The following is a 118,338-nucleotide window of genomic DNA, read 5'->3' as shown; positions in this document are numbered from 1 at the left end:
GGAGACCATCCGCCACCTCATCAGGAGCATGCCCAGGCGTTATAGGGAGGTCATACAGGCACGTGGAGGCCACACACACTACTCAGCCTCATTTTGACTTATTTTAAGGACATTACATCAAAGTTGGATCAGCCTGTAGTGTGGTTTTCCACGTTGATTTTGAGTGTGACTCCAAATCCAGACCTCCATGGGTTGATAAATTTGATTTCCCAACTCCTCAGTACTCCTACTTCCCGCGGCTATGCTCGCACATGTCTGAACAAACTAAGAAAAGCCCACCGCAAAGTATTCATCAGCCCATTATCCCGTCACATCTATGACATCTAAACATGAGTTGCCAAATACAAGTACACTGGCAGTACATTTTTTATGTTGAGAAATAAGTCCTGTCATGTTTATTAAAAAGATGCAGGGTTGAGCTCAATTCCTAACTCACTCAGCTATTACATTCAGGGAGTGTAGACCAAAAAGCAATGATCTGGAAACGAATGTATTTCATTGTTCAGGAGGCAGAGTGGCGTGGGAGGCAACTCATTGAATATAAAACAGACTTATGTAAAAAGGCTTGTGTTTGCTGCAGTTCTGTGGTGAGTTTATAGCATGCTAAATGAGGCCATAAATGTAACAGTTCCCAACTCCAGTCCTCCAGTACCCCCACAGCACACGTGTTGTAGCCCAGACAAACATACCTGATTCAACTCATTGAGGGCCTGATGATTAGTTGACAAGTTGAAGTGTGCTTGTCCGGGGCTACAATAAAACTGTGTACTGTTGGGGATACTGGAGGACCGGAGCTGGGAACCACTGGCCTAGGCTACTATATGCCAGTGTGGGGTTAGCATGGTAACTGGGCTGAGTTTAAACCTTGACAAGTGTTGCCCAAGGATAAATGTCTGCTGAGTGAAAAAGGTTTCAGAGTCAGACCTCTTGGCATCACAACTTTTTGTTATTTAACTAGGCAAGTCAGTTAAGAACAAATTCTTATTTACAATGACGGCCTACACCGGCCAAACCCGGATGATGCTGAGCCAATTGTGCGCTGCCCTATGGGACTCCTAATCACAGCCAGTTGTGATACAGCCTGGATTTGAACCAGGGTGTTTGTAGTGATGCCTCAAGCACTGAGATGCAGACTACTGCACCACTCGGGAGCCCCAACTTCTTCTGCATTGGTGTCAGAAATGGGATGGAGTTCACTGAAGGTGTGTTTTGGAGTGGGGTGTCCTAGAGCAGAGAGGTGCAGTTATATTTCACCTATCCTGCTAAGTATCCTGCTTGTCACTGAAAGTTACAGAAAAGCAAGACAAGGTTGTGAGGCTTGGCAAGGTTGTTGTAAGGTACTGGGTGTCGAGTGTGAAGTCAGGTGCAGGAAAACAGAGAGTTCAATATAGTGCTCTTTTAATGCGCACACGGTGAACCATACACACGTTCGTCTGTATCAAACACCAGGGTAACAATAATCAATCCCGCACAAAGAAACGGGCGGGCCGGCTGACTAATAAAAGCCCAAATAATTACAACAAACTCAAAACAGGTGTAATCAATAAACACATAAGGAGGGGTAGAAGAGAATCAGTGGCAGGTAGTAGGCCGGCGACGACGACCGCTGAGCGCCACCCGAACGGGAAGGGGAGCCACCTTCGGTCTGAGTCGTGACAGTTGTGAGGTTTGTAAATCTCATTATACGTTGAAGAGCATATAGCACTTGGAGGCACATTCCCGCTCCTCTTGCAAAACACAATCGTAGAAAACAAACGGTCCTCAATCAGCCGTTTGAATTTCCCCAGAGGCACCAATTCATCCAAATTGAGAGAGCCTTGCATAACCGATAAAGACCAACAACACAAGGCCTATATTGTAAAGGCTAATATTATAACACCAATATGTAATGGTGTTAGTCTCCTGGTACAAATAACCACTCCTGTTACGTCACTTTACTATTTCTATCTGCTTCAGAATTTCCTTAGAATTCCTTCCCGCGGCTCTGAACATCAAGTTTCCCGGTAGAACTAATTCAGGGGGATGTAGGGGTGTGTATGACGCACAGGTCGTGTAGACTATACCGAATAGTAGCGGGATGAATACTGTAGGCTATTCTTTGCCTAACCATTCGATGATTCGGGGCGGGGTGTGAGGAGTGGCCGGTCCCACCAATTTCTGCAGAACAAGATTGGGCTTTGGGTTCTATAAGGGAATGGGATTCCTGCCTGCGCGCACCAGATAGTGCTTCAGCCACATTGTAAGTTTATACATTTTCCATACGCTTTTTTTGTTTGTTGTGCATGCAAACCTAGTCTACATTTAAATAATACAAACATTTTGTGATTTAAAGAATTAGCTCACAATGTCTCAGTGTATATGCCTAATTATCCTTTTGAGGGACATACTTGGAAACATAATGTAGGTTTTTATAGACAAACTTTTGAATTCAATGGGTGGTTTTGAGGATGTTATTTTAAGTGCAAAGTTGTTAAGTACATTTTTTTTAATGTAAAATAATCGTGTAGGCTAATAAAATAAATAGGCTGAAGTGAATTGATCACAAATCCCTCTATTGATGGTGTCTGTTATGTTCTGTTAATTACTGATGTCCCCTTTAAGGATGGAGCACCCTTGGTCATGCGTTATTCTGGTACTAACTAGTTTGAGTGAATGTGAAGCTCCAGTTCAATTGCTTGTCTTCAGAGTCTTTCTTATTATATAAATATGTACTAAGTGTTAAGCCACTACAATGGCGACGAGGATGATTACCTGCAGTGTGCATCACGAATAAAGATGGAACTCGTAGGAAGAGAGGAAGATTTTGACCCTGTAGCACAACAGCTAGCAAGCAGTGAAGAAGAGGGGAGATCTGAGGAGAACGAGGCGGGATATCAGAGACCCGTGGAGCCGGAGTTAAAGAGAATGGCTAGCATGTGTTTGATGACACACAAGAAAACTGGGCAAGTTACATTGAACGACTGGAACAGTACTTAATTGCTGATAACAAGAGAGTACCAGCGTTGTTGAGTTTAATTGGCCCAAAAACGTACAGTTTGCTAAGAGATCTGTCTGCCCCTCTGAAGCCCTCCAATAAAACATTCACAGAGATTGTGGAGATATTGCAAAATCACTTATCACCTAAACCACTCCTCATCGCGGAACGTTTTTGTTTCCACAAGAGAGATCAGAATGAGGGGGTGTTAGTACATATGTAGCTGAGTTGAAGAAACTGTTGGAACATTGCCAGTTTGGAGAGAACCTAAATGACACATTAAGGGATAGATTTGTTTGTGGACTGAAACATGAACACATTCAGAAACGTTTGCTCACAGAATCAGATCTCACGTTTGCAAAGGCTGTTGAAATTGCTGTGACAATGGAAATCGCGACTAAAGATGCAGTTGAGTTGCAAAGTAAAAATTACTGACCTTTCACAAACTTCTCTGCATACGATTTCTCGCAGCCGATAGCGCCCCCGCGTGGCCGGAAAATGCAACAGGCGTGACAGATGGTCACAGAGCAGAGGACTGCCGTTTTAAAGACGAAATTTGTCACAAATGCAGTAGAAGGGGGCACATTCAAAGAGCATGCAGAGAAAAATTCAGTCACACCAGGAAAACTGAAAAAAATAAAGGGTGTGTGAATGCACTAGCAGAGAACAGTGGCAGTGATTCAGATGAACGATTCATTGGTACAATGGAGTTAAACACAGTGATTTCTCCCAGCAGTAGCATAATATGGGTGACACCAGATATCGAAGGCAAACCCCTCAAAATGGATCTGGAAACAGGATCTGCAGTGTCTATAATTTCCACTACTGTCTACAATGAGCATTTCAAGGCTATCAAGCTGAAGAACACATGTGTTGCTGAAGACCTACTCAGGAGAGAGATTGAGCCCAATGGGAGCAGGTCAGAGTGCGGTATGGGGGGCAAACACAGCAGTTACAGCTGTATGTGGTGCCTGGAACTGGCCCCCCATTATTTGGCAGGGAATGGCTTTCAAAAATAAAGCTGACCTGGTGTGACTTGAAAATGCTCCACAAGTTCCAGTCCAAAGAGAATGGCACAGACCAAACACTGGAACACTTGCAGAAGAAATACAACACAGTTTTCAGCGATCAGATGGGAACAGTAAAAGGCTTCACAGCCAAACTTGTACTAAGAGATGACGCAACCCCGAAATTCTGCAAAGCCAGATCTGTTCCATACTCCCTGAGACCAAAGGTGGAAGCGGAAATCGATCGCTTGCAGGATACAGGGATCCTGACGAAAGTGGACAGAAGCGAATGGGCCACACCCATAGTTCCTATTGTGAAGAAAGACGGGTCTGTTAGAATGTGTGGGGACTTCAAGGTAACTGTGAATTCAATGTTGCATGTGGACCAATACCCCCTGCCACGTCTGGATGACATCTTCGCTGCACTAGCTGGTGGGAAACACTTCAATAAAATCAATCTGAAACAGGCTTACCTGCAGCTACCGGTTGAAGAGAGCTCCAAACAGTACCTGACAATAAACACACACAAAGGTCTATACAGGTATAACCGCCTGGTTTTTGGCATTGCATCAGCCCCAGCCATTTGGCAATGAACTATTGACCAGATTTTGCAAGGAATCCCAGGAACCCAATGTATCCTGGATGACATGATCATAACAGGACGCAACGACAAAGAGCACCTGGCTAACCTGGAAGAGGTCCTGAAAAGACTGAAAGAGTATGGTCTACAGGCAAACTTACAGAAGTGTGAGTTCTTCAAAGACAAGATTGTCTTCTGTGGACATGAAATTGACTGCAATGGATTACACAAAACACAGGACAAAATCAATGCAGTGGTACAGGCACCACGACCACAAAATATCACAGAAGTGAGATCTTTCACGGGACTGATCAATTACTACAGAAGTTTCCTCCCAAACCTTTCAGCAGTACTCCAGCCTCTAAATCAGCTCCTGGAAAAGAATAGAACATGGCGGTGGACAGAGCAGTGTGAAAATGCATTTCTGGAGGCAAAACGGCTCATAACATCTGAACAGGTCCTGATGCATTACGACCCTGAAATGCCAGTGAAGTTGTCTTGTGATGCGTCCCCTTATCGCTTAGGGGCCGTCCTTTCACACACACTGAAAGATGGGTCAGAGAGGCCAGTTGCATTCGCGTCACGAACATTGAATGATGCAGAGAAAAACTACTCACAAATCGACAAAGAAGCACTGGCACTAGTGTGGGGCGTCAAGAAATTCCACGCATACCTATATGGCAAGCGTTTCACACTGGTTACAGATCACCAGCCGTTGCTTTCCATTTTCAGCCCAAAGAAAGGCATTCCGGCAATGACAGCAGCCAGGTTACAGCGATATGCCCTGTTCCTTGCTAGTCATATGTATGACATTGAGTTTAAGCCGTCATCCCTCCACACAAATGCAGATGGATTATCCAGACTGCCGTGTACAAGAGAAAGACAAAGGAGGGTGGATGCAGTGGACATGTTCCATACCGCTCAGCTCGAGGCCCTACCAGTCACAAGCACAGTTATCAAACAGGAGACAAGGAAAGATGTGACCTTGTCAAAAGTATACACCCACAACATCAGGATGGCCAGCTACTGGCAGAAAGGAGCTGACTCCGTATTTCCAGCGGAGAAACGAAATTACAACGTACCAAGGATGTTTGATGTGGGGAATGAGAGTCATGATACCCCAGAAATGCCAACATCTAGTATTGCAGCAACTACATGAAGGTCATGTTGGAATTGTCAAAATGAAGCTGCTCTCAAGGAGCCACTTCTGGTGGCCAGGTCTGGACCAACAGATAGAAAATATGGCAAAGAACTGTAGCGGGTGTTTGGAAACCCTCCACATGCCTGCTCCTGTCCCAGTCCACCCATGGGAATGGCCCGCAGAGCCATGGCAGAGAATTCATGTGGACTACGCTGGTCCCTTTGAAAAGCACATGTTTCTGGTTATAGTTGATGCCCATTCCAAATGGCCAGAGGTGTTTTGCACTGACTCCTCCACCTCAGCTCAGACGATAGAGTGTCTCAGAACAACGTTTGCACGCTTCGGTTTGCCGCTGCAGCTGGTAAGTGACAACGCGCAAGCTTTTGTAAGTGACGAGTTTACAAGATTCATGTCAGTAAATGGAATCAAACACTCAACCTCAGCTCCGTACCACCCTGCCACCAATGGGCTGGCAGAACGCTTTGTGCAAACCCTAAAGCAAGGACTCCGTGCAGCAAAACGAGACGAAGGGACTTTGCAAACAAAACTGGCCAAGTTCCTGGCCTCCTACCGAAACACCCCACATGCCAGGACAAATGAAAGCCCAGCCGCACTGATGTTCGGGAGGCCTCTCCGCACACAGCTGGACATCATGAAGCCAAACAGGCGTAATGAAGTGCTGAACAAACATGCCAAGATGCTCTCCGGTGGCCGGGAGCGCCATCTCCAAACAGGACAGGAAGTGATGGTGCGAGACTACAGAAGGGGAGGGAAATGGACAAGAGGGGCCGTACACACACAAACGGGACCCAGAACTTACCAGGTTCAAGTGAGCCCAGACATAATGTGGCGGCGTCACATTAACCAAATGCATTCCACGGAAAACAGCACAACAATCGAGAGAGAACAGGCACAGAGAGATCCTGAGAGTGACACACAGGGAACTGTAGAGGACGGTGGGGCAGTAAAGAGACCCCAGGCTGAAAGAAGGGAACGTGTTGATGAAGGTGCTGCTATAGCAGACGCTATAATGGAACAAGCACACACTGAGGATGTTCAGGAGCCTCCAGACATTCCGAGGCGCTACCCAGAACGAAGGCGCCGTCCACCAGACAGACTAGACTTATAAACAAACAAACAAAAACGAACTGTTCAAATTAAAAGATGCAAAATAACTACAAGTTCTGGGAAATGTTTCAGTTGTGGTTTGGTAAAAATAACTCTGATTGTGTAAGAGAAGGAATGTTATGTTCTGTTAATTACTGATGTCCCCTTTAAGGATGGAGCACCCTTGGTCATGCGCAGTGTTGTTCTATGTTATTCTGGTACTAACTCGTTTGAGTAAATGTGAAGCTCCAGTTCAATTGCTTGTCTTCAGAGTCTTTCTTATTATATAAATAAGTAATAAGTGTTAAGCCACTACAGTGTCCATTGGATAGGCCTACCTGTCGTCGCAGTTTGCGTTTATTTAAGTTCAGCAAGTGAATAGTCTACTCTGAAATGTTAAACATTTAGGGCTACAAAGATAATACAGCTGCCTTGTTGATTATAGTTAGGCTATAGACAGCATGCGCAACTTGTATGTTCAACATGTTTGAAGAGTGTATTGAACAAATTAATTAGGTTCAAATTATTATGGAAAATATATCTCTTTGCCGTGGATAAACCGGATCAAAAATAAACAGTAGAATGGTATGTGTGCGTACATGCATGTGTGCTTGAAATTAATTGTAAGAAATTCTTGTCCATTTGCCAAAATCATGTTCTGAGAACATTTGGATAACTTTCTCAAACATTCTGTGACAGTCTTTGTTCCCAAAATGGGTGTGTTGGTTGTAGATAAATGGTGTTCACTGGTAGTGGAGTCTCCTGCCAGCTGGATGCTGTAACAGTATTTCACAGACACTCCAGACTACTGCAGATCATGCTTATCATACTACCCACCATTAATCACCATGCTGTACAGTTGCATAATATACCATTCCCCTGTTAAAGTACGTTTCACTAATGAAGTTTGTCAATGGATGACGCCTTATGATACTGGGATGTTAGTACCTTATGATGCTGGGATGTTAGTACCTTATGATGCTGGGATGTTAGTACCTTATGATGCTGGGATGTTAGCGCCTTATGATGCTGGGATGTTAGTACCTTATGATGCTGGGATGTTAGCGCCTTATGATGCTGGGATGTTAGCACCTTATGATGCTGGGATGTTAGCACCTTATGATGCTGGGATGTTAGCACCTTATGATGCTGGGATGTTAGTACCTTATGATGCTGGGATGTTAGCACCTTATGATGCTGGGGTGTTAGTACCTTATGATGCTGGGATGTTAGCACCTTTTGATGCTGGGATTCTTCGGATATCCCCATAGGAGAACCCTTTTTGGTTCTATGTAGAAACCTTTTTGGTTTTTAGGTAGAACCCTTTTTCCATGAAGCACCATCTATGGAAAGGATTCTTCATGGAACCCAAAAGGGTTCTTTAAAGGGTTTTCCTACACAGTAAATTTATCTGAGTAAATTTTAGTAAAATTGAATACAATTATACTCTACAAAAGATATAATTTGGTCCCAGTCTAAATAGAGTAAAAATAACTATTGTTGCAGAGTTACATTTTTAGAGTTATTTCTACTCTATTCTGTGTTTATATTTAACTCTACAAACTGTAATTTACTCAATTTAGAGTAAGATGAAAACAACTCTACTGCCAATTCATTCAAAATAGAATTAAATATTATCAAGAGTATGTCAATCCAGTCAATCCATCAATCCAGTGTCATCACCCACACTTCTGAGGTACATGCACACGCACACACACATGCATGTGCAATCGTGTGCAAACACACATAGACACACGCACACATGAATACAAACACGCACGCACACACACACAAGCAATCAGGGACCTTAGATGTTGTCTGATGCACTACATCTGGAACTGATTGGCTATCTATTTACAGAGCAGCAACCCAGAGAAATCCATTTCATCCAGATGCTTCATGTTTGGCCAACTGTGCTCTGAAGTCATTAAATGTTTGACCTTGATTTTACTGTAAGATACACAAATTGTCACAGTACCCTTTCCTCCACCTCCACATTGCCACAAACTATTTAAAAAATGTATGATCTAATTTAGGCACTGATATGTAACCGGTGTGAAATAACTAGCTAGCTAGTTAGTGGTGCGCGCTAGTGGCATTTCAATCGGTGACAACACTCTCTGAGACCTTGAAGTAGTTGTTTCCCTTGCTCTGCAGTGGTCCAAGGTACTAATGTAAAGGCTTTTGTGGAGCGATAGGTAACGATGCTTCGTCTGAGGCAGTTGTTGATGTGTTCATAGGATCCCTATTTTCTAGCCCAGGTTGGGGTGAGGAGAGTGACAGGAGCAACACTGTTACACATGCATGAGCAGGGTTGGGTAGGTTACTTTCTAAATGGAAGCAAAACTGTTACACATGCATGAGCAGGGTTGGGTAGGTTACTTTCTAAATGTAATGCGTTAGTTACTAGTTACCTGTACAAAATTGTAATCAGTAATGTAACTTTTTGGATTACTCAAACTCGAATGTAATCTGATTACATTTCGTTACATTTTGGTTACTTTCCCTTAAGCGGCATTAGAAGAAGCCAAAAATGTATGTTACCAATTGATCAACATCTATTGCAGGATAAATCAATGTTAAAGTTTACATAGTTGGCCATATATGGATGTTAAATTTGACTTTCTGGGTTGGTTTTGTAGGCTTCTAACCCATCACTTTCTACTACATATAATAATACGATTCAATTTTATTTTTACATTAAAAGTCTATCAGAATTCCAGTCATTCCAATAAATGTTATGCCCCTGGATCTTCAAGAATAGGACTTGGAAATATGAAAGTATAGATTAGCCAAATTGTTTTATCTGAGCATGACCCCAAAATGAAGGACTTATTAGCCAGCTCTACTCTGTTGTTTATGATTTTGTTGTCATGGAGGATTGATTGGGCTCATTGATTTGGGTTGAAAGATGAATTCTTCGCTCATGGAACGGCATGCTTTGAGCACTACTGAAAAGTGCAATTTACATGGGAAAATGAATGCCATATGCTGCACTTGCTATAGGCCTGTTGTTTACCTTTTTGTTGGTGACACTTTAATATCTTGATAATATGCAGATGTTTAAATGGCAAATCCACAGATGAAACAATAACAAAACGGTTGTCCCGCCTCTGTTTTGATAAAAAGCTAAGGGATGGGCCTGGAGAAATGTAACCACTCTCAGATTAATAGACAAAGACTGGTCATCCATGATATCAAAATGATTGATTTCAAAATGACTGATCATCCATGATATCCATGTTATGAGGCTATACAGTGTTGGTTTACATTTACAATGTTTACAAACAATGGAGTAAAACATTATTATATTTTGAGTTCTCATGGAGAGTGTCATGTCTTTACTATCATTAAATTGAAGACTTTTATTGTTTTTATCAAAGATTCTCTGTAATTAGTATTACACGATTAAACTGATTAATCATGTAACTGTAATTAACTAGGAAGTTGGGGCACCAAGGAAAATATTCAGATTACAAAGTTATCATTTCCTAATATAACTTTTCAGATATTTTATATCTGATCAATTAGTCTTCGAATTAATTATTTTACCTCACGTTAGTCTCATTCCAAACGTCATAAATTGTTGCCTATCTGCATGAACCCAGTCTTCACTATGAGTCATACATCAATTGTCTTAAATAATTTATTTATTAACTAACCAAACAATCACAGAAGTGCATAAACAAACAAGTAAATATGTTAACAAGAAATGATAGGGGAATGTGCCCTAGTGGGCTAAACCGGCATGGCGACTTGTTAGACGAAAGGGGAGTGGGGGTCAGCTGAGAAGTCACTACAGAGTAGATAATTATAACAATTGAAATGCTAATCCTTTGCACATGAACGCTCACTCATTCGGGAACAATTACAATCAATATATATATATATTTACGCTCAGTGTGTCGTCTTGATCACTGTTGAAAAGTTTGTTTCTTTTGTAGAATTGTCCGTCTCTCCGGAACATAAATGTTGTTCAGACCTCAAGTTCTGTGAGGTGGAAGAAATTCCTTTGTTCTGAAAATTCACTCTGTCACTATACTGTGGCCATGAGGAGATAATCTCTTCCAGGAATTTACGACCTCTCTGACCACAGCAGTCTAGTTGTAGGAGGCAGGGAGAGGGGGATGGGGCTTGCTGTACCCAAAGAGGGCAACATCATGACAACTGTGACAGTTGAATTAAGCTCATGAGGCACATATATACATACAATTTATAAGTCTAAAAATGGATGTAGCAACTACAGATTGTCCCTTGTAAGTCTATTAAAAGTGTACAAGGTTGAGCATGTGTACATTAGGCCTATGGATTTTTTTTTGATTAGCATGAATTAGATTGAGCAATAAAAGCCCCACCTTTATTCCATAGACTGGGATCCGCATTATGCTGATGTTGCAAGACCACATTTTTCACCGGCTGTCCACTGGTTTCAAAAACAATGATTGATAGGCAGCTTTAACTTCTTGAATTCAAACATTTATTGGGTTCAAATACACGTATAGATTTGTGAACAGCCATCCACAACAACAACAATCCATAAGGCGCAAATAGCTAAAAGAGAGCGCAGCAGTGTGATTCACATCAATGCGCTATGTAGATATCAATAATAATAAGTGATATCCGTATCGCCGTAGACTAGACCACTGCTGTCATCCTTGCCGCCAAGCATTTATTCAAGTTGGATAATCTTTTGAAGCCGACAGCAGTCGCACCATTAGAAGACATAGCTTTGACTGTAGACTACAGAAACCCATTCCTGCTCTTTTCCCGCAATCCATCAAACACATTTGGTGTGCCATCATATTGGTCTCTGATTTGTGGTCAGACTCGCTCAGGTAGAACAAACTTAAACTTGCTCCTTTTTTCAATGCTGATTTGAATGTCATTGAAAAAAACAGAAGTGTTAGATTTGTTTATTTAGCAAAAACATCCTTTCTGAATTTTAAAATAATCCTTGACGTAATCATGTCGTTTTTCAGATGTATCTGTACATGTAATCCTACTCCCCAACCCTGAGCATGAGCATGAGTAGCGCAAAATAATCTGTTATCGTGTAAGAAAAATGTATAAAGGATAGGATGTCACAGGATGCTATGTTTAAATTAGATCTAACCACATTTCAGTTGAATCTGTTGTCAACACAACTTGATCTGATAAACAGCAACTTTCTGTGTTCCAACAGTTGATCTGCCCATGTTTGTTTTCAAGGAGAGAGACTAGAGAAACGTTCCAACATGGAGGGGACACAGGGCCTCCTGGCCATCTTTACCATAGCAACATGTTTTCTGGTTAACGGAGCACAAAAAACAGGTAAGCATGTTTGTCTCCTGACATCTGAATCATTCCAGAATGCAGACCACAGTCCAGAATGGCATAAACATAGAAACATTGAAGAAATACCACACAAATGCAAAATTATGACCAACTCTTTGGGGCTTTAGACTGCTGAGCAGTTATAAGAAATGGGTTTTTATAAAAGCACAATAAAAATAATATTTGATTAATAGATTGATTTATTGATTAATTGCTTTCATTGCTCATCCCATGCACAAAAAACCTTGTGGTTTAGACACTTGTACGGAATTCCATTGGCTGACGATTGTTTTCTTCCCCTCCCAGTCTGCAAGGAAGAGGCCGTGGCCGACATCGTCTTCCTGGTGGACGGTTCATGGAGCATCGGCTCAGAGAACTTCAAACAGATTCGCCAGTTCTTGTACACGCTGGTTAACAGCTTTGACGTGGCCCCCGACCAGGTGCGCATCGGTCTGGTCCAGTACAGCAACACACCGCGCACCGAGTTCCTCCTCAACACCTTCCAGGACAAACAGGACATCCTGCAGTACATTACAAACCTGCGTTATATGGGTGGTGAAACCAACACGGGCCTGGGCCTGGACTTCCTGCTGAACGAGCTCTTTGTTGACCGCGCAGGGAGCCGGGTGAATGAGAACGTGCCCCAGATCGGCGTGGTGATCACTGACGGTGAATCAATGGACAATGTGGGGCTGCATGCCCTTAAGCTGAAGAAGCAGGGCGTCACGCTGTACGCCATCGGGATCAAAGAAGCAGACGAAGATCAGCTGAAGGAGATTGCCACTACACCTCACAACCAGCACGTGTACAGCGTGTCAGACTTTGCTGCGCTTCAGGGGATCTCCCAGAACCTCATCCAGGTGCTATGTACTACCGTAGATGAGGCAAAGAGACCAATATCCAAAGTGGTACAAGGTACTATAACAGTGTATTTATTGTTTCCATTTGAAAAATATTCTTTACAAAATAAATTATATTATTATTTTCCTTAATCTCCAGAGTGCCTCAACGCCACATTGGCTGACATTGTGTTCCTTGTGGATGGCTCTTCCAGCATCAGCAAAGACAACTTCCTGGAGGTTCGGAGGTTTCTCCACAGCTTCATCGAGGGGCTGGATATCGGAGCGGACAAGGTTCGCATAGGACTAGCCCAGTTCAGTAATGAGATCCAGAAGCAATTCCATTTGGGGGAACATACGGACCAAAGGGCCCTACTGGAGCAAGTGGACGGGCTTGTACAGCTCGAGGGAGGCACAGCCACCGGCAAAGCCATTACTGTCCTTCGGGAAGAGTTTTTCACCAAGGCCAACGGTAGCCGCGCTGATCAGAGGGTGCCTCAGATTGCTGTGGTGCTCACCGACGGGGCGTCTGCGGACGAGGTAACTCTGCCAGCCAAGGCGCTAAGGCAGCAAGGGGTCATTGTGTTTGCTATTGGAGTTGGAGCAGCCAACATCACCGAGCTGAAGGATATCGCTAACAGGCCCCATGAGCATTTCGTGGTCAACATAGAACATTTCCAGGCCCTACAAACACTTTCTCAGGGTCTGCTGCAGACTGTCTGTGTCTCCATCGAGAACCAGAGGATGGGTAAGGGACTTTTATAAGGAAACATACTGTATGTTGTAACAAATTGTGAATGTTGAACTTGCAAACTATGTAATCCAAGTGACTTGCCTTAGTTGTACCATGGGATGCCATTCTATGTAAAAGTATGCAACCTTGAGAGGCAGACATTGGTTACGGCCGCTTGTGCCAACATTAAAGTCAACATTCAAAGGACCATTTCTAAAAATGAAAATAAAGTATGACATACATTCACACTGTTGTCATAGCAATTATTCTTTCTTTTTTCAGCTCTAATCCCAAAGTTCTCTGATATCTTCTTCCTGGTGGACAGCAATATGATGCAGGCAGACTTCCAGCTGGTCAGAACCCTTCTGATGCGACTGGTCAACCAACTCAACCCGAGCACTAAAACGATGCGCCTGGGTCTGGCCCAGTTTGCCCAGGACACCAAGGTGGAGTTCTTACTGAACACCCACAACACCAAGGAAGAGTACTTGGCAGCTCTTAGGAAATTCAGGCTGCCGCTGCGTCCCAACAGGTCTCGTCACCTGGGCGATGCCCTGGAATACGCCCGTGCACACTTCTTCACCACAGCGTCTGGTGGCCGTAATGAACAAGGCTACCGGCAGTTTCTAGTCACGGTGACAGGGGGGGATTCGAAGGATAACGTGATGAAGGTGGCACGTACTATCAAATCTGAAGGGACAACCATTGTGTCTATTGGGTTGGGTGAATCTACACTTCCAGAGCTAAAGTTAATGGCCACCTCGCCATTCTTTTACCAGACTACATCCATCACCTCTGTGCTAAAGACTGTCTTTGAGACTGAAGAGGTGGTCACTGTGACTGACGGTAAGGGCATTTGTGGATTTTTGCTGAATTAAGTGAATATCTGATCTATTGTGAAATAGTTGCTCATTATACACAAAGGATAACAGATTGCTGTTGACTAACAATTTCCTATCTATTGCAGATTGCAGTGAAGCTTCACTGGCTGACATTGTGTTTATAGTTGATGAGTCTTCGAGCAATAGTACTGCAAACTTCCAGCTGGTTCGTGGATTCATCCACAAGATAGTGGAGGGCCTAGATATAGACTGCAAAAGGGTGAGGGTGGGCATCGTCCTCTATAGCAACAAGGCCTCGGCCCAGGTCTACCTCAACTCCTTCAAAGAAAAAACAGATATCCTTCAGTTCATCAAGATCCTGCCCTACCGACACGGTCTCACATACACTGGCGAGGCCCTGGAGTATGCCAGGGAGAAGATGTTTATCAAGAAGAGGGGCAGCCGGAAAGAACAGGGGGTGCAGCAGGTGGCTATAGTCATCACCGGAAAGTCCCAGGACAACGTAACTTCTCATGCCGCTGCACTGCGAAGAGCTGGTGTCACTGTCTATGCAGTGGGGATCAAGGATGCTGACGAGAACGAGCTGAGACAGATCGCTTCAGATCCCCCTAACAAGCATGTATTGCATGTGGACAGCTATGCCAAGCTCAAGACCCTGGGGGAGAGCCTGAAGAGGAGCGTGTGCTACAACATCCTTAAAAAAGCAGTCAAAGACAACGCAAGGACATACACTGCCAAGCAAAGTGAGATCAAAATGACTGTAACAATGCTTCTTGTTGTTTAATTTGTAGAGGAATGTTGATACAGATATAATGTGATCTCCGAGATGACACTAGTGCTTTCTTTTCTCTTTTGATTCTAGGCTGTTTGCAGACAGATGAAGCAGACATGTTCTTCCTGATCGACCACTCAGGGAGTATTGAACAACCAGACTTTGCTGACATGAAGACATTTATTAACAAATTCATAAACACATTCCACATCGGACCGTATCATATCCGCGTGGGTGTGGTAAAGTTCTCTGATACACCAGCTCTTGAGTTTGATTTGACAACCTACCCTGACAAACCTTCAGTGGAGAAAGCAGTGGGTGGTATCATCCAACTTGGAGGCGGGACAAAGACCGGATTAGCGCTGAACTCTATGGGTCCGCACTTTGATCGGGCTAAGGCCACCCGTAGTAACAAAGTTCGCGAGTACCTCATTGTCATCACAGACGGAGAGTCTGAAGACAACGTGAAGGATCAAGCAGCAAAGCTGAGGGCGCAGGGCATCACCATATATGCCATTGGGGTGAAGCTAGCTAACGATACACAGCTGCTGGAGATTGCTGGCAGCCAAGAAAGGAAGTTCTTTGTCAACAACTTTGACGCTCTGAAACCAATAAAAAATGACATCATCACAGATATCTGCTCCCCTGATAGTAAGGGCATCTCTATTGTTTTTAAGTGTTACATCTTATTTAATTTCTGATTTCAGTAAAAATATGAAACACCTTGTCTTTTGCCAGGGATTGATTATGAGCACACATTGAGTTATAACAACAGCTACATTAATATTTGTTCTCTATTCATAGTTTGCAAGGACATGAAGGGGGACGTCCTCTTCTTGATCGACAGCTCAGGTAGCATCAACAACCCAGACTTCCAGAAGATGAAGGTCTTAATGCAATCCATCATCAACAAATCTGACATAGGCCTGGATAAAGTGCACGTGGGCATCATACAGTTCAGCACCAGCCAACAGGTGATCTTCCCTCTCAACAAGCATAACGATAAGGAAGGCATGTTGCAGGATTTACAAACGATGCAACAGATAGGCGGGGGCACACACACAGGCAAAGCCCTGTCCTACACCTCACAGTTCTTTGACCCACCGAAAGGAGGGCGCACTAACGTGAAGCAGTTCCTGATTGTCGTAACCGATGGTGAGGCGCAGGATGAGGTCATGTCTCCTGCCAAGAAACTTCAAGACAAGGGTGTGATCATCTACGCTATTGGGGTGGTCAATGCCAACAATACACAGTTACTGGAGATCAGTGGCGCACAGGAGAGGGTCTACTCCGAGAGGGACTTTGATGCACTCAAGGCTTTGGATAGCCAACTGGCATTGGCAATCTGTGATCCGGAGAGAGGTGAGTGCCACTTGGTTCAAGAAACATTACTTAAAAGCAACAATGAGTTCACATTTCTTAGAGGAAAATATCAATGTCAAAATCTATCTCTTCTTCTCTTCCACCAGAGTGTGTGAGGACGGAGATCGCAGACATCATTTTCTTGGTGGACGGCTCCACCAGCATCAGCTCAGATAATTTTGACATAATGAAAAACTTCATGATGTCCGTGGTCAATGAAACCTCTGTTGGGGAGAAGCAGACACGCTATGGTCTGATTGTCTTTTCAGACAACCCCGAGTCTAAATTCACACTCAACGACTACAAATCTAAGCGAGACGTCAATAGTGCCATCACAAAGCTTAGAGAGCCCAGTGGAGACACCTACACTGGAAAGGCACTCAAGTATTCATTGGGTTATTTTGGTGCACAGTACGGCGGGCGAAAGGCCCTAAATGTTCCCCAGTGGTTGATGGTGATCACAGATGGTGAGGCTACTGACCCCTATAGCCTAGCTGGGCCAGCCAAGGAGCTACGGGACAATGGGATCATAGTCTATAGCATCGGAGTGGTTGGAGCAAATAAGCAAGAGCTTGAGCTCATGGCAGAGGACACGAATAAGGTTTTCTTTGTGGATGACTTCCATAAACTAAATACATTGCAGAAAAATATTACCTTTGAATTCTGCCAAACCAGCAAACCAGGTAAGACAGAATCCAACTGTAAAAACATCTATGCTGAAAGTACAAAGCCTTGTAGCTTAAGCATTTTGAAATTAGATGGTTCAACGTGATCTTATGTCTTCTCTTCTCCTCCTAGTCTGTGAAAAAACGCAGGGGGATCTGGTCCTGTTGATTGACAGCTCAGGGAGCATCAGCACCACCGACTTCACTATCATGAAGAAGTTTGCCACATACCTTGTTTCCAGCTTCAACATTGCAGAGCAGTCCTTCCGGGTGGGAGTCGCCCAGTTCAGCAGTGTTCCTAAAAAGGAGTTCTTCTTGAATGAGTATTACACAGAAGCAGAGGTGAACATCCAGATAAACAATACGATGCAGATTCCGTACACAACGAACATCGGAAAGGCCCTGCACTACATCCGTACAGAGTACTTCCAACCAGCTAGAGGGAGCCGTATCAATGCCAAGGTCTCTCAGAACCTGGTTGTGATCACTGACGGACGTTCAGATGATGATGTTGTTGATGCAGCAGAGAAGCTCAAGGCCATGAACATTGAGGTGTTTGCCATCGGTATCGGGAAAGACCACAAACCTGTTGAGCTTGGGCAAATCACTCTCAACCCGGAAAGGGTCTTCTCTGTGCAGGACTTTGCCAGCCTGGACAAGATCAAGAAGAAGGTGGTGGATACTATATGCTCCTCCACTCAAGCGGGTGAGTAAACCATATGCACGTTTTATTTCCTCTGTCTCTCCTGACTCAATGTAAAATCCTCGTCAAAGAATGATTGTTAGTGTTTGAAAAACAGGCTATTTTACATTGTCTCATATTATCCTTGAGTAAACCTAACACATAAAGCTTTTGGACTTGTTAAAGGGGTTCATTTGGATGATAAGTAATAATGAGTGTGTCTGTGTCCAATAGACTGCACCATAGACATCGCCATGGGGTTCGATATTACACGCAGGGCCACCGCCCAGGGGCTCTTCGATGGCCAAGCCCAGCTACAGGCCTTCCTGCCACAGATCATCCGCTATGTGTCCAACCTGAAGGGCCTGTGCTGCGTGGCGGGAGATGGTTCCATTGAGACTAACATTGGCTTCCACGTGGTGGAGCAGGACGGAAAGGTTCTCTACGACTACGACTTCGAGAAGTACGACGAGAAAATTGTGGAGAAGGTTATGGCCCTGCAGACCTCCCAGACAACATACTTCAACTCCTTCCTCCTGCGCTCCTTCAGTGATAAGTTCCAGAAATCTAATGCTGGCGTGAAGGTGGGCCCAAACATTATGTCTCCTGTGTGGTTGATCCCAGACTCCAAAAATGTTCATTTCATAACATATTTTGTTGGTTATTTCACATTGTAATAACAATGTCACAACTACTCTGTCCTTTAGGTGCTGGTGATCTTCTCAGACGGACTTGATGATGACGTGGTGAAACTGGAGCAAGAGTCGGAACTTCTCCGCACTAAAGGTTAAAGAACCAGGGGAAACCCACCGAAACGGACACATTTAAGAACATTCATGAGACAAAAATGAACATTAAAATCGGTTATACTTTTATCTCTGTCTTCCATGTCACATTTCCGGAAAAGGTATCAACGCCCTGCTTACAGTCGCCCTAGAAGGGGTCCAAAATGCCAACCTTCTTCAGATGGTGGAGTTTGGGCGAGGATTTGGCTACAAGCAGCCGCTCAACATTGGCATGCACAATTTGGGAAACACCCTGTTGACACAAATAGTAAGTGGTTCATCATTTTGTGACAACAGAATCAGAACAACCCTTTTAGTTGTATCTCCCTGTGTTGTAGTAATACTGTATGTCACTTAGACTGGCTAAGACTCTTTGGGCTGACATGTAAGTCCTTTATGTCTCTATCTACAGTAATTCCATTTCCAGTCATATTCCCAGCTGTAGGGATAGAGAAGTATTTCTGATATGTCTGAGTATTTTGGGTCATACAGTACAATGACAGTACAATGACAAATGTTTCTGCTTTTTTAAACAGAAACATTGTTGAAGGATGTCAGAAAAGACAGAAAGGAATTGTCAGTCAGGTTGGAAGCATCAAAACTAGAACTCTGGGGTCATGGGAAATGGGATAAAGTACACCATGAAATAGAGTCGTCACTTGCTAGAAATATACTTAGCAACAGGAGCCACTGGAGACAAGAAAAACAGAGCAGTGACGTGATTGGTTGTTTTTAGATTGGCTTTTGAGATGAGTGCCTCCAAAGGTGTCTCCAATTATGAGGGTATGTCAACATATGACATATTGGATTTAATAACACATGGTCTCATTCTCTCTCTTTCTATCCCACTCTCTCCTTCTCCCCCTCTTTCTTCCCCCTCTCCCTTTCTCTCTCCAGGACACAGTGGCTGAGAGGGAGTGCTGCAATGTGATGTGTAAGTGCACCGGACATGAGGGTATCCGTGGCAACAGAGGACGCCCAGGGACAAAGGTGAGGCCCTCTGAGCCTTCTTTATAAAATTATACAGTGTTTAAGATGTGACATGACACAGTAATTTAACACTGTTAAAATACTGTAAAGAAGATGTGGGTCTATGTACTTCATCAGTCCTCCCTTTGCCAGTTTCAGTTTCCTCATTTGTTTTTCGTTTCTCTCATTACAGAGTCAGCCAGGACTGAAAGGACACCCTGGCTTCCCTGGCGAGGAGGGGGGAATTGTAAGTGTGTGTTTTCAGGGAGGGAAGAATAATTCTCAGTGTGGTATTCAGACATCTGACAAATCAAAACATATGAATCGTGGATGGTGGGCAAGGTCTACAAATCAGTTTAATAACCTGTGACCTTTGACCTTAAAACCAATTACCCTTGTCCTCGCTCTCTGATTTGCCACAGGGCGAGAGAGGTCCACCAGGTCCCACTGGCCCACAGGGACTACAGGGCTGTTCTGGGAGGAGAGGCCTCAAGGTGAGCAGATGGACTACTGACTAACCAAAAATCTATGTTTATAGACCGTCTGGTCTGGAATGTTTCCCATTAGATGTCTTCCCGACATCTGCTTTTAGATCACCTTTTACCATGACCCTGGGGAAGTTACCTGTCCAAAAGAATCCCATCTAATCTGATCTCTGAACCATGACCCTGGGGCAGTTGCCTGTCCAAAATAATCCCATCTAATCTGACCTCTGAACCATGACCCTGGGGCAGTTACCTGTCCAAAATAATCCCATCTAATCTGACCTCTGAACCATGACCCTGGGGCAGTTACCTGTCCAAAATAATCCCATCTAATCTGACCTCTGAATCATGACCATGGGGCAGTTACCTGTCCAAAATAATCCCATCTAATCTGACCTCTGAATCGTGACCCTGGGGCAGTTACCTGTCCAAAATAATCCCATCTAATCTGACCTCTGAATCATGACGCGCTGGAGTTACCTGTCTAAAATAATCCCATCTAATCTGATCTCTGAACCATGACGCGCTGGAGTTACCTGTCTTAAATAATCCCATCTAATCTGATCTCTGAACCATGACGCGCTGGAGTTACCGGTCTAAAATAATCCTATCTGATCTCTGAACCATGATGCGCTGGAGTTACCAGTCTAAAATAATCCCATCTGATCTCTGAACCATGATGCGCTGGAGTTACCAGTCTAAAATAATCCCATCTGATCTCTGAACCATGATGCGCTGGAGTTGCCGGTCTAAAATAATCCCATCTGATCTCTGAACCATGATGCGCTGGAGTTACCAGTCTAAAATAATCCCATTTGATCTCTGAACCATGATGCGCTGGAGTTACCAGTCTAAAACAATCCCATCTAATCTGATCTCTGTTTTTTTACAGGGCTCAAGAGCCTACAGAGGGGACAGGGTAAGTGAATGAAGCTGTTGATACCACGTTCACACAGCTAAATGTAGTGTACAGTAGAAACCTTTCTATGTGCAGTATACTAGGTATTTTGTCTTAACCGATGGAAAACCAGATTTACCATGGTGCTTTCTTTTTTTCATTGTGTGGATGTAAACGTCTGCTGTTGTTGAGTGTGTTGTGAATCAGTGTGCACATTACCATGGCAGGGTAATGATGGAGACCATGGCCTTGATGGGGTTGACGGTGAACAGGGTCTGATTGGAACAGCTGGAGCTGCAGGAGAGAGAGGAAACCCAGGCAGACCAGTAAACACATTTTCTCATATTCTACAATATACTACTCCTAGGTCACTGATATACTACTTCTATGTCATTAATATACTACTGCTATGTCATTAATACGCTACTCCTATGTCACCAATATCCTACTCCAGTCACCAATATACTACTCCTATGTCACCAATATACTACTCCCATGTCACCAATATACTACTCCTATGTCACCAATATACTACTCCTATGTCATGAATATACTACTTCCTTGTCACCAGTATAGTACTCCTATGTCACCAGTATAGTACTCCTATGTCATTAATATCGTTCTCCTATGTCACCAATATACTACTCCTATGTCACCAATATACTACTCCTATGTCACCAATATGCTACTTCCATGTCACCAGTATACTACTCCTATGTCATTAATATCGTTCTCCTATGTCACCAATATGCTACTCCTATGTCACCAATATGCTACTTCCATGTCACCAGTATAGTACTCCTATGTCACCAATATGCTACTTCCATGTCACCAGTATGCTACTCCTATGTCACCAGTATGCTACTCCTATGTCACCAGTATACTACTCCTATGTCACCAGTATACTACTCCTATGTCACCAGTATACTGCTCTTATGTCACTAATTTCGTCCTCCTATGTCACCAATACACTACTCCTATGTCACCAATATACTACTTCAATGTCACCAGTATAGTACTCCTATGTCACCAGTATGCTACTCCTATGTCACCAGTATGCTACTCCTATGTCACCAGTATGCTACTCCTATGTCACCAGTATACTACTCCTATGTCACCAGTATGCTACTCCTATGTCACCAGTATACTACTCCTATGTCACCAGTATACTACTCCTATGTCACCAGTATACTACTCCTATGTCACCAGTATACTGCTCTTATGTCACTAATTTCGTCCTCCTATGTCACCAATACACTACTCCTATGTCACCAATATACTACTTCCATGTCACCAGTATACTACTCCTATGTCACCAATATACTACTCCTACATCACCAGTATACCACTCCTATGTCACTAATGTCATTCTCTTGTCATCAATATACTTCTATGTCCCCAATATCCTACTCTTACTAGATTATCTTCTCTAATGTCTAACCTATTGATGGTGGGTTCTCTTGCAGGGCAACAGCGGCCTCATAGGAGAGCCAGGAGTGAAGGGGCAGCGTGGACTTAGAGGTGACCCTGTAAGTCACATAAACTATGGACGCCATTTAACAGTGCAAATGATTTACGATGGTTCAGGAACCAGTATCTGCTGGTTTTAGGTTTTCCTTTCAATTAAGATCTAGATAACCAGAGGAGGGCAGTTCCTCACTAATTAGTGACCTTAATTCATCAATCAGGTACAAGGGAGGAGCAAAAACCCACAGAGACTCGGAACGAGTTTGGAATGAGTTTGACAGTTGTGGTTTAGACTGTAACAAATGCTGTGTTTCTATATCTTATTTTCTAACTGCTACTAAAAGTTAGTCTCTGGTCTTTTAGGGAGACTCTGGAGTGGACAGCATTGTCGCGGGTCCCAAAGGAGGAAGGGGAAACCCAGGACTACCGGTATGTAGCTTGTAGTTGGCCACTGTCAATGTACTGATCTAAGAATCAGAATCGCTTATTCACCAAGTTCATTTGCAAGTACCAGATTATTTTGACTGGCTCTTTCTAGTGAGTAAAGCAGGATTCCCTTACCGTCCTGGAGGGTGACAACACTGCTGTTATTCTCATCCTCTCTCTCCCTCAAAAACAATTTTTTTCTCGTCTCCCTTTCCACACCGACAGGGAGACCCAGGAGAAGAGGGCAGTCGAGCAGAAAGTGGAATCGTCGGAAACCCAGTGAGCGAAGTTTCATTTCTGCTAAGCTGTCCTTGACCTGTTAGACTGATGTTGTCTCACCTTTTTGGTCAATTGTCAAGTGATGATTATGTCCTGTGTCCTGCTTTGTAGGGTCCTCAAGGAAGAAGAGGTCTCCCTGGTCCAAATGTACAGTAGGCAGCATTATCAACAAAGCTACTTCATGAATAACAGTCCCTAGGATTACTATCTATATTTACTGTATGTACCCATTACTGTGTTCTTTGTGTGTGTATGTGTGTTTTGTGTGTGTGTTTGCCTGTGTGTGTTTGCCTGTGTGTGTGTGTGTGTGTGTGTGTCTAGGGAACACCAGGGGATCCAGGAGTTGTAGGCCTCCAAGGAATTCCTGGCCCTTCTGGACCACAGGTAAGTAATATATACCCATTCCCCTCATCCACAACTCCACAGTAATGCTACTACTGATGCACTTCTGTTGCATTTGGGACAGTTCCCCCAATACCTACTGTTGCTGAACATGTTTCTCTCCTGTGTGCACAGGGTATAAGAGGAGACTTGGGCCAGCCCGGACCCAGGGGCCTGCAGGGTTTACCTGGACCTCAGGTCACTTTTCTTACCTTTCTACTTCCATCCCATCTCACCACATTGAGGATGCCTGATACATAAATCCTACTGTTATGTGATGTTGACATGTAATGATGGCGTATGAATGGCTTTTCCCTCAGGGCACACCTGGAACTATGGGTGGCAAAGGTTCAACAGGAAGACGAGGGATGAATGGACAGAAGGTGCCTTTGTTAGCAATTTATGTTATTCTTCAATAACACAAACTACAAAGCAAATCAGGGGGAGAAAAATAGGTTTATTTGAGAAGGATAAATCAAGATGTTATGCTGGGAGGTAGATGTTCAGATGTTCAGTCTCCCCTGTCCTCAGCTTTTCCCCACTGAACAAAGGAACAAGATGCCATTTAATAAGCCCCATTCTAGTTTAGGGTTGACCAATCAGAAGTCCTTGCAGTACAACTTAGCCAATGGCCAAATAAATAGTATCCTGCCCCAGACTCCATGTATAGAACGTACTACACGTCACTCTGAGTTCAGGAGTGACATTTGACAGATTCTAAACAGATGTTGAACTGAAACCCAACTCCTATTTATAATTCCCATTTTGACCATTAGGACTTTTAGTACGCTCGTCCTCTCAAACCCTCAAACTCTGCATCTTCTAAATATTCCATTACCTTTGACCTACAGTTATGTAATACATTACAATACAAAACATTGGCCATCTTGGTAGGACAATTTGTTACCAGGCCTGCAGAGCAACTGAAACATATTACATATAGACATATAAAGAGTATACATAAAAAAATGTCTGTAAAATAATGTTTTATAGCCCTTCTTCCAACCCAATACTGTGTGGTTTCCTCACAGGGCCAACCTGGGGACCTCGGGGTCAACGGAGCCCTTGGAACACTTGGGCCAAGAGGGATGCCGGTAAGGTGTTGCCTTGTCATTACACACTTCACCTGCATGCACACACACATGCTGTACACACACTGCAAGACTGTATGTGTTTGTAAGGTCATGTAAGAATGGGACGTGATGGTGTGTTTTCTTTAATACAGGGTCTTGATGGCAGTGACGGCCATGGGCCTCCCGGACCCCAGGGAATGAAGGTAAGGTACACTTACTCAGTACTCAGATCAACAGCTGCTGTCCATAGACATCCTAGTAGTTGATGAGGTTTTCTACTTTGGAAAATATTGTTCATGTACTTAGTAGATTATAAAATAAAATGTATCTTTTCATCTAAATGATGGTCGACTGACCGAAAGCTCAGCTAAATGAAATAAATGTGCATCTGACTGGAAGTGTTCAGTGACTTTTTCCTACTTCTCTAGTGTCGTTTTATTCCTCCAGCACCTTCACTAATCAGATCTGGTTGTGTGCTAGATTCTGCCTATTATATTTTCATTCAAATGAAAGGATTTTAATATACAGTAGATTTGTATTCCAGACATGTTTGATGGACACTAATCAATTATTCCTTGTGTTTTGTGATTACTTTAAAGGGTGAGCCTGGTTTCCATGGTTACCCTGGATTACAGGTCAGTTATTGATATAAAATCTCCCCTTTCAGAATGGATAAGAGAACAAGGCTGGAATCCAATCATGGCACATTACATTCTGAAGCTCACAAAAAGTAAACGATCCCCTTTTCCTGTTTGTCATCTTCAGGGTGAAAGTGGTGATTTTGGAGTCAAAGGAGGTCCAGGCCCCAAAGGAAACCGAGGCAGAGGGGTGAGACTCACACACACTATCGCTAGAAGACCCCAGAGTGTCCTGTTGCACATGCATTGCTGCAACTGTTAAGTCAATACCGCTACATTTTTATTGCCCAGAACGGTCACACTTTATTTGGATAATCCCAGTGTACAAAGCATTGACGTCTGCTTTTTCCGTGACATAGACTGACCAGCAGAATCCAGGCGAAAGCTATGATCCCATATTGATGTCACTTGTTAAATCCACTTAAATCAGTGAAAATGAAGGAGAGGAGACAGGTAGAAGAAGGATTTTTAAGCCTCGAGACATGGATTGTGCATGTGTGCCATTCAGAGGGTGAATGGGCAAGACAAAAGATGTAATTGCCTTTGGACAGGGTATGGTAGTATGTGCTAGACGCACCGGTTTGTGTCAAGAACTGCAATGCTGCTGGGTTTTTCAAGCTCAACAGTTTTCTGGGTGTATCAAGAATGGTTCACTTCCCAAAGGACATCCAGCCTACTTGACACAACTGAGGGAAGCATTGGAGTCAGTATGGGCCAGCATCCCTGTGGAACGCTTTGGAGACCTTGTACTGTCCATGCCCCAACGAATGGAGGCTGTTCTGAGGGCGAAAGGGGGTGCAACTCAATAGTAGCAAGCTGTCCTTAATGTTTTGTTCACTCAGTGTAGATGCTCTACAGATGGTCATACTATTAACAAACTATCTGTTGATAAGCAACTGCTTGTTAAGGTTACAGTTAGGGATAGGGTTAGGTTTTGATTTAGGGTTAGTTTTAGAATAAGGGTTAGTTTTAGAATAAAGGTTAGGGTAAGGGTTAGTTTTAGAATAAGGGTAAGGGTTAGTTTTAGAATAAGGGTAAGGGTTAGTTTTAGAATAAGGGTTAGGGTTAGTTTTAGAATAAGGGTTAGTTTTAGAATAAGGGTAAGGGTTAGTTTTAGAATAAGGGTTAGTTTTAGAATAAGGGTTAGGGTAAGGGTTAGTTTTAGAATAAGGGTAAGGGTTAGTTTTAGAATAAGGGTTAGGGTTAGTTTTAGAATAAGGGTAAGGGTTAGTTTTAGAATAAGGGTTAGGGTTAGTTTTAGAATAAGGGTTAGGGTAAGGGTTAGTTTTAGAATAAGGGTTAGGGTTAGTTTTAGAATAAGGGTAAGGGTTAGTTTTAGAATAAGGGTTAGGGTTAGTTTTAGAATAAGGGTAAGGGTTAGTTTTAGAATAAGGGTTAGGGTTAGTTTTAGAATAAGGGTTAGGGTAAGGGTTAGTTTTAGAATAAGGGTTAGGGTTAGTTTTAGAATAAGGGTTAGGGTTAGTTTTAGAATAAGGGTAAGGGTTAGTTTTAGAATAAGGGTAAGGGTTAGTTTTAGAATAAGGGTAAGGGTTAGTTTTAGAATAAGGGTTAGGGTTAGTTTTAGAATAAGGGTTAGGGTTAGTTTTAGAATAAGGGTTAGGGTAAGGGTTAGTTTTAGAATAAGGGTAAGGGTTAGTTTTAGAATAAGGGTTAGGGTTACTTTTAGAATAAGGGTTAGGGTAAGGGTTAGTTTTAGTTTTAGAATAAGGGTTAGGGTTAGTTTTAGAATAAGGGTAAGGGTTAGTTTTAGAATAAGGGTAAGGGTTAGTTTTAGAATAAGGGTAAGGGTTAGTTTTAGAATAAGGGTTAGGGTAAGGGTTAGTTTTAGAATAAGGGTTAGGGTTAGTTTTAGAATAAGGGTAAGGGTTAGTTTTAGAATAAGGGTTAGGGTTAGTTTTAGAATAAGGGTAAGGGTTAGTTTTAGAATAAGGGTTAGGGTTAGTTTTAGAATAAGGGTTAGGGTAAGGGTTAGTTTTAGAAAAAGGGTTAGGGTTAGTTTTAGAATAAGGGTTAGGGTTAGTTTTAGAATAAGGGTAAGGGTTAGTTTTAGAATAAGGGTAAGGGTTAGTTTTAGAATAAGGGTAAGGGTTAGTTTTAGAATAAGGGTTAGGGTTAGTTTTAGAATAAGGGTTAGGGTTAGTTTTAGAATAAGGGTTAGGGTAAGGGTTAGTTTTAGAATAAGGGTAAGGGTTAGTTTTAGATTAAGGGTTAGGGTTACTTTTAGAATAAGGGTTAGGAGAAGGGTTAGTTTTAGTTTTAGAATAAGGGTTAGGGTTAGTTTTAGAATAAGGGTAAGGGTTAGTTTTAGAATAAGGGTAAGGGTTAGTTTTAGAATAAGGGTACGGTTTAGTTTTAGAATAAGGGTTAGGGTTAGTTTTAGAATAAGGGTTAGGGTAAGGGTTAGTTTTAGAATAAGGGTTAGGGTTAGTTTTAGAATAAGGGTTAGGGTTAGTTTTAGAATAAGGGTTAGGGTTAGTTTTAGAATAAGGGTAAGGGTTAGTTTTAGAATAAGGGTAAGGGCTAGGGTTAGTGGATAGTTAGTTGATATGTTGTTGACAGTTATTGAACATCTACAAACTATCTTTGTGGGACTAAAGTGTCACCCTCCAGAACTGTATATACTCACACATAGAGTCTCTATGCTTGAGTCAAAGAGTGTCTAACACCACTGCTTATATTCTCAGGTGTTGTACTTCAAACCTTGTGACATTTGCTTGGGCCACAGGTACTAATATGTGTTGACATGTATAAAATCTTCTGTTAAAATGGCCATATGTTACGATGTGATTGAACCAGGGGAACTCGGGCAGATCGGGTGAGTCAGGAGATCCCGGATCCATTGGACCACCGGGACACACTGTTAGTATTTCATTTGCGTTTTTGGATCTTTTAAAGGAACTTTACAAATCTCATGTATTAGTTGTTTTATTATTGTTATTTGTTTCAAATGAAAATAATAGTAGTAGTTTTGGTTGTATTGGTAAGATATTCACTGGTTCCATGTGGATTTCTGACTAATTCTCTATTTCTATCTAGGGCTCTAGAGGCAGACCAGGAGAGAGAGCCATGTCTGTATGTGTATTCTGTCTGATTTTTGTTCCAATTTAACTCTAAAACATTTTATGTAGAGAATCTTGAGAGCTATTTAACATGTTATTTTATTTGTCTCCCTAGGAATGCCAGCTGACCAGCTATATCCGTGATAACTGTGGTAAGCTCTTGGTATTCCTACTCTATATTTTTTGTAAGAGAAGATCCGCTGTGTCAATTGCTTTATTGCTGGTAAGGTCATGTTTTCATAAGCAAAGATGAATTCATTCCTAATTGTGTCTCTAAACTATGATATTTTTCTCCCCCAAACAGCATGCTCTCAAGGTATGTCTCCATTAACCCTTCATCGTCCAAATAAATGTATGTACTTGACTGAAGATTCTGGTGTAATCAAACCAGAACTCTTGGCAAAGTGATGTTATGAATGGGTGTCATTAAAAATACCATTGCCCCCCTCACCCCCTCTCTCTCTACCTCTCTCCCTCTCCCCTTCTCTCTCTCTGTACCTCTCTCCCTCTCCCCTTCTCTCTCTCTCTCTGTACCTCTCTCCCTCTCCCCTTCTCTCTCTCTGTACCTCTCTCCCTCTCTCTGTACCTCTCTCCCTCTCTCTGTACCTCTCTCTCCCTCTCTCTGTACCTCTCTCCCTCTCCCCTGCTGTACCTCTCTCCCTCTCCCCTTCTCTCTCTCTGTACCTCTCTCCCTTCCTCTATCCTTCTCTCTCTCTGTCCCTCTCTCCCTTCCTCTCTCCTTCTCTCTCTCTGTACCTCTCTCACTCTATCCCCCAGGCCAGGCAGCGTGCCCAGCCTACCCCACAGAGCTGGTCTTTGCTCTGGATATGTCACAGGATGTGGAGCCTGCCACGTTTGAGAGGATGCGCTCCGCTCTCCTCTCCATATTGGACGACGTTGCCATCGCCGAGAGCAACTGCCCGACGGGTGCACGTGTTGCCGTGGTATCCTATAGTGCCAACACCACGTACCTGATCCGATTCCAGGACTACCAACGCAAGCCGGAGTTGTTGGAGGCCATCCAAAACATTGCACTGGAACGAACGTCCAACCAGCGCCATCTTGGGGAGGCCATGCGCTTTGTGGGGCGCCATGTCTTCAAGCGAACCCGTAAAGCATTGACGATGAGGAAGGTGGCAGTGTTCTTCACCAACGGGCCCTCTGTGGACAGCGCTGCCATCGTCACGGCCGCCATGGAGTTCAAGGCCCTGAACATCGCTCCTGCTGTCATCGCCATGAGGAACTCCCCCGATGTTCAACGGGCTTTTGAGGTACAATTGCAAACAGATGCTTTCTGGGAAGGGATAGTGAACGGGCCAGCGGAAAGGCTGGTGAATTGAAATGCAGCCCATGTTAGTTTTTGTTTTGTTGTGGCGCAGGCTGATGACACGGGCAGCTTCATCCTTGTTCGACTGGTGGATAGGTCACAGGACCAAAATTCTGTGCTGACAAGAATCAAAAATTGCGTCATCTGCTACGGTAAGCACACAGGGACAAAATAAAATATAGTCTTATTTGGTATCAATGTATGTCTTCGTTTTTATGGTTAATTCTGCTGTAGAACCAATATTCCCCTTGGGCATAAATCATTTTCTACTACTACTACACTATTACTGAATCTACTGTACTACTAATATATGACTACTAATGCTACTGTACTACTACTACTACACTACTAATGATGCTACTGTACTACACTACTACTACTACTACTAATACACTACTACTGATGCTAATGTACTACAACTGTACTACTACTACTACAACATTACTACTACTACCACTACTGATGCTACTGTACTACTACTACTACCAATACACTACTACTGATGCTACTGTACTACTACTACTACTACTACTGATGCTACTGTACTACTACTGATGCTGCTACTGTACTCTTCCTCCTACTACTACTACTACTGATGCTACTGTACTACTACTACTACTGATGCTACTGTACTACTACTACTACTACTGATGCTACTGTACTACTACTGATGCTGCTACTGTACTACTCCTCCTACTACTACTACAACTTCTACTGATGCTGCTGTACTACTACTAATACTACTACTGATGCTACTCTACTACAGTACTACTACTGATTCTACTGTACTTCTACAGTACTACTACTGATGCTACTGTACTACTACTACTACTGATGCTACTGTACTACTACTACTACTGATGCTACTGTACTACTCCTCCTACTACTACTGATGCTACTGCACTACTAATACTATTACTACTACAGTAATACTGATGCTACTGTACTACTATTACTGATGCTACTGTACTACTGCTACTGTACTACTACTACTACTGATGCTACTGTACTACTAATACTATTACAGTGCTACTGTAGTACTATTACTGATGCTACTGTACTACTGCTATTGTACTACTACTGTACTACTACTGATGCTACTGTACTACTACTGTACTACTACTACTGATGCTACTGTACTACTACTACTGTCCTACTACTGTACTACTACTACTACTAATACTACTGTACTACTACTGTATTACTACAGTACTACTACTACTGTAGTACTGTATTACTGATGCTACTGTACTACTACTGTACTACTACTACTACTGATGCTACTGTACTACTAATACTACTGCTACTGTAGTACTATTACTGATGCTACTGTACTACTGCTATTGTACTACTACTGTACTACTACTGATGCTACTGTACTACTACTGTACTACTACTACTGATGCTACTGCACTACTACTGTACTACTGCTACTGCACTACTACTGTACTACTCTTACTGATGCTACTGCACTACTACTGTACAACTATTACTGAGGCTACTGTACTACTGCTACTGTACTACTACTGTACTACTACTACTGATGCTACTGTACTACTACTACTGTCCTACTACTGTACTACTACTGTACTACTACTACTGATGCTACTGCACTACTACTGTACTACTACTGTATTACTACAGTACTACTACTACTGTACAACTATTACTGATGCTACTGTACAACAATTACTGATGCTACTGTACTACTGCTACTGTTCTATTACTGTACTACTACTACTGATGCTACTGCACTACTACTGTACTACTACTACTGCTACTGTACTACTACTGCTACTGTACTACTACTACTGTACTACTACTGCTACTGTACTACTACTACTACTGATGCTACTGTACTACTACTGTACTACTACTACTGATGCTACTGTACTACTACTACTACAACTTCTCCTGATGCTGCTGTACTACTACTAATACTACTACTGATGCTACTCTACTACTACTGTACTACTGCTACTGCACTACTACTGTACTACTGCTACTGCACTACTACTGTACTACTATTACTGATGCTACTGCACTACTACTGTACGACTATTACTGAGGCTACTGTACTACTACTGTACTACTACTACTGAGGCTACTGTACTACTACTGTACTACTACTACTGATGCTACTGTACAACTACTGTACTACTACTACTGATGCTACTGTCCTACTGTACTACTACTGTACTACTACTGTACTACTACTACAACTTCTACTGATGCTGCTGTACTACAGTACTACTACTACTGAATCTACTGTACTTCTACAATACTACTACTACTGATGCTACTGTACTACTACTACTACTGATGCTACTGTACTACTACTACTGACGCTACTGTACTACTACTGTACTACTACTGATGCTACTGTACTACTACTACTACTACAACTACTACTGATGATGCTGTACTACTACTATTACTGATGCTACTCTACTACTACAGTACTACTACTACTGATTCTACTGTACTTCTACAGTACTACTACTGATGCTAATGTACTACTACTACTGATGCTAATGTACTACTACTACTGATGCTACTACTGATGCTACTGCACAACTAATACTATTACTACTACAGTACTACTGATGCTATTGTACTACTATTACTGATGCTACTGTGCTACTGTACTACTACTACTACTGATGCTACTGTACTACTCCTCCTACTACTTATGCTACTGCACTACTAATACTATTACTACTACAGTGCTACTGTACTACTGCTACTGTACTACTACTGTACTACTACTACTGATGCTACTGCACAACTCCTGTACTACTACTGATGCTACTGTACTACTGCTACTGCACTACTACTGTATGACTATTACTGAGGCTACTGTAATACTACTACTACTGCTACTGTACTACTACTACTGATGCTACTGTACTACTACTGCTACTGTACTACTACTGTACTACTATGACTGATGTTACTGCACTACTACTGTACAACTATTACTGAGGCTACTGTACTACTACTACTGATGCTACTGTACTACTACTGCTACTGTACTACTACTACTGATGCTACTGCACTACTACTGTACAACTATGACTGATGCTACTGTACTACTATTACTGATGCTACTGTACTACTACTGTACTACTGATGCTACTGCACTACTGCTACTGTACTACTACTACTACTACTACTGTACTACTACTGTGCTACTACTGTGCTACTACTGTACTACTACTACTGATGCTATTGTACTACTACTGTACTACTACTACTACTGTACTACTACTGTACCACTACTGATGCTACTGTACTGCTACTGTACTACTACTACTGATGCTACTCTACTACTATTATCTCTAAGCTCTGGTTCTGTGTGTCCATCAGACCACTGTAAACCAGCCCAGGGGTGTGATTTTACTGACGCTCAGCGGCCCCTGGTGGTGGATATGGACCTGACCCTGGTTGTGGACGGTTCAAGGGAGATCCGGGCCGATCAGTACGCTGGCGTCCAGGAGCTTCTGGGCTCAGTGGTGAAGCAGGTAGCCTGGAGCCCCAAACCCAGCGTGGCTGACGGCCGGGCCAGAGTGGCCCTTCTCCAGACCAGTGGTTTTCTGCTCCCCCAGACTTCCCAGGCCGTCAAGGTAGAGTTTGACCTGCAGAAGTACCACAACCACATTGGTCTACAGACACACCTGAGGAGCATGCAGCAGCAGGGAGGAGTGTCGTCTCTGGGGCAGACCCTGGAGTACGCTCTGAGCAAGGTGTTCCTCAAGGCCACCAGGCCCAGGAAGAGTAGAGTGGTGCTGGCTGTGGTGGGGGCCGAGACAGCCCACTGGGACCAGGCCAAGCTGGCCTACATTTCCCAGAAGGCCAAGTGTCAGGGCGTTTCCCTGTTTGTGATCGCGGTGGGCGACCATTACAACAGCACACAGGTGGAGGAGTTGGCGAGCACGCCGTCAGAGCAGCACCTGCTCCATCTGTGGCATGTGAAGGAGTGGGAGAGAGGCTACGCACAGCGCTTCTTCAGAGCCTTCCTCAGGGTCCTCAGTAGTAAGGAACACTAGCATGCTTCTTCATCTGGTTGTCTCTTGAGGGAGAGATAATTATGCCAGAACAAATCATACATTTTAACATTTGCATTTGTATTTATTAGGGATCCCCATTAGCTGCTGCCAAGGCAGTGCTACTGTGTCCTAACTCTCTCACTTCTCCCTCACTATTTCAGAGGGAGGGAACAGCTACCCTCCTGCCCATCTCAAACTCAAGTGTGAGCTGATGCTGGGACAGGAACACGGACAGGGACAAGGACAGGCAGAGTGGGATGTGTGGAAAGAGGAAGAGGAGTACACAGATGAGGAGGAGTTCCTGGAGCACACTGGTGTATTTCCGACTCAGATAGCTCTTGACCAGGTTGACACTATACATGCCTTCTCCAGGGGAGATGGAGCCACTTCACCCCCCCGGCCACAGCCAAACTCTAATGGTAATCAGTAACCCATCATTTATAACAGAACTTCTATTTCCCTCTCTCCCTCACGTTCCCTCGTATCCCACTGCATGAGTAGTCTCAGTTTGCAACCTCATACTGAATGTCTTCCTCCCCGTTTACAAACCTGCTTGTTCTGCTTTTAGCCCACTGTAAGTTGGATGTGGACAGTGACACTAACTGCGGGGACTATGGCCAGCGATGGCACTTTAACAAAACGCTCTGTGCATTTTAGACTAACTGACTTCAAAGTAATGACTCGGGACGTCGGGTTTGATACGAAAGCTTATTTTAGTAATAATACTTGTTTACGTTACATTTAACAACTTTGTTTTGGTACAGAGCAATGCAGGTAAGATGCTATCGGAAAGACAGCCACAATCACTGCACCTGCACATAATTGGCGCGTTCTCTCTCCTTCCTCTCGCAAGGCATTCTGGGACTTGCAGTCAAAAAGCGTAATTCAACACAACCCAATACAATTACATATGCAAATAAATCTAAAGAAATATCTTTAGATACAGCTCAAAGAATAAACTTAAACATTAACTCTGTAACACATTAAAGTTACAACAGTGCACGCTTGCCTTTTTGGTACGGCGGTTGTGACGCTGACGCCAACCGTTTTAGCACGGAAAACTAATGCTTTGAGGCCTGTGGCACTTCCAGTAAGTCCCCCCAGTCCTCTACTGAACATCATGTGGAGGTCATAGATGTAGAGCTCTGTTAGCCACAACCTGAATTACAACGACTGTTGTGATGTTTGTCAAATGCTGAATCACATAATGCTGCATGAGAAGAGAACACTAGTTGTTCTATTTGCATTCTCAAATCAGGAGGCTTTCAGTTGAGAGAATTCTAATGAGCTGAACCCCTAACATTAGTGACTGTAATATACCTTGTTTAAACAGTATGGCAATTACAGGATTGAAATGACAAAAGTTGTGATGCCATTTTTGTCAGTTGTCATGTTGTTTCATGTTGTCGTGTTGTCATGTTGTCATGTCAGCTGCGAGGTCATCATTCACAGCACTACGCCAGAGATTTTCTTCTAATGTTATGTGTTCACAGATCACACAACCCTCCTGAGGACAGAGGAAAGTACAGTTCTTAACCAGGGTAAGGACCACATCTCTCTCTAATTTTGTATGCAATAATACATGTGAAAAGACAGCAGGCTCGGGTCTGTACAATAGTGTAAAAGGCATGAGTCTCAACCTTTGGCTTTGTCCTCTCCCCTCTCTCTTTCCTCCCCTCTCTCTTTCCTCTCCTCTCTCTTTCCTCTCCCCTCTCTCTTTCCTCTCCCCTCTCTCTTTCCTCTCTCCTCTCTCTTTCCCCTTTCCCCTCTCCTCTCTCTTTCCCCTCTCCTCTCTCTTTCCCCTCTCCTCTCTCTTTCCCCTCTCCTCTCTCTTTCCCCTCTCATCTCTCTCTTTCCCCTCTCATCTCTCTCTTTCCTCTCTCATCTCTCTCTTTCCCCTCTCCTCTCTCTTTCCTCTCCTCTCTCTCTCTTTCCTCTCTCTCTCTTTCCTCTCCTCTCTCTTTCCTCTCCTCTCTCTTTCCTCTCCTCTCTCTCTTTCCTCTCCCCCCTTTCTTTTGTTTTCTCCTGAATCCTATCCCCTTTTTTCTATCTCCCATTTCTCCCCTTTGCCCCGTTTCCTCTCCCTCTTCCCCAGATGCATGTTTCTTCAAACAGGACAAGGGAGGTTGTGAGAACTACACTCTGAAGTGGTACTTTGACACGACACAGAGTGAGTGCTCCCGTTTCTGGTATGGCGGCTGTGGCGGCAACGCTAACCGTTTCGAGACGCAGGAGGCTTGTGAAGGCCTCTGTCTGAGGAGGAACTCCACACATGTAAAACCCTGATTAGAGTGAATTGAAGAAGATCACGCCAGAAACCAGCCAAACAAATGTCTCATTCAAGGTGTGAACATCAAAAACAACACTGTCTGTGTAAATAACTCTGGCCCTTATCTTTAGCATTTAGTTGTTCTTCTTTTGTGTAAAAATGGAAATTACTGAAACAGAAGTATGAATATTTCTCTATTTCATTCAAGTCTGTTCAAGCAGACCTAAGTAACGGATCTGACTCTCATGCAGTCATGCAACAAACATGCATAAGGGCACTGATGCTTTTGTGAGAATGACTCTAAAGCAATGAAATAACCTGTTGTCTCTTGTGGCTATTTCCCATCATCACAGATCAACAGCTACCAAACCAAGTCCAGCACCAGGCAATGCACTGTTCACTTGGATGTTAACCGTACATGTAAATTCAGGCTGTATGTCATCCGCTCAGTGTTTGTAAATAGGATTTGTTGCACTGTGTGTCTGTTTCCTCTAACTTGACCATTTTGTTTACATACCCTACATCTCATATGTATATACTGTACTCAATACCATCTACTCCATCTTGCCTATGCCGTTCTGTACCATCACTCATTCATATATCTTTATCTACATATTCTTTATCTCTTTACACTTGTGTGTGTGTGTATAAGGTAGTAGTTTTGGAATTGTTAGTTTAGATTACTCGTTGGTTATTTCTGCATTGTCAGAACTAGAAGCAAAAGCATTTCGCTACACTCGCATTAACATCTGCTAACCATGTGTATGTGACAAATACATTTGATTTGATTTGGTGCTACATGTTGAAAATAAAACTCCACAAATTCCTTAGCGGTCAGTGTATTTTTGATGCTCTTATGACCTTATTCTACTGATATTGATTCTGAATGGATACTGGGCCGGATTAAGAAATCATAACAATAGCCCAGGCCAATGAAGAGACACACAGATATCTCCAATATTAGAAGGAAATACATGTGTATGTATACATACAGTAAGTTACTAAATACAATTTCCAGTGGAACACTGACTCACCTAATGATGATGAAGCCATGGGCTACTCACGGTGATGGCCGATGCATTCGTCGTCGTGGCGATAGCCTATCTCAAGATGAGCTACTTTTTAAAACAGTGCTGCTATTCACAAAAAAATGGGAGTTTATTATTTATTTATATTGGTTTTACAGGCTGATTAGTCTTCTTTCAGGTGTATGCATTTGCTTTCCAAACTGTACGTTTTTTCCCCACAGTATTATTTTTTAATCTGCAAAAGGCAAACCTACAGCAACAACCTACCATAGAAATATAATCCATAGATGGCTGTTCCCATTCAAATCAGGACTGGTAGCTATTGCTAGTACCCATGAGTTTAACAGTCAAATTGCCAGGATAAGAGATTCCAAAACTCTTCTATGGATCATCTGTCTATGGCCACAACGAAACAAGCTGTAACCTATATTTGGTGCATATGCTGCCCAAATTGTGACCTTCCCGGCTGTAGGCATACCAGTAGCTGCCCAAATTAAGGAAACACTTGAGTAAATGAGGGATACAAAGTATATGTTACGGTGTGGGATGCATTTTCCTGGCAAGGTTTAGGTCCACTTCTAGAATCTATGCCAAGGCGCATAGAAGCTGTTCTGGCAGCTCGTGGCCTAACACCCCTATAAAACACTTTGTTGGTGTGGGCTCCTGTGCTGGATTTCTTTTTTAAAGATTTCAATTTTTTATTTGCATTTGTTTTTGCCTCTTGGGCCCAGCCCGACTCACACAAAGAAATGATGTATTAGTCAGTTACCCAATCAAGGCAGGACCTCCCCAGTTACCCATGTGGGCCCCCTACCTCCTCCCCTCATTTGATGATTAGCAGAGCGGCAGCAGGCTGTCTACACTCCTTGAAAGTGGGCTCCTTAATCATCCCATCGTTGGCGGTGCCGGTAAAAAAAATACTAAATATATACAGTGGGGCAAAAAAGTATTTAGTCAGCCACCAATTGTGCAAGTTCTCCCACTTATAAAGATGAGAGAGGCCTGTAATTTTCATCATAGGTACACTTCAACTATAACAGACAAAATTAGATTTTTTTTTCTCCAGAAAATCACATTGTAGGACGTTTGTCACGATTCTTCAAAATCGAACCCAGAAGCAGACCAGGACAAGGAGAGTAGGAAGAAGGTGAGTATTTATTTACAAGTGAATGGGTAGATGTATCCAGGTGGTGTAGCGGGTAGCGGTGGTGAGTTGATGGGAGTAAATAGGTGGATCCAATGGGGAAGCGGAATCCTCTGACGACCAGGCGGGAATGGGGTAAATGATCCGGGTGAGTAACTGAAGACAGAACAAACAGAGGTAAGTTCAAGGCAAGCAATACGTAACAAACAACAAAACAAATTCTATCCAACTTGAGGCTGAAACTCTGGCACAACATACTGTTCATGGCTAACGAGCCGGCAGGGAATGGATGTCAGGTCAGAGCTTTTGAAGGGGAGAGGTGATGATCAGGACAGGTGTGCAGATTACTGATGGGATACAGGTGCGGGTGAACATTGATCTCCCAACAAGCTAATTCGCCCGGCAACCAGACAGGGTGCGTTCCAGGACACCGGAAACACACTCCAGGACAGAAACACAGGCAAACACAGACTCAGGAAGCGGGATTCGTGACAGTACCCCCCCTCCGACGAACGCCACCGGGCGGACTACCTGGAGCGCCAGGGTGCAGGCGGTAGAAGTCACGAAGCAGGTCGTCATCAAGGATCTGACGCCGAGGAATCCAACTCCTCTCCTCTGGACCATATCCTTCCCAATCCACGAGATATTGAACCCTCGACCCCGCCGTCTGGAGTCCATGATGCGGCGCACCGTGTAGACAGGACCACCTCCGATCATCCGAGGAGGAGGAGGACGAGGAGGAGGGGGCAACAGAGGACTGAGGTGAACCGGCTTGAGGCAGGAGACATGAAAGGTAGGGTGTACTCGAAGCGTTGCCGGCAATTTGAGTCGGACCACAGCAGGGTTAATGATTCTCTCCACCACGAACGGACCAATGAACTTTGGTGACAGTTTCCTCGACTCAGTCCGTAGAGGAAGATCCCGTGTAGCCAACCACACCTTATCTCCGATGGTATAAGCGGGAGCAGGAATACGGCGACGATTCGCCTGGATCTGATACCGGTCAGAAACTCTAAGGAGGACCTTCCTGGCCCGATGCCAGGTCCGGTGGCAACAACGAATGTGGGCCTGGACAGAAGGGACCGAAAGATCCCTCTCCTGAGAAGGAAACAAGGGAGGTTGGTAACCGTACAGGCATTGGAAGGGGGACATCCCAGTGGCAGATGAAGGAAGGGTATTATGGGCATACTCGACCCAGGGTAATTGAGATGACCAAGAGGTGGGATCAGAGGAGACAAGACAACGCAGCGTGGACTCCATCTTCTGGTTGGCTCTCTCCGCCTGACCATTAGATTGGGGGTGAAATCCAGATGTGAGACTGACTGTAGCTCCAATGGCCAAACAGAAGGATTTCCAGACAGCAGAGGTAAACTGAGGACCACGGTCAGAAACAATGTCACAGGGCAACCCGTGGACCCTGAACACCTCCCTAACCAGGATCTCGGACGTCTCAGTGGCAGAAGGCAGCTTGGAGAGGGGAACAAAGTGGGCAAACTTGCTGAATCTATCCACAATGGTCAGAATAACCGTGTTACCAACAGAAGAGGGCAACCCCGTGACAAAATCCAGGGCCAGATGCGACCAAGGTCGCCGAGGAATAGGTAGGGGGTGAAGAAGCCCAGAGCTGGCCCGATTGGTACTCTTATTCTGCGCACAAACAGGACAAGCGGCAACAAACCTCCAGGCATCTTCTCTCATGGCAGGCCACCAAGATCGTCTGCGCAGTTACGCCATAGTCCGAGCAACACCAGGGTGACAAGCTATCTTGCTGGCGTGGGACCACTGAAGGACAGCTGAACGAACCGACTCAGGCACGAACAACCGACCGGGTGGACCGTTATCGGGCCCGGGCTGTGTCCGAAGAGCCGCCATCACCTCCTCCTCAATCCTCCATGTAACGGCTCCCACAACAACGTTCTGGGGAAGAATCGTCTCAGTCTTGGCCCCACTCTCCTCCATCTTGGAGAACATCCGGGACAGAGCGTCCGCCTTTCCGTTATTCGACCCAGGTCGGAACGTCAGGGAAAAATTGAAGCGTCCAAAAAACAAAGCCCACCGGGCCTGACGGGAGTTGAGACGTTTAGCCGATTGCACGTAAGCCAGATTCTTGTGGTCAGTCCAGACCACAAACGGTTGCTCCGCTCCCTCCAACCAGTGACGCCACTCCTCCAAGGCAAGCTTCACAGCGAGAAGCTCCCGGTTACCCACATCGTAGTTTCTTTCAGCTGGAGAAAGACGACAAGAGTAGAAGGCGCAGGGATGGAGTTTACCGTCAGTGGAGCTACGCTGGGACAGGATGGCGCCCACCCCCACATCAGACGCATCCACCTCCACAACGAACTGACGGGAAGTGTCAGGTTGAGAGAGAATCGGGGCGTTGGTGAATCGGCTCTTCAAATCTAGAAATGCTCGGTCTGCCTCAGGAGACCAACAGAACTTTCTGGTGTAAGACGTCAGTACAGTTAAAGGGGCGGCCACCCGGCTGTAATCACGGATAAACCTCCGATAAAAATTTGCAAACCCCAGGAATCTCTGGAGCTGCAATCTCGTACCGGGCTGGACCCAATCCCGAACCGCCCGAACCTTCTCTTGGTCCATCTTGATCTCTCCCCTGGAGATGATGTACCCGAGGAAGGACGTTGTGTGGGCGTGAAAATCGCACTTCTCAGCCTTCACAAACAGACGGTTCTCCAATAACCGCTGCAGGACCTGCTTGACATGCTGATCGTGGCTAGAAAGCTCCTTCGAGAAGATGAGGATATCATCCAGGTAAACAAACACAAAAATACCAATCATATCTCTCAGAACGTCATTCACCATACTTTGGAACACAGCAGGAGCGTTGGTCAGTCCAAACGGCATCACCTGGTACTCGAAATGTCCCATCGGAGTATTGAACCCAGTCAACCACTCGTCCCCCTCTTTGATCCGAACCAAATGATAAGCATTACGTAAATCAAGCTTCGTAAAAACCGTAGCACCCTGTAAAGAATCGAAAGCCGAGCTCATCAAGGGCAGGGGATACTTGTTCTTGACCGTAATATCATTCAAACCCCGATAATCAATACACGGTCGAAGAGAGCCATCCTTCTTGCTCACAAAAAAAAATCCTGCTCCCAGAGGTGATGACGAGGGCCGAATGAGACTTGCAGCTTGAGACTCCTTGATGTAGGTCTCCAAGGCCTCACGTTCAGGTCGAGAGATGCTGTATAACCGTCCCTTGGGAAAGGAGGCTCCAGGAAACAGATTAATCGCACAGTCATAAGGTCGGTGGGGAGGAAGGGACTGAGCCTTCTGTTTACTGAATACTTCACCCAACTCGTGATATGTTTCTGGAACCAGGGACAAATCAGGAGGAACAGAGTCACTGACCTGACTGGAAATGGCAGGAGAACAGGCAGTCCTAAGACAGTTAGCATGACAATCAATGCTCCAACTAGTTACCTTACCCGTCACCCAATCAAACGAGGGATTGTGTTCCTTCAGCCAGGGGTAACCAAGAACCAGAGGAACATGGGGCGAGGACAGAATGAAGAAGGAGATAAACTCTGAATGATTCCCCGACAACAACATCTTAACCGGTTCAGTCCTCATAGTGATCCGTGCCAGACTACTGCCGTTCAGAGTGGTTGCTTCAATGGCTTCCGGCAATTGCTCCTTAGAAAGCCCCAGCTGTTCCACCAAGTCGGCATCAATAAAGCTGCCATCGGCACCTGAATCGATAAAAGCGTTCATCTCTAAGCTCTGAACCTTATTCATAAGGGTCGCAGGAAAACGGGGTCTGACAGGATTCTTGAGAGGTTGAATCTGGCTCGCTAAAATTCCTCCCAAAACTAGCGAGCCGGGCAGTTTAACGAGCGCTGTGGACAAGTGGAGATGTAATGTCCTGAGCTACCACAGTAGAGACAGCTGTTGGTCTCACGTCTACGTTGGCGCTCCTCCTTAGTTAGCCCGTGTCGCCCCACTTGCATTGGTTCAGGATCTGGTGGCAAGACCCCTCCACTAATCCCGTGTGGGGAATAACGATCAATACGTTCTGGTTCACTTCCTGAACCGAATGGTAACCGAGTTGCTGATTGATTGGATGGGCCCCACTGCTTATCCCTCCTTCTCTCTCGGTCTACCCGAATAGATAAAGTGACCAAGCTGTCTAGGTCACTAGGCTCTGGATAGGATATCAGCTCGTCCTTGAGTTGCTCCGACAACCCCTGGTAAAAAGCCGCTTGTAGTGACTCCTCATTCCAACCACTCTCCACAGACAATGTCCTGAACTCGATCCTAAAGTCGGCCACACTGCGAGATCCTTGGCGAAGAGTGAACAAACGTTTAGCTGCGTCCTTACCTCGGACTGGATGGTCAAAAAGCCTTCTCATCTCTCCCGTGAATTCCTGGTATGAAGCCATGCAGGTCCCCTGTCGTTCCCAAACGGCTGAAGCCCATTCCAGAGCTCTTCCACGCAGCAGTTCAATAACAAAGGCTATCCTAGCCTTGTCAGTGGCGTAAGAATGGGGCTGCAGATCAAACACTAACCCACACTGCATAAGAAACGAACGGCATCCTCCCAAATCCCCTTCATATTTATCAGGCGTCGGTACCTTGGGTTCACGGAAGGAAACCGCATCAGGCACGGCAGGTGAGATGGGTGAAACAGGTGGTGAATGAATCGCCAGCAAACTGAGCTGATCCTGGATCTGTGTCAAGCTAGCAGATAAGTTCTGGATTGCAACCGCGATCTCCTGTAGCGCCGTCTTGTGTTGTCCCAATGTCTTCCCCTGCTGGGTAATGGCATGGCAAACGGAATCCAGGTCCGCTGGGTTCATTCTTGGCCGGATCGTTCTGTCACGATTCTTCAAAATCGAACCCAGAAGCAGACCAGGACAAGGAGGAAGAAGGAAGAAGGTGAGTATTTATTTACAAGTGAATGGGTAGATATATCCTGGTGGTGTAGCGGGTAGCGGTGGTGAGTTGATGGGAGTAAAATGCTGAAAGACCCAGCCACGTTTCATCTTCAATGCCCTTGCTGATGGAAGAAGGTTTTCACTCAAAATCTCACGATACATGGCCCATTCATTCTTTCCTTTACACGGATCAGGCGTCCTGGTCCCTTTGCAGAAAAACAGCCCCAAAGCATGACGTTTCCACCCCCATGCTTCACAGTAGGTATGGTGTTCTTTGGATGCAACTCAGCATTCTTTGTCCTCCAAACACGACGAGTTGAGTTTTTACCAAAATGTTCTATTTTGGTTTCATCTGACCATTTGACATTCTCCCAATCTTCTTCTGGATCATCCAAATGCTCTCTAGCAAACTTCAGACGGGCCTGGACATGTACTGGCTTAAGCAGGATTTGAGTCCCTGGCGGCGTAGTGTGTTACTGATGGGAAGGTTTGTTCCTTTGGTCCCAGCTCTCTGCAGGTCATTCACTAGGTCCCCCTGTGTGGTTCTGGGATTTTTGCTCACCGTTCTTTTGACCCCACGGGGTGAGATCTTGCGTGGAGCCCCAGATCGAGGGAGATTATCAGTGGTCTTGTATGTCTTCCATTTCCTAATAATTGCTCCCACAGTTGATTTCTTCAAACCAAGCTGCTTACCTATTGCAGATTCAGTCTTCCCAGCCTGGTGCAGGTCTACAATTTTGTTTCTGGTGTCCTTTGACAGCTCTTTGGTCTTGGCCATAGTTGAGTTTGGTGTGTGACTGTTTGAGGTTGTGGACAGGTTTCTTTTATACTGATAACAAGTTCAAACAGGTGCCATTAATACAGGTAACGAGTGGAGGACAGAGGAGCCTCTTAAAGAAGTTACAGGTCTGTGAGAGCCAGAAATCTTGCTTGTTTGTAGGTGACCAAATACTTATTTTCCACCATAATTTGCAAATAAATTGATTAAAAATCCTACAATGTGATTTTCTGGATTTTTTTCCCTCATTTGTGTCTGTTATAGCTGAAGTGTACCTATGATGGAAATTACAGGCCTCTCATCTTTTTAAGTGGGAGAACTTGCACAATTGGTGGCTGACTAAATACTTTTTTGCCCCACTGTAATTACAGACTGTATAATACTGTATATATTTCCTTATTTTTGCAGCCTATTGGGTCCCCTACGGGCCTGGGTCCAGGGGCTTCAGCCCCGGTAAGCCCCTGCATTAATCCTGCCCTGAATGGATATGCTGTTGTGTTTTGATATACAAATTAAACTTGCGACAGTCATTGATAACAGCTATGGTTTGAGAATGTGGACACTGTTAATGCAAAGGGTTGGTTTCAGTCCTGGTCATGGCCTGGTTTGTTAACGTTACAAATTTGAGACTATGAGAGAAGACTATAGTGCTCAATAAACACTAAAAACTATAGAGTTCATAATAGCAGTTCATAAAGGGTTCATTCATCATACCAAACTTTATTGACACTTCTTGAGCAGTTTAACATAAACAGATATCAGGCATTGCATAATTGTGACTTCAGTGAATGTCATTACAAACAAAGGGTTAACATCTACTCGTATTTTGCGACAGGATTTCCAGAAGCTTCTCTTATATTAATTAGCTTTAAAATATACTATGTACAAAAGTCTACAACATAGATCAAAACTCTGGGGTGAAGATGTTGAGGACTAGTGTGTGTGGTTGGTTGGGTGTGTGAGTGTGTGTCAGCGAGAGTGCGAGGGCCTGAAAGGGGCAGTTTATTTCCAGACTTTGACGATGCCGTCTCTGGACGAAGTGACGATGAAGCCCTGTGTGGTCTGGAAAGTGGCGATGTCAGTGATGATGTCATGGTGGCCCACGGGGAGGGACTCTGGGCCCCTGCGGGGTGCGTCTTCTGTGGCTCCACTCTTCTGTTTGCTGTGGATCTCCTGACAGGACAGGGAATGTAGGTCAATCTCTACCTGTCTTGTGGTTTCTTATTCATACATGTTTATAACACTGCACATAAATTGCTCTCCCGGGGACAGAAATTATGTATTGAACACCTCATTGTAGGACCAGGTGCTTAGAGGAATACACTGAATACACTGCCACCGTCCTATCAGGGCATACCTGTACAACCTCGGTGCCCTCGATGATCTTGCGGCTGTAGAGGACTGAGGGACAGTGCAGCGGTTCATTGGCTCCACCTGCCACGATGTAGGACCTCTCTGGGTAAGCCAAGTCCCAGAACCTGGTAATAACACAGAACACAGTATAGAAATAAGACTTGACTGACAAAACAAAGAAGCTAACGCCATCCAACACACTTCTTGGCTAAGCCAAATTGTCACACACAAACTTAAATGTCATCCGGCAAACATACATGGTCAGAACTGGGTTAAATATATCAGAAGGATGGTTAGTCCAGTCGAGAGTATTGCAAACATACCTGATTCTCATGTCGGAGCCGGCTGTGAGGAGGAGGGGGTTCCCGTCTGCAGGGCTGCAGTAGATCCCATGGACACTGTGGGGGGACGGCTGCATCTCTGAGAGAGGGGGAGCAGAGCTGGCCCACAGCGTGAACTTCCTGTCCCCAGTCTCCATGTCCCACATGGATACCTCATTGTTGCCCTGGACCGCTACAAAACAGCAACAAAACACACAAATAATAGTTTGATTTGCCCCTCAAAGAAAGGTTTTGTTAATAAAGATTAAAAATATGATGACATCGAGTCTCACCAGCAATGACGGAGGATTGGTAAAGCGGGTGCATGAGCAGCCGTCTGATTCGTGCTCGGGTAGGGTGGGAGTGGTTTGAGATGGGGAGCTGGAACCGCATGTCCCAGCATGCCATAGTGCCGTTGCTTGTACCTGTGTGTGGACGAATCAGAATAGGATTCAGTGGACTCCTGTTAAGTGCATGTCAGATAAGTCACAACTCTGTTTAAGTTTTCAATGCAGTTTTCAGATGAAATTCATTCAACATTTTCATACACACAACATGCACCACACATGACCCACATCCACCCACGTGCTCACACCAACACCCACGCACCCAGGCAGAGCCAGCACTGGTGCATGTCCACAGTGAAGGAGGTGATGAGGCCCAGGCGGAGGTCGTGGCGGAGGGTCCAGGCGTTGGAGTTGGAGCGCAGGTCCCAGCCCACCAGGGAGCCGTTCACCGTGGCGTAGGCCAGCACAGACTGGGCTCCAGAATTAAAATGGTGGACGTCCACCACGCAGCCGTCATCCTTCTGGTCCAGGAACCTGAGAGGACAGTCGATATAACAGTCAAATGTGGAGTAACTCAATATTACATTGTGGCATCAAAATGATACTGCAGTATCTACTGCATGATAATGATAACTACATGATACTGCAGTATCTACTGCATGATAATGATAACTACATGATACTGCAGTATTTACTGCATGATAATGATAACCACATGAACAGCAGCATTTACTGCATGATAATGATAACTACATGATACTGCAGTATTTACTGCATGATAATGATAACTACATGATACTGCAGTATTTACTGCATGATAATGATAACTACACGATACTGCAGTATTTACTGCATGATAATGATAACTACACGATACTGCAGTATTTACTGCATGATAATGATAACTACATGATACTGCAAGCCCATTGGTGGTGGATGAGGTGAGTTTCCCCCTACTATGTAAAGTTGATTTATTTTTCATTATTTTATTTCACCTTTATTTAACCAGGTAGGCTAGTTGAGAACAAGTTCTCATTTACAACTGCGACCTGGCCAAGATAAAGCATAGCAGTGCGACACAAACAACACAGAGTTACACATGGAATTAACAAGCGTACAGTCAATAACACAATAAAAAAAAAAGTCTATATACAGTGTGTGTAAATGGCGTGAGGAGGTAGGCAATAAATAGGCCATAGTAGCGAATAATTACAATTTAGCAGATTAACACTGGAGTGATAAATGAGCAGATGATGATGTGCAAGTAGAGATACTGGTGTGTAAAAGAGCAGAAAAGTAAATAAAAACAATATGGGGATGAGGTAGGTAGATTGGGTGGGCTATTTACAGATGGATTATGTACAGCTGCAGCGATCGGTTAGCTGCTCAGATGGCTGATGTTTAAAGTTAGTGAGGGAAATATAAGTCTCCAGCTCCAAAGTGCTTTGTGTACCTCGGTAGAAAAGCGTTATATAAATCCAATAAATAATAATTATATCAACTACAGTAAATAAAACCAACTTTATGCTTGATCAACCCCTGATGGATAGTACATACCTGGTCTGAAAGGGGTTAACTTTGGGTGATTTGGGGGGCTTGTTGGCCTCGATGGCCAGGAGCTGGATGGAACCGTTGTCTGAGGCAGCAGCCAGGTAGTGTGACCCCTGACAGAAGGTCAACGTCTTCACGTGGCCCCCGATGCGGGAGTACGTCAGCACTGACCTGTAAGACAGCATCAAAACATTCACACAGGTTGGATTGAGGCCTGTTGTTCATTCGTTTTTCCATCAACGTTTTGGTCATTTATAGCAGACGCTCTTGTCCAGAGTGACGCCCTTATCCAGAGTGACGCCCTTATCCAGAGTGACGCCCTTATCCAGAGTGACGCCCTTATCCAAGTGCATTCCAAGGAAATCTAAGATGGTCAACACAGGTATAGCACATCAGTGAAAAGGTGAGCTGATGTCTGTTCCTCCTCCGATGAGCCTCTACTGACTCCCCATCCCGCATGCGGGAGCGTAATCATCGCCTGAAACTAATTAGCATAACGCCACGGACATAAATATCCCTAGAAAATATTGCTATTCATGAAAATCACAAATGAAATATATTGAGACACAGCTTAGCCTTTTGTTAATCACCCTGTCATCTCAGATTTTCAAAATATGCTTTACAGCCAAAGCTAGAGTTTATCGATAGCCTAGCATAGCATTTTGTCCAGCTAGCAGCAGGTAACTTGGTCACGGAAATCAGAAAAGCAATCAAATTAAATTGTTTACCTTTGATGAGCTTCGGATGTTTTCACTCACGAGACTCCCAGGTAGAGAGCCAAAGTTTTCCCAAAATATTATTTTTGTAGGTGAAATAGCTCCGTTTGTTCTTCACGTTTGGCTGAGAAATCGCCCGGAAATTGCAGTCACGAAAACGGCGAAAAATATTCCAAATTATCTCCATAATATCGACAGAAACATGGCAAACATTGTTTATAATCAATCCTCAAGGTGTTTTTCTAATATCTATTCGATATTATATCCGTCAGGACAATTCGTTTTTCAGTAGGACAGATTGGAGTAATGGCTACCTCTGTATTTTACACGAGAGTCACCCTGGGAGTCATCAGGTGACCAGTTACGCAATGTAGCCGCCTACGGCTATTCTTCAACATAAATGCGTAAAACTACGTCACAATGCTGTAGACACCTTGGGGAATACGTAGAAAGCGTAATCTGGTTGATAGCACATTCACAGCTCAATAGGGACTCATTGGAACGCAGCGCTTTCAAAATATGGGGCACTTCCGGATTGGATTTTTCTCAGGCTTTCGCCTGCAACATCAGTTCTGTTATACTCACAGACAATATCTTTACAGTTTTGGAAACGTTAGAGTATTTTTTATCCAAAGCTGTCAATGATATGCATATTCTAGCATCTTGTCCTGACAAAATATCCCATTTAAAACGGGAAAGTTTTTTTTCCAAAAATGAAAATACTGCCCTTAGAGTCGCAACAGGTTTTAATACACTTCCATATACAGTGCCTTCAGAAAGTACTCACACCCCTTGACTTTTTTCACATTTTGTTGTGATACAGCCTGAATGAATTCTGAATGAAAAGCTGAAATGTCTTGAGTGATGAGTATTTCTGTCTGTAATAAATCCCTTTTGTGGGGAAAAACTAATTCCGATTGGCAGGACCTGTCTCCCCAATGGGTGGGCCTGGCTCCCAAGTAGGTGGACCTATGCCCTCCCAGGCCCACTCATGGCTCCACCCCTTCCCAGTCATGTGAAATGCCATTCTGTACCATCACTCATTCATATATTTTTATGTACATATTCCTCATCCCTTTACACTTGTGTATATAATATAGTTGTTGTGAAATTGTTAGGTTAGATTACTCGTTGGTTATTACTGCATTGTCGGAACTAGAAGCACAAGCATTTTGCTACACTCACATTAACATCTGCTAACCATGTGTATGTGACAAATAAAATGTGATTTGAAATTGGCAGGAACTAGTAATGAATGCTCATGAAATATACTATCATGTGCACATATCAGCACATGAATCTCTTAAGTGATCATATTTGATGTAAAATTATCTGAGAGGACCTAAAAATATCTGAAAAATGTGTTTATGTGGAGGCTAACCTTAACACCAAAGGTTTTTTGCAGTTTGAAATTGTCCACTAGTGGGAACTTAAACATAACTGTCAACAAAATATCTAATTGGTTTAGAATAAAAAAAGTTAAGAACATAACAACCAGATTAATTAGTTGAAACATTACATCATTAAATCTTCCTACCCACTAGAATTGTGATACAGTGAATTTTAAGTGAAATAATCTGACTGTAAACAATTGTTTGAAAAATGACTTGCGTCATGCACAAAGTAGATGTCCTAAACCACTTTGCAAAACTATAGTTTGGTTTCAGTGTAGCCTAGTGTTTTGAGCGTTGGACTAGTAACCGAAAGGTTGCAAGATCAAATCCCCGAGCTGACAAGGTACAAATCTGTCGTTCTGCCCCTGAACAAGGCAGTTAACCCACTGTTCCTAGGCCGTCATTGAAAATAAGAATTTGCTCTTAACTGACTTGCCTGGTAAAATAAAAAATAAATAAACACACACACACAAACCAATCTGGACCGACCATCTACACACACACCAATCTGGACCTACCATCTACACACAAACCAATCTGGACCTACCATCTACACACACACCAATCTGGACCTACTATCTACACACAAACCAATCTGGACCTACCATCTACACACACACCAATCTGGAACTGCCATCACTCTATACATGCAGAGAAAGTCTCAAGATCCTTTGTAAGAGCACTTCTAAAATACGACCCCTTCCACCCCAATGATGGTCTAACCCACCCCAATGATGGTCTAACCCACCCCAATGATGGTCTAAGTCTAACCCACCCCAATGATGGTCTTACCCACCCCAATGATGGTCTAAGTCTAACCCACCCCAATGACGGTCTTACCCACCCCAATGATGGTCTTACCCACCCCAATGATGGTCTTACCCACCCCAATGATGGTCTAACCCACCCCAATGATGGTCTAACCCACCCCAAATGATGGTCTAAGCCCAACCCAGAGCCACTCCTTAAAGCTGAGATCTGCATAAGGTGAAGCAGCACCACTGGTGGCCGCAGGCTCGTTTGTTATTGTTTTTAAATGTGGCAGCAGAGCATCCTGCATCGTGGTGAACAAAAATCACAGTACATAATCTGCTGTTCTGTCGCACGTTCAATGATGTGAAAAATATGTTTGAAGTAACGTCTTTGTTGTTGTAGTACTGCGAGCGGACGTGTCAGTTTCACCGCTACAGATTCCAGCTTTAGCTAAACTGGAGCTGGTTGGTTATTGGTTATTACTTGGTTAACTGGTTGGTTGCTACTAGGTTAACTGGTTGGTTATTGGTTACTACTTGGTTAACTGGTTGATTGTTGGTTACCACTTGGTTAACTGGTTGATTATTGGTTACCACTTGGTTAACTGGTTGGTTGTTGTTTACTACTTGGTTAACTGGTTGGTTATTGGTTACCACTTGGTTAACAGGTTGGTTATTGGTTACTACTTGGTTAACTGGTTGGTTATTGGTTACTATTTGGTTGGCGTACCTGGTGGTAGTGGTTTTGCCCTCCATCTTCTGGCTGTCCCAGACCTTGACGGTGCCGTCGTTGGAGGCCGTGGCGAAGATGGAGTGCTCGTCTGACACACGGATACGGTTGACAGCAGACTTGTGCTCATGGAGGTGGGCCACTAGAAGACCCTTAGGGTGCCACCCTGCAGAGCAAAACAACAACACAATGTGGATGTGGAGGGGCCCTGACTAAACCTACTGCTTGTTGACATTTCTGCTGTGCTTAGTCCAAATTGGCAAGAAACACACCTCTAGTGGTATATTCAATAATATAATGACCAAAAAAGAATACCTTGTGGAGTCAATAGTTTGACTTTATTTTATTTTTACAGGGACATGGCACTACTTTATGGCACTACTTTACCTGGCGGAGGCGGACGACTCTCCCATTCAGCGCTCTCCATCATCTGCTTGGCCATGCGCTCTGCGCTGCACTGCTCCCTCTTCTGCTGCACCAGATGTTGAAGCTCCGCCTTGCACGTGTTGAGACGACGCTGATAGGTTGAGACTGCGCCTGCAGACTGCCCCACAGGGACACCAAGGGAGGCTGTGGTCTTCCTGGTCTGAGTCCCCGCCCCTTCAGGAACCTGGTGGAGTACACAGAGATAGAAGGTAGACTACCAGACTGGACCAGGCTATAAAATAAATCAATTAGTATATCAATCAATAGATCATTCAACCCTCGTCCCCGCTTATTCTTAGCAGACATCATAGGTTAACCCGTTATGTACTGTGGGGAGCTGTGGTGCCGTAGCCGCTGACTCCTGAGAGCCAAACATGCTCTTCCACTCTTCATTCATGTTGGAGTCCTGTTTGGTGTGTTTCCGGGCTGAAGACAGAAAGAGAAATACAGAAAAAGCTAAGAAACACTAGTTAAGAAGCATTCAGCACTGGAGGTCAAAAGCTTGGGGACTGTTGGATTAAATAGTCATTAAGTTGAAGGGGGCTCCCTATTTTCAGCTATTCCAATAAGCCATGGAGAAGGCACTACGGTTTCAAACATCTAATGAAAATACTAACGGGAGACGGCAGGCATTAAAAGGAGTTGAAGGCCAATGCAGATACAACAGGTTTTAAGACCACCAGACTACGTGAAGCAATTGGGAGATGGGAGATATGCTAATCACAGGACATGTTATAGTGAGTAGTTAAATTAGTCACCAGCAGCAGTCCAACACTCCAAAAGGACAGTTCCATGCGATTGAAACATACCAGCTGCAACACACAGTTACTTTTAGCCCAGGGTAAATTGTGTCAGACAAGCTACTAACAGTGCCTATGAAAAAAACACTCCAAAACGCCAAACAGGTTAGATGTTAATATACTGTACCTGTTATCCTATGGCGTAGATACACAACACAATCTTTCAGTATGTCCCTGAATAAATACTTTCTATTGAATACCATGGAGTCTAGACCCATATGGGATTTAACCCGGTATAGTGTTACTTAAACAGACTAAGGGCCTTAGATCCACTGTTTACACTACTGCCAGAGAGCACACACGCCTTTTTAACAAAACGTGATTTGCCCTAGGGGGAGTCTGCCTGGTATGTTAACAAAACTCAAGACCAGTCTGACATTTTATTTGACTACAGGGAAAGAAGATGTTTGTGTGCTGCCGCAGGAATAGCCAAATAAAGGTTTGAACTGAACACTAACATGTACTGCTCTGTCGTGTGTAGACAGCCACAGAGGTAATGAGAAAATGCGAAAACTCTGCTTGTCCTGATGCAGTTTAACCCATCTAGTGAATTAAATGTAATGAGGCGATGTGGGTAATCTGGGGGAAATGATGTCTGTATGGGATTATTTGTTATGCACATCATTACAGGCTAAACCACACCAGCAATATACCAGATGCTGTGGCGATGAAGTCTGCAAACAGAAATGACAGGTCATTGATATCAAACATGGGGAAAATATAACAACTATAAATCAACCGATCCAATCTTTTCAGTGTCTACACAAGTGTTTTTTTTTTCTTCAATAATTGGGCAAAAGATCAGAATTGGGGTGTCTGTGTAAATGCAGCCTTTGGGTTTGTGTACCCCTCTGCTATTACAGGGGTGTACTTTCACCACCAGGTGTCAGTGGCATCCCTACCTCTCTTGTCCTCGGCCTCCTGTTTAGGTTTGACCAGGTCCACCTGGCGTCCCATGATGCCCAGCGTGGCCAGGTCAATGACCCCGCTCTGGACTGCCTCCCCCAGCTGGCTCTGGTCTCCCATGTTGGCCTTAGCCTTGTTGGACTTGAGCATGAAGTCCTTCAGTGCTAGCAGCTTGTCCTCTTCAGCTTCCGTCATCCCCTAGAATAAACAATTATCACCATCGTTGTGATCATCATCATCATCATCATAACAATAATGGTCAAACGTTGTGCATTATATGGAAACATTACATTTCCCATCCATGTAACGTTGAGACATCACCCCGCCCTCTGACCTGAGAGAGCAGTTTCTTAAGCAGCTGGGCAATGGCGGGGTCCTCCGGAATGGGGCATTCTGGGAGTGAGCCACTGCGCTTCTTCTGCCGCAGCAGCAGGTGGCGGAAGAGGCTGGCGATGTCTTTGGAGCGCAGGGAGTAGTCGAAGATGGAGCGGCTCACTGGCTCCTTCAGCACACTCAGAAGTACTATCTCTTTATCAATCTGAGAGGAAACACAGCCTCATTTAACATAGCATAGTATCACACCATAACATAACATAGCACAGTACACCATAACATAGCATAGTACAGTACACCATAACATAGTACAGTACACCATAACATAGTACAGTATACCATAACACAGCATAGTACAGTACACCTTATCATAGCACAGTACACCATAACATAGCATAATACACCATAACATAGCACAGTACAGCACACCATAACATAGCACAGTACACCATAACATAGTACAGTATACCATAACACAGCATAGTACAGTACACCTTATCATAGCACAGTACACCATAACATAGCATAATACACCATAACATAGCACAGTACAGCACACCATAACATAGCACAGTACACCATAACATAGTACAGTATACCATAACACAGCATAGTACAGTACACCTTATCATAGCACAGTACACCATAGTATAGCACACCATAACATAGCATAGTACAGCACACCATAACATAGCACAGTACAACATAGCATAGTATACACTAACATAGTATAGCACACCATAACATAGCACAGTACAACATAGCATAGTATACACTAACATAGTATAGCACACAATTACATAGCATAGTACACCATATCATAGCACAGGACATCACACAATAATATAGCACAGTACATCACAGAATAATATAGCACAGTGCACAATAACATAGCACAGCACAGCACACCATAGCATAGCACAGTACACCATAACATAGCACAGTATAACATAGAATAGTATACCATAGCACAGCACACCATAGCATAGCACAGCAGACCATAACCTAGCATAGCACAGCATAACAAAGCACACCATAACAAAGCACAGCAGACCATAACCTAGCATAGCACAGCATAACATAGCGAAGCACAGCACACCATAACACCTCATAACATAGCGAAGTACAGCACGCCATAACATAGCACAGTACAGCACACCATAACATAGCACAGTACAGCACACCATAACATAGCACAATACAGCACACCATAACCAAGCATTGCATAGTATACACTAACATAGTATAGCACACCATAACATAGCACAGTACAACATAGCATAGTATACACTAACATAGTATAGCACACAATTACATAGCATAGTACACCATATCATAGCACAGGACATCACACAATAATATAGCACAGTACATCACAGAATAATATAGCACAGTGCACAATAACATAGCACAGCACAGCACACCATAGCATAGCACAGTACACCATAACATAGCACAGTATAACATAGAATAGTATACCATAGCACAGCACACCATAGCATAGCACAGCAGACCATAACCTAGCATAGCACAGCATAACAAAGCACACCATAACAAAGCACAGCAGACCATAACCTAGCATAGCACAGCATAACATAGCGAAGCACAGCACACCATAACACCTCATAACAACATACAGCACGCCATAACATAGCACAGTACAGCACACCATAACATAGCACAATACAGCACACCATAACATAGCACAATACAGCACACCATAACCAAGCATAGCATAGTATACACTAACATAGTATAGCACACCATAACATAGCACAGTACAACATAGCATAGTATACACTAACATAGTATAGCACACAATTACATAGCATAGTACACCATATCATAGCACAGGACATCACACAATAATATAGCACAGTACATCACAGAATAATATAGCACAGTGCACAATAACATAGCACAGCACAGCACACCATAGCATAGCACAGTACACCATAACATAGCACAGTATAACATAGAATAGTATACCATAGCACAGCACACCATAGCATAGCACAGCAGACCATAACCTAGCATAGCACAGCATAACAAAGCACACCATAACAAAGCACAGCAGACCATAACCTAGCATAGCACAGCATAACATAGCGAAGCACAGCACACCATAACACCTCATAACATAGCGAAGTACAGCACGCCATAACATAGCACAGTACAGCACACCATAACATAGCACAATACAGCACACCATAACCAAGCATAGCAAAGTACAGCACACCATAGAATAGCACCACATAACATAATTTAATAAGAGTCTGGGAGATTATTTCAATGTGTTACACGTGAAGATGGTAAGTGAGCGTGTGTGGAAGTCTTACCTGTATGATGGGCTGGGTGATGAAGGGGTTGAGGTGCGGCATCAGTTTGCAGTAGACGTCTGCTATGTTGAGATGCTGGGCCACCACGGTGATGAAGCCCACCGCCCCGTAGCGGATCCACAGGTTGGGGTGGCACAGGAATGGGGCTTTCAAAATAAGGGGAAAAGTTCATTACAAAAAGTGCCTTTTATACATAGTATAGTAACAACATTATCCTTCTCCTGCCGTCTCTAAGCTCCTCTCTACCCCATCTCACCGATGTCACTGACAAACTCGTAGATGTGTGGTTTCTGCAGCAGGCCCAGCTGGCACATGCAGGTGAGAGAGTTGAGGGCCTTGTAGATGACAAACTCCTCCGCATCACTCAGACCCTGCTGCAGGAGGGGCTTCAGGATGGATGAGCTCTGCCAGCCCACGTACGCCGCCACACCTGGAGGAAATGGAGAGAGAGAGAGAGATGGAAAGAGAGAGAGATGGAAAGAGATGGAACGAGAGGGAGAGAGGGAAAGAGATGGAACGAGAGGGAGAGAGGGAAAGAGATGGAACGAGAGGGAGAGAGCGAGAGAGATGGAAAGAGCAGGAGAGAGATGGAAAGAGAGGGAGAGAGATGGAAAGAGAGGGAGAGAGATGGAAAGAGAGGGAGAGAGATGGAAAGAGGGAGAGTGATGGAAAGAGGGAGAGTAAAAGAGAAAATTAAAAGACAGAGACCAAGAGGAAGTGGGGAGGAGGGGGGGGCAGGGCGAGAGTGGAAAGCGAAAGACGGGTCATTGAAGAGAAAATACATTTTAGGATCTCTATATCTCGGAGACTTCCTGCATGTACACATCCAGCTTTGACCATTAGCATATTTGAGTGACTAAGTGTGGGCACCGTGTCTGTGACACAGTCCTGCCCCTTACCCACGATGCTGTCGAAGAAGGCTCCCCGGAGGTGCCAGTCATTCTTGTCGTTCAGGAAAGTGATCATGTGGGACAGGAGCACGTCGTTGGCCTTCTGCCGGCCGAAGAAGACGCAGAGCCGCGTGATGCCATTCTCCATCAGAGACTGCTTGACGATGTTCTCCGAGTCGCTCAGTAACGTAACCACCTTCTGCTGCACCATCTCATGAAGCGCCTGCAGCTCTGTCAGGAGGAACAGGAAGTCAGAACAGAATATAATTTTCCCAAGGGAGCGTTCGGTGGGGCATTCAGTATCCATGTTTCGGTGATAAACCTCTACCTCCGATCTGATATTTGAGAGAGAGGAGGCCTTGAAATTACCAGAGTCGTAGTTCTCGTTGGGGTGGAGGGTCTCCTCTGTGTCCTCCCCATTCAAGTCGTGCTCCATATTCAGGTTATTCTCCTGAACGAGCTCTAAAAAACGCAAAGCTGTCTCAGCCAGGTGGGCTATGTTCTCTGAGAAAAGGAGAGAGGCGAATGGATAGGCATTACAAACAACATAAATACTGTCAACCTTTGGAGAATTAAGTGTGTAATCATATTTAGAGCGACCCGTGGTCATTGTCAGCCCAACTGACCTGCGTATGCCAGCCTGACGATGGTGGCGTCGTCCTGCGCCAGGTGGGCAATGCCTGGCAGGATGTACTCTGGGTAGATGTTGACATCGTTACGGGGAACCTCCTTCACCAGCGCCAGCACCTTGGTTAGGGTGCGTACGGCCTGGGCCCTAACCCGTGGCGCCAGGTCGCTGCAGAAGTGCAGCAGGTATGGCGTGATGCGGTCCAGCAGCGTCTCCACCCTGAGGCGGCCCGCCAGGTGCAGCACCAGCTCCAGAGCCGCCAGCTTGGAGTCGCACGAACGCAGCGTCTGGAGGCAGGAGGTGATGACAGACACCAGCACCACCAGACCCTGCTCCTCCTTGGTCGACACCACACTAGACTCCTGGTCCCCCTTCTCAGGCTTCTCCGTCGACCCACCTGACCCTCCCCCGCGGAGGTTATGGAGGATGTTATCCAGGTCCTTGCGGATTACCAGCACACGCTCGTCTGCCGACTGGAAGGTCTCCTTGGCAAACTGGGCCATGTAGGGCTGCAGAAAAGTATAGAAGATGTCTGGGAAGGCGTTACCTCTCTGCTGCTTCAGGTACTCCTCCGCAGTCAGACGCTTCTCCGGCTCCCGCTGCACCATCTGGGCCACCTAGGAGGCGAAAAGAGGGTTTTGGTGGTTACCAGGAGACAGCGGTACACTTAACAATTGGTGCTCTGGATGAATTTAGTATTTCACAAGAACATCTTCACGTGAAGATAAAACATATAGACTATTACTAGTTCTCTGATGTAATGGTCTTCTATTTTCATGAGAACATGCTCTGTCTGGAAGTGTCCTTTGCGATACGCCAGAAGTTGGGAGAGATCAAACAGTGGTACTCCCTCTGTGAAGAGTTCTGCGATCACACAACCTAAAAAACACATGAAATAACAGCCAGGGAATTTGAATGTACATTAGATGTTTAAACACTCTCAATGTCGATCAGAGTCCATGGCATCCACTTATCTCTCTCTCTATTGCCCCTAAACAGAAAATATGTTTCAGCTATGAAAGTTACCTGCTGAGAAGATATCCATTGCCTGTTTGAGCTCTCCCCTGCTCCTCTGGCTGTTGCTGGTGAGGTCCACCAGAGGGGTGTTCTGGTCGCTCTCTGTGGTGAACATACTCCCATCCACAAACCTCTCGGGGGCGATGTAACATGTCCTCCGTCGAGACGTGTCAAAGAAGTAATTAAAGTCAGCTGGGTTGTCCTCAGGCAGATAGGTGGGCTTGAAGCTGGCAAAGTCTGTGAGCAGCACCCAGTTCCAGCTGGTCACCATCACGTTTTCTGTCTTAATGTCACCGTGGCGCACGCCCGATTTGTGCGCCTGGTCTACGGCGGTGAGGATCTGGAAGGCTAGCCAGCGCTTCTCCACATTGTTGAGGAAGGGTCGCGTGCTGATGCGATCATACAAGTTGTCCCGGACATACTGGCGGAAGAGGATGGCTGCTTTCTCAGTGAGGGAGGCCTTCTGGAAGGGCAGGCAGTTCTGGCACGAGTGCAGTCTGATCTTTAGCTCCTCCAGCTCCTGCTTGTAGCTGGTGAGAGGTAGAGATGGGTCCTGGATGGCAAACACCTTCACCACCACCAGGCCTTCCCTGTGCTTGGCGCGGGCCACCTTAAAGAAGCGGGTGCTGCCCAGGCTCTTGTCGTACTCGTGATCATGGATGTCAGAGAAGTAGCTGTCGACAGATAGGATCTGGGCAGGAGCGATCCCTGCCAGCTGATTCCCCATGGTTCTGCTTCACTCTGACCAGGGTCCTGGGTTGACATAGACATGAACAATCAAACACAGGGCTGTTCTTATGCAAGACGCAAAGCAGAGTGCCTGGATACAGCCCTTAGCTGTGGTATGTTGGTCATATTCCACAAACACCCAAAGTGTCTTATTGATATTATAAAATACTTACAAACATAATTAGAACAGTAAAAATAAATGTTTTGTAATATCCGTGGTATATGGTCTCTCATACACACGGGTGAATGCTGTTTTAGCCAATCAGCATCCAGTATCCAAACTACCCGGCTCAAAATAAACAATACACCTAGCCGGAAACCCTTCCCATACAATAAAAAAAAGGATTCGCTACACAGTTACAGAGAGCAACCACAAAGGTGGGCTATCAAATCCAATTTTATTTGTCACATACCCGCAATAGCATTGCTAAACATGTGTATGTATAACAACAACAACAGTATGCATGAATGTAAATAGCACAGCTAGGTAAATAATAACTGTGGTTACAGTACTGGCTACAAATTGATATCTAGTTAGCTGCTTTCAAACTCGTTAAACTCGTTAAGTGCTACTTACTCTGCCATGAAAATGGGATCAAATGCATTGGCTCATCATGTAAGGACGGTACACTGTGATGATGACAGTGCAATAACATGCGCATGAATATGTCAGTCTACTAAACAAAGAAGAAAAATGCATAAAAACCGAATAGTACATACAGTTTGATATACTTACAATACAAATGGAACACAGAATGCACGTGACGTTGATGAAATTACAGTGCAGGGTATTGTTTACCAGATGGTTGAGATGCGGTGTAGTGCTGTTTGGCTTCGTATCTGGTTAGCATCTAGCTAACTTCATCGGTTCTAATATGTCATCCCCATGCATTTTGCTAAGACGACTCAATTTGAAAAAATATATAAATTGAGCGTCGAGATTTAGCTTATTCCGTGGGTTCAGCTGACAGTTGAAGGAAAGTAGCATTTCCTGTAAAATCCAATAAGATAAAAATATATATATATAATATCCCTCCGCAGGGTGCATAGACACCGTAAACAAGCGTCACTTCCGGTTCTAGATTTCACTTTCAAAACACAAACTAGATGCGAAAGCAATATGTTAGAAGCCTAACGTTACATGTTTTTTGTTTGATGCTTTCGTCTGAGAAGTTGCCTAATGTCAATGAACGAGAAAACGGGACGAGGAGAGGAACTGTTTAGATGATTCAAATACAGCCCTTTATCCCCGCCCCTTCTACGCGACTAGCGTGCTGATCTCACCGGTGACCGTCCGTCAGAGAGAAGCGACAGTGGATTTTACGGAAGATGCTGAAGAAACAGGAGCGGCTGGTAAGTTTCCGGATTTTTGAATGTTATATTCATATCTTCATATATTTAAAACATAATATATACCCAATAGTGAGTTGTATTTAGATATAAAGCAATGTGTTGACAATGGTTTTGTTCTAAAAGGACAGTGGGGGGAGCTGGCGCAAAGGAAAGACAATGTAACGTTAGCTAGCTACAGTACAGTATAATGTTACTGTCGAGAGCTCCATGATCACGAGAGGTGAGCGTGGTGTTGTGTTGCTAAAAATACTGTTTACTTGCCATGTATAAATTGCTGTCATACAGGATAACGTTAGTTGTTTGTTGTCACAGCGAACTTTGAGCTGGTTCAGGGATACATGTGTAGCTTCATGTCAAAGAACAACAAAACCAACAATAGCTATCTAGGTACAATAGCTTGTAGTTTGACATATCCCAACAACCATATCCTCATAGCTATCTATGACGGTTATATAAAGTAAAGTTAGCGTTATATTGCCCTGGCCGGCCCACTTTATTGCTGTCGTTTTCCACTAGCACGGAACGGCGATGTTACTAACCCCCTGGTGATACTACCTTAAATACACGAATAGTTTTGTTCTTCTTACAATGTTAAACAAATCTATTAAAAGCAACTAATCAACATGTTGAATTTTGCTGATCAATAAAACGTGTCAATGCAATAGTAGGTAGAGCAATGACCTAGATAGCACAACACACACTAACCACGAGGGTGTAGCTTTCGCTAAGCCTTGTTGCAGTCAGTGTTCACGGTGTCGTTGTTAGCGAGCATTGTGTTTTTGTTTCTGACAGGTTCATAAAGTTGACTGAATTTAATTCAGGGGATGTTGACTGAATTTAATTCAGGAGGTGTTTGCCAATTGACTGAATTAAATTCAGAATCCAGCAAGGCAATGCAACCAGCCATGTAAACAAACACGAACAATTAGCCTACACACACACACAGACACACATACATACATAGTCATTTGAATGGGGCTGCATGGGTGTATCAAGTCATTCACAGTCAGACAGCCTACATCAGAGAGAGAGTGTGTGTGTGAGAGAGAGAGAGAGAGAGAGCAACCTGAAGTTTATCATTATCGACAAACATGCTATTCTTTCTCAGAGAGAGAGAGCCTCTGGGGTCAAAGAGGACCGACCACCCATTACTACAACAGAAAAATGTTCAACTAGCGTGGCGTGCACAGTAAGCCAACTGCAGACTAGGCTAAGTGCTGTAGCTTCAAAATTGCCTTGACAATGTATATAAATACTTTTGTGATGCATTTAGACTGTGTACTTGGCTAAACTGTGTTTACAATTAGGCCTGCACATTTGCAACACTTCCAATGACCAGTTTGGCAATAGCTAGATGTACGTGTTGGTGTGTGCACCATTTACATTGATTAATAACGTCATATAAACTGTGTTAATAACTGGGCCTATAAACGATGGACAAGAGTTCATATTGACCTTTTTGAACTTTGATTAGCCCTCCTATTGGCTGCAGAGACATGTTTCTGTTTTAAATCTAATTTCCTACACATCCTACAGAAGCCATTTTGCCATGGCTTATGTCATGTTCCTATGCCATCTGAGTGACTTAAACATTATAACAAAATCAATGGGTCCCATGCCATGCCATTTTTATTTTTTACATTTTAGGTTCTCCCTGAATGTCTAGTTTAACAATTTTTGTGTTGTAAGTTCTCAAAGACAATGTTATTTAAAAATATATTGTTCAATTATATTTTTGACATGATTTATATCTGGTTTTAGTCGTTTTGAAGTTTAAACTGAAAACATTTTACCATCTGCTAAATGCATGTAGGGGAAACACTGCGAACACACACACATATGCACTACTTTGTGTGGGAAACTTTGTTTTCTTTAGTGGAGGAGGATAATAATATTATGTCCCCGAAATGACCTTCCCTAGTATGCATGCCATCTGTTACTGAAGTTGATTCAGTTGAGTAGACTAAGCTACCTGGTGTTTCTGAGAGGGTCATGTACCAGGTTAGTCAGGGTGTTTGTTCTCTGATGCAAAGAGAGACAGTATTATGAAATCTGCTCAGTGCATGTTGCCTTGGTGATGAGTTTACGCAAAATAATTAAATAGTTATGAAACAGGCATTAACAGCCATATCCTACAGTGGGTGTCTAAGATAATCACTTGTCCTGAAAAATTAGACCTGGTGCCCTCATCTCACAGACGTCATAAAAAGCGGTTTAGTTCATTTCCACTGCAAAATATTGTGAGTAATGCCAGAGCATTTCAGCGCTGTTTTGCAAACTGAAAATTCCGCCAGTGTCTAACTGGCAAGAACCTGACTCATAAGTAAAAGCTCTCCATTCACAGGTCAGATGCACACCACTTTGTTTAACGGCAGAAACATTTTTTACTTGTTTAGGATGAGAATGGTATCCTTAAAATGAGCTAGGCTGTGTCAATGCCCACTGTAACTCAAGTTGTTCAGTTGAGTATGCTAGGCTACCACCTGTGTTTATTCTTCGATGCAGTGTTATGAAATCTGCTCTCTGCAAGTTGCCGTGGTGATAGGTTAACACAGCGTCATTGGATGGTTACAAAAGCAAAATAGTAGGCGGGCACCTATAATAAAGTCAACCATCCTTGACCCTGTGAAGTTATTCAGTCCAGATAGGATGCCGGGCAGGGAGGGGGCTGTATCCGTGTTGTTGGGAATAGGTGTGGAGTTAGTGTGTTTGCTCTTTATGTTTGCCTGTCAAATGGAGGGAGAGGGGTGTGGTGGCAAAGTGAAATGGGAGGCGGGACTGGTACAGCCATTGCCCAAGCCCCCTCCCTCTTTTTGCTCTGTCTGTCCTCACTCTCTTTGCTCTGTCTGTCCTCGCTCTCTTTGCTCTGTCTGTCCTCCCTCTTTTTGCTCTGTCTGTCCTCGCTCTCTTTGCTCTGTCTGTCCTCGCTCTCTTTGCTCTGTCTGTCCTCGCTCTCTTTGCTCTGTCTGTCCTCGCTCTCTTTGCTCTGTCTGTCCTCGCTCTCTTTGCTCTGTCTGTCCTCGCTCTCTTTGCTCTGTCTGTCCTCGCTCTCTTTGCTCTGTCTGTCCTCGCTCTCTTTGCTCTGTCTGTCCTCGCTCTCTTTGCTCTGTCTGTCCTCGCTCTCTTTGCTCTGTCTGTCCTCGCTCTCTTTGCTCTGTCTGTCCTCGCTCTCTTTGCTCTGTCTGTCCTCGCTCTCTTTGCTCTTCTGTCTGTCCTCGCTCTCTTTGCTCTTCTGTCTGTCCTCGCTCTCTTTGCTCTTCTGTCTGTCCTCGCTCTCTTTGCTCTTCTGTCTGTCCTCGCTCTCTTTGCTCTTCTGTCTGTCCTCGCTCTCTTTGCTCTTCTGTCTGTCCTCGCTCTCTTTGCTCTTCTGTCTGTCCTCGCTCTCTTTGCTCTTCTGTCTGTCCTCGCTCTCTTTGCTCTTCTGTCTGTCCTCGCTCTCTTTGCTCTTCTGTCTGTCCTCGCTCTCTTTGCTCTTGTCTGTTCTCTTTGCTCTTCTGTCTGTCCTCGCTCTCTTTGCTCTTCTGTCTGTCCTCGCTCTCTTTGCTCTTCTGTCTGTCCTCGCTCTCTTTGCTCTGCCTGTCCTCATTCTCTTTGCTCTGTCTGTCCTCGTTCTCTTTGCTCTGTCTGTCCTCGCTCTCTTTGCTCTTCTGTCTGTCCTCGCTCTCTCGCTGTCCTCGTTCTATTTTTCTCTCAACTCCCCAGGCCCACCATATTCTCTCGCTCTCACTGTCCCTCTTCCCCTCTCTTGCACTCACCATATTTCTCTGTCCATCTTTTCTCCCTGTAACTCCATGTCTTTAGAGCTTAAATTGTACAGCTTTATCCTCACTCTCACAATCCTTCAATCCACCCCTTTCCACCTGTCTAATCACTCCCTTGTGGACTGACATGTCTCTATTACCAGTCCTGTCTTTCTCTTTCCCAGCCTGACTGCTGTCACTCACTGTGGCCTTTTAATAAACCCACCTCTGTTCCAGACCCCTGTTCCAGACAGCAGCACCTAGAACTTGTGTTAGGCTTTGGTTGGATACTGTATATACAGTGCGTTCTTGACTTTGACTTTTTCCACGTTATGTTACAGCCTTATTATAAAATTGATTAAATTCAAATTAAAATCCTCATCAATGGACACACAATACCCTGTAAGGACAAAGCAAAAACAGTTTTTTAGAACATTTTGCAAATGTATAAAACATTTAAACCTTCCCTTATTTACATAAGTATTTAGACCCTTTCCTATGAGACTCGAAATTGACCTTGGGTGCGACTTGTTTCCATGGATCATCTTAGAGATGTTTCTACACCTTGATTGGAGTCCACCTGTGATAAATTAAATTGATTGGACATGATTTGTAAAGGCATAAACCGGTCTGTATAAGGTCCCACAGTTGACAGTGTATGTCAGAGCAAAAACCAAGCCATGAGGTCGAAGGAATTGTCCGTAGAGCTTTGAGACAGGATAGCATCTTGGCACAGATCTGGGGAAGGGTACCAAAAAATGTCTGCAGTTTTGAAGGTTCCCAAGAACACAGTGGCCAGGGAGGTGACCAAGAACCCAGTGGTCACTCTGACAGAGCTCCAGAGTTCTTCTGTAGAGATGGGAGAACCTTCCAGAAGGACAACCATCTCTGCAGCATTCCACCAATCAGGCTTGGTGGAGTGGCCAGACGGAAGCCACTGCTCAGTAAAAGGCACATGGCAGCACCTAAAGGACTCTTAGTTAATGATGAAACATAAGATTGAACTATTTGACCTGAATGCCAAGCGTCATATCTGGAGGAAACCTGACACCATCCCTACGGTGTATTTCCGAATGCACTGTACTTTATACCGGGGTATTTGAAAATTGCAAAATCTGCAGCGCACATGAGATGAATTTACACTACAATTCACTATTAAATGTTTGCCATCTGATATCTTATAATGTCTTTCTGCCAGAAATCAAAAAGTTCTGGGTGAGTTATCTGTACATTGCCATTTTTCCCTGTGCTTCCGACTTGTTTTTTTTTTCCTCCTCTGTTCTTCTTCCCCTCCTCTGTTTTTAAACTCTATTTAACCAGGCAAGTCAGTTAAGAAGACATTTTTATTTACCATGGTGGCCAAACCCGACCGACGCTGGGCCAATTGTGCGCCTCCCTATGGGACTCCCAATCACGGCCAGATGTGATTCAGCTGGGATTCGAACCAGGGACTGTAGTGTCACCTCTTGCACTGAGATGCAGTACCGCTGCGCCACTCTGGAACCACCCGAAAACACGCTGCTCTTCCTTCAGAAAAGCCTTCATCGCAACTTTGTTAATTTGCACAATTTCTCTCATTCACTCTTGCTTGTAAATGACATTCGGTAGCTACTGGCTATGCTTGTATAGCATTAGGAGCTGGATTTGCCTGTTTTTGCAAGTAGTTTGTTTGTTTTCGTTCGTTAACATTTTGCTAATAGCGTCTGTGATTTTGCTATTAGTTTGTGCAAATTTTGTTAGCATTCTGGTAATAGAGGCCCAATTTGCCTTTCTTTCTTTTTTTCCGCCGCCCAACCCTCCCCCCCATGCCAGTAAATCCCAGGGTGAGAGAAGGACGGTAATAGCCTGTGGTCTAATCATTTATCTGGCCCTCAGGCATTGAGTCTATACACTGGACCAGCAGACCCTGCCCAGTGTCCAAGATAGCCCACGTTCTATTATTAACCTAACTAGATTCAGCAGCACACTATTTTCATGCCTCCTCAAGCAGATCTGTCATTTGCACCACAGATCAACATTTGTCATCACCTGTTTCTGTTCTACACATGGTTAGATTGCATGTTTATACCGAATACCTACAGTTGAAGTCGGAAGTTAACATACACTTTAGCTGGAGTCATTAAAACTTGTTTTTCAACCACTCCACAAATTTCTTGTTAACAAACTAGTTTTTGCGCATGACACAAGTAATTTTTCCAACAATTGTTTACAGACAGATTATTTCACTTATAATTCACTGTATCACAATTCCAGTGGGTCAGAAGTTTACATACACTAAGTTGACTTGTGTACAAACAATAGTACACAAGTATTAACACCATGGGACCACGTAGCTGTCATACCGCTCAGGAAAGAGATGCGTTCTGTCTCCTAGAGATTAACGTACTTTGGTGTGAAAAGTGCAAATCAATCCCAGAACAACAGCAAAGGACCTTGTGAAGATGCTGGAGGAAACAGGTACAAAGGTATCTATATCCACAGTAAAACAAGGCCTATATCAACATAACCTGAAAGGCCGCTCAACTACTTCAGCGACTTCCTACAGTAGGTAATGGGTGGGCTGAAGCCAGTGACTTCCTACAGTAGGTAATGGGTAGGCTGAAGCCAACGACTTCCTACAGTAGGTAATGGGTAGGCTGAAGCCAGCGACTTCCTACAGTAGGTAATGGGTAGGCTGAAGCCAGCGACTTCCTACAGTAGGTAATGGGTAGGCTGAAGCCAACGACTTCCTACAGTAGGTAATGGGTAGGCTGATGCCAGTGACTTCCTACAGTAGGTAATGGGTAGGCTGATGCCAGTGACTTCCTACAGTAGGTAATGGGTGAGCTGAAGCCAGCGACTTCCTACAGTAGGTAATGGGTAGGCTGAAGCCAACGACTTCCTACAGTACGTAATGGGTAGGCTGAAGCCAACGACTTCCTACAGTAGGTAATGGGTAGGCTGAAGCCAGCGACTTCCTACAGTAGGTAATGGGTAGGCTGAAGCCAACGACTTCCTACAGTACGTAATGGGTAGGCTGAAGCCAACGACTTCCTACAGTAGGTAATGGGTAGGCTGAAGCCAACGACTTCCTACAGTAGGTAATGGGTGGGCTGAAGCCAACGACTTCCTACAGTAGGTAATGGGTAGGCTGAAGCCAACGACTTCCTACAGTAGGTAATGGGTAGGCTGAAGCCAGCGACTTCCTACAGTAGGTAATGGGTAGGCTGATGCCAGTGACTTCCTACAGTAGGTAATGGGTAGGCTGAAGCCAACGACTTCCTACAGTAGGTAATGGGTAGGCTGAAGCCAGCGACTTCCTACAGTAGGTAATGGGTAGGCTGAAGCCAGCGACTTCCTACAGTAGGTAATGGGTGGGCTGAAGCCAGCGACTTCCTACAATAGGTAATGGGTAGGCTGAAGCCAGCGACTTCCTACAGTAGGTAATGGGTAGGCTGAAGCCAACGACTTCCTACAGTAGGTAATGGGTAGGCTGATGCCAGTGACTTCCTACAGTAGGTAATGGGTAGGCTGATGCCAGTGACTTCCTACAGTAGGTAATGGGTGAGCTGAAGCCAGCGACTTCCTACAGTAGGTAATGGGTAGGCTGAAGCCAACGACTTCCTACAGTACGTAATGGGTAGGCTGAAGCCAACGACTTCCTACAGTAGGTAATGGGTAGGCTGAAGCCAACGACTTCCTACAGTAGGTAATGGGTGGGCTGAAGCCAACGACTTCCTACAGTAGGTAATGGGTAGGCTGAAGCCAACGACTTCCTACAGTAGGTAATGGGTAGGCTGAAGCCAGCGACTTCCTACAGTAGGTAATGGGTAGGCTGAAGCCAGCAACTTCCTACAGTAGGTAATGGGTAGGCTGATGCCAGTGACTTCCTACAGTAGGTAATGGGTAGGCTGATGCCAGTGACTTCCTACAGTAGGTAATGGGTAGGCTGATGCCAGTGACTTCCTACAGTAGGTAATGGGTAGGCTGATGCCAGTGACTTCCTACAGTAGGTAATGGGTGGGCTGAAGCCAGCGACTTCCTACAGTAGGTAATGGGTAGGCTGATGCCAGTGACTTCCTACAGTAGGTAATGGGTAGGCTGATGCCAGTGACTTCCTACAGTAGGTAATGGGTGGGCTGAAGCCAGCGACTTCCTACAGTAGGTAATGGGTAGGCTGAAGCCAGCGACTTCCTACAGTAGGTAATGGGTAGGCTGAAGCAATAGTGACTTCCTACAGTAGGTAATGGGTGGGCTGAAGCCAACGACTTCCTACAGTAGGTAATGGGTGGGCTGAAGCCAGCGACTTCCTACAGTAGGTAATGGGTGGGCTTTTTCTGAAACCCTTGTCAGGTTGCGTATCTCAATCGCTGTTGTCTTGTTCAACAATGGCCCCTCTGAACACATTGTAGAAAGACATAATAAGGCCTTTCTTAAGGGCACCTGAGGGCCTGCCTCTGTATTGCAAGGTCAGAACATTAATGATCCTAGTCATTTTCAACAGTTTCTCTTTGTGCCCCTGTGTTGTGTATAGGCGTGTTTTGCTATGTAGAAAATGTTGGATGAAATGTTTTTTTCTTTGCAAATCCTTAAGAATGACCTGCAAGGTGAGCTCTTTCATAGGCTGAAGAGTTAGGCTACAATCTTCATTGTGTGCCTGCTTACCTGGCACACCCATCAGCTGGCACACATCATTATTCACACTGATGTGACGGTAAATATTATAACGCCCATGCTATTGTGTTTTTTTAACAATAGCATCTAGTAGAGGTCGACCGATTTAATTGGAATGGCCGATTTAATTAGAGCCGATTTCAAGTTTTCATAACAATCGGAAATCTGTATTTTTGGGCTCCGATTTCCGATATTTGTAAAATATTTATTTAACTAGGCAGGTCAGTTAAGAACACATTCTTATTTTCAATGACGGCCTAGGAACTGTGGGTTAACTGACTTGCCTAGTAATTTATCTTGTGTTCATTGCACGCGGAGTCAGGGTATATGCAACAGTTTGGGCTGCCTGGCTCATTGCTAACTAATTTGCCAGAATTTTACGTAATTATGACATAACATTGAAGGTTGTGCAATGTAACAAGAATATTTAGACTTAGGGATGCCACCCGTTAGATAAAATACCGAACGGTTCCATATTTCACTGAAATAATAAATGTTTTGTTTTCGAAATGATAGTTTCCGGATTATACCATAATAATGACCAAAGGCTCGTATTTCTGTGTGTTATTATGTTATAATTAAGTCTGATTTGATAGAGCAGTCTGACTGAGCAGCAGCAGGCCCGTAATCATTCATTCAAACAGCACTTTAGTGCGTCTTGCCAGCAGCTCTTCGCAAGTACAGCGCTGTTTATGACTTCAAGCCTATCAGCCTGATGGCTGGTGTAACCGATGTGAAATGGCTAGCTAGTTAGCTGGGTGTGCGCTAATACCGTTTCAAACGTCACTCGCTTTTAGATTTGGAGTAGTTATTCCCCCCGCGGCTTTTGTGGAGCGATGGGTAACGATGCTTTGAGTGTGGCTGTTGTCTATGTGTTCCTGGTTCGAGCCCAGGTAGGGGCGAGGAGAGGGACAGAAGCTATACTGTTACACTGGCAATACTATAGTGCCTAAGAATATCCAATAGTCAAAGGTTAATGAAATACAAATGGTATCGAGAGAAATAGTCCTATAAATACTATATTAACTACAACCCAAAACCTCTTACCTTGGAATATTGAAGTCTCATGTTAAAAGGAACCACCAACTTTCATATTTTCTCATGTTCTGAGCAAGGAACTTAAACGTTAGCTTTTTTACATGGCACACATTTTTACATGGCACATATTGCATATTGGCACATATTACTTTCTTCTCCAACACTTTGTTTTTGCATTATTTAAACCAAATTGAACATGTTTCATTATTTATTTGAGGCTAAATTGATTTTATTGATGTGTTATATTAAGTTAAAATAAGTGTTAATTCAGTATTGTTGTAATTGTCATTATTATTAAAAAAAACAAAAAAAACAAATAGGTCGATTTAATCGGTATCGGCCTTTTTGGTCCTCCAATAATCGGTATCGGCGTTGAAAAATCATAATCGGTCGACCTCTAGCATCTAGCATTGTTCTGGGTGGAAACAAGCGGAAGTCATGCGATTTGTAGGAATTTTCCAATCTCTGTCTCTTCTTCTGTCTTGACTGCAGACTTACCCACAAGTAACAGTGACAGTCCCTAGCAGCCCTCTATCGGTGCAAAGAGCAGTCTTTGTTTGTTCATTGGCATGGCTTCTATGTTTCGCTGAGTCACTATGAAAGCATAGCATCTTAGCCTGGCTAGCTATTATTGAAATATTCTCTGCACACTCCTTCCCTCTACCTGGAACGTCTGGACAATGTCAGATAATAATATTTGTATATTTTAGTACAAAACATTCCAGTATAGAGCTGGGACAGTAAACCAAAAATGATCAACACTGATCACTTACCGCAGGCATTTTGCTGATATTGTTCATTACGAGCCTATACTAGAAACATTTGAAGTTTGAAATGAAGTAAGTTTACTAATATGGGTGATTGTTAATGGGACAATTGATGGCTACAACCATCAAACTAGTATATCATATATATATTTTTAAATGTCATAAACCTATTATTCTATTTATCGTTATCTCATCAATTCAGGGCAATTTATTGCGATATGGATTTTTGTCCGTATCGCCCAGCTCGATTCCTGTAGTGTTCCAAAAACTCATGGCCATCTCTTGAACTCTATTGCATTCGTGTGGTGTTTTCATTGACCTCTCACAATGTCTTATTTGATCTGATCTCTCCTTTTGATTGACCTCTCACAATGTCTTATTTCATCTGATCTCTCCTTTCCATTGACCTCTCAACAGGTCTTGTTTGATCCGATCTCTCCTTTCCATTGACCTCTCAACAGGTCTTGTTTGATCTGATCTCTCCTTTCCATTGACCTCTCAACAGGTCTTGTTTGATCTCATCTCTCCTTTCCATTGACCTCTCAACAGGTCTTGTTTGATCTGATCTCTCCTTTCCATATTTGAGCTGATTGCTCCTCTTTGATCCTGGTGCTCCTCCTCCCTATGGCTACTCAGTAGGTGTGTGTTAAAGTAGGCGTGTGTTGACCATGTTCAGATCAGACCCTGTGGAAGCACAATACTCCGATTGTACCTATTGCCTCTTATCAGCTTGAGAGAGAGAGACAAACTAATTCAGCCAGTCAACCTGTTGATATTGATCTACAACGATAATGGCCATCCAGAACCCGGACCCGGTAACTACACCTATATATAAATAGTATGTCCTGTTGATATTGACAGGTAGCAGCCTGATCTACAACGATAATGGCCATCCAGAACCCGGACCCGGTAACTACACCTATAATAGTATGTCCTGTTGATATTGACAGGTAGCAGCCTGATCTACAACGATAATGGCCATCCAGAACCCGGACCCGGTAACTACACCTATAATAGTATGTGCAGTCTGTCAAGTCTAGCCTGTCTTTTTGTGAGAGAGGGTGTGTGTGAGACAATTTGCAGCTGTGTGTTTGGTTCTCTGTGTGATAGGCCACTGATTTTCTCTTTGTTTGCTTGAGAAAGAGGGAGAAACAGATTCCCCAGACTGTGATTCAGCCACTCAACCTGTTTATATTGACAGGTAGCAGCCTGATTTATAAAGATAATGACTGACCTGGACCAGGAAACAACACCTGTAGTGTGTTGTTCTCTCACCTAGCTACCTTGTGATGAATGCACTACTGTAAACAGACCAGGGTTTAAATACCATTTAGGCTATTTCAATAAGGCCTTATTTCAAATACATGTTGTAAGTATTTAGATATTTTCTCTTTGAAAATACAAGTATTTGAATATTAGAATGTATTTGTAAATAAACTTGATGTTTGGGCATGTATTTGAAAATACTCAAATACACAGACACATTTTTATTTTTAAATACAAATATTTAAATACTCTATGCATTTGAACCCTGGCCTGCTTGGTCCTATAATGGACCTGGACCCAACACTGTGTGTGTGTGTGTGTGTGTGTGAGACAGATTGCATCTGTGTGTTTGGTTCTCTGTGGGCTAGGTTACTGAGTTCTCTTTGTTTGCTTGGTGGTAACATAGCCTAAATGCGGTTTGCCAATGGGTTAGAAAGTTTAGTCAAATTAACAGCACTGTTGTTGCACTGTGTCCATAGGGTTAGTCTGTCACTGTGTCCGTAGGGTTAGTCTGTCACTGTGTCCGCAGGGTTAGTCTGTCACTGTGTCCGTAGGGTTAGTCTGTCACTGTGTCCGTAGGGTTAGTCTGTCACTGTGTCCGTGGGGTTAGTCTGTCACTGTGTCCATAGGGTTAGTCTGTCACTGTGTCCGTAGGGTTAGTCTGTCACTGTGTCCATAGGGTTAGTCTGTCACTGTGTCCGTGGGGTTAGTCTGTCACTGTGTCCATAGGGTTAGTCTGTCACTGTGTCCGTAGGGTTAGTCTGTCACTGTGTCCGTAGGGTTAGTCTGTCACTGTGTCCGTAGGGTTAGTCTGTCACTGTGTCCGTAGGGTTAGTCTGTCACTGTGTCCGTAGGGTTAGTCTGTCACTGTGTCCGTAGGGTTAGTCTGTCACTGTGTCCGTAGGGTTAGTCTGTCACTGTGTCCGTAGGGTTAGTCTGTCACTGTGTCCGTAGGGTTAGTCTGTCACTGTGTCCGTAGGGTTAGTCTGTCACTGTGTCCGTAGGGTTAGTCTGTCACTGTGTCCATGTAGGGTTAGTTTAAGGCAGGGGTCTCCAACAAGATGGATTGACAAGGGGATGTGGAGTGAAATGTGATGGATTGACACAGTCAGGGACACAGGATGGAGTGGATGAATTAACTTATGATCAAATTGTAGTAGGGAAAATCCTTCCTCCTTTGTCTTCCTAATCACAGTTGTTCTGAAGCGAGAGTAGGAACGCTGACGTATAGCTCCTTTTTTGTTTGATTTGACTCTGTGTTTACACTAAGAAGCTGGTAGTGAGCATAGGGGAAGGTGAGTCAGCGTTCAGCAGTAACCTAGCCCTATCACCACCCTCATCTTTCTTTCAAAGCCCCTTTCTCACGGTATCAACTTGACACTGCCTACAGGAGGGTAGCTGTCCAGGAACAGGGTTGGAGTGAAAACCTACAGGAGGGTATCTCTCCAGGACCAGGGTTGGAGTGAAAACCTACAGGAGGGTAGCTCTCCAGGAACAGGGTTGGAGTGAAAACCTACAGGAGGGTATCTCTCCAGGAACAGGGTTGGAGTGAAAACCTACAGGAGGGTATCTCTCCAGGAACAGGGTTGGAGTGAAAACCTACAGGAGGGTAGCTCCCCGGGAACAGGGTTGGAGTGAAATACCTACAGGAGGGTATCTCTCCAGGACCAGGGTTGGAGTGAACCTACAGGAGGGTATCTCTCCAGGACCAGGGTTGGAGTGAAAACCTACAGGAGGGTATCTCTCCAGGAACAGGGTTGGAGTGAAAACCTACAGGAGGGTATCTCTCCAGGACCAGGGTTGGAGTGAAAACCTACAGGAGGGTATCTCTCCAGGACCAGGGTTGGAGTGAAAACCTACAGGAGGGTATCTCTCCAGGAACAGGGTTGGAGTGAAAACCTACAGGAGGGTATCTCTCCAGGACCAGGGTTGGAGTGAAAACCTACAGGAGGGTATCTCTCCAGGACCAGGGTTGGAGTGAGAACCTACAGGAGAGTATCTCTCCAGGAACAGGGTTGGAGTGAGAACCTACAGGAGGGTAGCTCTCCAGGACCAGGGTTGGAATGAAAACCTACAGGAGGGTATCTCTCCAGGACCAGGGTTGGAGTGAAAACGTACAGGAGGGTATCTCTCCAGGACCAGGGTTGGAGTGAAAACCTACAGGAGGGTATCTCTCCAGGACCAGGGTTGGAGTGAAAACGTACAGGAGGGTATCTCTCCAGGACCAGGGTTGGAGTGTAGTGCTGAGTGATTAGTGCTTTTTGAGGTCTGTTCGATTTCGGTTCGATTTAAAATAAATAATAATCAAGGGTTTTTATTTTTTTTAAACAATATTAAATGCACTATGCATTATGTGGGTTGAAATGCTGTAACAACACAGAATAAAACAATTAATAAAAGTCCCGTGATTTTAGTGACTGTCCATTACTGCTTATCAGTTATTCACAACACTTTACTTTAATAAAATATTAGTGTATATTACACTTTTTTTTATTTGATGACTTTATTATTTCATTCCAAGTCATCTCATCTCTATAGAGATATTTGAGTAGTTATTCAAAGTAAACAAGACATACTTTTATGACTGCTGACTTTCAACTATCAATCACTTAGATGATACCTCGTGATGCAACAGCGGCTCTCTATATCCCCTCACAATAGTGCATTCTTCTCCTGTAGCAGGCGTAAAATAAACACAGACCGGACAAGAAGATGAGCAATGGATTATGGTCATTGTAGTTAATTACCACGTTTTATGCTCTAAACTATGTATATTATTGGCCTGTGGGAAACTACAACCCCCGATTACACCGCACGGTTCAGACTTGGATCTAATTAATCTCTAGAGAAACTGTGCATTGAGCTCACAGAAAAAAAACGACAGGTCAATTAGTTGTTTAAAAGACATCGCTCAGCACTATTGGAGAGCTTTGATAGATTGTGTGTTTGTTAGGGTGTATTCAATTGTATGTGTCTGTTAGGTTATATTACACCAAGTGAATGCAAACCCTTTCTGGGGATGTTCCCCTGGTATAAGAAGGACACTTAATCTCTTCATTTAGCTAACTATAGTGTCTTTCTGTGTAAAATAGATGAACATTTGTTTTGTTGGCTTTTTTGATTGATCGAGCAGTAGGTTTTTGACTTGCCTCATTATTCTAAATCTATAGATGAGAACACAACTTGTTTGGAAGACCTGTAGGCCTATCTGGCTGGCCAGGAAATGAGTAACCCTGTAGAGGGGGAATTTCTGCCTCTTGTCAGAACCTGAGTAGGGGGAAGACTAAAGAGAGAGAGCAGTAAAGAGCGTTTGGAAGATGGTAAAGAGAGAGGAAGGACGAGGAGAGGAGGAGCGAGGGTTCTCTACTCATTCACTCCTCCATGCCTCTAGGCCCTCTCCTTCTCTACAGCTTTTCTTCTAGAGCTCTTCAGTTCCACAGAAAGAAGTGTGACCTTTTCATTCATTATTCTACACCAAGTGGAGTGAGAGGGGGGGAGAGGGAGTGAAGATGAGGGGAGACAGACAGAGAGAATCTGATCCAGGTTTAAGCTCTTGTCACTCTTAATTAGATGGAATCCTCTCAGGCTAACAGAACACTCTCCAGCCTCCTTACTTATGTAAGATACTTTGTCTCATCTGAATGGTGGAGAGGAGAGGGAAGACACCAGGCGAGGGAGGAGAAGGAGTGGGATTTTGGTTGTTCTGGGGGAGTTGTGAGACACACAGACAGATGGTTGAATACCTTTTTAGCAGTAGATGTTACGGGCAGGACCAGGAGGTGTGGCCGGGGGAGATGAAGAGGCACAGAACAGGTCATTCATCCCCCTGCCTGTCATACGGTTACTGTGTCATCGCCTGCCTACAATCCTCTCTACGGTAACAGAGTGAGATGGTTTGTTTGACGAGGAGGGCTGACGAGTAACCACAGGTGTTGACTGTCTATGTTGGCAGAGGGAGCACAGCAGACTGCCTTTTGCTGGACCTCAGTTGATGGATTAGATAACCTAGCTCTGCATTGCAACCAGTTGGCACATGGTACATTGTTGTGAAGTACTCTTTTCCCAGCATGCTTTTTTTGTCTTTTGAAAAAACTATCACAAAAAATCTGTTGATTTGTTGATTGTCATGAAACATGTTTGAGCCTTAGTCCTGGTATGCCTGATCTTGGTGACATCGTATGAGTGATATTGTTTGGCTGCCTGGTGAACCTGGGGGTCAGTAGAACATCTGACCTAACGGCAGAACATCAGCATAGTGGAGCGAAGTGCAGCCTTCATCTTCAAGCTATGATATAGCAAAAGTTATGGCGTGATGAGAAGGGCTACCATCTAGTCTCTGTGGGTGTAGTTTTAGCATCATGCTGCCTGGTGAACCTGGGGGTCAGTAGAACATCTGACCTAACGGCAGAACATCAGCATAGTGGAGCGAAGTGCAGCCTTCATCTTCAAGCTATGATATAGCAAAGGTTATGGCGTGATGAGAAGGGCTACCATCTAGTCTCTGTGGGTGTAGTTTTAGCATCATGCTGCCTGGTGAACCTGGGGGTCAGTAGAACATCTGACCTAACGGCAGAACATCAGCATAGTGGAGCGAAGTGCAGCCTTCATCTTCAAGCTATGATATAGCAAAGGTTATGGCGTGATGAGAAGGGCTACCATCTAATCTCTGTGGGTGTAGTTTTAGCATCATGCTGCCTGGACTACACTAAATATGCAAGGGATTACATTTTCGATTGTGTTAAATCAAATCAAATTGTTTGTCACATGTGCAATACAACAGATGTAGACTTTACTGTGAAATGCTTACTTACCAGCCTTTCACTAACAATACAGAATTTTTAAAAAGTAAGAAAAATGATCTAAATAAACTAAAGGAAATAGTAACATGATAAAATACCAATACCGGGGCTATATACAAGGATAATGGATATGTCTTGTTTCTCCTAATGTTATTGTCTGTCTGTTGCAGCTTTCTGAGAGACAACCCCAATGTGAAGATGAGACCATGGTTCCAGTACTAACTTCAAAAAAAGCCAGTGAATTACCAGTGAACGAAGTAACGTGTGTCCTGCAGGTACGTATGGCACAGTGAAAAATGTACAATTTACTAACATTTTATTCCATTACCATTAGTGCATAGACATTTGAGTCGTTTAACTGACACTCTTATCCAGACGACTTAGTTAGTGCATCCATCTTAAGATGGCTAGGTGACACAAGTTAGGCCTAGTCAGCATCACTGAACTGTCAAACAGCACCAGCACACTGAAGGGTGAGCCCCTCATCTCATCACACGCTAGTCACCTGACACCGTTGTTGTTGGTAACCATGCTCCTTCCCTCAGGCTGACCTGCAGTACGGCCTGACCCACAGTGAGGTCACCCGTCGCCGTGCCTACCATGGCTGGAATGAGTTCGACATCAATGAGGAGGAGCCTCTCTGGAGGAAGTACATCTCCCAGGTGAGTGGCAGAACTACAAATGTCTTGTCAACTACAACTGGAGAGTGAAGGATAGAACTACAAATCCCTTGTCAACGTCAAGCTGAAAAAGTACAACTCCCTGGAGAGTGAAGGATAGAACTACAAATCCCTTGTCAACGTCAAGCTGAAAAAGTACAACTCCCTGGAGAGTGAAGGAAAGCTACCAAAAGCTGAAATTCATACCGTTATTATAGCGTTGTAGTACATGTGTGTGAAGCCTAAATAAGCAGAAGGGGGAACACCCTCACACCTGATACATCTTGGCTTTGATACAGGAGTTCTAGCACAGCATCCCACCACTGACAAGACATTTCCAGCGAGTGCTGAAGCCAAAGCTGCAGTAGGGATTCAGGTTTCAGAAGCAGCTCCCTACATGCTGTAGTGTTTAGTACATGTGAAATATCACAGATCACCTGCTGTCCTCCTCCGCCCCGCTCTTGGATTGCTCTTGACTTCTTTTGCAAGGACAAAAGCTCCCAGTGTCCTCTGGGGTAGGAGGGAGGGAGGGAGAGAAGAGGAGGAAAAAACTGGGCCGCTCTATTCTGCCTGGTTTCTGTCTTCCATGGCCAGAAGCAAAGTGATGAGCGGTCGGATAAATATAGAGCTGCCGCCCTGAGAGGCTGTTTTTCTCCTTCACACTGAGAGATGGAGAGAATGAGGGATGCTGCCCCCCTCTCCTCTCTCTCGCTCGCTCTCCCCCCTCTCTCTCGCTCGCTCTCCCCCCTCTCTCGCGCGCCCCCCCTCTCTCTCATTCCCCCCCTCTCCTTTCTCCCCCCTCTCTCTTGCTCCCCCCCACCCGCTCTCTCTCCCCCGTCTCTCTCACCCCCTCTGTCTCTGTTCTTTCTTTGTTTCACCCCCTTTGACACCCTGCTGAAGATGAAAGATCAGCCACTTACTCATCACGTGGTTGACGTGAGATGCACCCTCCTGTTGCCATGGAAACATATAGAAAAATATGTAATTATGCCATGAACCATTGCTGTTCTTCGGAGCTTTGGTTGGTTTAAATTGCAGGGGGGAAATCCTTTAAAAAAATATATATATATATATATTTTTTTTTTTAAAGTACTGAGGCACTTTGGATCTAGCCAGATTGAACCAGAACAGCCTCTGATCTGGTTATCAGTAGCACCATTTTCCATTCTCCATTCCATATTTTATGGTATTTTCTCAACACCATTTGTCCCAAAATGCTTAAGACCCAAACCTAACTCCCCTAGGTGACAGGGTCAGTGTCCATAGAAAGGCAGTACTGCCCAGTACAGGGCACTACTCAAGATTACATAGAACAATTATCTAGAATATTAATCAGGGTATTCATTCACCACTATTGTATTCATCCCTCCCTATCGTCTGACTTGGGAGGGTGCCATTCCCCCACTCCCCTGACTCTTCTGTTGTCAGATCAGATTCCTCCTCTGTTGTCAGATCAGATTCCTCCTCTGTTGCCAGATCAGATTCCTCCTCTGTGTTATGGCTTGAGGCCTGACATGCCTTTACTGAGTTACTGAACTACCAGAGATGGTCCAGTCTAGCTAGCTAATTTGTTTGCAATGTGGTACTCTCCCTGTCTCCTGGAGGATCCCACCATCAGCTCAGCTCCCTCACTCCCTGTCTCCTGGAGGACCCCACCATCAGCTCCATCTCTCCGTCTCCTGGAGGATCCCACCATCAGTTCCATCTCTCCCTGTCTCCTGGAGGATCCCACCATCAGCTCCCTCACTCCCTGTCTCCTGGAGGATCCCACCATCAGTTCCATCTCTCCGTCTCCTGGAGGATCCCACCATCAGCTCCATCTCTCCCTGTCTCCTGGAGGATCCCACCATCAGCTCCCTCACTCCCTGTCTCCTGGAGGATCCCACCATCAGCTCCATCTCTCCCTGTCTCCTGGAGGATCCCACCATCAGCTCCATCTCTCCCTGTCTCCTGGAGGATCCCACCATCAGCTCCATCTCTCCCTGTCTCCTGGAGGATCCCACCATCAGCTCAGATCCATCTCTCCCTTTCTCCTGGAGGATCCCACCATCAGCTCCATCTCTCCCTGTCTCTTGGAGGATCCCACCATCAGCTCAGCTCCATCTCTCCCTGTCTCCTGGAGGATCCCACCATCAGTTCCATCTCTCCCTGTCTCCTGGAGGATCCCACCATCAGCTCCATCTCTCCCTGTCTCCTGGAGGACCCCACCACCAGCTCCATCTCTCCCTGTCTCCTGGAGGGCCCCACCATCAGCTCCATCTCTCCCTGTCTCCTGGAGGATCCCACCATCAGCTCCATCTCTCCCTGTCTCCTGGAGGCTCCCACCATCAGCTCCATCTCTCCCTGTCTCCTGGAGGCTCCCACCATCAGCTCAGCTCCATCTCTCCCTTGTCTCTTGGATGATACCACCATCAGCTCCATCTCTCCCTGTCTCTTGGAGGATCCCACCATCAGCTCAGCTCCATCTCTCCCTGTCTCCTGGAGGATCCCACCATCAGCTCAGCTCCATCTCTCCCTGTCTCCTGGAGGATCCCACCATCAGCTCCATCTCTCCCTGTCTCCTGGAGGACCCCACCATCAGCTCCATCTCTCCCTGTCTCCTGGAGGACCCCACCATCAGCTCCATCTCTCCCTGTCTCCTGGAAGATCCCACCATCAGCTCCATCTCTCCCTGTCTCCTGGAGGCTCCCACCATCAGCTCAGCTCCATCTCTCCCTTGTCTCTTGGATGATACCATTATCAGCTCAGATCCAAATGTTGTGTGTGTGTGATCTTCTCACCAGTATTTTTAGCAGCAAAGTGAGAAAGCAGCACAAGGCTTTAGTTTGGCATCATCATCATCATTATCTCCCCCATCGCTGCACCTCGTTGCCGCTACAGATTTTCATCCATTTTTAGCATCCCAAAGGATAAACTGGTGGCGTGAAGAGTCATTTATCACTGTTATCAGACTGCGCTCTAAAAAGCACTGTACCTATTGGTGTTGAATCCATCTCTCTGAGAGGCCGACAGTGGGTACATAGTGGTGTTGAATCCATCTCTCTGAGAGGCCAACAGTGGGTACATAGTGGTGTTGAATCCATCTCTCTGAGAGGCCGACAGTGGTACATAGTGGTGTTGAATCCATCTCTCTGAGAGGCCAACAGTGGGTACATAGTGGTGTTGAATCCATCTCTCTGAGAGGCCGACAGTGGGTACATAGTGGTGTTGAATCCATCTCTCTGAGAGGCCGACAGTGGGTACATAGTGGTGTTGAATCCATCTCTCTGAGAGGCCAACAGTGGGTACATAGTGGTGTTGAATCCATCTCTCTGAGAGGCCAACAGTGGGTACATAGTGGTGTTGAATCCATCTATCTGAGAGGCCAACAGTGGGTACATAGTGGTGTTGAATCCATCCCTCTGAGAGGCCAACAGTGGGTACATAGTGGTGTTGAATCCATCTCTCTGAGAGGCCGACCATGGGTACATAGTGGTGTTGAATCCATCTCTCTGAGAGGCCAACAGTGGGTACATAGTGGTGTTGAATCCATCTCTCTGAGAGGCCAACAGTGGGTACATAGTGGTGTTGAATCCATCTCTCTGAGAGGCCGACAGTGGGTACATAGTGGTGTTGAATCCATCTTTCTGAGAGGCCAACAGTGGGTACATAGTGGTCAAAGACTGTGATGTCCTTGTGTTAATTCATGTGAAAGGCAGAACAGACAAGTAACTGCAGAGCAGTTGAATTCCAGATGCTAGTAGACTACAGGGAGCCCTACTGACTACAGAGGTAATTGTGTGTACAGGATAAGTCCCAGAGTGTGATGTCAGCATTTAGGAAGGTAATGGGCCTATAGGGGGATCTTGTTCCTGTCAGAAGTAACCAGGAAACCAGGGCTCTGGAGGCCTTTAATCAAACACTGTCACTCCTACCTGATCTTGTTCCTGTCAGAAGTAACCAGGAAACCAGGGCTCTGGAGGCCTTTAATCAAACACTGTCACTCCTACCTGATCTTGTTCCTGTCAGAAGTAACCAGGAAACCAGGGCTCTGGAGGCCTTTAATCAAACACTGTCACTCCTACCTGATTTTGAACCCCTATGTAAGTATTGAACACAATTACTGTAGACTCAGCGTTTTGTCCGCTCGCCATGCCGCCTCAATTATCCTGGCAAAGGGAGCCACAGCGCCATTGGTTGGCTAATTAGTGTCTTGCCCAGACATGACAGATTGGACCTGTCCTCCCACTGTGCAGTCAGTGGCCGTATTTGAGAGCATCAAAGCCATGATGTATAATGGGTCAATTGTGACCGACTGACTGATCTGCAAATAATATTAAGTAGTTATTTATGATGCAAGGTGATTTGTAGATTAGTCAGTCTCCCCTCGCCTCTAAAGTCAGCCTAAAACCCCAAACACCAAGCAATGCAGATGTAGAAGCGTGGTGGCTAGGAAACGCTCCCTAAAAAGGCAGGATCCTAGGAAGAAACCAGAGAGGAACCAGGCTACATTCAGCCATTACACTCTCTCTCGCTCTGTCTCTCTCTGTGTCTCTCTCTCTGTCTGCCAGAGGAACCAGGCTACATTCAGCCTTTACTCTCTCTCTGTCTGTCTCCCTTGGTCTCTCTCTCTCTCTCTCTCTCTGTTTGCCAGAGGAACCAGGCTACATTCAGCCATTACTCTCGCTCTGCCTGCCAGAGAGGTTTCACATGTAGAGGAGATGTAGTTTCTGACTGTGTTGGAGGTTTGCCGTGTCATTGAAAGTATTACTGTGTCATTGAGATACAGTATACCTTATGTGTGTGTGACAACCTTCCGGCAGCTTCCAGGACCTTGTTTGACAAATGAATGGGCTTCTGACTTTCTCTGTACAGAGACCCTTATTCGGTGTCTCTTCTATATAGTCACACACTCACTCATTCAGTCACACACACTCACACAAGTCACTACGGATCACATCAGATGTGGAACATTGGTATTGATCGTGCAGTGCAGCAGCTCAATGATGGCATTCTCTCTCTCCCTCTCTCCCTCCCCCAGTTTAAGGATCCTCTCATCATGTTGCTACTGGCCTCTGCTGTCATCAGTGTGCTCATGCACCAGTTTGATGATGCCATCAGCATCACAGTGGTAAGGAACCCCATCACCACACAGGTTATTTATAGTATACCATTTAGTAATGTGAGTAATTCCATGGTGCTCCAGAAATGTGTCTGACAACGGATTAGACTGGGTACTACAGAGAATGGAGAGTTAAGCGCTAACCTATTATATCTCTCTCTCTGTCTCCCCATCCCTCTTTTTCTCCTTGACAGGCCATTATAATAGTGGTTACAGTTGCCTTTGTCCAGGTGAGACTTCTGTATTTGCCTTCACTCTGTGAACTGTGTTAGTTGTGACAGGGAGTCAGTCAGTGTGTTTCTCTGCAGATGTCATGGTGTATTCTCAGAGCACAAAGCCAGATGCCAAATGGATCACAGTGGTACAGAACAGACGGGTGTGTGTGTGTGGGGCTCGTCTCCGTAGAGAGAACATTGGAAATGCATTGCTGTTCCATCATTTATGAGGGGCATGAGAACTGATCAAAGACATTCGTAGAGAGTTGTTTCAGCTATGCTCGCTCTGTTTCTCTGAAGGAATACCGCTCCGAGAAGTCCCTTGAAGAGCTGGGAAAACTTGTGCCTCCAGAATGCCACTGGTGAGCACTGCCTCTCTCAGCCCCAATGCTCTCTGCTATGTTTTTCTTACTCACCCATCACTAATTGTATCTACATATGGAATGACAGTCAAACATGACAGTGGAAGCAGCTTAGGACCATCGTCACTCCCATAGACTTCGTGCACACATCCTGGGATAAAGAAAGCACTGGTGCCTCCTGAAAGAAGTGTAAAGGGGACATGGAGATGTGGATGTAATTTCCACTTCAAACAGGATCCAGAGGGCCAGATTTGCACTTCAAACACAAGATCCCCCCCTCCCCTCAAAATACACACACACACACACACACACACACACTCTCTCTTCCATATCCCCATGCTGTTGCCCTTGGATGCTGGTGGTGGAACTAGCATAGTGCAGGATAGCTTGCATACTGTAGCATTAGCATGGTCATTGCTGATTACAGTTCAATTCCCTCTCCTCTCTCTCGGTCTCGCTTTCTATCTTTTGTCTCGCTCTCTGTCTCGCTCTTTCTTTATCTCGTCTTCTGTCTCGTTCTCCCTGTTTGTCTCTCTCTCTTCTCGTGCGCTCTCTGTCTCGCTCTCTGTCTCGCTCTCTGTCTCGCTCTTTCTTTATCTCGTCTTCTGTCTCGTTCTCCCTGTTTGTCTCTCTCTCTTCTCGTGCGCTCTCTGTCTCGCTCTCTGTCTCGCTCACTGTCTTGTTCTTCCCGTTTCTGTCTCTCTCCATCTCTCCCCCCTCTAGTGTGAGGGAAGGACATCTGGAGCACATGCTGGCTCGGGAGTTGGTCCCTGGAGACACGGTCTGTCTCTCTGTTGGGGAGAGAGTCCCAGCTGATCTACGACTCTTTGAGGTATGTTATACACTCACACCTGTTCAGAAGCTGTAAAAGATATTGTCGTCCTCACTCTTACACATAAATATAGATCTGCAAAGGGTGAGACTTCACTAGCTCTACACAACAACAAAAAGCTGGCAGCAAAATAATTGCTGAAGTGACTGGCAACCCTTTCACCCCTCTCTCTCTCCCAGGCAACTGACCTATCAGTGGATGAGTCCAGTCTGACGGGAGAGACCACGCCCTGCTCCAAGTCCACGTCCCACCAGCCCACCAACAATGACATCACCTCCCGCAGCAATGTGGCCTTCATGGGAACCCTGGTGCGATGTGGCAAAGCCAAGGTACCTAGGATGTCTGTTGAAGGTCATGGTTGACCACAATGTCACATGACCCATCCCAACAGTTTACCAATAAATTATGGAGCAGCACTTCTGGCTGGAAATTAAAGTTACAGATTGTGATTAATAACGTCTTATATCATTGTGTAACTTTTTTATTTTTGTCTTATAGGGTATCGTCATAGGAACAGGAGAAAATTCTGAATTTGGAGAGGTTTTTAAGATGATGCAAGCAGAGGAGGCCCCTAAAACACCTTTACAGAAAAGCATGGACCTTCTTGGAAAACAGCTCTCGCTTTATTCCTTTGGAATCATAGGTACTACATATTTTTTGTTGTTCTCAAATGTGCACATGTTCTTATGGTCCTGAATGGCTCAGTAGGTAGAGCATGGCGCTTGCAACTTCAGGATTGGTGGGTTCGATTCCCAGGGAACACCCATATGTAAAATGTATCCACGCATGACTGTAAGTCGCTATATATATATATATATATATATATATATATATATACACACACACATATACAGTGGGGCAAAAAAGTATTTAGTATATCCCACTTAAAAATATGAGAGAGGCCTGTAATTTTCATGATAGGTTCACAGTGGGGCAAATATTTATATAAAGTATTTAGTCAGCCACCAATTGTGCACTGTTCTCCCAGTTTATACTTAAAAATATGTCTATATACTGCTCCACGCCAGAGGCCTGTAATTTTCATGATAGGTTCACATTGTAGCCAGTTTATATTCTAAAATGAATTTATTTCCAAGCCAAATATACTTCCACGCCAGTTTATACTGTGTCTATATATACTGCTCCAAGCCAGTTTATACCTACTGCTGCCAGTTTATACAGGCAGTCTATATACTGCTCCAAGCCAGTTTATACTGTGTATATATATACTGCTCCAAGCCAGTTTATATATACTGCTCCAAGCCAGTTTATACTGTCTATATACTGCTCCACGAACAGTTTATACTGTCTATATACTGCTCCAAGCCAGTTTATACTGTCTATATACTGCTCCAAGCCAGTTACCAAAGGGTATTGCACTGCTCCAAGCCAGTTTATACTGTGTATATATACTGCTCCACGCCAGTTTATACTGTCTATATACTGCTCCAAGCCAGTTTATACTGTCTATATACTGCTCCACGCCAGTTTATACTGTCTATATACTGCTCCAAGCCAGTTTATACTGTGTCTATATACTGCTCCAAGCCAGTTTATACTGTGTCTATATATACTGCTCCAAGCCAGTTTATACTGTCTATATACTGCTCCAAGCCAGTTTATACTGTCTATATACTGCTCCAAGCCAGTTTATACTGTGTCTATATACTGCTCCACGCCAGTTTATACTGTCTATATACTGCTCCAAGCCAGTTTATACTGTGTCTATATATACTGCTCCAAGCCAGTTTATACTGTGTATATATACTGCTCCACGCCAGTTTATACTGTCTCCAAGCCAGTTTATACTGTCTATATACTGCTCCAAGCCAGTTTATACTGTCTATATACTGCTCCAAGCCAGTTTATACTGTCTATATACTGCTCCACGCCAGTTTATACTGTCTATATACTGCTCCAAGCCAGTTTATACTGTCTATATACTGCTCCAAGCCAGTTTATACCTATATATACTGCTCCACGCCAGTTTATACTGTCTATATACTGCTCCAAGCCAGTTTATACTGTCTATATACTGCTCCAAGCCAGTTTATACTGTCTATATACTGCTCCAAGCCAGTTTATACTGTCTATATACTGCTCCAAGCCAGTTTATACTGTATATATACTGCTCCAAGCCAGTTTATACTGTCTATATACTGCTCCACGCCAGTTTATACTGTCTATATACTGCTCCAAGCCAGTTTATACTGTCTATATACTGCTCCAAGCCAGTTTATACTGTATATATACTGCTCCACGCCAGTTTATACTGTCTATATACTGCTCCAAGCCAGTTTATACTGTCTATATACTGCTCCAAGCCAGTTTATACTGTCTATATACTGCTCCAAGCCAGTTTATACTGTCTATATACTGCTCCAAGCCAGTGTATACTGTATATATACTGCTCCACGCCAGTTTATACTGTCTATATACTGCTCCAAGCCAGTTTATACTGTCTATATACTGCTCCAAGCCAATTTATACTGTGTCTATATATACTGCTCCAAGCCAGTTTATACTGTGTATATATACTGCTCCACGCCAGTTTATACTGTGTCTATATATACTGCTCCAAGCCAGTTTATACTGTGTCTATATATACTGCTCCAAGCCAGTTTATACTGTGTCTATATATACTGCTCCAAGCCAGTTTATACTGTGTATATATACTGCTCCAAGCCAGTTTATACTGTGTCTATATATACTGCTCCAAGCCAGTTTATACTGTGTCTATATACTGCTCCAAGCCAGTTTATACTGTGTATATATACTGCGCCAAGCCAGTTTATACTGTGTATATATACTGCTCCACGCCAGTTTATACTGTCTATATACTGCTCCAAGCCAGTTTATACTGTGTATATATACTGCTCCAAGCCAGTTTATACTGTGTCTATATATACTGCTCCAAGCCAGTTTATACTGTGTATATATACTGCTCCAAGCCAGTTTATACTGTGTATATATACTGCTCCAAGCCAGTTTATACTGTGTCTATATATACTGCTCCAAGCCAGTTTATACTGTGTATATATACTGCTCCAAGCCAGTTTATACTGTGTCTATATATACTGCTCCAAGCCAGTTTATACTGTGTATATATACTGCTCCACGCCAGTTTATACTGTCTATATACTGCTCCAAGCCAGTTTATACTGTGTATATATACTGCTCCAAGCCAGTTTATACTGTGTATATATACTGCGCCAAGCCAGTTTATACTGTGTATATATACTGCGCCAAGCCAGTTTATACTGTGTATATATACTGCTCCAAGCCAGTTTATACTGTGTATATATACGCCAGTTTATACTGTGTCTATATATACTGCTCCAAGCCAGTTTATATCCAAGCCAGTTTATACTGTGTATATATACTGCTCCAAGCCAGTTTATACTGTCTATATATACTGCTCCAAGCCAGTTTATACTGTGTATATATACTGCTCCAAGCCAGTTTATACTGTGTATATATACTGCTCCAAGCCAGTTTATACTGTGTCTATATATACTGCTCCAAGCCAGTTTATACTGTGTATATATACTGCTCCAAGCCAGTTTATACTGTCTATATACTGCTCCAAGCCAGTTTATACTGTCTATATACTGCTCCAAGCCAGTTTATACTGTGTCTATATACTGCTCCAAGCCAGTTTATACTGTCTATATACTGCTCCAAGCCAGTTTATACTGTGTCTATATATACTGCTCCAAGCCAGTTTATACTGTGTTATATACTGCTCCAAGCCAGTTTATACTGTGTCTATATATACTGCTCCAAGCCAGTTTATACTGTGTATATATACTGCTCCAAGCCAGTTTATACTGTCTATATACTGCTCCAAGCCAGTTTATACTGTCTATATATACTGCTGCCAGTTTATACTGTCTATATACTGCTCCACGCCAGTTTATACTGTCTATATACTGCTCCAAGCCAGTTTATACTGTCTATATACTGCTCCAAGCCAGTTTATACTGTATATATACTGCTCCAAGCCAGTTTATACTGTCTATATACTGCTCCACTCCAGTTTATACTGTCTATATATACAGTTTATACTGTCTATATACTGCTCCAAGCCAGTTTATACTGTATATATACTGCTCCACGCCAGTTTATACTGTCTATATACTGCTCCAAGCCAGTTTATACTGTCTATATACTGCTCCAAGCCAGTTTATACTGTCTATATACTGCTCCAAGCCAGTTTATAGTCTATATACTGCTCCAAGCCAGTGTATACTGTATATATACTGCTCCACGCCAGTTTATACTGTCTATATACTGCTCCAAGCCAGTTTATACTGTCTATATACTGCTCCAAGCCAATTTATACTGTGTCTATATATACTGCTCCAAGCCAGTTTATACTGTGTATATATACTGCTCCACGCCAGTTTATACTGTGTATATATATACTGCTCCACGCCAGTTTATACTGTCTATATACTGCTCCAAGCCAGTTTATACTGTGTATATATACTGCTCCACGCCAGTTTATACTGTCTATATACTGCTCCAAGCCAGTTTATACTGTGTCTATATATACTGCTCCAAGCCAGTTTATACTGTGTCTATATATACTGCTCCAAGCCAGTTTATACTGTGTCTATATATACTGCTCCAAGCCAGTTTATACTGTCTATATACTGCTCCAAGCCAGTTTATACTGTGTCTATATATACTGCTCCAAGCCAGTTTATACTGTGTCTATATACTGCTCCAAGCCAGTTTATACTGTGTATATATACTGCGCCAAGCCAGTTTATACTGTGTATATATACTGCTCCACGCCAGTTTATACTGTCTATATACTGCTCCAAGCCAGTTTATACTGTGTATATATACTGCTCCAAGCCAGTTTATACTGTGTCTATATATACTGCTCCAAGCCAGTTTATACTGTGTATATATACTGCTCCAAGCCAGTTTATACTGTGTATATATACTGCTCCAAGCCAGTTTATACTGTGTCTATATATACTGCTCCAAGCCAGTTTATACTGTGTATATATACTGCTCCAAGCCAGTTTATACTGTGTCTATATATACTGCTCCAAGCCAGTTTATACTGTGTATATATACTGCTCCACGCCAGTTTATACTGTCTATATACTGCTCCAAGCCAGTTTATACTGTGTATATATACTGCTCCAAGCCAGTTTATACTGTGTATATATACTGCGCCAAGCCAGTTTATACTGTGTATATATACTGCGCCAAGCCAGTTTATACTGTGTATATATACTGCGCCAAGCCAGTTTATACTGTGTATATATACTGCTCCAAGCCAGTTTATACTGTGTATATATACTGCGCCAAGCCAGTTTATACTGTGTCTATATATACTGCTCCAAGCCAGTTTATACTGTGTATATATACTGTTCCAAGCCAGTTTATACTGTGTATATATACTGCTCCAAGCCAGTTTATACTGTGTATATATACTGCTCCAAGCCAGTTTATACTGTGTCTATATATACTGCTCCAAGCCAGTTTATACTGTGTATATATACTGCTCCAAGCCAGTTTATACTGTGTATATATACTGCTCCAAGCCAGTTTATACTGTGTCTATATATACTGCTCCAAGCCAGTTTATACTGTGTATATATACTGCTCCAAGCCAGTTTATACTGTCTATATACTGCTCCAAGCCAGTTTATACTGTCTATATATACTGCTCCAAGCCAGTTTATACTGTGTCTATATATACTGCTCCAAGCCAGTTTATACTGTGTCTATATATACTGCTCCAAGCCAGTTTATACTGTGTATATATACTGCTCCAAGCCAGTTTATACTGTCTATATATACTGCTCCAAGCCAGTTTATACTGTGTATATATACTGCTCCAAGCCAGTTTATACTGTCTATATACTGCTCCAAGCCAGTTTATACTGCGTCTATATATACTGCGCCAAGCCAGTTTATACTGTGTATATATACTGCTCCAAGCCAGTTTATACTGTGTATATATACTGCTCCAAGCCAGTTTATACTGTCTATATACTGCTCCAAGCCAGTTTATACTGCGTCTATATATACTGCGCCAAGCCAGTTTATACTGTGTATATATACTGCGCCAAGCCAGTTTATACTGTGTATATATACTGCTCCAAGCCAGTTTATACTGTGTATATATACTGCTCCAAGCCAGTTGAAGTTGGAAGTTTACATACACCTTAGCCAAATACATTTAAACTCAGTTTTTCACAATTCCTGACGTTTACTGAGTAAAAATTCCCTGTATTAGGTCGGTTAGGATCACCACTTTATTTTAAGAATGTGAAATGTCAAAATAAAAGTAAAGCATGATTTTATTTCAGCTTTTATTTCTTTCATCACATTCCCAGTGGGTCAGAAGTTTACATACACTCAATTAGTATTTGGTAGCATTGCCTTTAAATTGTTTAACTTGGGTCAGACGTTTCGGGTAGCCTTCCACAAGCTTCCCACAATGTTGGGTGAATTCTGGCCCATTCCTCCTGACAGAGCTGCTGTAACTGAGTCCGGTTTGTAGGCCTTCTTGCTCGCACTCTTTTTCAGTTTTGCCCACAAGTTTTCTATGGGATTAAGATCAGGGCTTTGTGATGGCCACTCCAATACCTTAACTTTGTTGTCCTTAAGTCATTTTGCCACAACTTTGGAAGTATGCTTGGGGTCATTGTCCATTTGGAAGACCCATTTGCAAACAAGATGTAACTTTCTGACTGATGTCTTGAGATGTTGCTTCAATATATCCACGTACTTTTCCTTCCTCAATATGCCATCTATTTTGTGAAGTGCACCAGTCCCTCCTGCAGCAAAGCACCTCCACAACATGATGCTGCTGCCCCCCCGGTTCCACGGTTGGGATGGTGTTCTTTGGCTTACAAGCCTCCCCCTTTTTCCTCCAAACATAACAATGGTCATTATTGCCAAACAGTTCTATTTTTGTTTCATCAGGCCAGTGGACATTTCTACAAAAAGTACGATCTTTGTCCCCATGTGCAGTTATAAACCGTAGTCTGACTTTTTATGGGGGTTTTGGAGCAGTGGCTTCTTCCTTGCTGAGCAGCCTTTCAGGTTATGTCGATATAGGACTTGTTTTTACTGTGGATATAGATACTTTTGTACGCGTTTCCTCCAGCATCTTCACAAGGTCCTTTGCTGTTGTTCTGGGATTGATTTTCACTTTTCGGCACCAACGTACATTCATCTCTAGGGGACAGAACGTATCTCCTTCCTGAGCGGTATGACGGCTGCGTGGTCCCATGGTGTTTATACTTGCGTACTATTGTTTGTACAGATGAACGTGGTACCTTCATGCATTTGGAAATTGCTCCCAAGGATGAACCAGACTTGTGGAGGTCTATAATTTTTTTCTGGGGTCTTTGCTGATTTCTTTTGATTTTCCCATGATGTCAAGCAAAGAGCCACTGAGTTTGAAATACATCCACAGGTACACCTCCAATTGACTCAAATTATGTAAATTAGCCTATCAGAATCTTCTAAAGCAATTACATAATTTTCGGTAATGTTCCAAGCTGTTCCAAACAGTCAACTTATTGTATCTAAAATTCTGACCCACTGGAATTGTGATACAGTGAATTATAAGTGAAATCATCTGTCTGTAAACAATTGTTAGAAAAGTGACTTGTGTCATGCACAAAGTAATGTCCTAACCGACTTGCCAAAACTATAGTGTGTTAGCAAGAAATTTGTGGAGTGGTTGAAAAATGAGTTTGAATGAGTCCAACCTAAGTGTATGTAAACTGACTTCAACTGTATATACTGCTCCAAGCCAGTTTATACTGTGTATATATTCTATTCCAAGCCAGTTTATACTGTGTGTATATACAGTGCCTTGCGAAAGTATTCGGCCCCCTTGAACTTTGCGACCTTTTGCCACATTTCAGGCTTCAAACATAAAGATATAAAACTGTATTTTTTTGTGAAGAATCAACAACAAGTGGGACACAATCATGAAGTGGAACGACATTTATTGGATATTTCAAACCTTTTTAACAAATCAAAAACTGAAAAATTGGGCGTGCAAAATTATTCAGCCACCTTTACTTTCAGTGCAGCAAACTCTCTCCAGAAGTTCAGTGAGGATCTCTGAATGATCCAATGTTGACCTAAATTACTAATGATGATAAATACAATCCACCTGTGTGTAATCAAGTCTCCGTATAAATGCACCTGCACTGTGATAGTCTCAGAGGTCCGTCAAAAGCGCAGAGAGCATCATGAAGAACAAGGAACACACCAGGCAGGTCCGAGATACTGTTGTGAAGAAGTTTAAAGCCAGATTTGGATACAAAAAGATTTCTCAAGCTTTAAACATCCCAAGGAGCACTGTGCAAGCGATAATATTGAAATGGAAGGAGTATCAGACCACTGCAAATCTACCAAGACCTGGCCGTCCCTCTAAACTTTCAGCTCATACAAGGAGAAGACTGATCAGAGATGCAGCAAAGAGGCCCATGATCACTCTGGATGAACTGCAGAGATCTACAGCTGAGGTGGGAGACTCTGTCCATAGGACAACAATCAGTCGTATATTGCACAAATCTGGCCTTTATGGAAGAGTTGCAAGAAGAAAGCCATTTCTTAAAGATATCCATAAAAAGTGTCGTTTAAAGTTTGCCACAAGCCACCTGGGAGACACACCAAACATGTGGAAGAAGGTGCTCTGGTCAGATGAAACCAAAATTGAACTTTTTGGCAACAATGCAAAACGTTATGTTTGGCGTAAAAGCAACACAGCTCATCACCCTGAACACACCATGCCCACTGTCAAACATGGTGGTGGCAGCATCATGGTTTGGGCCTGCTTTTCTTCAGCAGGGACAGGGAAGATGGTTAAAATTGATGGGAAGATGGATGGAGCCAAATACAGGACCATTCTGGAAGAAAACCTGATGGAGTCTGCAAAAGACTGGGACGGAGATTTGTCTTCCAACAAGACAATGATCCAAAACATAAAGCAAAATCTACAATGGAATGGTTCAAAAATAAACATATCCAGGTGTTAGAATGGCCAAGTCAAAGTCCAGACCTGAATCCAATCGAGAATCTGTGGAAAGAACTGAAAACTGCTGTTCACAAATGATCTCCATCCAACCTCACTGAGCTCGAGCTGTTTTGCAAGGAGGAATGGGAAAAAATGTCAGTCTCTCGATGTGCAAAACTGATAGAGACATACCCCAAGCGACTTACAGCTGTAATCGCAGCAAAAGGTGGCGCTACAAAGTATTAACTTAAGGGGGCTGAATAATTTTGCACGCCCAATTTTTCAGTTTTTGATTTGTTACAAAAGTTTGAAATATCCAATAAATGTCGTTCCACTTCATGATTGTGTCCCACTTGTTGTTGATTCTTCACAAAAAAATACAGTTTTATATCTTTATGTTTGAAGCCTGAAATGTGGCAAAAGGTCGCAAAGTTCAAGGGGGCCGAATACTTTCGCAAGGCACTGTATTCTACTCCAAGCCAGTTTATACTGTGTGTGTATATATACGGCTCCAAGCCAGTTTATACTGTATATACAGGTATATTGTATACTCAGAGTTCCCCCCCAAAGAATGTAAGGCGGGCAGTGGGCCACCTTCCGGACAGGCAGCGCCACTATATAATCATAAAAATATATCATTATTTATATATTTTTGTAACTTTATTTGATATCATTAAGGCATTTTTTTGCTCTAGATTGCATGAAATGGCAGTTACAGGTGTTGAAAAAACACCACCTTATTAAAAATCCTGTGGAGAACCCTGAGACTGTTAATGCTCCCAGCCAGTTAATTATGTGTGTGTGTATGTGTGTGGTCACTTAGAAATGTCTTTGTTTTGTCCATTTAAAATTGATCAGAAATACAGTCTAGACATTGTTAATGTTGTAAATGACTATTGTAGCTGGAAACGGCAGATTATTTATGGAGTATCTACATAGGTGTACAGAGGCCAATTATCAGCAACCATCACTCCTGTGTTCCAATGGCACGTTGTGTTAGCTAATCCAAGTTTATCATTTTAAAAGGCTAATTGATCATTAGAAAACCTTTTGCAATTATGTTAGCACATCTGAAAACTGTTGTGCTGATTTAAAGAAGCAATAAAACTGACCTTCTTTAGACTAGTTGAGTATCTGCAGCATCAGCATTTGTGGGTTCGATTACAGGCTCAAAATGACCAGAAACAAATTCTTCTGAAACTCGCCAATCTGCCGTTTCCAGCTACAATAGTCATTTACAACATTAACAAGGCCTAGACTGTATTTCTGATCAATATGTTGTTATTTTAATGGACAAAAATGGGCTTTTCTTTCAAAAATGACATTTCTAAGTAACCCCAAACTTTTGAACGGTACTGTATCTATAGTTAATGCTCCCAGACGGTTAATGTCTATATAGTTTTAATGCTGTCTATATAGTGTTAATGCTGTCTATATAGTGTTAATGCTGTCTATATAGTGTTAATGCTGTCTATATAGTGTTACTGCTGTCTATATAGTGTTAATGCCGTCTATATAGTGTTAATACTGTCTATATAGTGTTAATGCCGTCTATATAGTGTTAATGCTGTCTATATAGTGTTAATGCCGTCTATATAGTGTTAATGCTGTCTATATAGTGTTAATGCTGTCTATATAGTGTTAATGCTGTCTATATAGTGTTAATGCCGTCTATATAGTGTTAATGCTGTCTATATAGTGTTACTGCTGTCTATATAGTGTTAATGCTGTCTATATAGTGTTAATGCCGTCTATATAGTGTTAATGCTGTCTATATAGTGTTAATGCCGTCTATATAGTGTTAATGCTGTCTATATAGTGTTACTGCTGTCTATATAGTGTTAATGCTCCCAGACGGTTAATGTCTATATAGTGTTAATGCTCCCAGACGGTTAATGTCTATATAGTGTTAATGCTGTCTATATAGTGTTAATGCTGTCTATATAGTGTTAATGCTGTCTATATAGTGTTAATGCTGTCTATATAGTGTTAATGCCGTCTATATAGTGTTAATGCCGTCTATATAGTGTTAATGCCGTCTATATAGTGTTAATGCTGTCTATATAGTGTTAATGCCGTCTATATAGTGTTAATGCCGTCTATATAGTGTTAATGCCGTCTATATAGTGTTAATGCTGTCTATATAGTGTTAATGCTGTCTATATAGTGTTAATGCTGTCTATATAGTGTTAATGCCGTCTATATAGTGTTAATGCTGTCTATATAGTGTTACTGCTGTCTATATAGTGTTAATGCTCCCAGACGGTTAATGTCTATATAGTGTTAATGCTCCCAGACGGTTAATGTCTATATAGTGTTAATGCTGTCTATATAGTGTTAATGCTGTCTATATAGTGTTAATGCTGTCTATATAGTGTTAATGCTGTCTATATAGTGTTAATGCTGTCTATATAGTGTTAATGCTGTCTATATAGTGTTAATGCCGTCTATATAGTGTTAATGCTGTCTATATAGTGTTAATGCTGTCTATATAGTGTTAATGCCGTCTATATAGTGTTAATGCCGTCTATATAGTGTTAATGCCGTCTATATAGTGTTAATGCTGTCTATATAGTGTTAATGCTGTCTATATAGTGTTAATGCTGTCTATATAGTGTTAATGCCGTCTATATAGTGTTAATGCTGTCTATATAGTGTTAATGCCGTCTATATAGTGTTAATGCTCCCAGCCGGTTAATGTCTATATAGTGTTAATACTGTCTATATAGTGTTAATACTGTCTATATATAGTGTTAATACTGTCTATATAGTGTTAATGCTCCCAGACGGTTAATACTGTCTATATAGTGTTAATGCCGTCTATATAGTGTTAATGCTGTCTATATAGTGTTAATGCTGTCTATATAGTGTTAATGCTCCCAGCCAGTTAATACTGTCTATATAGTGTTAATGCTGTCTATATAGTGTTAATGCTGTCTATATAGTGTTAATGCTGTCTATATAGTGTTAATGCTGTCTATATAGTGTTAATGCCGTCTATATAGTGTTAATGCTGTCTATATAGTGTTAATGCCGTCTATATAGTGTTAATGCTGTCTATATAGTGTTAATGCTGTCTATATAGTGTTAATGCTGTCTATATAGTGTTAATGCTGTCTATATAGTGTTACTGCTGTCTATATAGTGTTAATGCTGTCTATATAGTGTTAATGCTGTCTATATAGTGTTAATGCTGTCTATATAGTGTTAATGCTGTCTATATAGTGTTACTGCTGTCTATATAGTGTTAATGCTGTCTATATAGTGTTAATGCTGTCTATATAGTGTTAATGCTGTCTATATAGTGTTAATGCCGTCTATATAGTGTTAATGCCGTCTATATAGTGTTAATGCCGTCTATATAGTGTTAATGCTGTCTATATAGTGTTAATGCTGTCTATATAGTGTTAATGCTGTCTATATAGTGTTAATGCCGTCTATATAGTGTTAATACTGTCTATATAGTGTTAATGCCGTCTATATAGTGTTAATGCTGTCTATATAGTGTTAATGCTGTCTATATAGTGTTAATGCCGTCTATATAGTGTTAATGCCGTCTATATAGTGTTAATGCTGTCTATATAGTGTTAATGCCGTCTATATAGTGTTAATGCTGTCTATATAGTGTTAATGCTCCCAGCCAGTACTAACCACCACTAATGAGTGTTGCCGTGGGTTTCAGGGGTGATCATGCTGGTTGGTTGGCTCCAGGGGAAACGCTTATTAGACATGTTCACCATCGGTGTCAGGTGAGCCCCAATTTGTATATTCCATATATGCAAATAGTACAGTGTTTGTATAAAAGATGTGTTGCCGTTGTTTCTGTCATTGTCAACATATCCCAATATATGGGCATATTCTCTACCATAGACGTCTAATCCAACAACACAGTATGTTTAGTGTTCCCCAGGGTCGGAATGCCATGTGAAAGATCTTTTGATAACACTCATTTATTCAGTGTGACATCTGAGTAGGTTAGCAGAGAGTAATGGGGGATTTGATGGTTGTTGTCATGTGCCTGGTTACGGAGGTGGGCGCAGTAGTGTAAGGGTTAAGATTACACTGTCATGTCAGTGCATTTTGTTATATTTTTTTTAAGTAAAGAAAACAATTTAATACAGCCACACAATTGGGGTCACGTCATTGTGGTGATTTTAGCAAGACAGTGATTTTATCAGGAGATCAGAGATTTTATCGTTCCATATCTCTTCTTTGCACCGTCAGTACCTCGGGGTGAGCAGCTAACCTTGTTAACCTGTATTTACATTACAGTGAAAGTTTTCTTTTCTCACACCTGGAAGGTGAAGTGAGGTGTTGTGAATAAAGTTGGTAGGAATGCTAATGTACACACTGTGCACTCTCTTCAAGTAAAGACTGTTTTCCGCTCTCGTCTCCTCCCTCTTCCTCCCCTCTTACCCCAGCCTGGCGGTGGCAGCCATCCCCGAGGGTCTACCCATCGTGGTGACGGTCACCTTGGCCCTCGGAGTGATGAGGATGGTCAAGAAGAGGGCAATTATCAAGAAGCTGCCCATCGTGGAGACACTTGGTAGGGTCTGGCGGAGGTGAAATGAGCCGAGCTCTGCCTTTAACACTCAGTTTGGTGTGTGTGTGTGTGTGTCTAGTTTAATTTGACCCCATCACTTCCTCCATCATCCAGGCTGCTGCAACGTCATCTGCTCAGACAAGACGGGGACTCTGACCAAGAACGAGATGACCGTCACTCACCTGTTCACCGCCGATGGACTTCATGTTGAGGTACACTGTGTGTGAGGCTAGTTCCTCCTGCCTAGTTTAGGACTGTTATTTAGTCATCTGGCAAGGTCCTTACCGTAAATCAGAATGTGTTCACAGTCAATTTATCTTGTGAAATGAGGGTTTACATAAAAAATATTTTGGGGGGATGTTTGTTGATCTTCATTGTTTTGCTGTGTCCTCCATGTTGTCCTCTCTGCCAGGTGACAGGCGTGGGTTACAACGGAGCTGGGGAGGTGTTACTGCACGGGGAGGAGATCCACGGCTTCTCAAACATCTCCGTCAGCAAGATTGTAGAGGTGAGAAACTGGGACAGATACGTGGTCATTGTGGTAAATCTCAATACTCTGAAGTGACGACTTGGTCTGCACTCATTTAATACCGCTGGAGAGACACAGAACATGTGGTGAACTTGGGTATGGGTAAAGGATGGGTAAAGGATCTGGACTAGCATCTGATGTCATAACCACCTGTCCTTCTGCTCTCTGATAGGCTGGTTGCATATGCAATGACGCTGTCATCAGGAACAACACCCTGATGGGACGCCCCACTGAGGGGGCCCTCATCGCCCTGGCCATGAAGGTACACATGCATACATGCATACATACATACATACATACATACAGTGGGGCAAAAAAGTATTTAGTCAGACACCAATTGTGCAAGTTCTCCCACTTAAAAAGATGAGAGAGGCCTGTAATTTTCATCATAGGTACAGTTCAACTATGACAGACAAATCCAGAAAAATCACATTGTAGGCTTTTTAATGAATTTATTTGCAAATTATGGTGGAAAATAAGTATTTGGTTAATAACAAAAGTTTATCTCAATACTTTGTATATACCCTTTGTTGGCAATGACAGAGGTCAAACGTTTTCTGTAAGTCTTCACAAGGTTTTCACACACTGTTGCTGGTATTTTGGCCCATTCCTCCATGCAGATCTCCTCTAGAGCAGTGATGTTTTGGGGCTGTTGCTGGGCAACACGGACATTCAACTCCCTCCAAAGATTTTCTATGGGGTTGAGATCTGGAGACTGGCTAGGCCACTCCAGGACCTTGAAATGCTTCTTACGAAGCCACTCCTTCGTTGCCCGGGCGGTGTGTTTGGGATCATTGTCATGCTGAAAGACCCAGCCACGTTTCATCTTCAATGCCCTTGCTGATGGAAGGAGGTTTTCACTCAAAATATCACGATACATGGCCCCATTCATTCTTTCCTTTACACGGATCAGGCGTCCTGGTCCCTTTGCAGAAAAACAGCCCCAAAGCATGATGTTTCCACCCCCATGCTTCACAGTAGGTATGGTGTTCTTTGGATGCAACTCAGCATTCTTTGTCCTCCAAACACGATGAGTTGAGTTTTTACCAAAAAGTTATATTTTGGTTTCATCTGACCATATGACATTCTCCCAATCTTCTTCTGGATCATCCAAATGCTCTCTAGCAAACTTCAGACGGGACTGGACATGTACTGGCTTAAGCAGGGGGACACGTCTGGCACTGCAGGATTTGAGTCCCTGGCGGCGTAGTATGTTACTGATGGTAGGCTTTGTTACTTTGGTCCCAGCTCTCTGCAGGTCATTCACTAGGTCCCCCCGTGTGGTTCTGGGATTTTTGCTCACCGTTCTTGTGATCATTTTGACCCCACGGGGTGAGATCTTGCGTGGAGCCCCAGATCGAGGGAGATTATCAGTGGTCTTGTATGTCTTCCATTTCCTAATAATTTCTCCCACAGTTGATTTCTTCAAACCAAGCTGCTTACCTATTGCAGATTCAGTCTTCCCAGCCTGGTGCAGGTCTACAATTTTGTTTCTGGTGTCCTTTGACAGCTCTTTGTTCTTGGCCATACTGGAGTTTGGAGTGTGACTGTTTGAGGTTGTGGACAGGTGTCTTTTATACTGACAACAAGTTCAAACAGGTGCCATTAATACAGGTAACGAGTGGAGGACAGAGGAGCCTCTTAAAGAAGAATTTACAGGTCTGTGAGAGCCAGAAATCTTGCTTGTTTGTAGGTGACCAAATACTTATTTTCCGCCATAATTTGCAGATAAATTCATTAAAAATCCTACAATGTGATTTTCTGGATTTTTCCCCCTCATTTTGTCTGTCATAGTTGAAGTGTACCTATGATGAAAATTACATACATACATACATAGATAGCCGATGCCGTTAGCACCCTGGCCACAAAACAGTACGCACACACAAGTGTTATGTGTGTCTGTGAGAGCCCTTCAGATTATTAACACACAGGGGTTATATGTGTGTCTATGAGAGCCCTTCAAATTATTAACACACAGGGGTTATATGTGTGTCTATGAGAGCCCTTCAGATTATTAACACACATGGGTTATTTGTGTGTCTGTGACTCCTTCAGATTATTAACACACATGGGTTATATGTGTGTCTGTGACCCCTTCAGATTATTAACACACAGGGGTTATATGTGTGTCTGACCCCTTCAGATTATTAACACACAGGGGTTATATGTGTGTCTGACCCCTTCAGATTATTAACACACAGGGGTTATATGTGTGTCTGTGAGAGCCCTTCAGATTATTAACATACAGGGGTTATATGTGTGTCTGTGAGAGCCCTTCAGATTATTAACAAACAGGGGTTATATGTGTGTCTGACCCCTTCAGATTATTAACACACAGGGGTTATATGTGTGTCTGTGAGAGCCCTTCAGATTATTAACATACAGGGGTTATATGTGTGTCTGTGAGAGCCCTTCAGATTATTAACAAACAGGGGTTATATGTGTGTCTGTGAGAGCCCTTCAGATTATTAACACAGTATCACAGACAAAAGCAGTAGACTAGCAGGACCAAGTTTCATGCCCTGTGGGAGCGACTGCCTTGGTAACAGTGTGGGACTTGACAATGCGTCATTATTACAATTGGAGATGGAAATGCGCGTGTGTGTGTGTGTGCGCGCATATGTATGTGGGTGAGACACTTCCAGACTCGGTTCGATGACTGTGTGTCACCAACGAGAATACACACTCCTACAGGTGTGACTAGAAAACTAACTAGTCCCCAGAGGGAGAAACTATCACATGCTCACTCTCTCTGGCACACACACACACACACACACACACAAAGATGAACAGAAGCCGGTCACTAAAGTACGTTCCCTGCAGATGGGTCTAGAAGGGCAGCAGCAGGAGTATGTACGTCTGGAGGAAAACCCGTTCAGTTCAGAACAGAAGTGGATGGCCGTCCGCTGTGTCCACCGCACTCGGCAGGTCAGTCAGTCCAGAGCGCCAACACCCTTACTCCTTTCCACATTCACTGTCTCTTCTACGTAACATGGACACAGCGAAGAGACATTCTATCTGTAGTAGTGTTGTGTGATGAATGTGTCATGGTGTTTTCTGTCCTTGATGATGTGTTACCTCAGGACCAGCCAGGTGTGTATTACATGAAGGGGGCTTACGAGCAGGTCATCCGATTCTGTAGCTACTACCACAGCAAAGGTGCAACACTACCTCTCAACCACCAGCAGAGGGAGCTCTACCAGCAGCAGAAGAGTTACATGGGATCCTCAGGCCTCAGAGGTAAAGGGGGTTGGTGTCATTGGCCCGATTCCAAGTAAAGCCCTACCTTTTTTTCTCCTTCGGGGTCGCTAAAGTAACAACAATGTAATCTTCTGTCTTGTTTTCCGGTGCAGTTCTGGCTTTTGCGTCGGGTTCGGAAATGGGCAACCTGTCGTTCCTGGGCCTGGTGGGCATCATCGATCCGCCCAGGTCAGGGGTCAAAGAGGCTGTGGGCACGCTCATCAGCTCAGGAGTGGCCATCAAGATGATCACTGGAGACTCCCAGGAGACCGCTGTGTCCATAGGTGAGGCGCACTTTTTTCCTCTCTATCTTCATCTCTCTGTCCCTCTTGTAATTTATAATCTCCCTTTAGTAATCTCCCCCCACTTGTAACTTGTAATCTCCCTCTTGCAACCTCCGAGATACATTTTTTGCAAGAACGTATGATGAAATGGGGATGCAATATCTGACCGTGCGTGTGTGTCCTTGTGTGTCCTCAGCGGGCCGTCTGGGAATCTACACCAAGGGCTCCCAGTCTCTGTCTGGAGAGGAGGTGGACCAGATGGACCTCCAACAGCTGTCTCAGATGGTGCCCAGGGTAGGAACATATCAACAAACGCAGGCTCTAATACACTGTGACTTTCTCCGACTCACAATCCTTATTCTTTAAATAGTACAGAGTGTACCGGCTTCACATAGTAATTGTCCTAAGTGGACAATTTAAGTTGTTGGATTTGAATTGAATACCTTCATTATGTTCGCATCAAGGAACAGAGAAACCCACACGCTGCTCTTGCTGATATCACTCACTATCACAGGGCTGGGTGAACAGGTTGATGTCTAACAGGGCTGGGTGAACAGGGTGATTGATGTCCAACAGGGCTGGGTGAACAGGGTGATGTCCAACAGGGCTGGGTTAACAGGGTGATGTCTAACAGGGCTGGGTGAACAGGGTGATGTCCAACAGGGCTGGGTTAACAGGGTGATGTCTCTGCCTCCTCCAGATCATGGTGTTCTACCGGGCCAGCCCCAGACACAAGCTGAAGATAGTCAAGGTGAGAACCCAGCCAAGTGTCAGCCAGCTGGCATGAGATGATGTGTGAATGCCCGTTCTGCGTAGGCAGAGCCTGGCCTGGCAGCATGTGGCTCCAAAGCCCTGGGAAGTCTCTAGAAACTCCCACCTCAATTTGTGACATTCAGTCACGGGGAAGTGTCTACGGTATACCTGGTAGTTTTCCAGTCGCTAGTGTTGCGAGTGCTAGTGAAGAAAATGAAAATCACACAATTATTAGAAAATACACTCCATAATTTCAGATCCCTTTAATCTAAAGGAATGAGTTCAACCAAGATCAGGGAACTCGATTCATTAACTAAAAACTGTTGTGTTCTTTCAGGAGTTTAATTCATGACTATAATGTGGATTTATTACAAGGGTTGACTTCTATCTGCTCGCTCCCTCTCATTCCAGTCTCTCCAGAACATTGGTGCTGTGGTGGCGATGACGGGTGATGGTGTGAATGATGCCGTAGCGCTGAAAGCAGCAGACATCGGCGTTGCCATGGGCCAGACTGGCACTGACGTTTGTAAAGAGGCAGCAGACATGATCCTAGTGGACGATGACTTTCAGACCATCTTGTGAGGAAACAGTTTGCAGTAACACTTTATAATGTTACCCAGTTTGTTCATTATTTTGGTCTTCAAAGCCATCATGATTTCGAGAAATGTGTCTTTAGCAAAATGAGTTATATTTCTGTCATTCTGTTTCGTCCTAGGTCTGCCATCGAGGAAGGGAAAGGCATTTACAACAACATTAAAAACTTTGTCCGCTTCCAGCTAAGCACGTGAGTGATGGAGAGCTACCTTTTTGATAAAGAGATTCCTTGAAACAATGCTATATGGGCCACTTTCTTGTAAATATTATTAAATTGCCATTATTGTGTTTCCTAGGAGCATTGCAGCGCTCACCCTCATCTCCCTGGCAACGCTGATGAACTTCCCCAACCCTCTGAACGCCATGCAGATCCTGTGGATCAACATCATCATGGACGGACCTCCCGCTCAGAGGTGAGACAACACAAAGCATTATGGGAACTGTATTCTTTTGTCATGAAAATGGTCTTGTCTCAGTTTCACAAGATTTTATATAATAATAATTTAAGAATTTGGTGGGTGATTTATATCTGTCCTGTTTCACACAAGTGTGTATTATACGCATTTGTGTGAAATGGAAATGTATTTTTTGCATATCCCAACCCTCGGAGAGTGGGGTCACGGCCAGGGTCAGCCATTATCAACGGTAACCCTGGAGCAATTAGGGCACATCAACAGATTTTTTTTTCTTCACCTTGTCAGCTCGGGAACTCAAACTAGCGAGCTTTCGCTTACTGGCCCAAATCTCGAACCGCTAGGCTACGTGCTGCTTTCATATTTAAATCTACCAGATTTAAAGTCACAATTACTGATCCTTTGTGTAAAAATAGTTAGTGGTAATTACCGTAGATGGAAATCCATGTAATCCTCTGTCATCCGTAGTCTGGGAGTGGAGCCAGTGGATAAGGATGTCATACGGAAGCCTCCGAGGAATGTGCGGGACAGCATCCTCACACGCAGTCTGTTAGTCAAGGTGCTGGTGTCGGCACTCGTCATCGTATGCGGCACCCTGTTCGTCTTCTGGAGAGAGGCAAGTAGCTATAATCATAGTAGTGTTCTTCATCATTCAAACTTCTATCAAATCAGCCGTCTTCTGGAGAGAGGCAAGTAGCTATAATCATAGTAGTGTTCTTCATCATTCAAACTTCTATCAATTAAGTATTATGACTGGCCTGTTACAATCAGTAGTATTATGACTGGCCTGTTACAATCAGTAGTATTATGACTGGCCTGTTACAATCAGTAGTATTATGACTGGCCTGTTACAATCAGTAGTAGTATGACTGGCCTGTTACAATCAGTAGTAGTATGACTGGCCTGTTACAATCAGTAGTAGTATGACTGGCCTGTTACAATCAGTAGAATTATGGCTGGCCTGTTACAATCAGTAGTATTATGGCTGGCCTGTTACAATCAGTAGTATTATGGCTGGCCTCTTACAATCAGTAGTATTATGGCTGGCCTGCTACAATCAGTAGTATTATGACTGGCCTGTTACAATCAGTAGTATTATGGCTGGCCTGTTACAATCAGTAGTATTATGGCTGGCCTGTTACAATCAGTAGTATTATGGCTGGCCTGTTACAATCAGTAGTATTATGGCTGGCCTGCTACAATCAGTAGTATTATGGCTGGCCTGTTACAATCAGTAGTATTATGGCTGGCCTGCTACAATCAGTAGTATTATGACTGGCCTGTTACAATCAGTAGTATTATGACTGGCCTGTTACAATCAGTAGTATTATGGCTGGCCTGTTACAATCAGTAGTATTATGGCTGGCCTGTTACAATCAGTAGTATTATGGCTGGCCTGTTACAATCAGTAGTATTATGACTGGCCTGTTACAATCAGTAGTATTATGGCTGGCCTGTTACAATCAGTAGTATTATGACTGCCGCCTGTTACAATCAGTAGTATTATGGCTGGCCTGTTACAATCAGTAGTATTATGGCTGGCCTGTTACAATCAGTAGTATTATGGCTGGCCTCTTACAATCAGTAGTATTATGGCTGGCCTGCTACAATCAGTAGTATTATGACTGGCCTGTTACAATCAGTAGTATTATGGCTGGCCTGTTACAATCAGTAGTATTATGGCTGGCCTGTTACAATCAGTAGTATTATGGCTGGCCTGTTACAATCAGTAGTATTATGGCTGGCCTGTTACAATCAGTAGTATTATGGCTGGCCTGTTACAATCAGTAGTATTATGACTGGCCTGTTACAATCAGTAGTATTATGACTGGCCTGTTACAATCAGTAGTATTATGGCTGGCCTGTTACAATCAGTAGTATTATGGCTGGCCTGTTACAATCAGTAGTATTATGACTGGCCTGTTACAATCAGTAGTATTATGGCTGGCCTGTTACAATCAATAGTATTATGGCTGGCCTGTTACAATCAGTAGTATTATGGCTGGCCTGCTACAATCAGTAGAATGACGCCGACCTGTTACAATCAGTAGTATTATGACTGGCCTGTTACAATCAGTAGTATTATGACTGGCCTGTTACAATCAGTAGTATTATGACTGGCCTGTTACAATCAGTAGTATTATGACTGGCCTGTTACAATCAGTAGTAGTATGACTGGCCTGTTACAATCAGTAGTAGTATGATGTCTGCTGTGTACTGTAATGACGCGGTCTGCTGTGTACTGTAATGACGCGGTCTGCTGTGTACTGTAATGACGCGGTCTACTGTGTACTGTAATGACGCGGTCTACTGTGTACTGTAATGACGCGGTGTACTGTAATGATGAGGTCTACTGTGTACTGTAATGACGCGGTCTACTCTGTACTGTAATGACGCAGTCTACTGTGTAATGTAATGACGTGGTCTGCTGTGTTCTGTAATGACGCGATCTACTGTGTGCTGTAATGACGCGGTCTGCTGTGTGCTGTAATGACGCGGTCTACTGTGTGCTGTAATGACGCGGTCTACTGTGTGCTGTAATGACGCGGTCTACTGTGTGCTGTAATGACGCGGTCTACTGTGTGCTGTGATGACGCGGTCTACTGTGTGCTGTGATGACGTGGTCTACTGTGTGCTGTAATGACGCAGTCTACTGTGTGCTGTAATGACGCGGTCTACTGTGTGCTGTAATGACGCGGTCTACTGTGTGCTGTAATGACGCGGTCTGCTGATTTACTTTTGATGTGGAACGTGTGTTTTCAGATTAATAAATGTGTGAACCCAAAAAATAAAACAAACTGATCACATTTAATAGTGAATCGAAGCCAATCCCCACCTATTTCCTGTATCAGTTGACTTCTATTTCCATCAATGTGTTTGTTTCTCCTCCTCTCAGCTGCAGGACAATCTGATCACTCCCAGAGACACCACCATGACCTTCACCTGTTTTGTGTTCTTCGACATGTTCAACGCCCTCAGCTCACGCTCACAGGTGGGTGCACTGCTGTGCCCTGTACAGGATGAAGGATCTGAGAGATTAGTGGGCAGAAACATGTCACCTAGGATCTATTGTTGATTCATGATGACGGTCTCTGTTTCTCTATCTCTCTCGCTATCTCTCTGTCAGACTCGTATGGTCCATGAGATGGGCCTGTGCAGTAACAAGATGTTCTGCTACGCGGTGCTGGGTTCCATCATGGGCCAGCTGGCGGTCATCTACTTCCCTCCACTGCAGAGTGTCTTCCAGACAGAGAGCCTCAGCATCTTTGGTAAGAAATACATGTTAGCCCACTGAGCTAAAGATTAAACCTAAGCTTTCAGGGCCTGTATTCATAAAGCATCTCAGAATAGGAGTTCTGGTCTAGGATCAGTTTAGCCTTTTTAGATCACAATCATTTCGAGGGTGCTTATATTTGTCCTGTTACACACGAGTGTGAAATGGAAACCATTGTTCAGCGCCCCTGGGAACAAATTAGGTAAGTGCCTTGCTCAAGGGCACAGCGACATACTTTTCACGGTATTCAAACCAGCGACCTTTCGGTTACTGACCCAACGCTCTAACCTCTGCTTCCTGCCGCCGTAATGAATGGACGGGGGGGATGGGGGCTGATCCCTACATCAGCTCTCCTGTTCTGAGACGGACCCTGGTCTGTTAGTGATGGAGGTGATGGTTTATATGTGCTGTAGTAACAGTCCATCTCTTCTTCCCTTCCAGACCTGCTGTTCCTGGTGGGCCTCACGTCCTCTGTCTGCATGGTCTCTGAGACCATAAAGTGGGTGGAGAGGTGGAGAGCAGTGAGGGAGAGGAGAACCACAGTGTCTGAAGAAGACTCCTTCCACGATGTATGACGCACATTGCGTTCTGTGTGACAGAGTAGATAGGGGAGAGGAGGGGGCGGGGCTGGGTTGTTTGTGGGTGGGGGGTACATGTAGATGGATGCAATGGTTATTTGGTCTGAACACAGGGACTGGAGAGAGAACTCAAACAGTTGCTGTCCCTCGCTGGTATTCACTGTTCAGTCATGGATTGGAAGTGGGCGAAGAGGATCTCAACCTTACAGTGCCCCCCTGCCCTCCACCTCTCTCCTGCGAGAAGCATTGGCGTGCTGCTTTCAGACTGTACCATCCTCCAGGAACTCAGGAGGGGATTTATTTATGAGACATTGTAACTGTTGTTCATGTGGCAACTATTCATGTCTATGGTGTCGTGATCTGAGAGGACAATGTTACTGCTCGTAGATCAACTACTCACGTCTAGGTTTTAAGACCAATTAAGGACAGCATAATTGTTTGTAGAGCAACTATTCATGTCATGGGGTTCATGAACATAAATGGAATTTTGTAACTGTTCTTATTCGTCATCACCTTGCTTCGAGTGCAGGTAGCTAACCATAGCTTTGTAGAAGTCTAGAGATGTTACTTTCATGCATTCCAGCTTTTCATGCTAGTAGCAATCTCACCATCAACTTCCAACCAATTTAGGATTGATAATTGTGAGCATACTTTTGTTTTGGTATAGACTTTAGGAAGAGTTGACCACTAAACCGTGTTATTTTGGTGGATGAATATAATACATTTTCTTCAGAAGATACGTTTGGTTTGGTTTTTCTCACATATTAGGGCTGATGGCCTTCATTTGGCGTTTCATTTAATTCCACTCTGGCTATCTATTTAGTTGCCCCTGGAGACATTCTGTGTTTTGGACCATCACTCAGCAGTTTATTTTCCCAGTGATCAAGCAGTACTATACAGTTAATTCTATCCCAGTCCCCACCCTCCCAGCCACGGTCTGCCTCCCCAAAATCTTTCACTTGCCCTGTATCAAACCTACATTATTTTTTCCATTTAGGGAATGAACTGTTTGCCTTGAATGAAAGGCACAGAGGTATTTGGTCCAGTGCTGTCAAAAATGTTATTTTTCCTGTGTTTTATATATTTTCACACTATGAGGTTGGAATAGTACTGTGAAATTATGATAATGCCCTTTTAGTGTAAGAGCTGTTTGAAAAATGCCAGCCTGTTTTGGTGGAATAGAGTTTTGGCCTGCCTGATGACATGCCAATAATAGCTGGTTTTCAGTTTTCCCCTCCCCACTCAGCCACTCCTAGACAGTCATAGCAACATTTTAGCTTGAGGAAATTCCTCTTGCTAGGAAGCTATTTTAGTTTGTTTTTGACTGCTTTTTGATTAAAGAAGGTCACTTTAAGGTACTTATTTGTTACCCAGAAATGATTTGATATTGAGATAAAAAAAAAAACAGCCGCAATGGGCCTTTTAATATTCTGCCTCTATTTTACACACTGTAAATTAAGTGCAAATATTTATCTCCATGACAACCATTTACTGTACATGCACTGTTCATATACATTTAGCTTGTGTCTTGGGTCAAAAGTGGCCATTTTAAGCACATTTTTCTCTTCATGCTCTTTCCAGAAGCCTCCGAGGCCTTGTTTTGGTACAGCTAGACATACCTGGGTTTTATTTCACAATGCAGAATCACTCAATTAACAAGCTTGTTTTGATAATCATTTACATTAAATATAATCAAATTCCCAGGTTTATAAAGGCAGGTTCAGTTGATAATGGGTTATTTGAGTCATACCCATTCCAGGTTTATTTCTTTATGAACCAGGAGATGGAGTTGTTTCAGCATTTTTAGGACCGGGAGCTAATTCATTGATGTTGCTTTCCAAATGAGTTTTTGTCTGTGCTATGGATGGCAACAGAAGTCCTCTACCTACCGCAGCACCTAGCGGGTACAGGCTAACATCGCCAGCTCTTTCTATTAGACATGTTCTTTATTTTACAAGAGGTTATACTCTCTGCTTTGGTCCATTTGACAGGCCAAATCAGCTACAATTATTTTAATTGTTTATTTATGATTTGTTGTGTGTGTTGCACAGCTGAAGACAGTACTCTGTTGTGATGGTATGAGAATAAATCTGTACATTAATGAAAATGTGTGTGTGTATATATATATATATATATTTGAAGTGTGTTTTAACTGGGTGGAGGGTTTGTGTCATGTTTTCAGTGTCACTGACACCGATTCTGATCATCTCATTTTTGCTCAGATTGAGCTAAAAATTACAATATCTGTTTGTTTTTTTCAGTTTAAGATTTCCATATAAAATATACTGCCAAAGCAGAGAGAGGCTTTAGTGTGTATACTGTCGTGGAAATTTCCTCTATTTACCAAATCATGAGCGCAAACCACACACAAGTCAGAGTTAGTTATCAAAGTCCATCTTTAATTATATGAGCTTTATCACAACCCTGTGACTCTCAGATAAATTCAGTGTCTCTCAATGAATTCTTTGAGAGCCCCTTCCACATTTCAAATGAGGTCCTTTATAGCAAAGACACACACAGGATAAGACAGCATAGACATAATAAATCGTTCAGCTTTGTCTCCTTACTCAAACCCCAGAACCCCATAAACCAATCCTCCATATCAACAGGCATATATCAAATTGTCATTTAGATACAACCAACTCTAAATACAACCAATCCTATCTTGACAAGATCACAGAGACACACTGACTGGCACACAGACATTGTGGAGCCAAGAGATACAGGCTTTACCTCTCCCCTCTCTCTAGCCCAAACAACTTAGTCTTGACATAGAACAGATACTGCAAACCCTGCCACAGTATTATACAAAAATAACATTCTTGATGAGAAGTAACTTACAAACATTTGATGAATATAAAACATCTTACATATGTTACCAACAAATTCTGATTATTCCACGACAATACCCAATAATTCTCAACAACAGCTGGTTAAAATGTTATTTTTCATTTTGATGATAAAATATTTCCAGTGCAGCTGTAATATAATAATAACAATACATGGGATTTATAGAGCTATTTTCAAAGCCCAAATACACTACAGCAACGAGCAAAGAAATAAAAGCTAATTTAACAAAGTCAAACTTATGAGCTTTTTATATATAAACGTTTCTGTCTTTATCATTTTATAATCTACATCTATCTTTTATAAACTTGTTTTTAGCATTAACTATAAAATATGTCAATGACAGCCATAAAATGTACACAAATAAGAGGCAGGTCTGGTGGGGGATGGGCATGCCTCAACCCGTGGCAACGTAGACTGACATACCAAGGTCTCCAAAAACACCTCAAGCTGCACTGACCTTGGAGCCTAAGGAACAGAGCAAGAGATTCAATTTGAGAATCAACAGTAGTATGTTTCAATATACTGTATACTATATCATACACATGTATACACATACCTGATGCAGAGTGTGGCCCTGTCCGGGGGTAATGTCGGACGGGGCCACAGTGTCTCCCGACCCCTCCTGTCTCAGCCTCCAATATTTATGCTGCAGTAGTTTATGTGTCTGGGGCTAGGGTCAGTCTGTTATATCTGGAGTATTTCTCCTGTCTTATCCGGTGTCCTGTGTGAATTTAAGTATGCTCTCTCTAATTCTTTCTTTCTCTCTCTCTGAGGACCTGAGCCCTAGGACCATGCCTCAGGACTACCTGGCCTGATGACTCCTTGCTGTCCCCAGTCCACCTGGCCTGCTGCTGATCCAGTTTCAACTGTTCTGCCTGCGGCTATGGAACCCTGACCTGTTCACCGGACGTGCTACCTGTCCCAGACCTGCTGTTTTCAACTCTCTAGAGACAGCAGGAGTGGTAGAGATACTCTGAATGATCGGCTACGAAAAGCCAACTGACATTTACTCCTGAGGTGCTGACCTGTTGCACCCTCGACAACCACTGTGATTATTATTATTTGACCCTGCTGGTCATCTATGAACATTGAACATCTTGGCCATGTTCTATTATAATCTCCACCCGGCACAGCCAGAAGAGGACTGGCCACCCCTCATAGCCTGGTTCCTCTCTAAGTTTCTTCCTAGGATCTGGCCCTTCTAGGGAGTTTTTCCTAGCCACTGTGCTTCTACACCAGCATTGCTTGCTGTTTGGGGTTTTAGGCTGGATTTCTGTACAGCACTTTGCGACATCAGCTGATGTAAGAAGGGCTTTATGAATGCATTTGATTGATTGACTTTAGTACGGCTTTTGAAATTATCGATCATAGTCTGGTGCTGGAAAAACTTATGTTGTATGGCTTTACACCCCCTCCTGGCTCAAAGTGGAGGAGAGATTGACTTCATCACTACTTGTATTTGTGAAAAGTATTGACATGTTGCGTGCACCGAGCTGTCTGTTTGAACTACTGGCACACAGCTCCAACACCCATCCATACCCCACAAGACATGCCACCATGTCTCTTCACAGTCCAGAATAGAGTTCAGAATAGACTACGGGAGGCGCACAATACTACATAGAGCCATGACTACATAGAACTCTATTCCACATCAAGTAACTGATGCAAGCAGTACATTTAGATTATTTTTTTTAAACCAGATAAAAATACATCTTATGAGCAGCGGGGACTGTGAAGCAACACAAACACAGGCTCATACACAAAAACACATTTTGCTTACTGTATTTCTGCCTGGTTTGGTACAGCGAGACATACGTGGGTTAAATTTCACAATGCAGAATCGATCAATTAACAAGCTTGTTTTGATAATCATTTGGATTAAATATAAGTGAATTCCCAGGATTATAAAGACTGGTTCAGTTGATTATGGGTTATTTGAGTATTGAGCCATACCCATTCCAGGTTGACCTTTAGATATGAACCAGGAAAGGTAGCTAATTCATTGATGTTGCTTTGAGAAATTAGTTTTTATGGCTAAGGCAACAGAAGTCCTCTACATATAGTACAGTCGTGGCCAAAAGTTTTGAGAATGACACAAATATAAATTTTTACAAAGTCTGCTGCCTCAGTTAGTATGATGGCAATTTGCATATACTCCAGAATGTTATGAAGAGTGATCAGATGAATTGTAATTAATTGCAAAGTCCCTCTTAGCCATGCAAATGAACTGAATCCCCCAAAAAACTTTCCACTGCATTTCAGCCCTGCCACAAAAGGACCAGCTGACATGTCAGTGATTCTCTCGTTAACACAGGTGTGAGTCTTGAAGAGGACAAGGCTGATTGAGTTTGAATAACAAACTGGAAGCTTCAAAAGGAGGGTGGTGCTTGGAATCATTGTTATATCCTTCCTGTTTGGCCCTGTCCGGGGGTGTCATCGGATGGGGCCACAGTGTCTCCTGACCCCTCCTGTCTCAGCCTCCAGTATTTATGCTGCAGTATTTTGTGTCGGGGGGCTAGGGTCAGTTTGTTATATCTGGAGTACTTCTCCTGTCCTATCCGGTGTCCTGTGTGAATTTAAGTATGCTCTCTTTAATTCTCTATTTCTCTCTCTCTTTCTTTCTCTCTCTCGGAGGACCTGAGCCCTAGGACCATGCCTCAGGACTACCTGACATGATGACTCCTTGCTGTCCCCAGTCCACCTGGCCATGCTGCTGCTCCAGTTTCAACTGTTCTGCCTGTGATTATTATTATTTGACCATGCTGGTCATTTATGAACATTTGAACATCTTGGCTATGTTCTGTTATAATCTCCATCCGGCACAGCCAGAAGAGGACTGGCCACCCCACATAGCCTGGTTGCTCTCTAGGTTTCTTCCTAGGTTTTGGCCTTTCTAGGGAGTTTTTCCTAGCCACCGTGCTTCTACACCTGCATTGCTTGCTGTTTGGGGTTTTAGGCTGGGTTTCTGTACAGCACTTTGAGATATCAGCTGATGTACGAAGGGCTATATAAATAAATTAGATTTGATTTTGATTCTTCATCTGTCAACCATGGTTACCTGCAAGGAAACACGTGCCGTCATCATTGCTTTGCACAAAAAGGGCTTCACAGGCAAGGATATTGCTGCCAGTAAGATTGCACCTAAATCAACCATTTATCGGATCATCAAGATCTTCAAGGAGAGCGGTTCAATTGTTGTGAAGAAGGCTTCAGGGCGCCCAAGAAAGTCCAGCAAGCTCCAGGACCGTCTCCTTAAGTTGATTCAGCTGCGGGATCAGGGCACCACCAGTACAAAGCTTGCTCAGGAATGGCAGCAGGCAGGTGTGAGTGCATCTGCACGCACAGTGAGGCGAAGAATTTTGGAGGATGGCCTGGTGTCAAGAAGGGCAGCAAAGAAGCCACTTCTCTCCAAGAAAAACATCAGGGACAGACTGATATTCTGCAAAAGGTACAGGGATTGGACTGCTGAGGACTGGGGTAAAGTAATTTTCTCTGATGAATCCACTTTCCGATTGTTTGGGGCATCCGGAAAAAAGCATGTCCGGAGAATGAGTGTGTAAGTTGACTATGCAAACAATTTGGAATTTACAAAACATGAATGTTTCTTATAAAAACATGAAGTTATGCAGGCAGTCTTTTCACAAGAGTGTGCAGCTGTCTTCAAGGCAAAGGGTGGCTGCTTTGAGGAATCTAAAATATAAATTATATTTTGATTTGTTTAACACTTTTTTTGGTTACTACATGATTCCATATGTGCTATTTTATAGTTTTGATGTCTTCACTATTCTACAATGTAGAAAATGTAAAAACAAACATTTAAAAAAACATTGCATGAGTAGGTGTGTCCAAACTTTTGACTGGTACTGTATAATTAGTTTAGGTGGCATACGTTTTCAGCGTCACTGAAGTAACACATTTTTTGCTCATAGAGGTAAAAATGACTATCTAAGATTTGTTCAGTTTAAGAATTTAATTTAAAATATACTGCCAAAGCAGAGATATACTTTAGTGTGTATAGCCAATCATTCTCAAGAATAGCTGGTTTAAATGTTATTTTTCATTTTGATGATAAAATATTTCAAGAGCAGCAGTAATATAATCGTAACAATAAATGGGATTTATAGAGCTATTTTCAAAGACCAAAATACGTTTTTACAGTAGAGAGCAAAGAAATAAAAACATATTAAATAAAGTCAAACTTATCATAACTTCTATTATAGTTCATGCTAATAAAATGTAAATTAAGTCAAAATAGGTACATATAAGAACAATAAAAACATTAAAGAGTTGAGCAGAACGTCTCTATATCTAAACAGTTATATAATGGTCCCTCCCTATTCCCAGCCGATCCGCCCCTGCTTCCGGGAGAATTCTGGATTCCTAGCTCGGTTGAATCTGTCCTTGCTCTTGTGCCGGGTCCGCACTGAGACCAAAGTCCAACCCAGATCGTCCTCTGGCTTGGCCTTGCTCCCACCTCCAGCACCATCATCATCATCATATTCCAGAGCCAGAATGTGTAGATGGGCCGTCAGATCGTCCAGTGGCTGTGTCAAGGATGGAGGTGTGGCCCTCTGCAGCCCAGACACAAATGGGATGACAGCTGCCTCATGAGAATCATGGAAGTTGAGTATGGCTCCCAGCATGGCCCTATACAGCTGTCCAGAGCCAAGGTCTCCCATCAGGAGAGAATCCGGGGTTAACCCCCCTCTCAGTTTGGTCACAAGCTGGTGCACCAGAGTGCCCTTGTACAGCCTAGACGCCACCCAGGAAACAAAAGATGGTTGAATTATCTCTGTTTCTGCTGGGATAAAATGCAATGTGAATGAATCCCACTGCTCTAAGTTTAGGGCCAAGGGTTGACTTAGGAAGGGACACCTTACCAGGCACACTGAGGCTTGGCTAGAGGGAAGCACAGCAGTTGGTTGAGGTGAAGGCTTTCTTTCAGGCAGCACTGCCACTGGCTGTAGGCGTGGGCCACACCCAGGTCTAGGCTCCTTCTACCTCTCTGAATCAGCCCTCTCAGCCTCTCCAACACTGGTCCCTCCATGAACTCTGTTACACACAAAGGGGAGGAGTCAGTGGCTGCACTTCACACACTTTATCAACTCTAAATAGTGTGTTTTCTCGTTCATGCTCTGGGCCATACCTCTTTGGCTCTTCCTCTGTCTGCAGAGCTCTCCGTACACCAAACCTAGTAGCAGGGCCTGCAGGATATGCAGGTCTGGTGGGGGAGGGGCATGCCTCAGCCAGTAGCAGGTGACAGCCACAGGAAGACACAGATGAGGTGAGACACCGCTCAAAGTGGACTGGGCACACCCAAGGTCTCCAAAAACACCTTAAGCTGCACTGACCTTGGAGCCTAAGGAACAGAGCAAGAGAATCAATTTGAGAATCAACAGCAGTATGTTTGAATATACTGTAGCGACCCGCACAGACAGCTGTGTGTTATGTGTTAGGCTAGTAGGTGGTTGTGTTGTACTTACCAGTACCCAGTGTTCGCGGTGTCTGACATGTCAATCAACCTGCTATCTGCCAATCACGGGAATGCCTGGAATGTTCTGATGCCGGGCACCCTGGCGGCTGGCGGAGTGGCGTGGAGGGGGGTTGGGCAGGGGGATGGAGCATTGGAAGTTAAGACCAGGTTTAGCCTTTGTTCTCTCTCTTATGCCTGGCCTTCCTCAAGAGAAGGTCACGATTGGCTTGTGGGTTATCTTTCATTTATTTGGCGTGGGCTATTGCCAAACAGTAGCCTGTGTAAAGTTGGTTTAATAAACCGTCAATTTGTAAACTCAACCCTCTGTCTGGACAATTGTTCCTTTATGATCTAGTCAGGTCATTACAATACTGTATACTATATCATACACATGTATACATACCTGATCCAGAGTGTCTGGCTGCATTTGTTCTGCAGCACTGCAGCACTGGGAAATCCCTGGACACCCATGGTGTGCTGTGCTCTGTCTAGGATGTGATGTCTTTCCTAGTGAAGAGTTTCAGCAGTCATGGGACTGGCTAAGTGAGGCTATCCCTTTCCTTAAGTTTCACTTTCCATACCTCATCTCAGGCACTCCCATATTGTCTCTGGTCACAGTAGGCATAGATTAGCTCATTGGACCTTATATGACAGTCATGGGAATGTGTTTAGATGTTTTTTTGTTGCAATTTAGGTAAACGTTCCACGAAGTCTCGCGATGTTGCGTCTCTGGTTTTTGAAACTCTGTGCCTCATGCCGCGTTCAGGAGCTAGTCAGAACATGGAAACTCGGACATTTCAGACTTGGTTGTATGCATACATGTGCCGCTATCAAACAGTTAACAAGTCGGACATTTCCGAGTATCCTAGTTCTGATTTGTATATGAACGTGGCAACTCTTCATAGGTCGTTGTGTAGTCACGTGGGTCGCGAGTCAAACAGGCTAAACGAAACCGAGGAAAGCCCCGAGGAAATTGCTTTATCAAACCATACAAATAAAAAACATTATACAACATAAAACCATACAAAACCATTTATCTTAAACATAAAGAACAACACTTGGGAATATTTCCATATTATTATTTTTTTATTATTATACTAAAAAACACTTTAAACCTACACATGTAATGTAGGCTACAAAACATACAATGTTGCCCAAACCCAGTCCTTCCCCAACCTGCCTGAATCAGATCTCAAAAGAAAGACAGGCTCTGGATGAAAATCTGCATTTTCACATTATTATGTTTTTGTGGGGGCAAGAGAACTGACAAGGAGTCAACTTGATTTAACTCTGATCGCTGTTATTACTCAAATTTGACAAACACTGACAATTATTTTTCATGCCATGAGAGGCTCAAATTAAGCACAGATTCTTATGCATAAGATAAGTGCTGAACATAATTTTACTATAATTGCAAAAAAACATCTAAAACACATTTCCACCCTTATTACCGTCATATAATGTCCCATTAACTATTATATGCCTACTGTGACAAGATACAATATGGGAGTGACAGATATGAGGTAAGGAAAATGAAACTTAAGGAAAGGAAAACTCACCCATTGTAATAATACTAGCCTCACTCAGTCACTCCCATGACTGCTGAAACTCTTCACTAAGAAAGACATCACATCCCAGACAGAGCACACCATGGGCGTCCAGGGATTGACCAGCTTTATGGAGGAGAATGGAAACATTTTAAAAGATGTTCACCTCAGAAACAGCAAGTTGATCATCGATGGCAGTAATCTGTTCAACTTGCTTTATTTTAACTCACGTTTGGATCAGAGTCATGGAGGGGATTATGATGCTTTTGAGGACCAGGTCTGCAAGTTCTTTAAGGCTCTGAGAGACTGCGACATTGACCCCTTTGTGATTGTAGATGGGGGCTCCGACTACACCGACAAAAAGTTTGAAACTCTCAAAGAACGAGCTCAATCAAGGATCAACACTGCCAATGACTTGTCCATGGGGCTTCAGGGGAGCGGTGGTATATTACCAACCCTCATCAAATATGTCTTCAAACAGATCCTCATCAGCCTGAATGTGCCGTACGCACAGTGCATTTGTGAGGCAGACCAAGACATAGCCTCCCTGGCTCGAAGTTGGAACTGTCCAGTGCTGTCCAATGACAGTGACTTTTATATCTTTGACATCCGGGCAGGATTTCTGCCCACCTCCCATTTTCACTGGCAGAAAGTGTCTATGCAACGCGGGAGCTCTATAAGATACATTCCCTGCAAGCAGTACACCACAACAAGCTTCTGCAGACACTTCAACATCAACAGACAGGTTCTCCCAGTCTTTGCCTCTGTGGCAGGAAATGACTACATCAAGTTGCATAACATGGGTGTTTCCCTCAGGTGGAAAGAATACTCGTCAATGGAAGGAAGGTTTGCCCGCTTCGACGGCTTGCTGAATTGGCTGGCCCGCTTCCATGGGCAGAAGGATGCCTTGGACTCTGTGCTTAGGCTCATCAGTCATAGTAACAACAGACAGAAAACGGGTGCTGCCCTCCATGGCCTCTCCCTGGGCATAGAAGAGTACCATCTTCCCCCTAGTTGCCTGGAGCGGTTCTTCAACGATGGAGTGGGACCAGGGCCCGGCCGTCTCCCAGAGCCTCTGAGGGTCCTTCCAGACTGGACCCTGCTGCCATTGATGGAAGGTAGACTTCCCTCCTGCATGGTAGACGTGCTGCTGCTGGGAAGGATGATGCAGGGTGCCCAGGTGGAAGATCCCCGCTTGCCATGTGGGAACAACACCTCTCGGTCCATACGACAGGTACTCTACGGGCTGCTGCTGAGTGGGAGGAGGGCAGACCACAGCAGTCAGAGACCCCCAGTGGATGAT

At 43.7% G+C, this 118,338-nt stretch overlaps 5 protein-coding genes across 12 annotated transcripts in view; 3 read left to right on the top strand and 2 right to left on the bottom strand.

Annotated features, from left to right (window-relative positions):
• The first annotated feature begins 12,021 nt into the window (after positions 1-12,021).
• Positions 12,022-36,969, top strand: LOC139420341 (collagen alpha-6(VI) chain-like). The gene is made up of 39 exons (XM_071170339.1): positions 12,022-12,119; positions 12,429-13,037; positions 13,122-13,709; positions 13,977-14,540; positions 14,662-15,279; positions 15,399-15,959; positions 16,113-16,670; positions 16,778-17,353; positions 17,469-18,041; positions 18,252-18,601; positions 18,725-18,803; positions 18,925-19,070; positions 19,700-19,792; positions 19,965-20,018; positions 20,194-20,265; positions 21,149-21,175; positions 21,382-21,480; positions 22,621-22,683; positions 22,985-23,050; positions 23,273-23,326; positions 23,438-23,473; positions 23,648-23,710; positions 23,843-23,905; positions 24,028-24,090; positions 24,739-24,801; positions 24,933-24,983; positions 25,380-25,415; positions 25,546-25,608; positions 28,236-28,298; positions 28,476-28,511; positions 28,614-28,650; positions 28,803-28,814; positions 29,276-29,769; positions 29,878-29,977; positions 33,195-33,860; positions 34,036-34,293; positions 35,368-35,415; positions 35,970-36,218; positions 36,497-36,969. The coding sequence occupies exons 1-38, from the start codon at positions 12,044-12,046 to the stop codon at positions 36,158-36,160; spliced, it is 8,169 nt and encodes a 2,722-aa protein (XP_071026440.1). The 5' UTR covers positions 12,022-12,043; the 3' UTR covers positions 36,161-36,218; positions 36,497-36,969.
• Positions 36,970-44,691: 7,722 nt separating this feature from the next.
• Positions 44,692-60,435, bottom strand: LOC139420287 (phosphoinositide-3-kinase, regulatory subunit 4). Of its 4 annotated transcripts, XM_071170210.1 has the most exons (21): positions 59,899-60,127; positions 59,740-59,792; positions 58,443-59,186; positions 58,162-58,295; positions 57,415-58,033; positions 57,158-57,292; positions 56,798-57,019; positions 56,155-56,328; positions 55,899-56,044; positions 53,561-53,764; positions 53,223-53,424; positions 52,974-52,994; positions 51,849-51,946; positions 51,482-51,704; positions 51,095-51,260; positions 47,509-47,673; positions 46,274-46,485; positions 45,958-46,089; positions 45,668-45,857; positions 45,349-45,469; positions 44,692-45,164 (listed from the first exon to the last, which is right to left on the bottom strand). In XM_071170210.1, exons 3-21 carry the CDS (start codon positions 59,158-59,160, stop codon positions 44,994-44,996), a joined length of 4,053 nt encoding a protein of 1,350 aa, XP_071026311.1. In that variant the 5' UTR covers positions 59,161-59,186; positions 59,740-59,792; positions 59,899-60,127; the 3' UTR covers positions 44,692-44,993. The 4 variants fall into 4 exon arrangements, with proteins under 4 accessions (XP_071026311.1, XP_071026303.1, XP_071026329.1 ...); XM_071170202.1 differs by lacking the exon at positions 59,740-59,792 and having other exon boundaries at positions 59,899-60,435; XM_071170228.1 differs by lacking the exon at positions 52,974-52,994.
• LOC139420301 (calcium-transporting ATPase type 2C member 1-like) lies at positions 60,243-109,272 on the top strand. 5 transcript variants are annotated; one of them, XM_071170243.1, is made up of 26 exons: positions 60,243-60,515; positions 76,949-77,053; positions 77,324-77,440; positions 82,458-82,547; positions 82,733-82,768; positions 83,054-83,115; positions 83,839-83,947; positions 84,127-84,276; positions 84,446-84,590; positions 96,640-96,706; positions 97,379-97,503; positions 97,615-97,712; positions 97,913-98,008; positions 98,202-98,291; positions 100,853-100,957; positions 101,113-101,269; positions 101,383-101,553; positions 101,750-101,847; positions 102,254-102,304; positions 102,718-102,884; positions 103,022-103,090; positions 103,197-103,313; positions 103,782-103,929; positions 106,210-106,305; positions 106,441-106,582; positions 107,029-109,272. In XM_071170243.1, the coding sequence occupies exons 1-26, from the start codon at positions 60,492-60,494 to the stop codon at positions 107,160-107,162; spliced, it is 2,769 nt and encodes a 922-aa protein (XP_071026344.1). In that variant the 5' UTR covers positions 60,243-60,491; the 3' UTR covers positions 107,163-109,272. The 5 variants fall into 5 exon arrangements, 4 of the variants coding, with proteins under 4 accessions (XP_071026344.1, XP_071026361.1, XP_071026368.1 ...); XM_071170260.1 differs by lacking the exon at positions 60,243-60,515 and adding an exon at positions 60,658-60,735; XM_071170267.1 differs by lacking the exon at positions 60,243-60,515 and adding an exon at positions 61,683-61,704.
• A 4,599-nt stretch (positions 109,273-113,871) lies between these two features.
• Positions 113,872-115,640, bottom strand: LOC139419059 (single-strand DNA endonuclease ASTE1-like). The gene is made up of 5 exons (XM_071168947.1): positions 115,538-115,640; positions 115,367-115,374; positions 115,162-115,321; positions 114,896-115,067; positions 113,872-114,767 (listed from the first exon to the last, which is right to left on the bottom strand). Exons 1-5 carry the CDS (start codon positions 115,638-115,640, stop codon positions 114,350-114,352), a joined length of 861 nt encoding a protein of 286 aa, XP_071025048.1. The 3' UTR covers positions 113,872-114,349.
• A 1,408-nt stretch (positions 115,641-117,048) lies between these two features.
• The window catches only part of LOC139420281 (single-strand DNA endonuclease ASTE1-like), a 4,593-nt gene continuing 3,303 nt past the window's right edge, over positions 117,049-118,338 (top strand). Inside the window, exon 1 of the mRNA XM_071170189.1 lies at positions 117,049-118,338. This exon is cut by the window's right edge and continues 102 nt beyond it. Coding sequence (XP_071026290.1) covers positions 117,139-118,338 — 1,200 coding nt within the window. The 5' untranslated portion in view covers positions 117,049-117,138.

The sequence above is a fragment of the Oncorhynchus clarkii genome, chromosome 2 (assembly GCF_045791955.1).
Source record: "Oncorhynchus clarkii lewisi isolate Uvic-CL-2024 chromosome 2, UVic_Ocla_1.0, whole genome shotgun sequence".
Lineage (NCBI taxonomy): Eukaryota > Metazoa > Chordata > Actinopteri > Salmoniformes > Salmonidae > Oncorhynchus > Oncorhynchus clarkii.
Note: the sequence above shows the minus strand (reverse complement) of the source record. Positions and strands in the feature narration are given on the sequence as shown.

Bases quoted from the DNA above. Each gene is read 5' to 3' on its own strand.
- LOC139420341 (XM_071170339.1), top strand. From the start codon at position 12,044: ATGGAGGGGACACAGGGCCTCCTGGCCATCTTTACCATAGCAACATGT. The intron at 15,960-16,112 runs GTAAGGGCATCT...CTCTATTCATAG, and splicing joins AGATATCTGCTCCCCTGATA to TTTGCAAGGACATGAAGGGG. The intron at 19,071-19,699 runs GTAAGTGGTTCA...TTCTCTCTCCAG, and splicing joins ACACCCTGTTGACACAAATA to GACACAGTGGCTGAGAGGGA.
- LOC139420287 (XM_071170202.1), bottom strand. From the start codon at position 59,160: ATGGGGAATCAGCTGGCAGGGATCGCTCCTGCCCAGATCCTATCTGTC. The intron at 58,296-58,442 runs GTAACTTTCATA...TGTGTTTTTTAG, and splicing joins AATGGATATCTTCTCAGCAG to GTTGTGTGATCGCAGAACTC. The intron at 51,261-51,481 runs GTAAAGTAGTGC...TTTGCTCTGCAG, and splicing joins GAGTCGTCCGCCTCCGCCAG to GGTGGCACCCTAAGGGTCTT.
- LOC139419059 (XM_071168947.1), bottom strand. From the start codon at position 115,640: ATGCTCCATCCCCCTGCCCAACCCCCCTCCACGCCACTCCGCCAGCCG. The intron at 115,068-115,161 runs GTATGGCCCAGA...TGTGTGTAACAG, and splicing joins ACAGAGGAAGAGCCAAAGAG to AGTTCATGGAGGGACCAGTG. The intron at 114,768-114,895 runs GTAAGGTGTCCC...GGTGGCGTCTAG, and splicing joins GCCAAGCCTCAGTGTGCCTG to GCTGTACAAGGGCACTCTGG.
- LOC139420301 (XM_071170243.1), top strand. From the start codon at position 60,492: ATGCTGAAGAAACAGGAGCGGCTG. The intron at 83,116-83,838 runs GTGAGCACTGCC...TCCCCCCTCTAG, and splicing joins GTGCCTCCAGAATGCCACTG to TGTGAGGGAAGGACATCTGG. The intron at 83,948-84,126 runs GTATGTTATACA...TCTCTCTCCCAG, and splicing joins CTGATCTACGACTCTTTGAG to GCAACTGACCTATCAGTGGA.